The sequence below is a fragment of the Choristoneura fumiferana genome, chromosome 5 (assembly GCF_025370935.1).
Source record: "Choristoneura fumiferana chromosome 5, NRCan_CFum_1, whole genome shotgun sequence".
Classification (NCBI taxonomy): domain Eukaryota; kingdom Metazoa; phylum Arthropoda; class Insecta; order Lepidoptera; family Tortricidae; genus Choristoneura; species Choristoneura fumiferana.
In genome coordinates, this window is record NC_133476.1 from 11,602,028 (window position 1) to 11,746,206 (window position 144,179).

The 144,179-nt window shown below is 37.5% G+C and overlaps 9 protein-coding genes across 12 annotated transcripts in view; 6 read left to right on the top strand and 3 right to left on the bottom strand.

Moving 5' to 3' along the window:
* Positions 1–1,578, bottom strand: part of Pex23 (tectonin beta-propeller repeat-containing peroxin 23) — a gene marked incomplete in the record, with an annotated part of 10,043 nt that extends 8,465 nt beyond the window's left edge. Inside the window, 1 exon segment of the mRNA XM_074087882.1 lies at positions 1–1,578. This exon segment is cut by the window's left edge and continues 617 nt beyond it. Coding sequence (XP_073943983.1) covers positions 1–1,271 — 1,271 coding nt within the window.
* Positions 1,579–3,661: 2,083 nt separating this feature from the next.
* Positions 3,662–5,503, top strand: LOC141428120 (mpv17-like protein). Its single transcript, XM_074087883.1, has 4 exons — positions 3,662–3,954; positions 4,132–4,265; positions 4,983–5,114; positions 5,223–5,503. The coding sequence occupies exons 1-4, from the start codon at positions 3,828–3,830 to the stop codon at positions 5,409–5,411; spliced, it is 582 nt and encodes a 193-aa protein (XP_073943984.1). The 5' UTR covers positions 3,662–3,827; the 3' UTR covers positions 5,412–5,503.
* Positions 5,504–8,004: 2,501 nt separating this feature from the next.
* On the top strand, positions 8,005–22,565 carry LOC141428122 (VPS35 endosomal protein-sorting factor-like). 2 transcript variants are annotated; one of them, XM_074087885.1, is made up of 18 exons: positions 8,005–8,176; positions 8,493–8,583; positions 9,048–9,152; positions 9,518–9,662; positions 10,134–10,303; positions 12,212–12,384; positions 12,491–12,833; positions 12,977–13,152; positions 13,267–13,370; positions 14,282–14,463; positions 15,051–15,197; positions 15,932–16,101; positions 16,400–16,562; positions 17,168–17,339; positions 18,206–18,345; positions 19,364–19,532; positions 19,846–20,111; positions 22,197–22,565. In XM_074087885.1, the coding sequence occupies exons 1-18, from the start codon at positions 8,157–8,159 to the stop codon at positions 22,275–22,277; spliced, it is 2,817 nt and encodes a 938-aa protein (XP_073943986.1). In that variant the 5' UTR covers positions 8,005–8,156; the 3' UTR covers positions 22,278–22,565. The 2 variants fall into 2 exon arrangements, with proteins under 2 accessions (XP_073943986.1, XP_073943987.1); XM_074087886.1 differs by having other exon boundaries at positions 10,149–10,303; positions 22,197–22,564.
* Positions 22,566–23,281: 716 nt separating this feature from the next.
* LOC141428123 (uncharacterized) lies at positions 23,282–26,083 on the top strand. Its single transcript, XM_074087887.1, has 3 exons — positions 23,282–23,469; positions 23,551–23,656; positions 23,754–26,083. Exons 1-3 carry the CDS (start codon positions 23,449–23,451, stop codon positions 25,649–25,651), a joined length of 2,025 nt encoding a protein of 674 aa, XP_073943988.1. The 5' UTR covers positions 23,282–23,448; the 3' UTR covers positions 25,652–26,083.
* A 1,483-nt stretch (positions 26,084–27,566) lies between these two features.
* LOC141428126 (uncharacterized) lies at positions 27,567–30,398 on the top strand. Of its 2 annotated transcripts, none has more exons than XM_074087892.1 (3): positions 27,567–27,906; positions 29,227–29,425; positions 30,061–30,398. In XM_074087892.1, the coding sequence occupies exons 2-3, from the start codon at positions 29,234–29,236 to the stop codon at positions 30,220–30,222; spliced, it is 354 nt and encodes a 117-aa protein (XP_073943993.1). In that variant the 5' UTR covers positions 27,567–27,906; positions 29,227–29,233; the 3' UTR covers positions 30,223–30,398. The 2 variants fall into 2 exon arrangements, with proteins under 2 accessions (XP_073943993.1, XP_073943994.1); XM_074087893.1 differs by lacking the exon at positions 27,567–27,906 and adding an exon at positions 28,768–28,875.
* A 335-nt stretch (positions 30,399–30,733) lies between these two features.
* Positions 30,734–52,474, bottom strand: Nipped-B (Nipped-B cohesin loading factor). The gene is made up of 27 exons (XM_074087884.1): positions 52,366–52,474; positions 51,899–52,017; positions 51,244–51,412; positions 46,389–46,975; positions 46,096–46,307; positions 45,774–46,008; positions 45,490–45,651; positions 45,216–45,403; positions 44,894–45,131; positions 44,180–44,427; positions 43,781–44,026; positions 43,405–43,623; positions 42,568–42,750; positions 41,042–41,788; positions 40,116–40,436; positions 39,897–40,035; positions 39,686–39,810; positions 37,567–37,801; positions 36,937–37,091; positions 36,339–36,603; positions 35,644–35,834; positions 34,890–35,086; positions 34,679–34,802; positions 34,275–34,421; positions 33,809–34,002; positions 33,094–33,268; positions 30,734–31,327 (listed from the first exon to the last, which is right to left on the bottom strand). Exons 2-27 carry the CDS (start codon positions 51,963–51,965, stop codon positions 31,148–31,150), a joined length of 5,949 nt encoding a protein of 1,982 aa, XP_073943985.1. The 5' UTR covers positions 51,966–52,017; positions 52,366–52,474; the 3' UTR covers positions 30,734–31,147.
* On the top strand, positions 52,235–64,920 carry LOC141428124 (dehydrogenase/reductase SDR family protein 7-like). 2 transcript variants are annotated; one of them, XM_074087890.1, is made up of 6 exons: positions 52,235–52,321; positions 59,140–59,301; positions 59,808–59,951; positions 61,244–61,463; positions 61,583–61,828; positions 62,873–64,920. In XM_074087890.1, exons 2-6 carry the CDS (start codon positions 59,167–59,169, stop codon positions 63,067–63,069), a joined length of 942 nt encoding a protein of 313 aa, XP_073943991.1. In that variant the 5' UTR covers positions 52,235–52,321; positions 59,140–59,166; the 3' UTR covers positions 63,070–64,920. The 2 variants fall into 2 exon arrangements, with proteins under 2 accessions (XP_073943991.1, XP_073943990.1); XM_074087889.1 differs by lacking the exon at positions 52,235–52,321 and adding an exon at positions 58,875–59,018.
* On the bottom strand, positions 64,810–96,706 carry Pmi (Transmembrane protein Pmi). The gene is made up of 4 exons (XM_074087891.1): positions 96,540–96,706; positions 65,958–66,314; positions 65,613–65,833; positions 64,810–65,521 (listed from the first exon to the last, which is right to left on the bottom strand). Exons 2-4 carry the CDS (start codon positions 65,978–65,980, stop codon positions 65,241–65,243), a joined length of 525 nt encoding a protein of 174 aa, XP_073943992.1. The 5' UTR covers positions 65,981–66,314; positions 96,540–96,706; the 3' UTR covers positions 64,810–65,240.
* Positions 96,707–117,053: 20,347 nt separating this feature from the next.
* Positions 117,054–144,179, top strand: part of dpy (fibrillin-like protein dumpy) — a 141,064-nt gene continuing 113,938 nt past the window's right edge. The window contains exons 1-11 of the mRNA XM_074087894.1: positions 117,054–117,342; positions 135,306–135,367; positions 135,900–136,101; positions 136,548–136,652; positions 137,142–137,258; positions 137,349–137,480; positions 138,695–138,810; positions 139,071–139,326; positions 139,846–140,111; positions 140,194–140,929; positions 141,778–142,267. Coding sequence (XP_073943995.1) covers positions 135,311–135,367; positions 135,900–136,101; positions 136,548–136,652; positions 137,142–137,258; positions 137,349–137,480; positions 138,695–138,810; positions 139,071–139,326; positions 139,846–140,111; positions 140,194–140,929; positions 141,778–142,267 — 2,477 coding nt within the window. The 5' untranslated portion in view covers positions 117,054–117,342; positions 135,306–135,310. The remainder of the gene's footprint in view (positions 117,343–135,305; positions 135,368–135,899; positions 136,102–136,547; positions 136,653–137,141; positions 137,259–137,348; positions 137,481–138,694; positions 138,811–139,070; positions 139,327–139,845; positions 140,112–140,193; positions 140,930–141,777; positions 142,268–144,179) is intronic.

The following is a 144,179-nucleotide window of genomic DNA, read 5'->3' on the forward strand; positions in this document are numbered from 1 at the left end:
ATATGAGATTTTAGTTCACGAGTGTTTTCATTTAACATACTTAGGCTGTGGTGCTTAGCATTTGATGTTGAGGATACCATACTTGCAGAGCTGGAGGTGCGGCTCAGTTGCATATTAGCTTGCACCATCCTCCACCTTTTACCGGTTAGTTCCCCTGGTGTTATTCCACTTCTCCAATAAATACTTTTATCTGATTCCCCTATAGCGAAAACTTGATCATTCACACCCACTGATATATGAGTCATATTGCCAGTAATTTCTAACCAACCACTACCCATTGCTGATATTTCCGAAGCCCCAGCAGTGTTACCATCTATACCCTTTCTAAACCAAACTTTACTGTCTGTGCTCACAGCCCAAACAGCATTATATCCTACAGAGATTGCAGAGAGCTTGGTGTCACTAGGTGATTTTACTTCTAACCAAGCTTCTCCAGTTGGTGAATCTTTGGTGATCCCTTTTCTTACAATGGCTCGTCCAGTCCAAAGCAGTGCCCAAACAAGACCAGTGGCACCTACAGATATTTGTTTAATATCACAATTTGGTGGAATACTTATGTTAATCCATTTCAAGCCCTCTGGTGAAGTGGCACTCACCCCAGCCCTATACATGACCCGCCCATGAGCTGTGATGGCCCAAACCGAAAGAGTGCCAGGTCCTGCAAATGGTATTTGGTTCCCTCCAATACTAACATCAATGAACGGCTCCTGAGTTGGATCTTTGTGTAGCGGTGCTATTGCACACCAGGAGTTCATTGCACTAAATTTTCTGTATCTTATCCACTTCCTCCTTCTAACACATGATTTCCATTGTTTTGTAGGGCCAAACTGAGCTGGAAAGTCGACTGCATAACTCCATCCATCATGGTCTAAAGGATTACCATCTAAAGTCAGTTCTAGCTGCCACTCGCCTTCCCACTGCCAAGCCATGGACGGCAGTCGGATACGGTCAATGGATCTATCTGTAGTGCCATCCTGAGATGAAAAGTGATACCTGTCAGTAGGCAGAAGTCTGCCACTGAAACCTTCTAGTGGCAGCCAACGCTCATTTTCATAAGACACTTCTTGTACCCTTATGGGAATTTCGAGCCCATGCACGTGTAAGTAAATTTGCCGGTCTCCTCCTACAGCCCAAAGAAAGTGTGGTACAGCAGATAATGTCTTAAATTCCAAACCCAGATACATGAATTCCCTCCAGCATGATCCACTAGTGGATAAAGCGTACACTTTGCCTTCATTGTTTAGAGAAAATAACAATGAATTACTAGACATGTTTCTAGTTATAAGTCTAATTTAAATTTTTGTTTGTTTCTTTGGTAGGTGCTCCCGTTCAATTCTCAAGAAATAAAGATTTGTTCTTCATTTTTGTAAGGAACTTTTAACTTCGTTTTCTCAATATCATAATAAAATAAATAGTATTGACCAACAAGCCAACAAGAATCGAAGTATTCGACTCTTTGCTTTTGTTTCGTTCGACACTAATCGACAAAACCAACGTACGCACGTCACGTATATGTACGAACGAATTGATGATCGAAGACGTATTGTATATACAGACCGACCGACTCGACTTAACAACCGTCCGACTGAGGACCGATCTCGTCTCGGACCCGTAGTATCTCTTAGTAGTCTGTGGATTGGATCAAGATTGGATATATATACTAGCTAGCTACATATTAGTAATCTGTGGGATATACTGCAGGGCTACCACGAAACTCGAAGTTCGTGTCGTGCGGCCCCTCTGACACTTATACTATTTAATACAAGAGCGAGAGGGACGATACGACACGAACTTCAAGTTTAGAGTTTCGTAGTAGCCCTGCCGATACTATTCTGCAGAGCTACAACGAAAATCTAAGCTCAAAGTTCGTGTTGTACCGTCCCTCTCGCTCTCGTATTAAATAGTATAAGTATCAGAGGGACCGCACGACACAAACTTCGAGTTTCGCAGTAGCCCTGCTGATAATAAAAAAATATGCATTTTCACATTATCCGATCCGATATCGGTATCGGACGACGATATGATATCGGGGCAAGTAAAATGAATAAAATATTTACAGGTCTCACATTGTCAGTCCCGATATCGGATATCGGAGCCGACACCGATATGTTCGGGGCACCATCGGACGCCCGTGGTCTGTAGGATAATATTTGTATGTGTGCTATGCGTATATCTTAATAGTTTCTGTGTGCGCAGAGCCCGATGCGGGCGGCCATTTTGAGCCGGCCGGATCGCAACGATTTTGTTGGAAATATGTGAAAACAGCTGGGCTACCACGAAACTCGAAAATCGAAGTTCGTATCGTACCGTCCCGCTGATGCTTATATTATTTAATACAAGAGCGATAGAGACGGTACGATACGAACTTCGAGTTTCGTAGTAGCCCAGTGCCATAGTGTGGGCTATCGGGTGTCATCCATCGTCGTTCGATACCTATATCGGATCGGATAGTGTGAAAACGCTCTGAACCGCTGGTACGCCCGCTCCGCCCCGGTACATGTCGTGGCCTTAGTAAACATCGAAAGATAGAAGATGAACTATTAAAACTATTTTCAAAAAATGTTGTAATATAAGTTAGTAATATAAGATAAGTAATAAAAATTGATAATTAACGTAAGAAACCAACTTGCCAAACCATTTTATAGAATTAATGTTTTCTCTGTAAGTGAATGTTCTTTTGAGAATATAAAAATCTTAAACAATTAAATAAACAATTAACCGGCAGTATTGGAACGATTTTGTTGGAAATATGTGAAAACAGCACATGGTGTCGGCTATCGGGTGTCGTCCCGTCCATCGTCGTCCGATACCAATATCGGTTTGGATAATGTGAAAACCATTTCCTCTAAAGTGAAAACAAACGCTCGTACATCTTTTATTTCGGTTTCTAGAATTTTCAGATTTTTTTTACCGTACAACGGCAAATTTTTGAATTTCCCGCGACTCAAAAAAGTAGCGTCGAGCAGCAGCGACAAGATGGCTTCTTGCATGAATGGTCTAGGTCTTGAAAGAAAGTTGATTGAGCCAAAATTGAAGAGGTTTTTTTACCAGCGATACAGCTCAACATTTTCAGTTTTATTGCTAAATGTCACGTGACCAGATTTGACATTGGAAACGAGGCGAGCCGAGCGTCGAGCGACTCCATGTGGCCCCCACCTTTAAACGCTAGTTACACATCCACAATCAAATTAGATAAAGATGCACGACCGCACAAATCATGCAATACGGACAAGTACGGACCACAGATCCCACAGATTCATCGTTTCAGTTAGTCGGGTGACACTCTTTCCCGGCCCGGATAATACCGGGATGGAAATACCGTCCATGTTTTTCGTGTACACGCCCATAGAAGCACCTACAGGGCTACTACGAAACTCGAATTTCGTATCGTACCCTTCCTCGTCGTGTCGTGTCATGTGGTCCCTCTCGCTCTCGTATTAAACAGTGTAAGTGTCAGAGGAACCGCACGACACGAAATTCGAGTTCCAAGTTTCGTAGTAGCCCTGCTGTCAGTTTCTATGGGCGTTACACAAAAAACAGAGCCGGTATTTCCATGATTGTGTTATCCGGGCCGGGAAAGAGTATCACCCAGTTAGTCCATCCCATCAGTTTGTGTCACTGTCATTTGCAAACACCTGACATCAACTGGCATATAACCAAACAAGATCGTCACAGTATTAATATGATTCCCTACATTGCGCATTTGCACGATCGTTTCCCGTTAGAAAACACCGAAGGTCAAGTTTTACTTTTCTACGGGAATAATTATATAACCAGCACAACGTGTTTAGTTTTTGCTGTATATATTTGTATCTCCTGTATGTACAATGACCGTGTACAGCAAGTTAAAAGTGGCCTTCAAAAAATATCCTCTTTTACGAGGTATGGCATCTTACAGCGTTATCTGGCCACTATCCAGCCTCATTCAGCAGTCATTTGAAGGCAAAAATATACGTAAGTTCTCATTATGAAATATCAGTCATGACCATGACTCAGTTACTTAATCTGTTCAGACACTTATTACTGTCAGATAACAATGTTTATTCTGTAGTAACAGAACAAACAAGCAAATATTGTTTAGTGTTTGCCTCAGTTGTGCTTTACTTAATTAGCAATATTTGCTTTTTTCAGAAACATATGACTGGTGGAGATGTGGCCGTTATGGCCTCTATGGGTCTTGTTATGTGGCCCCAACTCTGTATACATGGCTGACAGTTGCTAGCATAATGTGGCCTGGAAATACAATAAGAGCTGGCATGATTAAGGTAAAACTGTAATTAAAATGATTGTCTTTCTACCATTGACTATAATGCACACAGTACAGATTTTTTTAAACTGACAATAAAATTCAAATAGTCTATTAACAGTACAATTTCCAAATGTACTTATGAAGCATGAATATTACAGCAATAAGGAAGTATGTTGCATCATTTTGTAAAGATGTTGCTAATTTGTCAAATAATTTAAATTCAAGGCTAGTTAACTCTATTCTATTATCACTTTATTAAGTCTTGAACTTGACAATAGTTGAAAATAGTTCCAGAACTATAATACCCTGAATTATATCTGTTTCACACATATTATTTGAGGTTAAGATACTATCAATCATCTTTGGCTAATCAAAAGAAAGAATAATATGTATGTCTAAGTATTTATATATTAAAAAAAGCCATGGTAGCCTAGTTGTTTGACCTATGGACTCTCAACAGAAGGTTGGGGGTTCGAGCTCAGGCTTGCACGCACCTCTGAAATTTTCAGTATTTAATGTGTGAAATTACATTTGAAATTTACCATGAGTTTTACAGTGAAAGAAAAATTATTAGGAAACCTGAATAGACTTGCGTGTGTGTTAACTCACTGGGCCTGTGTGGAAACTATGGCCCAAGCCCTCTCATTCTGGGAGAAGGCCTGTAACCAGCAGTGGGATGTATAGGCCAAGAAAATGATTAAAGTTTATTTTTATTAGAATGTTTTTGTTTCAGACATTTGTTGAGACTATTACATACACACCATTTGCAATGTGCAGCTTTTACTTTGGTATGAGTATTTTGGAGATGAAACCTCTGAATGAAGCTATGGCAGAAGTGAAATCTAAGTTTTTACCTACATATAAGGTATGCCCCATTATGATACATTGTTTTTTTTTAAATCTATTCTTGAATTTGCTACTTAAGACATATTATCATCATAAGATACCCTACCAAACTTATTTTACTTTACAGGTTGGTGCATCTGTTTGGCCGGCTATTGCCATGATAAACTTCTGCCTAATCCCAGCTCGGAACAGGGTGCCATTTATCAGTATGTGCAGCCTAGTATGGACCTGTTTCTTGGCTTACATGAAGCATTTGGAAAAAGAAAAAGTTCCACAAGCTCTTGCACCCACAAAACTTCTCAAAATTAGTATATGAAACCAGCTACTAGAAATTTAATTAATAATTCTGTACCTCGAAATACAACACTAGCTTAACATCCTGGGGCTTTCTTAGTCTTCCCTCCAGCTACATATATTGTATCATACGTCTTTGCAAGAGACATATGTGTATACATTATATATAAGAGGTCAGAACTTGTACCTTTAGCTAAATGAATTGTAGAATAAGCGTAAGATCTGTTTATATGTGTGATATGCTTAATTTTATGAAATTGGTCTAATTGAGACACAAATAGTTTATTTTGGCAAGTATTTATTGAAAGTATTATTAGAACTTTTTGATATTGTTTTTTTGTGAATCACAATATCTAGTCTAGAATCTAGATGTGTTTATGACATTCTAAGATACAGTGTATCTGTGATAATTGATAATATTTACACATAGAATTAAAAACAAATGCTGGGATCTTATGTGATATAGTTACTACAATCACTACTACAGTAGATTTTATCTAACTTCATACAAATATTTTAAATATTGTATAAACTTTTAACATTTTTGACATTGTTATTGTTATTTATAAATAAATAATGCATACCTACACACAATTTTATTTGTATGACCACCATACTCCACAACATTAACCCTCCCATTTGTTGTTGGAATGTGCTCGGAACTCAAACTTGGGTTCTTGGGGGTTTGGGACCCATGCACAATGGCCTGCAGGGCTACTGCGAAACCCGAAACTCGAAGCTCGTATCGTACCGTCCCTGTCGCTCTCGTATTAAATAGCATAAGTGTCAGAGGGACCGCACGACACGAACTTCGAGTTTCGTAGTAGCCCTGCAACCCCTGCAGGTCAATTGTTGGCTCGAGCCAACATCTGACAAATCCATCTGCATTTACCAATTTTTTAATATGTCCCTTGCGTAGGGAAAATGAGCGAGCACCCATGAGGCTGGTATGATCACCTGGAGTGTTCAAAGCCTCAACAAATTGAAGAGAAAAAAAAAATATTAACCCTTTCGACACGCATGTTGCACATGACCAAAGAGTATAAGTACCTATGTAGGAACACATGACTGACCGAACCTTGACCGAACCGAGCCGGAACGGATCGGCCATAGATAAACTAATAATCGCTTGAAAGAACCGGAGTAAATAAAGGAGTCTGATTCAATAAGCGGATTCGGTACCGACACCGGAGCTGGATTTAGTGAGGAGGCAGATCAATTCGCGGAGTCGAGATTACCCATGTCTAGTCAAGTTGTCGCGTCGAGCAGCAGCATGAAGATGTCTGCTTGCAGGAATGATCTTGGTCTTGGAAGCTGATTTCTTAATCAATCTCATTTAGTAGCAGTCGTAGCAGTGGTAGAAATAAAATAAATTAATTTCAGGTATGGCAAAATATTCACAAAATTATTCTAATTTTATTATAAATAAACCCTACGGGGGTTCACCCAAAAACAGTGACATGATAGCCCCTAACGATAGCCCTCATTGGAAGGCATCAAAGAATATAAGTAAGGCATATTCCTGAAGAAAGACTAATTTCAGAAATTTGTGGAATGAGGGCTATCGCGTATGAATTCGCCGCTAGAGGCGCCAGTGTAGCGTGAGGTCTGCGAAATGTCAAATCTCATAGTTTTTGGGTGAGCTACGCGGGTTTATTTATAATTAGAATATTTTTGTGAATTTTTTGCAATATCTGAAATGAATTATGGCAAATATGCGTTCCGGAGCAATGAATGTCTGTGTTTTGAGACAGTTTTGTCTTTCGGAAACCTTTGTCCTCCCTTTTTTTCGAACAAAACGGGGACTATGTAACACTGTGGCATGCTCGATATTTTTATGGTACGGTTTTAAGGTGTATTAAATATGATTTTAATCTAAACTTTGTTTTCACACCCGTAATAACAGACTTTGAAAGCCATACTTAAAAACCTCACGCAACAGTGCGCCATCTAGTGAGACAAAAAACGCAAAGAGTAGTATAATATACGGGGAAAAGAGAGCCCTCTCTCGTCTCATTCATGCAGACCGTTTTGAAGCGCCGTCTGCATTTCCTAACTAGTACCATTGATGTATATATCCATCCATACGTATAGCTATTAATAGTCACAGGTATTCTTTACTTTACTGGATTTGCTTCCCAGCTCAAACCACATAAAAACTAAAAACAGGGCTGCAAAGAGAAAAGAGACCGCTTGAATTCAGTCTTCTTAAGTTTAAACCAGCCTCAATTTTCCGTTTGCAGCACTGTCTTTACTTTTTATGTGGTCTGAGCACTTGAGTTTCTATTGTAACGTAGCCATCTTGTTCCTTGTTGAGCGCGAATAGACGCCTGGCCTGACATAGAGGGTTGCTACACAAAAAAAATTTGTAACGACTGAGCGGATACAATTATGTGACTTTTATATTAGAAATTACAATACGATTGTCAATTTCGAAAATAAAGTTCATTTTTGCGGTAATTATCAACGACAAAATATTTTTTAATAAATAAAATTTTGTGATCTCAAGCTTTCAGTGACATCTATCTGAAACAAACGACAACAATCTGTTTTATTTTAGGTTAGATAAAGGAGATGGCGGCGCTATCGACATGAATTAGTACGGTATAGGCGACTGTCCCCCCCTGAACTCCACTGCGACTGCGACGAATCGCGAAGGCGTATCAATCAATACTTAAATAAAATAAAGTGGTAGTTAACTGAACACTGACTTGAGATTTGTTTCCAATTATACATGAAACTGGCAGTGAAAATATAACCTGTTGAAATGTCCAGTAATTACAAGTGGTATATTTTAAACCCTCCATATTTTTACAAACATTTATCAAAATAATGATTTAACGCAAGTGTATACCGGAGAATCTGAAATTTAGTGCTATTCTTAAATATAAGTTTTGGATTTCCTTGGGGCCCTTCGTACAATTTACAAACTCAGCCTAGCAGATAGGCCCTATCTAATAAATAACCCAGACCTTATTTATTTACACTTTATGAGTTACTTTGTATATACTTACATTTTGCATTTCATAATAGTTCAGCTTTGTCACTTAGACTAGAACAATACATATATAGGGGTGTATGATATGTTTCTATATTATTACAGGTCTTCAAAGAAAAAACAAAAGCACTTAAAACATGAATATCCAAAATTTGATGTAACTAATCATCCTCTGAAACTAAACATTGTGACAACAGTAAGTACTTTTATATTATAGATTACAGTTGACTTTGAGAAGTTCATGTTGGTATTGAATTCATGAAGATCTGGCACCTAGTTACATGGTAGCTACCTACCTAATAGGTACATGTTAGTAAAATTAATATGATTTCACTTTTTATTTCTTTTTATTTGCTATCATATCCACTACATTCTAGAAATTTACTGCTTCTCTAACACAAGAGACCACTGTTTTTGTTTTTAAATGTACCTACTCAATAAGTTCTAAGAAAATTACGGATCTATGACAATGTAACAAAGTAAAAATTTAACAAAGTAGTTTGACTTTATCCTCAAAACAATTAGATTCGAATTGCTTTAACATTTTTTTTTCAAAATATTTGCATGGTACATAAAAGTGGTAAATTTAATTTGTGTACCCTTCATGCTAGAAATGAGGTAAAAAAAGGATTTTCTTTTAATGAGTGTTCATTGTTTCAGAAACCTAGTCCCAGTACAAGTTTTATAGAAAACTTGAATAAATGGACTTCACCATTTGAAGAGATTGATCCACTGCTAAGGTTTGAGCAAATGGAACTAAACGAGGTAATAAATCATTAATTGACAATTATTTCAACAACCATTGCTTGGTTGTGGAAGTTCACGATGCCTATTATTTTTAATTTTATATAATTTATTGAATCAGGCATTACTTGCAGAGGTCCATATCAATGAACTAAAACAATTACTTTGGGTAAGAATTATTTTAGTTCATTTTAAATTTGTTTTTTTATGTAAATTTTAGTTGTCTGATAATATTACATGACATTAGCTACACAAGTTGATTGTAAATGTTTTTTTGTAAATAAATATTACATTATAAAAAACCAAAACTTGAACAGCCAATAAGTTTCAGGTGTCTTTTATTTGTTAAATTCAGTAATTTATTATTGTAAAAATATTTTTTCCAGGATCCCACTCCTGCCGAGCCGATAGCTGATGACAGTACAAATTATTCAAAGGCTTGGATTTCAAGGAGGGCAGTAATTCTTAACAAATACACCACTGGAGAAAAACTGACTATAATCAGCAGTTTTCTTCCTGGTGGCGAAAAAGGTATTCACCATTATATTTTATAGCTCAACTTTGTTTGCAACCTGCAAGAACTTGTATTTTACCCAGGAAATAAAGTATCTTGTCTTGTGTTAATCCAGATTATGAAATATCTGTTTTGTCAGAATCTGTTTAGTAATTTTTGCATGAAAGGTAACAAATATACACTCACAAACTTTCATGTTTATAATATTTGGTAACGCATCTCAATTTATCACAAATTGAGATTTTAACGCGAACGCGATCGAGACGTATTTAGTAACCAAAAACTTACACTAAGGGCACATGTCTAGAATAAAAACCGAAAATATCAGTTACACATCCAGTAAGTTAAGTATCATTTCTGAGAATGACTAGCTAATGAGTCATGGCTTTGTAAATTTTTTAGCAAGAAACTTAATTATTTTCTTAACTTGTTTAATTTTGAGTATTTTGACTAATGTCTTTTTTCTGTTTTTTTTTTGGTTCTTTAAGTTAGTTCTTTTTCAGCTCTTATTCGTCAGGTTTCTAACCTGAATGAGAAAGTAAAACACCGGCTAGAACAGCTGGATGACTTTGATGAAGACTCTGTTCGAAAAACTATGGGTTTATCCCAACAAGAATTTGTCAATAAGATTAATGTGCTTAATGACGAAATTAAAAAGGTATTATATTAGTGATTAAATTAAAAATTGGTGTTGTAATGGTGTTTGATATTTTTCACCTCAGCACCTCAAATAAGCAGGTTTTGCTATGAGAAATCAGTGAGCAAAATTCTGTGAGACAAAGTTACTTTTTAATTATTATTTTTAAATGCTGAGTTCAGTGTTGGGTCTAGTCTACTCACCAAATCCCAAATATTTGATCTGTCACTTGCACTTCATCACGAAAAAAGCGAGAGATAGGATCAAATGTGTTGATTACAATCTTAAATGAAATTTATGATATTAAAAATATTTCAATACCTAGGTCCTAGGCGAAGAACGAGATAGTATAGCGGAGCCCCTGTACGCGTTACTTAGCGAAATATTTCCAAAATGTAAATTTTCCCGATCTTTTAATAAAGTATGCAACCTCGTTGCACGAAAGCCGCTTCTCTTGTTTTTTAGAGTTCCGGAGCCAAAATGGCAAAAACGGAACCCTTATCCTCCCATAGATGTAGTGTGGGTGTTTTTTTTTGTCATACAACCCTTTTGTATGGGGTATCGTTGGATAGGTCTTTTAAAACCATTTGGGGTTTGCCACGAGGATTTTTCGATTCATTGATTTTTTTGCGAAATATTCAACTTTAAAGTGCAAATTTTCATTAAAATCGAGCGTCCTCCCCTCCACTCTAAAATCTAAATCGGTGGGTGGACTTTTTTTTTAAATTTAGGAGGGTAGTAAGTATGTAAATTAAACTTACAAGAAAAACTATAACGGTTAAGTTTTCTTGAGAATTATTACTTTAAGAGTAAATAGCAGCCTAAGGTATAAAATATACCTAAACTTGGAAGATTCCGTATAAAATACGAAATCCTTAGAAAAATATTCCTTAATTTTTTCGTAATAGCTACGGAACCCTATTTTGGGCGTGTCCGATACGCTCTTGGCCGGTTTTTTTATTTTTTTTATATAAAATAATTCCATATACTGCCTCTACTAAAGTTGGAATAAATATTTGTCAAATTGAATGAATTTGTAAGAAATCTATTTATGTTTATGTAAAAGAAATCTTAATAAAATCATATTTAAAGGTTTAATAACATTTATAATAAATTATACGTTTATTGTCTTAAATGACCCAAAGATGAGACTTTTTTGCAGTAAGTATAAAAAAATAAGTATGACGTATTTTATAAGAAGTTCTAAGTTCAAATTACAATTTCATGTTATGAGTATGAGATTTGTATTGTACCTACTGGACACTTTTTCGTTCCCAATCCAAAACTGTTTGGCATTCTTAATTTTCTGGTGACTTTTTAAAGATGTAATCGCGACTGTACGTATAATTTTTGAGTAAGGCTTTTAAATGTGATTATTATATTTGTTTCTTAATAATCGGATTATATTTTAAAAATATTTTTTTTTGTTTTGTAAACAGGTGGGTATATGTGGTTTTAATTCTTATGTTACATTTAGATTATGTTCTCGCTGCTGAGGTGAAAAATTGTATGTGTCACATCACACGAGACCAAAGTTTTTTTGCATCTCCTGTGTTTGAATCCCTTGCTGCTCTCAGGATTCTAGCCTAGAATCACTTGCTAACGCTCGTGATTCAATTATCCTTTTCGAACCCAGCCGATACGATTGTGCGGGTTAATTACAGATTACAGTTGAATTTGACATTGATAGTACATAAGGTCCACTGTCATACATAACTCTTACATTAGAATTTAGAACTTGACATGGATTGTACTTAAAGTCCATTGTCGTAACTCTTTTCATACTCGGCTGGGTTCGAAAGGGCTATAGAATCCTTCGCTTACTCGGGATTCAAAATCAACACTCGCAACAACAAAAAAACAACTGCTCTCTTGTTGCACATTATAACTATTTTCCTCTATATAAGATTCAAATGGTTTGTTTTTCAGGCTTGGGCATCAGAGCAACGGGTCAAAGCATTTAAGATTGCCATTCAGTGTTCTAAATTACTATCTGATGTTAATGTCATGCAATTTTATCCCAGTAAATTTGTGTTAATCACAGATATTTTGGACAAATTTGGAAATTTAGTGTTTGCTAGACTCAAGGATAGAAGCTATGGGTAAGTAATAATTATCACATGAGGTACTAGGACTAGGACTAGGACTAGGACCTCATTTTGTTGGGAATTCAAAAATTGTGAACAGAAATATTGTTTTTATTTTTAGTCCAAATGTTGTAAAATCGCATCAAGATATTGATCCAAGTGAAGTTCCTGAGGCAGCTAAAGAGACATGCCAAAATTGGTTATTCAAAATGGCTTCTATAAGAGAGTTGCTGCCCCGACTGTACATGGAGATGTCACTTCTAAAGTGCTACACTTTCATTTCAAAAGAGAATATAAAACCTGCTATAGCAAGAATTACCTTGATGATTAGAGGCATTGGTAATCCTTTAGTAGCCACTTACTTGAGACTGTACCTCTGTAAGGTTGCAGCAAATTTATTAGGAAATGAATGTGAAGAATTTTTCCATAGCAATTTAAAGGAATTCCTAGAGGAATACCAACAGGTGAGACAAGTAAATGGTTTCTGTGAATTAATCATTTAATGTGTAAAAGTATGCAAAATGGAACTGACACCATTTTAAGTCCAGCCTTATTCATCTTCTCGAGATTCTTCTATTCATTTGTACCCTAAACATTATATTTTCAGATTTTTCATCCAGCGTTAAGAAAAAAATTTGAAGTGCAGTTGTTAACTCTTGACAAATACTTGAGTCTCTACATCCCAGCAGTAGATTGGTTGATGTATGGAACAGTCAATTCAACTAAATGCAAGCTGACTCTGCTGGAGGGGTTACTTCAACAGTGTGAGGAAATGGAAAATAAGTAAGCTAATTAATTTAATTATTAAATATAATATACATAATATTTTGTATAAGTAGTATTTTGAAAGATAATTTTAGTAAGGATAATGTGTGAAAGAATGTTTTATTTTTTCAGTGAATTGTTGCTTTATTGTCTAATATCAGCGTTCGATTCGAGCAGTGTTAACATAAAGGCTACGAAAATATTAGAAATGGTACAAAATTCCACCGAAAAAATGGGTATGCGAGTTTTATTTCATTAATTATTATTATTATTTTTATTCGACTGGATGGCAAACGAGCAAATGGGTCTCCTGATGGTAAGAGATTACCACCGCCCATAGACACCTGCAACACCAGGGAGATTGCAGGGAGATTATTTAGTATTTATGTTATTTCATAACATTTGCTTATATACAGCGCCCTAACAAGCAGGCTAATTTTTAGGTAGGAATGCAATGCTCTAAATAAAAAACCCGCGGGCCTTTTATTTTGGCATTACAGCCCAAGGACAATTTTTTTATTATTTTTTTATTTTGTGGCAGGCACCACATAGTTCCTGACTTGGTACAAGTTCATGTTCAAGCAAAAAGGTTATGTATCTCAACTCGAAGTTTAACTATTGCTTCAAATTTCATATGTACTGAATTTTTTCTTAGAAAAACTGTAATTTAAGTTTATTTTGCCTCAAAATTAATGAATAATTTCAGTACCTGACAGATTTTAGGATATTATTTCAGTTTTGCGATTACTTATTTTAATTTAAATCCGCTATGTGCGCTAAAACATGCCGCCGCCCTGTCTTTTCTTTTATCTGCTGTGCAACGGAATCAAAATCGACCGAAGAATGTCTGTACCTAATGGATATATGGAGAAGGGAGGAAGAATGACGGTAGGTACAGATATTCTTCCGTGATCACTCTTCTATGAATAGTTATGAAATATTGCTTGATCGATCATTCCCGTACGTCGAAACCGAAACTCACCAATTCCAATACCTACAATTCATACTTTTCTCATTCTCCATATCAACTTCCCGCCCCCCAAGGACCATCGGATGACCCTTGTCTACTTGGGCTTCTAATAGTCTCGTTCGTAATTCTTTACTTACCGCCCGTAAGACACAATGTACTATTGTTTGAATTTTTTAGTTCTGTTGAGCGAAGTATTGATAGCGCTTGGAGAGCACCTATGCAATACCGAAAGCTACCAACAGGTGGCGTCCGAATCGCTAATTCAAACTTGGTGGAAAATCGCCAATAGCATGAAGTCCACAGTTAATTTCTTGCAAGTACTAGCACCCTGGATGCAGTTTGCTTGTATTCATTTATCGGTAAGCAAATATAAGTATGACACTAGCTGCGGCTCTATCGGCTTAGAATTCGTTTATCGCTATCCTGCGGGAACTATGTAATTTTCCGGGATTACAACTATTCTGTGTCCTTCCCCGGGACTCAAACTATCTGTATACCAAATTTCATCTAAATTGGTTCAGCGGTTTAGACGTGAAGAGATAACAAACAAACAGACACAAAAAACAGAAAGACACAAAATTTCGCATTCCCTAGAAAGGTCATAGGATAGGTTTTATCCCGGAAAATTGCATAGTTCCCGTGGGATAGCGATAATCAAATTCTTGGCAAACTAAGTCTTTGGGAAGTTAGTTATTATTTAATAAACGAATATTTCACGTAAACGAATATACTTTACGTACAGTCGAAGAAACTAAATTTCTTGTCATTGTGAAATTGTCTGTGAAAAGGTCCCACAGAAGTACCTGGTGGTGTATTTCTTAACTGAATTGTTTATTTCTTGTCTTATAAGAAATGGCGATGTTACAGGATTAGCGATAATTACAGGTCAAGAGCAGAGTATTATGGTAGGAAATATGGTACTAAGCATTGTATTGTATGTTGTCAGACACAACACGTTAATATAATCCTGCGGGGGACTATTCGATACATGATCAAATGCGGCAAGCCGGCTGACGAGTTTTCTGGAAATTTCCAATTTGTTTTACGAAGGATGCTAAACTCCATTCCAGACGTTGAAGAACTATTTTTAATGGTAAGTCCTTGCTATAAGTAAGTACATACTTGATTTATTAAGAAAGCACATGCTTTAAAGTTGGTGACTAAAATAAATAGATCTAAAACAAATAAGTATTCTGGATCACTAATTCACTACCATAAAATGGAATATCTCCGAAACTAATGCTTCGAATAAATTTAAATGTTAAAATAATTTATAGGTAATGTTCATAATATCAACATAAAAATAAATGACAAAACCGGCCAAGCGCGAGTCGGACTTGCTCACCAAGGGTTCTATACAAATTTTCCATTAACCATAGATGGAAGTTGTAAGTTTGTAACGTAAGCACTTGGGGTGGTTTCCGACATCGCACCCACGAGGAGTTCCCTGGGTTGACAAGGATGAATCCTCACTCGCTCAGATGGCATTAGTAAACAGGCTAAAATGTAATCTGTCTGGGGCTGTATTGCTTAACGCACAGGTGCTCGCGGTTCCATTCATCATCACACCATTCTCTACCCTCATCGTGTATCTGCCAGTCTTAGACTACATGGCATGGGATTGTTCTAAGTGCGTTAGACAACTTATCTAACGCACTTGGGATCACAATTTTTTCCTAATACATAACAGTACAGTATGATGATAGAAAGAGATGGTAAATGGGATCGCGCGCAAGCGCACTCGCGCCAAACAATACGGATTCAGGTTTAACATTGAGCCTTCGAGCTTTACGATTAAAGAAGTAACGTAATGTATTCGTTTCGCAGGATGCTTTTATGCCTTTAGTCGAGTTAGTGCAGACGTCGAACGCTCGCACGATGATGGCCAAAACCGTATTGTCCATATTCTTTACGAAATACAAATTGGTCAAAATCGAAGACCACATTGTTATTGGTAGCTTGATGCGTTTGTGCTGCATCTTGCATGATTCTATCAAGTAAGATTTTTTACATTGTTTATTTTCCGAAATTATTTTATTCTGCCAACCCTAAGCTTTAAGATAAAATTTTCACTATCTTGTTATTGGACGGAAACTAAGATTTTCAGTAAAATTCTCTGTCTGTGTTAATTTTGTCGCCGCTGCCATTATGGATCCGCTTATTGCTTACCTTGGAAAATCTCTATAAAACTGTGTTTCCTGTACTGCTTACTATGCGTTGGTGTTTAAAACGTCATTGCATTGTATTGTATTTTGTATTTCAATTAGCATTTAAAAAGTTGAACTTTATTTACAGTGCAGTAACGGTGGAGGATGAAGTGAAACTGTGCGCGGATCTGATCACCAAGTACATCCACGCTGTGGATTATCACGACGATCTGGAGCAGCAGCTCAACTTCTACGTCGAGAGTCGCGCGGCGTTCATCAAGCTTGACGCCGTACTGGTGGCTCTTGTACATGTAAGTGTCGTTCCTTCCCAGTGGCACTTAGGTATTAAGTGGGTCATCCCAGCCTATATACGTCCCAATGCTGGGCACAGGCCTCCTCTCAGAACAAGAGGGCTTGGGCCATAGTTCCCACGGGAACTTCGCACGCACCATTGAATCGCTTCCCAGGTTTGTGCAGGTTTCCTCACGATGTTTTCCTTCACCGCAAAGCTCGTGGTAAATTTCAAATGTAATTCCGCACATGAATTTCGAAAAACTCAGAGGTGCGAGCCGGGGTCGGCGGGGGGAAAATTTTTAAGGCACTGTGAGGCCAGGTGTAGACGATCATTTTCTTATACTCGGAACTCGATAATTCGTTTAAATGCCATTGAATTTAAATCCTCTAAATCAGAATAATATTTTAACTAATCCAGGGAACTATTTAAACTATTTTCCATACAAATCGAGGAACAACCTTGATCCACTGGGCAACCATAATGAAAATTGTGTGTGTGTACGTGCGTGTGTGGGAGTCTTCTCTGTGTGTGTGCGTGCACGTTTGTGCGTGTATAGGTTGCACATACAGGCAGAAACAAAAGCTTGTGCCAAATATTAACGTAAAACTGTTTGTTTATCAGTCGGTGAACGCGCTGGCGGCGCGCGGCGCGCGCGCGTCCCGCGGCTGGCTGCAGCGCGCGTGCGCGGCGTACTGCTTCGTGACGGCGCCGTCGCTGCACTGCCCGCTCGCCAAGGCGCAGCTCTACCTGCTCTCCGGACAGGTGGCGCTGCTCAACAACTGTATCGGACAAGGTAGGATCACTCGCTCAAATCTCGCTTTGGCACTGGGGGGCTACTAAGTACGAAATTTGAAAATCGACGCAGTTCGTAGCGTACCGTCCCTCTCACTCTCGTATTAAATAGTAGTACCTGGGCGACCGATCTTTCCTCGGGCTGAAACTCTATAATAAGCGTTTTCCCAGAGATAAGACTAAGCTAGATCGATTTGTCATCCCCGAAAACCCCCATATACCAAGTTTCATCGAAATTGTTGGAGCCCATTCCGAGACTGATTATATATACATACTAGCTTTTGCCCGCGGCTTCGCTCGCGTTAAATTTGGAATAACATACATTTACTTTCTGGGATCCTTTTTTCGTGTTTTGATTAAATTTTCGGAGGATTATATGGAAATACAAATACAGACAGATTTTCTTTTAGACAGATGGTGCAAATTAGGTAATACAAAAATCGACCTACCATACGTAATTAATTATGATTCTTACCAACTTTGAAACCCTGCTTCGCTGATTCAGGGTTGGAATTTTAGAAAACGTTAAAGTACATACTTTGCCCGCGACTTCACACACGATACACGATATAGGATTATATCCCGAGAAATTGTTAAATTCCCAGGAGCGCAGGAGCGGGACATGAATTACTGTTATGATCTATTTTAATATTCTTAATTGTCGATTAGAGACATTCTAGCTTTCTATTATTGAAATAATTTTGAAAATCTGCCTCAAAATGGGCTGTGCGTTGATCTATAAGTCAGTCAGTCAGTCAATCAGTTTCTTCTTTTATATATATAGATAATATTAAGAATTGCTTGTCTAAAGGTCCTTAGTCTGATGAGTCCGCTTTTTCAAGCTAAGTACCTCTTGTTTATTTACAGCCGAAGCAAATTTTAAAGCTCTCATCAGCTTGATACCGGATATTCCAGAGTTCGTCATAGAAGATGGACAAAAGAAAATGACCCATATTAAAGTTAGCAGCTTGATTAGCGACTTTCTGTCTACTCTGTTAATAATGCCGGTAAGTATAGGTAGTATTGGCTCGCACGGTCTCCAGACCTAACCCTCAGACTTTTATGCCTAGGGACGGGCGTAAGAGTTAGTTTTATGTTACGGAGGTATTAATTGAAAGGATAAACGCAGCTTTTTTTTTATTTGAGTGGATGGCAAACGAGCAACTGGGTCTCCTGATGGTAAGAGATCACCACCGCCCATAAACATCTGCAACAGCCTAAGATGGCCTAAGATGGATGTTTATGACAATGAAAGCCGAAATGCGGCTAGCTACCGTAACTGAGATGTCGGGCGTGCATTAGGAACAGGGGAGAACAATTAGAAGAAAAAAATGTTAAGTATTAAATAAAGTTCAATTTGTCTAACCAGTTTTAAAAAAATCATAAAAATAAAGTTGCTTTACTCGCTAACTCCGAACAATTTCCGCCTTAGCGACGGAATACCCCCGTAATTTAACTCAGATTTATTTTTTATCAATGTGGTGTGTTTGACGGTCCATGTACGGAACAGCCTGTATAACTGTTCTCGACCTTTGTCTCATATTAAAAAACTAGCTATTGCCCGCGACCCCATCCGCGTAGAAGTATGAAAAATAGTTAACGTCCTATATTCTCAGACCTACTGAATATACACAAAAAAAATCATAAAACTCGGTCAAGCCGTTTCGGAGGAGTTTGTTCACAAACATTGCGACCCCAGACTTTTATATATTAGATTAGATAGTCAATATTAAGAAAAATTAAAGAGACTAGAATTTTTTTCGACAATCATGGCCTTACTACAAAAACCTAAACGTCGTCGCTATCGGAAAAACCATCTACACGCCAAAATAACTTCTATGAACTGAGATGTGTTAAACACATGCTCAACGGTTGTTTGGGTTTTTGTGGTAGCACGAAACTTATCATTTAGTAAAGAGGTGAAAACATTATCACCGTTTGTGTGAAAAAGCTATTATTACATTACTAAGGTAACAACGATTGGCAAAGAATGAATGAGGCGAGATATAAAATTTATAATTTTAGGATAACATGGACAGTAATGTAAAAGCTTACATTCTGAGTGGATTCATTAAAACCATCGAGAGAATTCATTGGAGGAAAACAGACCCACTGTATTACATGTCGCTGCTACATACATTAGATCTCCTCTGCGAAATGACACACGAAAACTACGCCTATAGCATTGATGGAGGTTAGTAACAGATACTTATCTAACAATTTCTGATTTAAGCCGAATCAATATCAGACAGAACAGGTTTTTTTTCTCCGATTTTAAGTCGATGGTGCCATTTCCGTTACATTTTGTGTCATCATCATCATCATCCCAGCCTATATACGTCCCACTGCTGGGCACAGGCCTCCTCTCAGAACAAGAGGGCTTGGGCCATAGTTCCCACGCACATCACACACATTTTGTGTATTTTATAAATATTTTCCATTATTAAGGGCAAAATTTTCAACAGGCCAAGCACATTTTTATTTTATATTATTTTTTTCTATTTTAGTGATATCAAATGACAAATTGTACGGTTCCGACGAAGAATATATAGAGAGCATCGAAAATTACTCTTCCAATATCACTCAAGAGATTCTAGTGGTTCTAAAAGCCCTCGCTGACTCCAAAGAGACCAGAAAACAGTATGAACTTGCGCTGGAACTATTCTGGCGCGTCATCAGACGAGGGGACTTAGAGGACAACTCGATGGCCAACCTGGCTGCTAACCTGTGGATGCTGTCTCGCAAACTGCAGGATTCCAATCAAAGAGTCTCCGTTAGTATTCCAAAAGCACAAAGCAAGCAATTAATTGCCAAAATAGTTAATCTTATTCTATCCAAAAAAAAATTGGGGGTCACGTGAGTTTGATTTGGTAAAACGAAAATACTAAATAATATAATATAAACGTTCCTTGTCTAAGGAGCTGTTTCACCATCCATTGATTAGTGTTAACTGGCGGTTAGGTGTGATGCCGTCTCTATTTGTTTTGTTCGAATAGACGGAGACGGCATCACATTTAACCGTCGGTTAACGCTAATCAATGGATGGTGAAACAGCCCCTAAATATAGTTTCTTTGATACAACGTAACATAATACAAATACGTTTCATTCAATTAAAAACGCAAACGTATTTTTGGTTTCATTTTACCGATGTAACTCAAGTGGCTCGAGTTTTCTATTGACTAGTAAACAAAAAAAGAAAATAGATTACTATGGTCATTACATGTATAGCGCTCTTGATTACGTAGTAATTTCTTTAGCCTTCTGAAAAAATTGTATAGGACTGCCTAGCCTCGCCAAATCCCAAGCAGCACGACAAGCTGTATAGAAGCTGTATTTTAGTTTTATTGTATTCCACAGGCTATATAGTGAGGCTGTACAAGGGCTGTATAAGCGCTTATACAACCTCTATAAGTAAAATTGGGCCCCTTGTTATACAGCCTTATGCGTTATTATAGCTGTATAGTTGCTGTATAGCTAAAAATAGGCTGTACTATAGCTGTAGAAGAGCTGTAGTATGATGTTGAAGAAAACCATAGGCATATAGTTATTCTCTTATAAGTTTCTTAAAAAGATAATAGTTCTTCATTGGTTTTTTATGAGAATTACAATGTGAAATTTATGAAAACAACCGCTTATTCTTTTTAGTTATGATAATGGTGGGCTGCCAATTTACTGTGAAGTTATAAGTCAAGAATAAATGTTGGACTTTAGGTAGTGATAATTGTAGATTCAACGTGCCGATTTATTTTTACTGGGAAATAGTGCATAGTTTTGTGGAAAAATATTCACGCGCCCGCGAAATACTGAAGAATTCACGAGAAATATTACCAAAACAAGTAAGTAAGTTTATGGTTTTGAGGTTAGAATCATAAGATTGTTAAATAATACTGTACAACAGGTATCAATTATGATTTATTTATCTGAAAATCATAACTATAACTTCAGCAATACTCAAAATAATGTAAGAAGTCATATTTTCTTTTATTGTTATTTGTTCGAAAATGGCGACAGATTTTATACAGCGTAAAAGATATCTGGAGAGTATTATAGATTCCGTGGTTTTACTACGCACTTTCTGGATTCCATTTCACAGCTTTTACCCTTTAATAGCCGTTATAATATAATATTTTTATTATATAGGCTGTACATCAGTTTTCAGCAAATAAATTATACAGCATGTCAGTAATACAGATTAAAGCTGTATTACAGAATTCATTTATTATTATAGTTCTATAAAATCATATTTGACAGAAGTTATGAAACTATTACACTGACAAGAGTGTACAGTTACGCATTAATAATAAGCTTTAGAAAGTAGTTTTAATATACCATTATACAGAAACAAGTATAAAGTGATACCATTTATAACTTATAGCTGTAGTAAGTAAGTGATCACATGCAAAATACAGCCTCTATGCAGCTTGAAGGATAACATTAGATTGAAGTGTCAAAAAATGCATAGGGTTTTAAAGTGGAGTTCAAATATTCTGTTTTAAAGCTTTAAGTTTACACGGAGTATTTTATAAAAACTTAGTACAGCTTTAGCTGTATAATAACGGTTTAATCACTTTTATAAGTAAATAATCTTTTCTTGACACCTTTATGGATCACCAGTAGAACTCTAAGTTCTAATAGTGCTGTATGTTTGATGTCGGCAACGCTTGCGTGCTGCTTGGGAATACCTGCTAAAATATTGTTCGGGACTCGAGAAGATAAAAAATACATAAAAACAGCGTCACTGTTTATCTGAACAAAAGCGTCAATATTGTGTAAATATATAGCTCCATTTTTAACTACCAAGCATTTTTCAACATGTCCCACACAGCAATACTAAAAATTAAATATTTTTTGTTTCAGATAAGTATGTTGCTGGCGTTAAAAAATGACAAAACTAAAGTCAGTCAGCAGTTGCTCCAAAAACTGCAGGATAATGCGTAAGAGAATCGATTAGTTATGTACGAGTATAAGTAACGAAACTATAATCATCATCCTATATAGTCGGTATGTACGCGTCCCGCTGCTGGACACAGACCTCCTCTCAGAAGCTTGGGTCGTAGTTCCCACTGTGCGGATTGGGAACTTTAGAAACACCGTTGAATTGATTCGCAGATCTGGCAGGTCCGGCAGCTGTCTCGCAAGCCTTGGGATTTGACCTGCACAAGGTCAAACCCCAAGGCTACCACGACTACAAAACGAAACTTTACATGAATTTACATTTTTTTTATTATATTGAATGATGTTTTCCTATGAGAATATATTTTCACAAAAACCTACAAAGCATTTTTATTTGTGTAATAAATATGTAATAAAAAAGGTTGATTTAAAGCTAACCCGTATGTCAGAAGTTAAAAAAAACTGCATTTAAGTCTCTTTTGGTTCAAAGACTACATATTTTCCAAATTAAAATAAACGTAGAAAAAGATAGCCTTAAATTTGGCACATATCTGTGCCTGGAAAAACGAGAGGTTAAAACAGACGACGATATTTAGTGCCGATTTTACCAACAATTAAACGATTTATCAAAGACAAGCATTGTACGTGAAATCGGCACTTAAAAGGTTATATTCCACAAGCGGAATTAATTACATACCTACTTAATCTAAGCTTCGTGGGGTGGAATACACTCAAGCTTTTAAACAGCTACATAAAAATTTATCTATCGATATATCTTTGAATCTAAATGAACGTGAAACAAAATTTCGGTGGATTGTCAAACTTGCCATCAAACCGGACAAGACGACCACTTAGTTAAAGAGTGTAACGACTATGAGGAATGAACAAAACCTAAGTTAACTCATTCTACACCTATATCCTCTGATACGTGCCCGCGGTGGTCGGGTAAACGTTTTTCCTCGGGCAGCGGGAGCGGCGCCGGGTCACGACCCCCGGCCGCGCAGATGTAGTAAGCGGGCATTGTCCGCCGAGACACGCTTGAGCGCGCCCCTCGGTTGCGCCGATCTTTCACCTGCGCAATATTGACGCCTATAAAACCTTGTCTTTGTAATATTGTCACGTTACTTTCATTCCACGCAGAACCAGAAAAGCAGCTCGACCGAACGAGGAGTAGTGGACGTTAGGGTTCTCACTTGGGTTTTCACCCATATCAAAAATGTCTAGACTCGGATGTCTGGTACGTTTTTTTATTTGAGCTATCAAAAAGTTACGGTAACTTACGGAGTGATATCGTTTTTAAGCTGATATTTGTTTGCAGTTGTTGATTTGGACAATATGCCAAGCAGTGTTTGCCAGCGAAGATAAGGAGAAAGGATTTGTTCAGCCCTTGGACTTCGCCCCTATTTTTGATGGCGTTAACTCTGGTTAGTATTTACAAATTTTTATCGCTTTTCTTTGACTATCCCAACATAACATGCTTTTTAATCGAAAATACAATCATGAATGGTGTGGTTTTTTCAGGCCTTACTTCATTGGCTTCAAATCCCATTGCGGCAGCTTTGCTTAAAGTAGACAAGAGTCAGTACCCTCAGTTGTTTGACACTGTTGTCAGTAGCTCCCTTGACTCTCTTCAAAAACGAGTAGCGCCTCAGGATACGACGTTCGCTTACGAGAACTTTGGTTTTAATCCTATTGCTAGCCAAAGTTTCCTTCCGCCTGCGAAAGCGGCTCGGCTAGTGGCGCCGCCGGCGCAGCGGCCGGCTCAGGCGGCTCCTTATCAGCGCCAACAGTTTAGACCCCTATACGATATTCGAACTGTACATGACGCCGATTACAAGGTTTACAAACCTGAAGAAAATGAGCAAGGAGAGATTTTAGCCGCTTTAAAACAAAATCCTAGTGTTGCAGGATATTTTAAGCCCGCTGTTACCAATTTAGAAATAGCCCACCCGCTTAAGTACCGCAAAGAGGAATTACTTGAAAATCCTGAAGCCGAACAAAACTATAAGCCGAATGGTTATATTGCAGGGCCGCCTCGCTTACGGAGATACACAGGAGAACGGAGACGAGAAAATTTGAAGAAAAGCAGTGATGAAGAAGAAGACCCTTATGATTATAGATCCGAGTATATTTCTAGGCCGAAGGCTTTTGACAGTGGAACGTACAGCAGCGCTTACAAAGAAGAGAAAGATCCTAACAAGGATTACGAGTACCCGTACGGCGGCTACGACTCTGGATATGATCATAAGGAATATGAAAGAATCAAGGAACTGTCTGAGAAGCAAGCTGCGGAAATAAAACAAAATCCAGGAAACTGCAAACAAGTCAACAGGGATGGTATGACATGCAGTGTATGTAAGGATCCAAAAACAGGAGGAAATTATGAATCCTGCTCTTACGTTGCGGAGCCGAAAAACAACAAATATGCTTACTCTAAGGAAAAAAAGTTCGATAGTAACGACGAACCCGATGAACCAGAGGCTCAGGGAAAAGATGAAACGCCTAGAAAGTCAGCCAAGTATGTAGATGCGAAAGAAGATGAGAAGTCCTCTGAAGAATACGCCAAGTTAACTGCACCTAAAGAAGAAAGTGAAGAGGACGACTCTAAAGATAAGTACAAAGCATACTACGTGCATAGCTCTAAACCCACCCCAAGCGAGGCCCTGCGCGCGGCTAGTGACGAGAGCTCGGAAGAGAAAGCTGCAGACCCTTTGGTAAAACCCTATAATTACAAACAAGCTTTACCCGAATTTTATACCGACAATGAGCCCAAAAAAGATGTTGAACATGTCTTAGCTGAATTTAAAAAGAAGGATAGATCGACCTGCAAAAAGGTTCAAAAAAACGGTATGACTTGTTTTCAATGCGTCGACAAGAACGGACTTAAAAATGAAGAATGCATGTTTGTATCCGAATCGGCACCGAAAAGGAGTCATTTGGCTTACCAGGAACTTAAAGAATTCCAATCACAGCCCGCAGTCCCCGACAGTAACAATGTAGGAGCCGAAAGTAAAATTGTTACAACGAACTCACCTCCAGTGCAAAAATCAGCCGCTTACGTGGTTGCTAATTCTGGATACGGCAAAAAACTAAAACGAAAAAAGGCTGTTCAGGGCGCCACGACCGCTGCCGCCACCAGCCCCGTCGCCAGCGCCGTGGCCGCCGCTTCCGCGCCCGTCGCCACGGCTACACCCCTCAGGCCCAAAAGGTCCGTCGACTCCGAAGCGGAAGCACGTGCTGAAATCGCTGACGAATCTGAATTAGCACCAGAAGAATTTGCAGGTGACAGTTCAAAGGGAGCATACTGGGCAGAAACCATGCCTCGCTATAGCGCGGCCCTGGGGGTCACCCTGCCCGAGTTCATGTTGTCAAGGTCGGAACATGAAGCTTCTTTCGACGAGACTGTCGCAGGCGTGTAAGAGATTAAGGCTGAAGTTATTTGCCAACGTATTGTTAGTAGAGCGTGTCCGTTGTCAACACCTTTTTAGATAAAGCCTGAACAGAAGGTAACGGGTATTCGTTGCGTAATGCGCCGAGATTTCACTGTTTGCCATGCTTGGTGCTGCAAATCAGGCGTGAAAATTCAAACGAAAACAAGAAACTATTACGAAAAATAAATAGAAAGTAGTACCTAATACTTATCGAGCGTATTGTGTTCCGGTTAAGTGAATAATCATTTCAGTCAATCAATTATAAGTTCGGATGCATTTCGCCAAAATTATTGAGTGCTACTGCTACCACGAGTAATGTCAAATAAACCTTAACCTTTTGATTAGAATTGTTTATCTCTTGGTGTTTGTTGTTAACTAGTTTTAGATGTTTTTGAAATAAAATGACTATACGTTTTGTTACGTTATAGCAGTTTTATTTTGACATATTTTGAATGTTTTGTGAATTATTCACAGGGTTTGATTAACAATAAGAAACAAACAATACCTCTTTACCTACTCCAAAAGAGTTAGGCTTTTACTTTTTTGTTTCCGATTTTTTTTTTCAAGAAAAAAAAATGTGAATTATCCATGTCTATAAGTAAAATTCAAACATGTTAACTCCTTTATGCATTAGCCCACTGAGCGCACCACCCTCACGAGGCAAGCGCATGTGGCATGATTTTTTTCGACACAGGGCTCAAAAACGCAATGAAAATGGCTTGGCTATAAGTTTGTTAAGTTCGTGTTAACTTACTTGTCACTGATATTTTGCAATTTGTTTCACATAGTCAAAAGAAAAGTTTTGCTATAACAGATCTGTAACTGCATCAGTTTCTCATAGGTAAGAATCGGGTAGTTTCCTGGGTAAAAAAATATTATCTATTCTTCAGTGTGTACGTTAGATTACCAGAAAATATTAGATACGTATTTTTTATTTTGTCAATCAAACAAAAAGTGTCAAAAATGAAGCGCGTCAAAGTTCGGGTGGAGGCCCGTGACGTCGCGCCGTGGTAAAAAGTGTCGCACGCAGTGAGGTCACGCACAACTTTAACTGACTAATTCTTGTTGTTTTGTTTAATTGACAAAAGTACAAATTTAGTATTTTCTGACAAATAATTAGATTTTTAGGACAGTAGCCTATTGGTCGTAAATCAGTTTTAAACAGATTATTATACAAGAAGGTATTTAGAGTAAGTACATGCCAAATTTCAATTCAAATAAAAAACAATACAAAATCAAATGAAATTAAACTGTACAGCACTCAAATAAAGTACCCAAATAGAACAAAAAAAATATAAATGAATAAAAAATGCAATAATATAAAAATAAATAAAAACAGTGCATGTATGTTATATTATGTAAGGTAATGGCGAATTGACTGGAGCTCAATTCTAGCCAGAATAATAAACAGATCGAGGCTTCCGAGTATAATTATTTTCATGTAATTGGAGCAATTGTGAACATAGTTCTAGAAATGGTAATTTAGGTTACGTATCCAGTCCAATGAGATTGTTTAGTTAGGCTCAGGCCTAAGGCCTGTGGACGAAAGACTTAAGACGTTGTGCACAGGCAACACGCCAAATTTCGTCTGGAACAGACGCGTGTAGGCCTGATGACTTATGTATTTTGGGTGAGTGAATGCAAGCTGAGCATGAATAACAATATTCTCCCAAAAGTCCTTTGAAAGTCGGAAACTTCGTTTTCGTTTCTGAAATGCTTTGGTTTATGCTATTAAAAATGATGTTATTCAGGCTGTTTCATTCACCCTACCTACCTGTTTTACGAGTATTTTGTAAATCAGAGACGTGGGCAAATGAAAGGAACACAATTAGAAATGGTCAGTCAATGCGTTAGCGCTCATTCAGATACAATGTGCCGGATAGGTATGTGTTCTGTTCCCAATGAAAACTATACAACGTCATTGCATCCGAATTGTTGGCACGGATCTCGGTCAGTGTCCCAGATGTCAATAATGGTTTTTAATGTTCCTATTTTTGCTGGTAATAGTCCAAGTTATCGTCATCAAGGAAATCGTTTTACATGGATCACAAGAACCAACTGGGGAGAAAGTAATTAATTTCAGTCGTGTTCCACCCGCGCGCCGGCACACTGTTCTGCGAATATAAATAAAACTGCTTGAGATTGAAAGCCAATAATAAAATTGGTATTAGGCGCCGAATGTTTTGCGAAGCGGACGTTTCGCTGTGATAAGAGGACTGTGATTGTCTACACAAGAAGTTATAGTAAGTATTCTATTCAACATAGGTACATACTTCCAATTTCAAACTTTATATTAATTTACCAATTTATTTGATTAGCTGATGATTTCGTTTATATTTTCTCGCACCCAATTTTGTAGTTCAGTTCATGTGTACGTGAAAGTTATTGCAGCAAATGCAGGGTAATGTTTATCAAATCAAAATTTACAACCGTCCGTCTGGGCGTCATAAATGATATCTTGATGTTTTGCCAAGTATTGATGGAATATTTTTTTCCTACCGCGTAGTTCTTATTAGAGGGGCATAAGATACCCCATTACATATGTTGTTTCTGTAATTATCTTATTGCTAAAAATACATCGTTGTTTTTATTCAGTGTCTGAATACCAAAATGACACGACAATGATAAAGCAACTTTGCACTAAATGCACGCGATGATGTAAACTGTTGGCCAAGAACGTAAACAGTTATTACATTCAAAATGACTGGCATATTTAGGTAAAAATCTTAGTCTTACTACGGTAGTACTATTAGTTATTCTGTGACAGGGCTGACTATCGCTAAACCCTAATAAGTGCTACCAATGACATTTAAAGTTACTTATATTATGTAGGCATGGCTTAGATAGTGCAAATAAATGTAATCGTTAATCTTACCTATTTATTTAAACCTACTTAAAATATGTCTGTCTGTGTATTTAAGCATTATTATTTTCAATTACAATAGATATACGACTACAAACTTAAACGAATTATTCGGTAGGTAGTTATTTCATGTATTAATCGCGATAATTTCAGAAATCATTATTTATTTAGAAAAAGGAAGTAGGTAGGGCACCGTTACCATTTCGCAAAATAATTGCTCCCGAACTTAGTGCCGTGCGGCCAACATACATCGCGTTGCGCACCCGACTGCTTTCCTGCGGTTTTCTTGCAACCTGCGCTTGAGGGGTGGGGTAACTCGAACCGGTGCGGGGCGGAGCGTGGCCATTCTGTACGTTAGTACTACTATATATTCTGTGCCTATGTGTTATTCCAGATGTCCATAACAAATTTCATCCAAATCGGTGCAGCCTAACTAACTAACCTACTCACAAACTTTCACATTTATCTCTTTTTCTAATATATAAAATTCTCGGGTCAAAAATGTGTGTGACCAAACTCCTCGAAACGGCTTGACCGATTTTTATAAAAAAAAATGCGTATATTCGGTAGGTCTGAGAATAGGATGTAAACTATTTTTCATACTTCTACTCGGACGGAGTTGCGGGCAACAGCTAGTAATATTATAAAATTTATAAGTACGAGGATGTATCTACTGACCTTTTCGCAACTAAACTTCCAGTATCACAATGAGCTTGAAGGCGCCGACTGAGCCAGAAGAGTTCGAGGAGGAGCAGTATGTGGACGTGAATTCTCTGCCACTGCGGCCGCCGCAGCGCGCGCTGCCGCCCGAGCGTCCGGCGCGCCGACCCTGGCACCCCGTCATGTGGGACAGCTCCATCATCGGCGTGCCGCCACCGGAGCAGCCACAAACCGATGAGGTTTGTAATAGTAGCTTATTTATACGACTGGTGCCAACTTATTACCAAGTCCGTTTTTTTTTAAAGTTCGAGACTCGGCAATAATGGAATTTGTATGCGACATTGTTGTCGAGTGTAGCCACCCTGCAGTTTTTAATTTTTTGCTAACCATAAACTATGCACTTCACTTTCTGTCTGATATATAAATAATGATGTCAACTTTTACGGATATTTTTGAGAAAAACGGTTTTCTTTTTTTGGATTGAGTCGCCTTAACGGCCAAAGACACCACGTCCTTGTTTTTGTTCACCTACTTGTTTTTAGTTTTTAGGGTTCCGCAGCCAAAATGGCAAAAATGGAACCCTTATAGTTTCGCCATGTCTGTCTGTCTGTACGTCCGGCTTTACTCAGAGACTATCAGTGGTAGAACGTAATTTTGCACGGATATAATTTAGCAACTATGCCGAGAAAATGGTAAAAAAAAAGTTTTCAGGTACCTCCCATAGACGTAGTGGGGGTGTTTTTTTTCTATTCGGAAACAAGCTAGTCCACACTAAATTCATTCAGATTTCGATTAGTGCAGTATGTATAAAAATACATGTTTGAATGTTGAAGTTGTAAGGTCTGGTCGGTAGCGTTGTGTTTCGTTGTTGCAGACCGTACGTCCGGGCGGCGAGTACCCTCACAAGCAGCGCATTCGAAACCTGCGCCGGCTCATCGAGCAGGGAAAAGTCAAGCCAACGTCGGAAACGCTCATCTTTTTCCTCTGCAACAAGTTCGCCGTCTCCGAAGACCGAGAGAGCAAAGTCTCCCTCTAGGACTCCTACCTTCCATTAGCTATCGGTGTACTGTCATTCGTAAAATTTATATACCATTATATTTACTATATTTTACGTTTATTTACTCGAGTGTGATATTTGTGAGTGTTTATATATAAAATCTCTGAATAATAAACAGGGTTGTAAATATAAAAAATAATATTTGTAAAAATCTAGCCTTGTAACTTTAATGTCTCCTTAATCATAAGAAATGCAATTATTGCAGTATCCTTTCATGTCAACATCGATCAATTATTCAGTATTACATAAATTGAAGCTTGTATAAAAATTATGCGAAATTTGTCTTTACATAAAAACAGGTCACCCGATACAATTTTGAATTGACCTCAGATTTTAGCGCCGATCCGTCGCTCTGCCGATTCCGGATCGCAATACACATAAAATATTTAATATCGAATTTTAGTGGAATAACAGAAGTATTAGACATTAAATTAATGAAATTATCGACTTGAAGTGGAATAACAGAGTACGGAAGAAACTCAAGTCAGAGTAGTTACAGTATATACTTTATATTCTTCATAAAAATTATCTACACACAAGACTTTAAAAATAAACAAAATCGAGTTTCTCAAATATAACTTATATAAAGAATTTAAGATTGCCGTTCGGAGTCGGGGTGTCGGGCGCGTCGCGCGGCGGCGGCGCGGCGGGACCCCTCTGTACAGGCGGCGCGGCGGTCCTTCTGTACTGCCGCCGCGCCGTCGCGCCCGGCCGCAGCACTTCAGTTTATTAACGTACACCGCATACCCTCGTTAAATAAATAAAAAATTGAGAAAATAAATCACTTTTTAGAGAAATAAAATCGGACGAGTCTAAAAAATCTAATTTTAGTAATTTGAGAGTCGGTTCGGTCGTCCGCGAGCACTGTATCACGTCACTGTGTCCTGTGGCGCGCTCACTGGCGCTAGGTGGCGGGCGGCGGCGCGGGCGGCGCAGGCGGCTGGTGCCCGCTGGCGCCCGCCGCGCCCGCGCCCTCGCCCGCGCTCGCCGCCGCCGCCGCGCCCGTCGCCGCCGCCGCTCCGCCCGGCGTAAACTCCTCGTCCTCCTCCTCTTCGGGGTCGAATTTCAGCATTAGCTGCTTGAACTGTGAAAAAATAGGATAATGTAATAAATTCAAACAGAAGACAGATTTTTTTTATGTATGGGCCTCAATGTACAGACACTCGCGATGTAGCCAGAAATCTCGTTATAGTCATAAACTTATTTAAAAGCCGAGATAGGCAACAAGTTCATACACCACGCAAATCAAACGAGATTGAAAATGCGGCATAACACAGACAACAAGAACAGAATCAGGGTTTATCATCACACACGCTAGCCGGCCAGACCGTTCTGATCGGCGGTGCTGTAGATTGTGGTAGGTATGCGACGAGTGCATTCTAGCCTTCCGATTTCACATATTTTTTCACGACACTGCTCGAAAATGTGACTATAGATAACCTAAATCCAGTACACAAAACTGCCTATGTACATTTAACAGCTGACTCATTTATGGCTCGCAAAACACGACAACGATGTAACAAATTACAATAACAGGTCGTATCAATATATGTATTTCATAGTACGATACGAGTTTTTAAAATATATTTAAGAGTTTCATTCCCGGCGTGCTGAAACGACAATCGGACCAATCAAAAGTAATCGTCTGCTGCATGTGAAATTTAATTGACTAATGAGAGTGCGTCATTTATGACTTTTATGATGTGTTTTTTTTTGGTGTTGTTTCTTTTAGTTCATTGATATGGACATCGGCAAAGTAGCGCGTGATTCAATAAATTATTGTTTTTTTTCTTAAACGCATAATATTATGTACAAAATGTTTTAATTTTTTTAAGTAATGAAAAACGCCACCGGATTCAGTTTTTAAGCCTGCTGCGCACGGTATTGCACTGGCTGAACAGCCAGGCTGCTCAGTGCGTGAGTATTCAACCTCGTTATGTCCGACTTGCAAATAATACGGTATTTGACTATTTTGTATGTGTTTTATAAATTAAAACTACACAATGTTTTATAAATTAAAAATCAAATAGAGAAACAATTTTTAAGCTACCTTTACAAATAACAAAGTTATAAAGGTTTGAAATTCAAGATTAGACAGAGAAAGACATACTGGCATGTGACGTCACGCGCCAGTAGTGCCATACTTGCTGCATAGAGAAAAGCGTTTGAGAAAGAGACAGGTAGATTAGGTAGGTAGAGGTAGGCAGATTTTTCAAAAAAACGCTATAAATCCAATTTTCAACCGATTTAAGTTTTCTCTTCGCTAAACACTGTCTGTATATCTATATTTTGACAATAATATTAAGATATGGCAAATTCAGAAGTTGTCAAATACCGTATTATGTCAAAAAAGAAAAACTAAAATCGGCAGGAGAGGTGACACTCTTTACCGGCCCGGATAATACCGAAATGGAAATACCGACCCAATTATTCACAGAAAGTTAAAGGTAAGAAAAATACACGGCGGGAGCAACGCATCTTTGGATTGTTATTGTTTGTTTTGTGATAAATGCTTTTTATTTCCTTGCAGTGGTCGTGAAAATCACAATGTTTAGTCTCTGCCAAAAGTGCAATAGACGAACTCGTATTACCGATGGCCTCCCCTTCGGGTCGGCATTTAAACTCTACAAATGTACTATTTATTCTATTCGGGCGTCCGCTTTGTTAAGCGAGTGCATGTTTAATGTCATCTAATAGAGCAGCGCCGCACGAGACGGATGAGCTGCTCTTTTAGATGACATGAAACAGCACGCCGCGCCGTGCACACGCTTAACGCAGCGGACGCCCTTCTAGGTAGAACAAAACATCGTCTGATTCCCATGTTGTTTGTGAATGATTTGGCGAGGTTACCTCGAGGTAGTCGTCGACGAGCCGCCGGCGGCCGCGCTCGTCCAGCTCGCCGGCGGGCTCGGCGTGCCGCAGCTGCGCGATGGTGGCGCGCGGCTCGAACACGGCCGCGTGCCGCCGCGACACTGCCTTCTCGTACACTTTCACGCTCTCTGACGGCGAATACTGGTTTATTTTACTGCAACAAACAATTCACATTGACAAAAAGTTCACATTTAACACGCTTACCTACAATTAATGATATAAATAAGAGATGAAATCACAAGCTGAGTTTCAATGAATGTTAGGATTTAATTAGCTGACAACCTTACCTGCTGCCAGTGCCAAATGTTGCCAGTTGGTAGTATAGTATATTGTACTACAAGTACTTTTTTGTAAGTTTTTCTTCTTTACATTAAATTTGGACAAATAACATCTGCGCATGAACTCCGTTTACAATCTTATGAAAATATGTTTTACATATATGATTCTTGTTAACTCATGGTATATATTTTTTTTTCAATTTTATGATTTCACCATGCAAGTAGCGTGTTGTTACACGTGCAAATAATCTTCTAGATTTTATAAGGAATATTTAGAAAGAAAGAAAGAAAAGACAATACATTTATTCACAACACAAGACAACAATATTATTAGGTACAAAAAAAACAACACAAAGGTATTTCGAAGCTAAAGTTCGGGAACATGGCTTAAGCAGCAAGGTTTGAGGTGTACTCACGCGTCCGTAAACCCGTACAGTTGCTTCAGATGCTGTTTGAGCACGAGCAGCAACAGGCAGCCGCGCGCCTGCCGCATGGCGTCGCGTAACGGCCGCGTGCTCTCAGGCAATCGTGCCACCAGGGCCTCCGCCTCTTCTTCATCTTCTTCTTCGTCCAAACCGTCTTTTTGTTCCACGTTCGTATTTATTAAACCCTGTGGACGTTAAATAAGTAGGTATTAGAAACCTGTTCAGATTATCTGATGATTGCTACTCACACGAATAGTACTTCCGTATTTATTCAATTGCTATTTTTTTTTTCTTTGTATTAGCAGTATTGTCAAAATAGATAAGTAACTAGTGAAATATGAAAAATGTGCAGTAATGTGAATAAACGGTTCATAGTCCAGAAGACAGGTGTCAAATAATAGTTACAGCTAGATATCATGCTACGTATTTTTGAGCGTGTTGAATACAAATTAGTTACCTCTCTAAATGCTTGTAGTAAATTTGATCCAGATGTTGAAATAATGATGTCTATGTGATGAATTATAAAAAGTGGTTCATCTTGTACTTGATACGGGAAGTAACTTAAATTATCTGCCAGGTACAACATTTGATCCAAAGGCGCAGTCTGGGAATAAAATAAAACATTATTTATGAATCCTAAAATGTTGTAGGTAATATACAAAAAGAAAAGACTTGATCGATTAATTGGCTTATAAAAGGCCAGCCAAAAAATATAAAGCTGAAATTTTACTATAAATGTTCCTTTATTGCGTTGAATAGGAAATTGGACGGATTTTGCGAAATATCACCGTGATAGCAAATTCTAGAATGGGGCAAAGCCGTGGCCGTAAGGAGGTAAATATATAAAGATAAGAGACTTACGGAAACATCGTCGAATTGTTTAAGTAGCGATAACACCAGCGCTCTCCTCTGTGGCCGCGTGTTCCGTAGCAATGAATATAAGAACCCATTGAGAGACGACGGCAATTCGTCTTGGTCTTTTTTCCTGGAATTAAGTGCATGGTTAGTTAATTATTATGTATAACATTTTGAATGAAATTCAATTGTTAAGTAAAATTAAAGCAGTTTATACCTAAATCCTCGAATAACATCGTTTTTGGGGCCGCTTTGTACTATCTTCTGTAACTGATACGACAGCTTGATTCCTAGTTGCGCCTTCATATGGATGAACCCGGGATATTTTTTGTCTATCTCTTGTAAGTGTTTGTCGGCGGTATGAGATACCGTCACTTCCAAATCTGTACTCATACATATTAAATATGGTACAATCTGGAATCACAAACAAATAAAGGTGAGCGGCTGATTGTAGTCCACGCCGGCGGCAAGCGACAGTAGCGCATGCTACAAATCAAATTCAGAAACATTTATTGCGGATTAACATCCAAATTAGGTAACTTAGTCTTATTTAATTAAACTAAATATATATCATATACCTGACTAAAATTAAGATAACTCGCAGGATGGAACTGATCCATCTCAGCAAGAGTAGTCCTATTGGTCCGAGAACATTCTTTGAATAGCTTTCTTTAATTATATGAAATTTTTAACATACATATATACAATATTAATTATCAATAACACAAAAATGTATGCTTATGTAGCAGGACCCAACCGTCATTCGCGACCGCGTCCTACGCTCTCAGTATAGCCTGCTGTAATATCAGTATGGGCCAGTATAGACGGACTGCATACAAACTGCAACATAACTGCGGGCAAACTGCACGCTGGCTGCAATTTATATGTATGGACAGTTAGTAATGGTTACGTTGCAGTTGAAATGGAGCCCGTCTGTACTGTTGAATGTTTCTGTTGTTGCCTTTGCCTACCTGTACAGGATGCACCAAGCCTTGTGCCAGCACGAGCTGCACCACCTTCATGGCGCTAGACCGGACCACCGTACTGGTGTGAAGGAACGCGCCGAGGATCTCCTTCAGATACAGCTGAATCACCGTCGACGCCATGCCGGACGAAACATCGCCCATTTCCTTCAGGTTCTCCATCTTTGATCGCTTTGACCCTGGTAGAAATTGTTGCGTTAGTAATGAATTTATATAAATTAATTCCGAAATGTATGTACAGTCGCCATCAGATATTTCATCGATACATGAACTCTAATACTCTATCATATCTATGATAGATAGATGTAGATATGTTCGAAGCCGCGGGCAACAGCTGGTAAATTATAAATATTACAATAGAATGACGTGACCTACGCTAGCTTGTTCAAATTAGAGTCTGTATCTAAATGGTCCTTAGGCCACGTGGTCCAATCGAGGAGGTGCTAAATTTTCACGGAATGCAGATGCAAAGATGAAATTGGTCAAAATTTGTAAGTGATCACTAATGTATGGCACCTATATTTCCCCGGCTGCTTCATCTGCTATGCTGATTGATTAGTGATTACACAACAGTGCAAGCTTTTGTGTTTAGTAGCAATCTGCCAAAACAATGGCAATCTGAATAGTCCTCACACAGTTCCACAATCTACAATTATCCACACATTTAAATAAAATTAACTCACATTCTTTGTCCTGCCTGATCATCCTTTGTTCCTCCTCTTGTAGATACATTTCTACGTTCCTTAGCACGTCCGCTTTCATCTCTATAGGTGCCAGATCTGACGTGAGCAGTTGATGGTAGAACTCTTTCAGTTCTGGCCTCAACATGAACTCGTAATGCCTCACACACACAGAGCCAAGTGCTTTGAGTGTGTGGGAAACAAAGTCCTCGTCTTCTAAACCGACGAAGAACATTAACGTCGAGAACAGTTGTTCTTTGATGTCACTCTGTTGAAACAAATATAATATTATTTTCATGTCACATGATTTTTAAAGTTCTACCCAGCGCGTTTTATTTACTTGTTACGCGTTTTATCTACTAATTTTCATTACCATTTTTAACAAGGCTTAAGCATACCATGCCTCATGGGAAGAAGAAAACTACATCAAACTTTCACTGGCACAGAACTATTTGTATAAAAAGGTGTTGCCAGTGGAATTATACATCACCACTACTTTTTCCTGATGTCTATAATTTGTACTTGGTTTTGTTAATATAAAGATTAATGCCATACAAATACACAAATAATTGTAACATTATTTCAAGATAATGCCCCTTACCGCCAGTCCTTCGATCACTTTTGCGTCCGTGAAGTCGAAATACCTCAACAGGAGACCCACTATGAAGAGAGACCGACGAAAGTGAGGTCTCGCGTGTAATGCTTTTGTCATGTCCGGATTTCTCTGCCAGCTTGATTTCCATTGTAACAGTATACCTAAAACATAAAATTTAAATTAATGATTTTTTATTTTTATCAATTGGAATACGACGGCACCCGAAGTGTCAATCAATTATTGCATCAAATGAGTGATGAGTGAGTCCAATTGATACAGTATTCAAACGTCAAAACGGATGTACAGTCAGCAGTAGAAGTAGATGTGCAGTTGTGGTGAACACTCTCTTATTATTTTAAATGATAACATAACGGATAACTCACGTCTGAAATCGTGAGTTATTCGTTCCGATCTGTTTTGTTATCATTTAAAATGAGTGAGGCTCACGGTAGTTTCATGTTCACTCTCTTATAACTTGGGCAGTAGAGTCATGTGTAGATACATAATTTTGAGCACCGTTACCGCTTCTACCGCTTACTGTACGATGGGTACTGAAGGTATATGAGAGAGCACGATAAATACAATCAAATACAATGGAAAATCATTGCACTAGATCTGTAGTTTGTATTAACTGACCGTGGTACTTGTTGAAGACGTCGCGGATGAGCTTGTAGTTGCGCGTTAGATTGTTCACAATAGAGGCGAGCAGCGCGATGCAGGCGGCGATGACGAGCTGGCCGCGCTGCAGGATCAGCTTCACGGCGTCCTCCTCCAGCTGCGCCAGGAACACCTCGCTCGGGTGCTCCATCAGAGGCACCACTAGCTCCAGCGTCATCGCCACCGTCGACGTTATCTGCTGCTCGTATTGGTTCTGCACACACCATACTCATTATTGATTGATAATAGTAATAATAGGTCCCAGCAGAGCTACAGCAACAGCAAACTTCTCCAAGGAGCCTCTGCGTGTTGGATCCAAATCCCCACGCAAACCTCCCAAAAGACCGGAACGTATGGGCCCGAGACTCGAAAAGCGAGAAACAAACATCTTGAAACAAATAACACCACTTGACCTGGCCTCGAACTAAGCAAAGCTGATTTAAAGCTTGTCCCAGAAAAAAAAATGACGCTTCTTATAATTTAAAAGCGGAAATGCTACAAATATAGTATTTTTTTTATATATTATTTTAACAGGCTAATTTGAAGATGAATTTATTCAATTTTTTTACATTTTCTTTGCACCTGCCATTAGGTTTCGTACATCAGCATCGGTTATCAATTTGGAACCTTCGTTCCACTTGCATTGGAAGTTATCAACCAAGGTGGCATTATTATTATGTTTCAAGAGCTTCTCCTTCATACGAGCCCAATATTTTTCAATGGGATTCTGGTACTTTTGAACAAATTATATATAATTTGAATTATACCACTTTATTCCTTTTTTCATGTAGTGCTGGAGGCCTGGTTTATTATGCCGCTTTATAAATGGTAGCAATCGTTTCATAAGATATTCGGTTAGATATATATCGCCCTTTGTAGTTCCTTTAGCAAAATATGTTATGCCCCGTTTGCCATTATGAACAAATCGCCTACCTCACGAGGATTGTCTTTGCAAATTTACTCGCTTTTAACATTTTAAACTCTTCACTGAAGGTCTTGTTATCTGTCCCCGAATAATAGTGATGTCCGGGCAATGATTTGAAGTCGAGTTAGAAGTATGTCTCGTCATCCATAACTACACAGTATTTTTTTTTTCGCCAATCTTGAGCAAAGTATTCTAGATCTGGATTTTGCCTCAGTTTGTCGTTTCGCATTTGTATTAGGCACTTTAGACTGTTAATAGGTCTTTATAGATTTATTTTTCTTTGTACTGTGGATTTCGAGGATTGAACTTTTTAGGTAAGTCCCTTACGGAAAGGGTAAGCTTCTTTTTCATCGCGAAGAATGATGTTTCTATCTATAGTTTTGTTAGCAAACCCAGTCTTCGGTCGAATACCGCCTGCTTCCCTCAACCGTTTTAACACCCTTGATACGATTCACAATGACTTTTTAACTCCAATGCCACTTTTTTCGAAGAAGCTCCTCGATATTTAACCTATTAGTACAATATTTTTTCGTGTAACTTTTCCTGAACCGACGACATATTACAAAATTATGAATGCGACAGCTTCAGGTCTTTTTTGATGAAATAATATGCAGCAGCCTACATTTTGACATGAATATCAAAACTTTTTGGTTAAAATATGGTACACAATTCCAGCAAACATAAGCGTCATTTTTTTCTGGGACAAGCTTTAGGCGTTACTTTGCTGAGGTCCATATTAATGAACTTCAACCTTATGGGGGATGCCTATGTCCAACAGTGACCGTTCTATGGCTGATATGATGATGAACCTTATTATCATCAGGGGCTGCAGCTCTAATAACAGGGCTACGGCACATGCTGAGCTAAGTCCTTTTGGCATCACACTACAGCACAACGTCTCTAATTTTTCTCTTTTCTATTTATGTTACTGTGTTTTTGTTGTGATGTAGTATGTTTTTGTTGTCAATAAATGTTGTGAGTTTTAGTTTGTTATGTTGCGGATGCAAGATTTGTTACATAAAAAAACCATGAACTGCTTTTTAGTAAGTCTTGGGAACATTTTTACTGGATTGCTAAAGGTCACTCGTAGTCACTCTAGTCAGAAGAGATACATAAATACTTAAAAATGAATGAAAATAATTACTAAATTAAAAATTTAGACTTTTTACTTACCTGACATTTTAAACTCAGGTACGGTTGTAACGTTAAGGCATGATTAACTAATAACTGTGGCCTAATTTTCGCAAATAAATGCAACGTGGAAAGACACGCGAGAATACGCTGAGATGACCCACTTCCTGTGAAATAAGAGAATTAATTTAAACATTAAATAATAGTTCATGTAATAATAATAATAAATTGTGCTAATTTAATTTTATCTTACCATCCACACTATTTTCTTCTAACTGTAGTAAGTTTTCAATAAGGCAGTCAACAATTTGTTGACACGCTAATAAAAGCGATTTAGGCGGTTGGTAGATAATCTTAGTCGAGTCGTCCTTGTCTTCTTTTGGTTTGAACAACTAGAATGAAAAATATTTATAAGAAAATCGAAGATACAGAACAGAAATGGAGAATGAATTTAGTATTGTTTCTAACTTACGCTTTGCAACAACTGCTGGAACCATTCAAGCCCCATATCTCTTGAGGATATGACCACGTCAGTTATATTCAACACTTTCCTAGTCAGCGGATCCGCGGCCGCAGCAGTAATGTCCAAGGCTCCGTGCCTCGTTGAGTTCTGACACGGACTGAACCACATGTTCTGGAATACTTCCATTACCAACTTCCGAATACCCTCTTCGTCATTCACTCGCCTTATCATCTTCACGCAGATCTCTGGTATTTTGGGGAATTCGGGGCACTCTGTACAAATATCCTTAAGTATTTTTATCACTCGTTTCCTAACTGATACACCTGTATCCTAAAAAAAAGTTTCAACATTTATACAACAGAAAATATCATAATCACCTACTCAGTTTATGTTATGTTAAGTACCATTAATTACTGGTAAGAAAGGAAGTCAGTCGCAAACATAAAGCGAGACGAGACAGTTGGCTATCGGCGATGGCAACAAGAGTTTAGAATGTAGATATGGGATCGAGTTGCCTAATGCTTCTGTAGGAGAAAAGTGGAAGTGTTGATGAGAGTTGCGAGTACCTAAATACTGGATTTACATACATAGACCAAACTTCAAGTCAATCAACGATATGAATTGGGTGAACAATATTAGATCCAAATCCATACTTCCATACTAATATTATAAATGCGAAAGTGTGTGTGTTTGTATGTTTGCGTGTATGCTTGTCCGTCTTTCACGTCGAAATGGAGCGACGGATCGAAGTGATTTTTGGTTTACAGATAGTTTATGGGCCAGAGTGACATAGGCTACTTTTTATCCCGGAAAAATGCATAGCTCCCGAGGTAAAAGCGCGCGATAATCGAATTCCACGCGAGCGAAGCCGCGAGCAAAAGCTAGTATAAATATAAACTTACAAATTAAATTATATAAATAAAAAAAGAACTTACTAAAATTCTATTGGAGAGCATTCCATAATACTTGTCAATGAGTTCGGGTCGGCTGAGCACGAATTTGCCGACTAAGTCGACGGCGGCCTCCCGCACGGCGGTGGACTGGTCGAGGAAGGACCGGTTGACACCGATCTGCATGTCTTGACGGGCCAGCACCGCCGGGTCCGCCTCCACGATCAGAGCCAGACACTTCATCGCTTTCGTACGGATCGCGATCGTGTTCTCGCACAGTATTACCAGTATCTTCCTTAGGTAACGGTCGAAACTCTGCGAGAACGAACGCTTCGACGCCAAGTACTGCGATATCAACTCCGCTCCGCCGTAATCTATGTACGATTGCATGACTTGCACTTGAGTGCCGCCCTGGTAACGGAACGGCCTAATTTTTTCTAGAAAAAATGTTTTCCGCCGCTCTATAGTTTTGAACTTTTCAGCAGAGACGATTGCGCTCGTGTGTTTTGACGACTTAGACTCTTTTATGTCGCTGTCGCTGTCGTTATCGTCAGAATCTTCGTCGCTGGTTTCATCTTTGTGCCGCTTTTTGCTAGACTTATGTTTAGGTTTTTTCGTGGGCGACGAGCTCTTGGGCTGGACGACCATATCTCTGAACCACTGCGTAATGTAGAAGTGCCTTGCGCAGTTCCAAGCTGGATCTTTTTGGCCGTTAACCGCTAAATAATCGAGTAGCACTCGCTGCAAGAATTCTGTTCTTTCTTCATCTTCATCAAGCCCCTCCGTAACATTCTAGAAGAAATTAAATATGCTATTTTGATTGCAGCTCCAACAAATGGGATATAACCTGTTAAATTGATTGATTGTACATAAGGGAATGACTTTTAAATAAATCAATGCTTGACAGGTGCACTTGCGAGTCTCACACACCATTCGATTGCTTCGCGGGTACAGTCACCAGCACCAATATTAGGCAGGTATGCTGGTGACTGTACATATGAGGCCGTACTGTCAAACGCTCGCGATGGCATTCACCATCTCTTTCTACACTTATCCTACACAGTGTGACAGAAGTGGTGAAAACGACCGTGATTCCGAGTACAAAGTCTAACGCGACAATACGGCCCCAGGTTTCCTCACGGCATTTTTGTTTACTGTAAAGCTTATGGTAATTTTTTTATGAAATATCGCACATGAATTCCGAAAACTCAAGATGTGCGAACAGGGGTTTGAATCCGCGATCCTTTGCTTAAGAGGCTATAGGTCAAGCCACTAGGCGTACTACATCTTGGAGTCGAAATGCTCAAAAATTGTCATTTAAGACGAGATAGACGTGGCGGCCTCACGGTATAACTACCCATATAATATAATAGCCCCCTCCCCCCTATATACGCCATATAGGGGCGGGGGGAGGGGGTCTATTGGGCCGTGCCTACCCCAGGATGTTGGGCTACTGATTCGAAATTCTATAATACTTCTATCTATTTTGATATCTTCACACAAAAATTCAGGTCAGGCCCCCCCCCTGAAAAATAGCCCTAGATACGGCAATGTAAATACCACTCTGTTACCTGTCCGTGGTTTCCATCCTTCTCCTCTTCGGCGCGTATGTCGCGCACGACGGCGTCCATGGTGGAGAGCTTGGCGCGCGACGTGACGCTATCGCGTCGCAGCCGCGCCGCCACCAAACCCAGGTATTCCAACGATGCGACCCGCACTGACATCTCCATAGACTTGTCCGACATGTACTTCACCTGCATTATACGACACGAGGGTGTAGTCTTAGTAACTACGTGCCGATTGCCGGCGTCCGGTACCCCACGGCATGAGCAGTGCCGTTTTTAGGAGAGGCGACCGGGGCGGCTGCCAGGGACGCCAGGTATCAAGGCGCCGCGCGCGCCTTAACTTAACCATTTAATTTGAATACCTATTTTTATCGATCTAAAGGAAAACTAGACTAAGGGCCACCACCCATTGATTAATTTTAATTGACGGATATGTATCCGTCTATTCGAACAAAACAAACAAAGACGGCATCACATTTATCCGTCAATTAAATTTAATCAATGTATGAAACAGGGGGTGAAACAGGGGGTCAGTGTATTAACTTATCTCAATGTCATTCAGGAAAAAAATACATTTGCTTACATTCATGTCTAAAATTGAGTACAATAGGCCTTACGAGGCTTTACGTTTCTATATCATACAATACATCCAATTGTGATGAAACTCTGATGGATTAATTTGCATATCCTCGCAGACTTGTGGCTAAAAAAAAACGAGACTAGAACCAGGATGAGGACTGTGACCAGTGCCGGGACCGAAATGAAGCCTTTCAATTTTATTTGTTTACGTGGCATTCGTGTGGGGCATTCGTGGCTACAGTATGGGCATTGTTTAAAACTTACTAGCATGGTTCCCAGTAGGCTGAGTAGCAATTCCGTAGCGGGCCACTCTGGCTTGTTAACGGTGGTGAGTAGATCATGAACAAAGTTCTCGAACAGCGGCCTAAAGTCTACTTCCTCGTTGCGGCTGCGGCATTTGTTCAAGAAGGATGTAAGAAACGTGCCTCCCACGCTGATCGCGGCTTCGTACTTGGATATTATTACTAGATCTTTGTCCGCACTCTGTAAAGTTACACAGAGTCAGTATTGGTAGCCTAAATAACATCAATGTATGGCCAATATTAATTAGTCAGAGAACTGTAATAAACTTAAAAATAAACGTAGAACTGAAAATAGTGTATCTTAATTAATTATTTGTTTGGTAGTTTCTTATTCTTACTTTTTTATCATGTTCAGTAGACTGCTTGTCTTTGTTTTTATCCTTGTCTTGCGATTTGCACAGTGTCTCCGGTAGAGTGACGACACACTGCACCAGTTGCAATACTAGAGCTGTCAACATCTGGATGTGTTGGTCAGAGCTTAGCTGGAACGAGCGCAGATTGTGCTTGGAACTAGGTATGCGCGCTATGGACGCCAATATGTCTTCAAGTAATAGCCTCCGATGTTGTTCGTACTTTGTAAAAATCTGTAAACATACTTAAGATAACATGATACCTACCTCGAGTTTAGGGAAAACAACAAAAACAGAATAAATATAACACTTTTTCTTTCATTTATAGTAAAAATTCTACAAATACCAGCCATGTACATATTCATACCAAGTGGAAACGTTACTGACCGTGGTAACGAGCTTCAATGCCGAAAGTTGCAGCTCACTGATGTTTTCGACAAAGAACGGTGACACACCGACAGTGGAGGCGTGCAGTACAGTCGTATCGGTTAACTGATGCGCAGCTAGAAGCTCAGCAAGCAGCGTGACGCACTCGTGCGCGTGAGTGTACAGCTCGCGCGTCGCACGCGTTGAGCCGCCGGCGCCGCGCCGCGTCGCGTTCCCCGCGCCACCGCCACGCCGCTTCCGTCCGTCCACTACACACAGATAAACGACCAAATTTTATAAAATATCTACACATCACGAGCCTAGCCAAGTTTTAATATCAGGGTTGTTACATCTTTTTAACATTTAGGGAACTCTAAGCTTTTGTACTAAGTGTTTTTTTTTTTCAGTTAACAGGAGCCAAAAGTCTACATAAAAAAAGTGAATTAGAAGATAAGTACAATATGTTGGCAAAGCATGTTGCCCATTTTTTTTTGTGGGCTTTAAAGATTTCAAGAGGCTTTTTGTGGATATATCCATTTATTATTTGCATGTATTTTATTAAGTTTATGAAGCATGCATGTGGTTAAATATTTATATTTTATTAACTATTCTTACTTTTTAATTTATTGCAATATAGTTGATATTTAATTAGGAGACACAGTTATAACTTACAATTGGTCAGTAAGTCAAATATGGGTTAACATTTAAATATGTATTTGAGCTTCTGGTACTAACCTTTCTTCTTAGACGTTGTTTGAATGCTATAGACTGGATCGTAAACACAGTAAATGGTATTGTTAAGTTGGAATTTTATGAACATTATGATCCTGTCAATAACATCTTCTAGGAATATACGTTTGGGCATACTCGGCGACGTCATTATGTACAAAGCAGTAAGGCAAGAATCAGAAGCGCACATAACCCTCTCTAATGCTGATTCTATACATATTTGTCTCATTTCTTCGCTGTCCTCCTGTTGAAAAACCAATATTATTACATTAAATTCATCATTAATTGATGTGTCAAAAGAAAAAAAATAAGTAGGTTAGTTACTTACAGGATCACCAACTAGTGACATCTTCTCAGCAGCCCTTATGTTCTTCTCCAGTATTGATAATAACCTCACTAGACGATCGGAGGGGATAGCTTCCATAGCACCTAGGTTCTTCAGCTTTGCTGCTTCTGAACACAATTCCTGCAGTTGATATCTTGGGAGCAATAAATCTTCGGGTATATCTGTTCCTTCTAAAATAGAATTAGTCCATTCAGTTAACCATTCTTTATATACTTACGCATTTATATGTAACATTCGCATTTATGCATTTACATACCCATTTCGTCAGTTACAATTATATCATCTTCAATACTTTCAAACACAGTCTCAATAAGCTTGTTAAAGCGTTGATAAGTGTTTGTCTCCATAAGTTCATCCACTGATAACATTTCTAAAACAGGTACTAATCTCCGTTCTACTTTTCTCAGTTTTGGTCGTACTGTAACATAATACTTAAAAAATTAATACTTGCTTACATTATATTTACCAACATTAATTTTATCAGCATGTCATTACAGTTGCTTTCGTTTAGTTAAAATTATTATAAAATTCTAACTATACCTATTGATGCCTCAGCTTCTTCTTTTTTGCTGGCTTCCTCATGTTTCCTTTTCACTGCTTCCCAATTTTTCTCTCTAGCTATGTCTATTGCTTCTCTATCCTTGTCTACTGGTGGAGTTATATTTACTGATGTTTTTGCTTTGAGTGGAGCATTATCATCAGAATCAGACTCCATTGTACTATTTTTCCTAGATCTCTCATCACCAGAAACTTCATGCCTTTTCAGCAATCCTTCCTGTAAAATGAAAAATATCAAAATACATGGTATGAAAATCAGTAAATTATCAAATCTATGAAAATAATAATTGAATGTATAATTTACAGGTAATCTTCCGAGTTTCACAACAGGGTATCTATTGTTCATCATATTGGTGTTCTTGGGTTGTTCTTGTTTCTCCTGAGTGGTGTTTTGTGGTAAGTTGTGCGGCGCGTATGGCGCGCCCATCGACGGCTGAGGCACTTGTGGTTCCTGGCGCAGCGGCGAGGGCGCCACACTCGCTTGCGCAGGCGACTGTCCCGTTACCACATTACCGTCTGTAACAAATTATACTTTTTAGTCATCAAGCTGAATACTAAAAAAAATCTCAGTAACCTCATTTTTTATGTTCTATGTACCTTGTTCGAATGGTTTTTCTTGAGATTGCATTATTAACCTTTGCTGGTCACTTAAGTTGCCAGGTGACATAGAAAGTGGATCTTTTTCTTCATTTAAATTAGTTTGATTATCCTGTGTTAAACTACCATAAAACCCGCCGTTTTGAGGGTTTGAACAGGATGTGTTTGACATAGGACTTGTATAAGTGGAAGAATTAGCACTGTTCCAAAGTGGAGACACATTGTTCTGGGCAGTGATGTTGATTTGACTCCCAGGCCTGGCTTGTGATGGTGGCGAGCCCATATTGACATGCGGTGATGACTGACATGGTGGAGCTAGCAGTTGTTGGTTTGGAATGCCTGTAGAGTGAACTGCTGTTCCGAGTGAAGAAGGACTTGAATGAGCAGTGTTGTGTGATGCATAATTGTATGAGGCAGATGGTGACATCCCATTAAACTTTGAGGTGACATGGTTGCTCCAGTGATTTCTTTGTTGCTGGTCAAACACATTCGGGTTCACATGTAAAATTGCTTTCAATAGTTCTGGTGTTGCCTGTTGCTGAGGAGCAGGGCTAACTGCGTTTGGTATGCTTTCATCCTTGAGATCTCTGAAAAGTACATTTATAACATGAATTTAATATGAACCCAATAATATGTATATCTATTTAGTAATACATGAGCCTTTTAGATATTTTAGACAACATATCTGCTGAGCCATAACTGTAACTGGAATTACAAATAAAAGTATAGTTCAGTTCCATGTATCCACGGTGTTATAAAAATATTCCTAAACTGGAAAGGGGGTTAAGGTCTATGGTGAAGTCCACTGATGATTGAGAACTGGACTCTATGACACCTATGTGAGGCGATTTTGGCGATTTTTTGGCTCAGCCCCCTTTCCTGGTAAGATATCGCGAGATATGGCTGGAGCCCCTCCCCTTCAATATAATTTTTTCAAAGGGCAATTTTTTAGAATAAATACAATATTTTAATCTACATACATAAATAATCTATACTAATATTATAAAGAGGAAAGATTTTATTGTTTGTTTGTTTGCATTGAATAGGCTCCAAAACTACTAGAACAATTTAAAAAATAGGTTGGCCGTTCGGGAGCTACACTATCCCCGGGTGACATAGGCTATATTATATTTAAAAAAAATTAATATCCTTACTAAAACTCCAATAATGTAAGCCAATTAGCCAAGGTGTAAAAAATGACCTAAAATTTCCTTACATCGCGTGCGCTGCGAAAACTATTGATGATAGAACAAAATAATGTACTACGACTATGCAGAACACACCATCATCATCATCATGATCACTATCATCATCATCATATCATCATCATCATCAAGAACAAAAAACTCTCTTTATAATCCTACTCTTTTAAGCCGACGCAAAAATATAGATATATGCAAAAATATGTATGTATGCGTGTGTGTGTTAAAATACATTTTTTGAATTTTTTATTAAATGCCCGTGCGAAGCCGGGGCGGGCAGCTATCCCATTAACATTATAAATGCGAAAGTTTGTAAGTCTGTTTGTTTGTTTTTTACTTCATCAGCATGTCTAAAGCATTGGACCGATTTAGATGAAATTCGGTATAAGTGCAGATTGTATCAGTCCCGAAGAAGGATATTAGATAGTTTTTATCTCGGAAAATTGCATAGTTCCCGCGGGATAGCGGTAAAAGAATTCTACAAGGACGGAGTCGCGCGTAACGGCTAGTAGACTATAAAGTAGGACACGGATCAAAAGGAAACGAAAATTGAGATGTTTTTTTTTTTTTTTTTTTAATTCGACTGGATGGCAAACGAGCAAGTGGGTCTCCTGATGGTAAGAGATCACCACCGCCCATAGACAACTGCAACACCAGGGTATTGCAGATGCGTTGCCAACCTAGAGGCCTAAGATGGAATACCTCAAGTGCCAGTTATTTCACCGGCTGTCTTACTCTCCACGCCGAAACACAACAGTGCAAGCACTGCTGCTTCACGGCAGGATTAGCGAGCAAGATGGTGGTAGCAATCCGGGCGGACCTTGCACAAGGTCCTACCACCTGCAAATGTGTGACAGTTATTGAGGAAAAATGGAGGCGTCATTGAACTTCTACTCTTTGATTTTATTTATGTTGTACTACCCTTCTGGTGCACCAGTAGCAATACATTGCGGGGCCGCTAATTAGTTAAAAGTGACGGATCAAGTGCTGTGTAGTGAAATGTAACAGGCACAACTTTACTGGAATGGTGTAAATGGCCCATCAACAAAGTTTATGTCAATTGGTTGACTGACATGAGAGCCTACTAAGGTTAGCTCTATTTGGTTAGGACTACCTTCACTTGCAGTGGCGGATTTGCAGTATTGTCTGCCCTAGGCCCCAGGCCATGTATTTAGTATCAGCTGCTTCTTTCTCAGCATTGTTACCATCATAGTAACTTTTTATGTCTCAATTTGCCGCCCTAGGCCCGGGCCTACTGGGCCTTAGGATAAATCCGCCACTGTTCACTTATAACTATGTACTAGCATTGCAATAGAATCTTTAAATTTATTTTCACCCATTTCTTATTGTTGTATTGATTTGAAACTTGGCAATTATGCATATAGTTCTGGGTTTTTGTCTTTTCGCAATAAATTATTCCCAAATGTTTCATGTTAATTTCTCAACTCACGATTTTTTCTGAAACCATTTTTTTCAGAACTTTCATAAAACAATCCTAACCTAACATGCTGTGTTCTATAAGACCTAAAAATATTGGTTTCAGAGAAAATTTTGAGTTGGGACATAAAACAGTTCAGCAAATGAAACATTTGGGAACAATATTTCTGTGATGGTAAGTATACCATAAATGTGATTACAACGGAATAATATGGTGCTAATATGCTGATGATGGAGTCCAAAGCTAGACACTGGAACTTCAAAAAAGAATAATGTAACCTAGCCATGTGTTCAGACTAAGAACGGTATCCAGGGTCAGACTGCTCCATCAGTCAGGCAGGCAATGGAATTCCAAGTCCAAGACATTACATTACAACATAATGCCATGTCATATTTTTTTTTCTTTTACCTGACTACCTGAAGGAGGGTTATGTTTTTCGAGCGTATGTATGTATATATTTATGTATGTATGTATGTGGGTATGTATATCCATTTTTTTTGGTCCTCGCTGCAGCCTAAACGGCTAGACGGATTTTAACATATATGAGGTATCATTGGATTTGTCATAACTAAATAATATTTCAACATGGCGTCTGCGAAAAAAAAATGGTGGATGAATGAAAAAAGAAATGTATTGTAACAATATAGGTATCAAATGAAAGCTAAGAATTAGTCCATTCTAAAATAAAAAACGGGTTATAATACTTTTAATCTACCGTTTTCACATAAATATCAAAAAAATTTAAAATAAAATACTAAATTAAATAAATCAAAAAACCCAACTGCCAAAACCAAAAGGAAGAAAATAAGTCTAGTGGTCTAGAACTCTGTTAAGTAGCTAATTTAAAGTTCAACAGTCGGGACCCATTTAAATCGTGACACTCAAAAACTCTTAGTAATGGGTCCCCACTGTTGAACTTTAAATTAGCTACTTAACAAGAGTTCTAGACCACTAGACTTTATTTTCTTCCTTTTGGTTTTGGCAGTCGGGTTTATTGATTTTTTTTAAATTTAATATTTTATTATTTTAGAAAAGGCTTAGTGTGTATTTTGCCTAAAGGTTGTTTCCATGGCCTGGTAATGGAGCAGTTAGGCAGTTACGATTAAAACATGTTTTTTAGTTTCTTAAACTACCTATAAATTTTGGGTATTATTGTGAAATGTTTTAAATAACAATTAAGTTTTTTTTAATCATATATAGTTTAAGATAAAGCCAAAGAAAGATTTTTTGCCATCAGGAGTTGAGAGAACTTAATGTGAGTGATATATGAATGTTTCCTTAAGGCATTGGTGTCTGCAGGTAGGTGGGGATTTTACATCATCCTTAATATCTTTACTACTATTATAAACGTGAAAGTGAGTAGGTATGTTTGACCTTCACTTTATCTATCACACCTAATGCGCTCAACCAGATCATAATAAAATTGCTTATGGAAATTGGAAATAGTTCCCAGAAAATTATAATAGTTCCCACAGATGCGCGATGCCAGTAATAATATAAATGTGATAGTTTGAATGTTTGTTATGCAATCTTGCACAAAAGGCTGAAAGGATTTCGATAAACATGGCACACAAATAGGTTAAAAGTTGGATAAACATGGAATATTCACAGAATAGCCATAAATAAGATATTTGCAGATGAAAACGCAGAAAACAGCTAGTTTCTCCATAAACTTGCTGCTCCCAAATACCAAATTGTTTTGCAATTTGGCAAAATATTTCTTACAGTAAAATGTGTATAATAAGGTATATATGTAATGTGTATAAAAAAAAATGTTCCTTTGCTATCAGTAACCTCCAAAGCCAAGAAGAGTATCTTGTTCAACAAGAAAATTAATACAATTATAATTTTAATTTCGGTCTAAACATAAAATTATTTGTCCCATTTATTACTTATTTAGTATTAACATAAGCAAAAAAAGGAAAAGTTTATAAATATACTGAGCGGCAAAAAATCTGGCCCTCAAATATATGCAGAATAGGTAGCCGCTGAGTATATTTCATAGGTCACAATTAAGACACAAATAGGTCATTCTAAATCAATGCTTGGTCATTTCTAAACCACATAACTCTTAACTTAGAATGACCCAAACATTTCTTTTTTGGCAAAAAAATAATTTTAGTGATTCTAGTCATAAATAAGAAAAAACAACATGTAGTAGACATCTGTTATCTATAAAATAAACAAAAACACATAATTAATTTCAAATACTCACATATGTTCCACTGATGTTTGCATAAGTGACTGCAATAGCAGTGTTACTAAATTATCATCACGAGTTGCAAGCAAAATTGCAGCTTCCTCTGCAACCCGGGGGTGAAACAACTGAGATTTATTGTTAAGGGTTGATGGTAAAGGTGTGGGAAGCGGCAACACTGGTAATACTGAGAAAACAATAAAATTGTTTTAATGCAACCCTGACTACAAATAATATAAATAAATAAACACTATCAATGAAGAATACTATCTAAATGAAAAAAAAAAAAACTATATTGAAGTCATATAGTTATGGGTGAAAAACGAAATTAACATTTAATAATTGTTTTCTGACAAGCTAAGCATAAACATAAATGATCCATTAATGAAAAATGCCTAACATTTTGGTTATTTCAATAATAAAAAAAATTATACATAACAATAGTAATCTTTTAGACAGTATAGTTTGGGTTTTGATACCCATAAAAAATTTACCAATTACTAATAAAACATTGGTCAAAAACCATGAAAGTACTATATAAATCACTAAATAATCAATCCTTACAGACGAATTGAACGAAAAATCCTAATTTTTAAGAAGATTTAAGGTTAAGTTGGGCAAACTACGATCCCACATACAAAAATTAAAAATACGGTTACATTACTGTACTTACAATCCGTCAAACTGGCTACTCCTGCCAAAGTTGTAATCGGTACACTTGGGATATCCCTCTCATTCATCTTGATTATTAAGTTTGGAGTAAATTATTTTCCCAGTAGCACTAACACTAGCCTAGAAGGTAAAAAGAAAGTCTTTGCTGTCGTACTGTAACACACACCAGGCGATGTTTGCGTAGTCGCTGATGCCATTATCATTTTACTTTCCACATACGTAACACTTTACACAATGAACTTAATTTAATCTCATGGCGATTTATCATGAGGAATGCATTCCACAAATATAACAACAAATCCAAAGATTGTTGTGAAAATGGGGCAGCCGTCAATTTGATGCTTTGTTGTGCGTTGTGCATCAAAACGAAGGTCAGCGCATCTGAACGACACTCCCAGTGCTCCGTAGAAAAAGTCTTGCAAGCGTAAGTGAACTGTTTTCTGCTATATGAAATCGACTTATACTCACTGAAACATTATGTTAATTAATAAAAATATACTTAGATCCGGAAAAATCAAACATTATTCCAACATTTTAGATAATCACGGAATCGTGAACCAATGTTGCCATATTGACTCATATAAAATCAGCATAATGTTGTTAGCGTAGCGTCCCAAATTCTGCAAAGCAGACAATTCATTGAATATACAATCAATCATAATATGTTGATAAATAGCAATAGTTAAAAAATTAAATAAATTTAATTTAGGATAAGTTTAATTTATAAAATAAATATCCAACCAATCCCGCTGATCCGTCAGTGTTTTTAAAAGCCTACTGCTAAACTCGAAGTTCGTGTAGTGCGGTCCCTCTGACACTTATACTATTTTATACGAGAGCGAGAGGGACGGTACAATACGAACTTCGAGTTTCGTAGTAGCCCAGCTGGCCCTATACCACGAAGTAAGTGCAAAACACTAACTTCGTATGTTGCCGTCCCGCTGACACTTATGTTATTTAATACGCGAGTGAAAGGGACAGTGCGATACGAACTTCGATTTGCGAGTTTCGTAGAGTAGCCCCTCTGGTCATACACGATGGATGGAGGATACATCATTCTGTTGTGCACTGTGCAGGTGCAGTCAAATCAAAACCACCCTGCCCTATTACAGATACAGATATTATTAAAATGTATCTTATATAATAAATCTTTGGAAGATTTAGAGCGTTTTCAGATTATTCTATCTGATATCGGTATCGGACGCCGATATGATATCGGGGCAAGCAAAATGTATGAAATGTGCATCGAAAAACATAGTTAGTACTATAGCCTACTATAACTATCGATAACTGCAGGCTTGTTTGTTTATCAGAGGAAGAAAGAAGCGGAATTTTAAAATTTACTTGAATTAAAATATATATGTGAAGATCACTGAAAACAGAGCTTTCAATAAGAAAAAAAAACCGGCTTTAAAAGTGCAATACCGTCAAAAAATATATGAAATGAACAGAAAATCTTTATTTTATTTTGGGTTCACGTTTAAGTCCAAACATATTATTGTATTGAAAGAAAAAATCCACTATATGGCACTATAACCTACGACTTAAATGTGGAGTCGATCTTAACCTAATTTTGATTACAAAAATTGTTGATCTGGGACTTTATTTCAACCTTCACCTTTTATCGATATCGATAAAAAAACGCAAGCATTAAGCATGCTACACTTTTTTAGTCTGTTATGTTGGTGTTATTGTTCTTTGACGTTTGACAGATCTTTGGCGTACATATTGGTAATGGTTTGAGGTTTGCCACGTAAACTCGATTCCATTCGCTAGTATGGGAGTCCCGCCTCTTATGATAAAACGACGTGGTGGTTATATTCTCTTTGGCTGCATGTATACATGAAGTTAAGGTGCGGCCACGTATAAGTCACTCGACGCTCGTTTCCAGCGATAAATCTGGTCACGTGACCCTATTTTGAATTTCCCGCGACAAAAAAGCAGCGTGAAGTGGCCGCCTCGAACAGCAGAGCAGCCTTAAGATGGCTGCTTGTAGGAATGATCCTGATCTTGGAAGCAAATTTGTTAACCTCCTTTAGTGGCAGTCGTGGCAGTGGTACAAATAAAAGAAATTGCAGTGAATAAAACAAAAAATCGGTAAAGTGCGAGTGCGAGCGTCTCGCGCATGAAGGGTTCCGCACCTCCTCCTCCGCACTTCCGCACCTCCTGTTTCAGTAATAGTTTTTTGTAAAAAATCCTAATACAAGCATTTTTGCTGGCGGTACTTTTTGCCCCTGGTTACCAAGGTAGGTAGTCGTCAAGACGAATCAAATGAGACCAAAATCGATGCAGTCGTGTCGTTTTATTACAGAGTTCCTATGGCCAACATCTAACTTCCTTCATCATTAGATCAGCTCTACGTCATAATAATATTGCATTGTAATCGGATTTATACATGCATGCATAATTTCAGCTCAATCGGTTTAAGATATCCACTTCAAATTTAAGTTAAAATATTATTTCCACCCGAACAAACATAACTAGTTACATTACATTACAAGTTAATAAAGTTAAAACATATCACCAAAATGTAAGCACTAGGTGCAAGTTATTTGAATAAAAAAACAATTTTTAATTCTCATCCTCTTTGGCTGTCGCCCTCTCGGAGGCTGAATAGCGCTTCAGACTCTTGCCATGCGGAGCAGCAGAAAAAAAATAGCTGTCAGTTTGGTTCATTCGCGGGAAATTCAGTGGACTTCGTATGTTGTGTAATTAAATAATAAGAAGCTCGACTAGTGTGAATAAATTTTAAACTGTATTATAAACCTTGTAAATAGTGTTAAATACTTATGAATGATTTTTTTTAGTGTAAAAAACAATAGGTAAACTGATTATACGGTGTGGATTTGGCGAGCGCTTTATCAAAGTTGCTTGTTGCGTTGGTTTGTGGTTCATAAATTGCTTTATTAATTTTGCACAAAAACGAATAAACCACACAATGAGACAGTCACTATATTATACTATCGAAGCTTTTATAAAACATCATTATAATCGCAAACTTAAAAGGTAAATATTCAACCGAAATAGCTATTCGTTGCTAGGCGACTCGGTCGCCTTAGCAACGGCTAAAAACGTCTAGCAACCAAAAAACGCAAAAAAAACACGTTTCTTGTATGACGACCCGCTTTAATTTGTAACTTTACTTTATTTTTAGTATTTGTTGTTCTAACGGCCACAGTAATACATACTTAATCTTTGAAAATTTCTAGTGTCTAACTTTTACGGCTTAAGAGATAGTGCCCTGTGACAGACGGACAGACAGACAGACAGACAGACAGCGGAGTCTCAGTAATAGGGTCCCGTTGGCATCCTTTGGGAACGGAACCCTAACAATGTTTTCCGAAATTGAAGAGGTTTTGTTTTCCAGCGACAAAGCTCAACATAAAAAAAACTACAATTTCGGCAAAAATACTGTTATTTTTTTTATTTGTACTACTGCCACGACTGCTACTAAATCAGATTAAGAAATCAGCTTCCAACTATGAACAGTAATTCTCAAGAAACGTAACTGCTAGCAATGAACGCTTCAATTGTAGTAGCATTTACGCAACAAACTAACAGCAATGACAACGTAGCACTCACAGTTCACACCAGGGCTTGTTAACGTTACCAAATTCACACTATAAGTAACGTTAAATAACGGTAAAAATCATAAAAATACCTAGTACCGGTATTAAAATTTAACGTTAATTGATAACTTAACATTATTTAACGTTACCTAATTACCGTTATTTTTACCGGTAAATTTAATTTACATTGTAGGGCTTGTTAACGTTACCCAATGAGGGCTATCGCGAACGAATTCGCCGCTAGAGGCGCTAGTGTAGCGTGAGGTCTCCGAAATGTCAAATCTCATAGTTTTTGGGTGAGCTACGCGGGTTTATTTATAATAAGATTTTTTTTGTGAATATTTTGCATAACCTGAAATTAATTATGGCAATTATGCGTTACGGGGCAATGAATGTCTGTGTTTTGAGACAGTTTTGTCTTTCGGAAACTTTTGTCCTCCCTTTTTTTTCCGAACAAAACGGGACTAAGCAACACTGTGGTTGCTGGATATTTTTATGGTACGGTTTTAAGGTGTTTTAAATATGATTTTAATCTAAACTTTGTTTTAACGCCCGTAATAACAGACTCTGAAAGCCACACTTAAAAACCTCACGCAACAGTGCGCCATCTAGTGAGAAAAAAAACGATAGCCCTCATTCACATTATTATAACGATACCGAAGTAACACTATCGGTAATTTTTGCTATGCTACCGAGTGTTGCCAATTTAGCGCGTGCATACTCGCTCGATAAATGAGGATAATCTGCCATTTAACGTTACCCAAGCTTACCGGTAAATAGTAATATAAATACCGTTAAAATGATTTAACGATACTTTTGAATTAACGTTAATTTAATGAATAGCTGATAACGTTACCATTTTTTTTACCGGTAAAAAGTTGTATAAGTAACGGTAAATCGTTTAACGTTAATTATCATTTAACGTTAAATCGGTTTGACAGTTGGTAACGTTACCACTTTTTAACGGTATTTAAAGCCCTGGTTCACACTCTCTCATAGACAAAGCTTGCCAGCGATTGGTCCGCGTAAGAGTCGGCGCCGCCCCCATGCGACAAGCGAGGGGCGATCTTGATCTTACAATGCGTGGATGGCATTATGCAGAATTACACTAAAATAAATAGGCTTGTTTACGAGTTTATTTTTTTATTGAATGTCTTAAATACAACAATGAAAATAAATAATCTTTTTTATTAGAATGACAGCAGGTGGAGATAAATCACAACATAAAAAGTGTATGCCGACATAAATAATTGGGTATCGGTTTGAACTTCATAAAAATTTAAACAAAACTAGAATAGCGGATTGTACAACAAGAGCATAAAACGAGCCATTTTCCCCGAGCCAGTAAGGCGAGGGTGAATAGAAACGTCGAGGGGAAAAATTGGTTTAAAGCTAGTATTAGACTGCTTTTCACTCCGATTGAGAGGAAATTAAATAGCAACAATGGAAACGATTGTTCACTCAATAGGTACCTTTTATGAATTTTCATGCATTGCTATTTAATTATAAAGTACCAAGTTTTGCTCGGGCTGTCACTCGGTAACAAGCGTTTTCCCAGAGATAAGACCAAGCTAGATCGATTCTTCACCCCCGAAAACCCATCGAAATTGTTGGAGCCGTTTCCGAGATACCCGAAATATATTTACAAGAATTACTCGTATTAGATTATATAGATAGATTTCGATTTATTTATTTATTTTGATTGATTTTTAAACTTTTTTTGTTGCTGCTGACACCAGCAGGGCTACTATGAAACTCGAAACTCGAAGTTCGTGTTGTGCGATCCCTCTCGCTCTCGTATTAAATAGTATGTGTCAGAGGGACCACACGACACGAACTTCAAGTTTCGAGTTTCGTAGTAGCCCTGCTGATAACGAACGCCTTAGACGAAGATTTTAATTTTACTAGTGCATTACTAGAGCATTTTGTAATACTTAATGCATGATATCATCCTTCATACTAGAAAAAAACATATTTTATTTAAGCACATCACGTGAGAGTTACTCCATGTAAAAAATAATCTTAGTTACATGTTGCATAACACTTTCCAGGGTCGCCAAGTATGGTGTTTTAAATATTTATTTACTGGCATATGAAAGGTGAGACCTGTGTTTTTCATATTTGAATGGCTACTCCACCACTCCACACAACACGACGGCATATTTTTTAAATTGATTAGCGTAAAAACACAATCACAAACTTAATCGAAACTTTCTACGGAGCGACTGCACGACTCAAGTTTTTCGGCCGAACTCCCGCCCGCCGCGGTAGGTATTCCGTGGTTTGATTTTTCGGGCTTAATTACGCTTCTAGAGAATTATTATTTGTACATAGGCTTCCAAGACCAAGATCATTCCTGCAAGCAGACATCTTGACGCTGCTGATCGACGCGGCGACTTGACGCTACTTTTTTGAGTCGCGGGCACAGAGTAGCGGGATATTCAAAATCACATTCAAAATGGGGTCACGGGACCTTATAAAGGAGCGGCCACGTGCAGTCGCTCGTCGCTCGTTTGCAGCGATAAATCTGTAGGGCTCATTCATACTATGAAACTCGCAAATCGAATTTCGTATCGCATCGTCCCTTTCACTCGCGTATTAAATGACATAAGCGTCTGCGGGACGGCAAGTGTCAGAGCAGAGGGACCGCACGACACGAACTTCGAGTTTCGTAGTAGCCCTGCTGGTCACGAGCGAGACCCCATTTTTTTTTAATGGTAATATACAAGTTCGGATAGAACGACAATGAGGGCTATCGTTTTTTGTCTCACTAGATGGCGCACTGTTGCGTGAGGTTTTTAAGTATGGTTTTGAAAGTCTATTATTACGGGCGTGGAAACAAAGTTTAGATTAAAATCATATTTAATACACCTTAAAACCGTACCAAATAAATATCGAGCATGCCACAGTGTTGCATAGTCCCCGTTTTGTTCGGAAAAAAGGGAGGACAAAGGTTTCCGAAAGACAAAACTGTCTCAAAACACAGACATTCATTGCCCCGGAACGCATATTTGCCATAATTAATTACAGATATTGAAAAATATTCACAAAATTATTCTAATTCTAAATAAACCCGCGTAGCTCACCCAAAAACTATGAGATTTGACATTTCGGAGACCTCACGCTACACTAGCGCCTCTAGCGGCGAATTCATTCGCGATAGCCCTCATTGTGCCAATGTAAAAGTGAGGAAACTGAGCGGAATTCAATTAAAAAATATAACGGAATTTTGAATTTTGATAGGAAAGTTTAGGATCAGGATCGGGTTTGGTCGGAATAGTTATACGTGAATACAAAGAATATGATGCTATAGTCTAAGCTGTGATGTATCGCCACAGAATAGATAATAGTACAAGTAGTATCGCTGCAAACGAGCGACTGCATGTGGCCGCAACTTTAGTGGAACTAACCCTCTTGTTTCTGACATTTGACTAACAACTGACAAGTTGTGAGTTTTATTATTATGAAGGCAAAAGTCCAAAATAATCTATAATCAAATCAGTCATTATCGTGATCTTATTATTAATCACTCATATTTTATTTGTTTTTACGGTAAGTCGGTTGTGAGAAGTAGTAATTATATTCTCTATATTATTAATTATTTTATATTTCATTGTTTCTTCGCAGTACGCACTTAATAATATATTTTTCTTTTTATTTGTTTCGGCTATAGGTATTTGTCGGCGTTGTGAACTTCAAGATGAATCTTTACGGTTATAGTGGAATTATTTGGTACCTTAAGTATATTGGATTACCATTAGCACTGTGCGCAACAATGTGCAAAGTGTATAATCAAGTAATGCTTAAAAAACGAAGAACCGCATTGAAAGGAAAGGTAAGTTAACTTAACGCCAACCCTTTGGACCCGTTAACTGCATTAGACTTTATGTAGCACTTCTTGGAGTTTCGTACTTTTTGGTGTATATTTTGTAAAGTTCATTTTTTGTTTATTTTTCTTTTATGTGTTACTTGTCATTATTGCTTTGTGTTGTGTGGTTGTGTTTTCAAGTATATCTCAATTTAATCATATTATTTCTTTGTTTGCTTTTTAGTTATTACAGTCCACTCATACATTTCTTAAAATTTCACTCTTTCATTTTTTAAAAACATTTGGACTTACGTTTATGACTTGAAAAGACTACTACCCAGTTAGTAGTTATACATAGGATGAATCACACAATAATTCAAACTTTGAACTGTTATCGATGTAAAAAAATAACAAAATTGAACAGTTTAACTCTTGATTACTACAAGTCATAAATGGTCTGACTAGTTTAATTATTTTTGGAAGATCACATTATTTACTTTGATTAGTTATTGTATTTAACATTTGTGTTACAGGTGGTACTCATAACAGGTGCCAGCTCTGGGATAGGAGAGGCCCTTGCCCATTCCTTCTACGATCAAGGCTGTAAAGTTATCCTGGCTGCAAGGAGGGAGAATGAACTAAACCGGGTGAAAGCTGACCTGCTTGCAAAGAAAAGTGTAAGTAGATATTAGATAGTCAAACTTTTTAAAAACTGGTCAAACTAGTCGAAGACAATATACAGGATGTCCCAGAAGTACCACGTCACAGTGACACCAGAGGTAGGCCAGCTCAAGACAAACCTAACCAACCTAACATGACCCCAGTAAAAGTTGCACGGTTTTCGAGTTATTACCGAAATAAAGATTTTTGGGGATACTCCCCTTTGTCTTGAAATTTTTAGTACCAGCATCGACTTGGAAAGCTCTTAATAACAGTTTTTTATGTGTATCGAATTGTGAATAGTTACTTCAGAAGTGCAGTGTGTTATTTTGTCAGTAACTACCGTAAAATGCTGAAAAAATCTTGATTTAAGTTATCTCAAAAACATGAATTTCAACTTTAACCATGTGCCATGAAAAAAAAATTACTAGAAACGAAACAAATAAATAATGTCAATAAATTATGCATGTTATGCAGATTCAGAAATGGTATAACACATGTATCTTACTGCAAGAACATTAGACATTCCTATCACTTTAGCGAAGCCCTATCAAACCAACTTAAAACTTGAACTCCGAAAGCAGTCCCTGCTAAGTGGTATAAAAATGCTGTGTACAGCAATGGCTCATCTATTATCTGATACAATTATTTTGCCTTGGCCTACCTCTGGTGTCACTGTGACGTGGTACTTCTGGGACACCCTGTATACTTTTGCTGCTGTCAGGAGTCATTGGCAGTAGTGGTTGCTAACCTAAAGCAACCGGTTGCCAAAAACAAAAAAAGTTGAAGTTGAAGATGATAGTCAAACTAGTGGTAAATCATCTACAGTATGTGTGTAAACTGTTTAGTGCCCATAATATTTTAAAGTACAATTATAGTAGACAGAAAGTAATACAACCTTAAACTTCTTTCTAATCAGGGATCTCTTCCTGTTAACATGGTAATGTATGAGAGGAATATTCACAAGGATAGGCAGCAGTCAAATTATATGCTGTAAATATTACATACTTACAAGATATGCGCAAAAAACAATACCTCTCCTTGCAGTCCGGTAAAAAGTAATCAATAATAACAAAAAGCATGCTCTTGTTTTAATGCCAGATACTTAGGTACCAATACTAAATAAGAATAGTCTTTTTATATTTAGATAGATGTGTGCAATGAAAAAATTAAATTTCCAAGTCAATGTAATAAAAGATACTATCAATAAAAAGGGTGTTTCTATACAAATTGCCAGGTATTCAAAACCTTAATCTTTATTTCATTTATAAGTACTTGTTTTGTGTTATATCACGTTTTTTTTTTGCAGAAAATTACAACTTTAGAGCCTGTAGTGCTATGTTTGGATCTTGCCGATCTTGACAGTTTGGAAGGCTTTGTGGAGAAGGTTTATGATGCTTGTGGCCATGTCGACATCCTCATAAACAATGGAGGGGTGTCTCACCGAGACTCCATATTATTCACTAAGATAGAAGTGGATAAGCAAATAATGTACATCAATTATTTTGGCCCTGTATGCCTTACAAAAGGTATGGCTGAATATTTTTCTATAATATTCTTTAAATGTGCTACTTAAAGTGGTGTTCCTCTCTTGTTATAAGATCTCTTGAAACAGTTAAGGATAATTGTAATCTCTTTTTATTTGTAGCTATTTTACCGAAAATGGTAGAACGAAAAAGTGGGCACATTGTATTGATGAGCTCAGTACAAGGACTCATTGCAATACCTGACCGTTCAGCATATGCAGCATCTAAGTTTGCACTCCAGGCATTTGGTGATGCTTTGCGTTCTGAAATGCATCAACACAATATCAATGTATCGGTTGTAAGTCCAGGATATGTGAAAACAGCAGTATCTTTGAATGCTTTAACCGGCAGTGGTAGCAAGCATGGAGGTAAGGCAACATTCATTGTTCTGATTCTGAAATAAGCATTTCAGAAAGTTTCATCTATTTTGCTGATATAATTAATGACCCTAGAAGTTTGAGGCCATTTTGGTAGGTTTTTATGTTTATGTAATGTCCTAGTAATACAATGCTTTTATGCAGGCAATGCAACTTCTTTCTAATAAATATGCCATTATTCTTTATGCTCTGACAAAAGAATCCTACTTTTCCAGATAGTCTAATTTGAAGAGGTGCAGGGTTCATTTTCAGGGTTCCTTAGTCAACTAGGAACCCTTATAGTTTCGCCATGTCTGTCCGTCTGTCTGCGGCTAAGCTCAGAGAGCGTTAAGTATCAGAAATCTGTAATTTGGCATGAATATACATATCAATATCAGTCACGCCAACAAAGTAGTAAAATCACAAAAACAAAAAAAAAAATTCTTAGGGTATCTAAGGGTACCTAGTATGGGGTATCGTTGGATCGATAGGTCTTTTAAAACCATTTTTCGATTCAGTGATCTGTTTGCAAAATATTCAACTTTAAAGTGCGAATTTTCATTAAAATCGAGCGTCCCCCCCTCTAAAATTTAAACTATTGGGTAGAAAAATTGAAAAATTTAGGATGGTATAAGTACGAGTATATTTAATTTACAAGGAAAACTATAACGGCTAAGATTGCTTGAGATTTATTAGCTATGGAACCCTATCTTAGGCGTGTCCGACACGTTCTTGGCCGGTTTTTATTTCTTCCTTATTTTAATGGGGCCTAAGCAAAGCATTGCATTGCCTTTTGATCTACACTGTCCCATTATAGGTAATTGGAATTATACAGATAAAAATAAAGAAGATGCTACTACTGATTGATGGTAGGTACAGATTGATGGAACCAAATAAATCTTTCTTTTTTGCTTTAAGATTTAGGGAAATAAATAATTAAATATAAGAATATAGCACAGATCCTTATGCCTAAGCTTACGAAAGTTTACTTGGCGACTGTATCATTATTGCATAGCTAGGGAAAAATTGTAATACTACTTACATTTTTTTTTTCAGTGATGGATAAGACAACTGAGGAAGGCTTCTCGGCTGAATATGTCGCTGATAAAACTCTGGACATGGTAGTCAAAAAAGACAATGACTTGGTGATTAGTCAGTTCTTGCCAAAACTGGCTATATTTTTGAGGCATAATTCACCATCACTTTTCTATTCACTTATGTATAAAAGAGCAAAAGTAACCAGTCTTCCATAGCTTTACAGTGGATTTAAGTACACAACCATACCCAAAGAGATATTCACAAGGTTGAATGAGGCAGTGATTTTTATCACTGATTAATATCAAACTTAATTTTTTTAAATAAAACTTACTGATTCTTGGGGAATACCTACCTAAGGGCTTACGTTAGCAGGTGCGGGTGCAGGTGAAAACCGCGTCAGCTAGCGTAGGCCCTATTAGTGTGCTATCCTCATAGGGTAGGGTGTGTTCATGGTTTTCGTTACATAACGTTTGTGGGCATCCTTCCGATTTAATTAATGGGTCTATTTATTAGTTTTTTTTTTAAATATTTTTTTAAAGCCTGCATTTAGTTCTCAGCCCTGATCAAATTAAAAGCTTTCGTAACAAACTGGAATGCATTAAAGGCTGGATGAATGTAGACGCGAGGGAAGAGGTTGGGGCACATTACACTTAGTATTGTCATTAATGGGACAAGGAATCTATTTATTTCTCGTAGCATAAGGGTAAGGGCATCATCATCATCATGTCAGCCGAAAGCGTCCACTGCTGGACATAGGCAGGCCTCTCCACTCAGACCGGTCTTGTGCTTTCCGCATCCACCGCGATCCTGCATAGCATATTTATAATGAAATCACTTGGTTTAATGTATGGTACTATAAAATCAATCCAGCTGTTTTATTAATGGACCTGAAAATGAGAATGTTAGGGGATATTATTTAGGTCTATCAAAAGCTGCAGGAATGTTGGATCAGCCTTTTGGTGACCAGTTAATGTTATCACTGATTCTAATGGCCTAATGTTTAGCAGGTCTTAAAAGATTACAATGGTCTAAGATATGAATTCGGGTGAGTTTGCACCCATAATTATGAACTCAACAAACTTTTTTTTTAAGTACCACACTCATGATTAACAATTTATTAGGTGCCAACCAAAAGTATGAAAAACATACAACAGTAACTATTTGGTTGCCTTTTTTTCCAAGCATAACTACTGAATTGGCAGACATAGGTCGATACTAGTAAACTTCACCCATTTGTGTAATAATAATATCCCACTAATATTATAAATGCGAAAGTTAAGTCTGTTACTTCATCTCATCTATACCTAAACCACTGAACTGATTTAGATGAAATTCGGTATACAGATAGTTTGGAGTCCCGGAGAAGGTCATAGGATAGTTTTATCGGGATAGCGATATACGGACTCAGCGCGTACAGAGTCGCGGGTAACGGCTAGTGTCAATATAAGCATTACTTCATTGTGAATGTGATGATAATAGGGTTGTCTGCAAGAACTTTGAATGGCAGTGTACAACTTGCAATATATTTCTTATTATGCTATCTAATATAATATATAAAAACTCATTTGAAAGGGCTCAACAATCTTTATGACATTTTTTGTGTATTCAGTAGGTTTGAGAATAGGATGTAAATTATTTTTCATACTTCTATGCGGACGGAGTCGCAGGCAACAGCTAGTAATTGATATAAAATACTTGTTTGCCATGAAACAGATGGGTGTACCATCAGCCAAATATGTGGTCTACCACCCTAAAGCTGATAATCGTTTGCATGTCATAAAACAATAATGCCAATAGACGTGTCTGTCAACTTGAAAGTTCGACTATAGCGACATATTCATTTGATAGGAATTTGTTGAAAAATTGGTAGACCACTTATTTGGCTGATGGTACCTATAGGTTGTTATCCTGTACTATGACTTAATGTTAAATATGATGGCAAATAAAACAATATCTCTGTAACATATTTTATTTTTTCGGTCATTTTAATGCCAACAATATTATTAATTAGATTTCATCCAAGTTCACTGAAATCTAGTTATTTACATTAAAGAAAATAAATCTTTTGTACTGGCTTTTAATTTTTCTAAAACTATATTATCATTTTTACACTCTGCTTCCTACTTTAACATTATATTTGATACAATAATCACTAGTAAGCTTGAAATATTACCTACCTACTTCATAATTGAGAACAATAATATAATCCTATTTTTAATCATAAACTGGCATAGAGCTGTGCTTTACCTGCCACGCTCAAAGGCGTCAATTAATATTTGTCAACAGTGAAGATTTTCAAAATACTTCTTTTTTTTTAAATAGAATGAGAACAGTTCATTAACATTACTTGACGTCTCTTGGCATGGTGGAATAGAAGCTGAATCATTTATTTGAATGTCTGATATAGTCTCCACAGGCAAACAGAAGCAGCAGCCAGTGCTACTGAGCTATGTAAATATATCTTTCGTCTATTATCTGTACGCACAAGTACTACAGGTGATGCTGACGTTAAGTCGCTCAGTACAGGTAAAGTAGACAAATGACGACGGTTCTTCTCTTCTTGGTACTTGCAGCACGGGTCCCATTGCCATGAGAGAGTGTAACAACCAGCACATAGAATGGATGCTATTCCAAATGGAGTACAAGCTAAAGAACTCCATGTCAAACCTGGAATATTAAATTGCTCAATTACCGCACTTATACAATAGACACACGTAATACATATTAATTTGCGTACAAAAATAGTTAAGATATATACCAGAGGCGACACCACAAAGACCACTGTAGACGGATATTTTATGCAATAGGTTGCCTACGTAAATCCATCTTGCAGTCTCTTCGCCAAGCGACTCTGGCTCTATTACTATAACGCTCACGCCGGCCTCAAGTGCTCTTTCCAATTCCATTTCAAATTTGATGTGTGCATTTTCACTGTCGTAAACTTCTCGTATGATTGCGACACTCGATGGCTTTAAATCGCTGTAAAACAAGGTTCACAACTTAATTTATGCAGTGTTATTATTAAATACCTATTTGTTTCACGAATCGCTATTAAGATACCGAAAATCGAAATTCCGAGCTACTTTTATTTACAATTACGAACCTGTCACTTTCGTTACCCGCCATGTTAACTATAGACAAAGGACTTTGTTAGTGTCAATGTTTCACCGGTAAGTGACATTTAGAATTGCTAAAATAACCGGGCTAGCTCTATGCTAGCTACTACGAAACTCGAAACTGGAAGTTCGTATCGTACCGTCCCTCTCGCTCTCGTATTATACAGTATAAGTGTCAGAGGGACCGCACGGCACGAACTTCGAGTTTCTAGTTTCGTAGTAGCCCTTAAGTTATTGTTGCATTCTTCATGCTCTATGGGAAAATGCCTGCTTCACACTAACAAAGTTTTTGTGCTTTTTCCGCACAGTTGCGATGTCTCCACTTCAGTTTGCAGGCGCTTGAACTGTAAATTAAATTTCTTGATGAAGACATTAGTAAATCTGTGATATTTGTGACAGCAAATGAAACGTAGAATTGTACACCACCTAGCGTTCTATAGCTGTATTTCATATACCAGATCTGATATAAAAAAAGAGTCGATCCCACTTTATCTCATTTATACCATGCCAAAATATCTAAGAAAATGTGGTAGTATCATCGTGACTTGCTAACATTGAACTCTCGAAGAATTTAAATTAAAGTTTTATACATGCATCATGTCATGCTCGTTTTTCCACTCAATACTAGATGGCGCTAAAATAGCTGTCGATTATTTTGATTATTTCCGACTAGCCGCTTTAACTGAACTGCCCATCTTATATCTTATGCCCATGCAACTTTTGATTTATAAAACGACAGCAGTTTACTTACACGATTCTTGTTAGCATGGCAACGCAATAAAAAAATGTCAGAGTTTGGCCTGCAAAAGGTTATGGGCTCAGTAACAATTTGAAAAGACAAGGAATAGGATAGGATAGGATAGGATAGGATAGGACAGGATAGTATAGAATAGGATAGAATAGGACAGTAGGATTAATACTCGTAGAATAGGATATTTAAGAAAACATATTTGAGTTTACCGTAGCACAGTAAAAAAAAAGCGGCCTCAGAATCAAACTGAAGACGGAATAATTTAAGTGAAAGGATATGGAAATCCAAGAAAGAAAGAGTGGACTCGGAGAGTAGACGGAAGCTGGTGGGTTTAGGAAGAATGTAGAAAATGCAGACTTGTTGCCGGACCACCAATGGTATTATATTAAAGGAGTAAAACTTATTAAATTACCTATAATTCTGATTGATAAAATCATTGTTTGCCACAAAAAACTTAAATATGTTAGATAATAAGTTTCAGAGATGGCAGTTTCCTACGATATCCTATTTCAACGGTTGTACCTATGCATTTTGGTGCTAACATGGTTAGTGTCCAACCAAGCCCTATATTATTGAAGACTAAGGGGCTGTTTCACCATCTAATGATTAGTGTTAACTGACGGTTAAATTTGATGCTGTCTCTATTTTTTTTGTTCGAATAGACGGAGACAGCATCACATTTAACCGCCAGTTAACACTAATCAATGGATGGTGAAACAGCCCCTTAAGCGTCCAGATTCCGACGACTTGGATTCGTGGAAGGGTTGGGAGACCATCGAGCTGTGAAAAGACCGTACCTACTAGAGACGACAGTGTGCATGTAGATCGGTTGATCGTTCCAGGTACCTACCGCTGGAGGCACGAGGTCTAGAAAGAACTATCAGATTTTGAAGTCAGTGGCTGGCGAAAGCTGGCCCAAGATCACCTGGCATGGCAAAGTTTGGTATTGGAGGCTAGCTAGTAATTAATTAATTACTTACCTATCTAGTAGCTTAGCTAAATCTTGTTTAAGTAGCAGGACAGAATAACTAATGGTCAGTTCAGAGTATTGGCGAGTCTATTACCTAGTTGCTGTTCATTGTGTGAGGGTCGAGTAGAAACTTTAAACAAGTGAATATCTATTCCACGCGGAAGAAGTTGCGAACATTTGTGGGTAGGTGACGGGCTGTTGTTTTGTTTACTGTATTCCATTCACCTACATAAGTAGTTTTTTATACATTACCTATTGTATTAATTGTAAGCTGTTGCTGGTCAATGTTGCGCTGCCTATACAATAATGCTTGAATACACGATGACAACCCCGAAAAGGTGTTAAAATATATCCATTGCTATAAAGTCGTAACGAGGGCCAGCTGTAGCAAATTAGGTACGAAAAAAGTTTGCTTGTTTTAGTTAGACCTTGTTTAATGGGATGGCACAGCAAAAATCGCACCGGATAACAAGAGCCTTCGGCATACCAAAACTCAAAAATATTTATTAAAACATACTGAACTTATAACTGGCTCTTAAGCGCTGTTTTTGTACCTAAAGAGTCATTTAGAAAATATTTTCCTCCACTTACAACTGTCGCCCACTACAGCCGTTCTAAAATCCGCTTGCCTGATTAGGTAAAGGTGAATGTTGCAAACTAAGCTCGTAAGGAGCAACGAAAAAGCAACAAGTCGGACTTTTGTATTTTTGACTTTATGCTTGCTGTGCTAAGGCTTGTATTCATTTGATATGTGCGTGTCGTATACGGTTTTGTTGACGTCTGGTACGCAATCGCGTTTAATACTTTTCTACGTAAAAGGCATGTGTGGGTGCAAGGCTGACCTTATAGGCGCAACCCACAGGCTACGCTGAACATTTATATAATTTCCCGACAGCCCACGCGTAACGCTCTAACGCTAGTATCGTCATTATAATTGTTATTCCTAGAGTAATGCCCAGTCCATATTGATTTGATTAATGAAAATAAGGTATAGAATAAATAATCCTTTTTGACGCCATATTAACGTCTATCTGTCTGTTTGTAGCATCGTAGCTCTCAAACGGATGAAATGATTTCGATACGGTTTATTTTTACATGAAAGCGAGTTTCCTTGCCGTTTTTCTTATTTATTTTTGATAAAAATAGGTTCAGCCGTTTTTGAGACATTGAACTTTGATTGAATTTTCTATGATGACAGCGTTAGGCTGCGGCTCCACTGAGGCGGAGACGAGCGGAACGGAGAGGAGACGTGTAGGGAGGATCGACCAATTCCCTACCTACACGTCTAATGATAAGTAATGAGGCGGAGACAAGATGTGAATTCAACTGATATGATTGGTCGATCCCTACACGTCTCCTCTCCGCTCCGCTCGTTTCAACCTCACTGGAGCCGCAGCCTTATAGGTCATTAGCTTTTGCCCGCGGCTTCGCCCGCGTGGAATTCGGTTATCGCACGCTGTTCCCTCGGGATCAGGGCATTTTTCCGGGATAAAAAGTAGCCTGTCACTTTCTGGCCCATATACTATCTCTATGCCAAAAATCACGTCGACCCGTCGCTCCGTTTCGACGTAAAAGACGGACAAAGATACAAACACACACGCTTTTGCATTTATTCGTAAAAAAAAAATTCGCTTCGAATTATTCGTAAAAAAATTTTTTAATCCGCTTTACCTACTCTTGTTTACTGTATTCGCAGCTGCATCAGAAAGTAAGAATCAGTAAATAAAAAATAGTTTGAATTCAAATTTGAATTGAATATATGTATATGGAAACCTGCACAAACCTGCGAAGCAATTCAATGGTGCGTGTGAAGTTCCCAATCCGCACTGGGCCCGCGTGGGAACTATAGCCCAAGCCCTCTTGTTCTGAGAGGAGGCCTGTGCCCAGCAGTGGGACGTATATAGGCTGGGATGATGATGGGATGATGATATGTATAAATATAATACCTAGGTACAAACATTCCTACTTATTAGCTAACTAGGTATATAGGAAGTACTTACCTATTGAACTTTATTATGCCAAAGTCGGCTGGCATGCTAGGCAGGTTTCTAGATCTTGATAATAATGTAATCGAGACAATAAGCACGAATATGTAAGTACAATGTGGAAATTCTTCGAGTTTCAGTCACAGCTGGAGCGCTGAAGAAGAATATTTCAGCAATTGGTGGCATCGTTGTTATTTTAAACTCTTTGTATATTGAATTTAGTCCCCATTAAAACATGTGTTATTTTGTTTGTTCACTTGGCTAAATAGAAAACTAATTTGTGCTTATTTCGGTCGAACTATATACATACATCAACTAGCTTCCGCAGGTAAGTGTGCGAGACAGTTCGGTGTCGCAAGAAAGAGAGCGGTGTCAGGCCCAATATTTTCAGGTGTGAACATTTGCTTACCTTTTGTTCGATAGAATTGTTCTGTAAAATAACGGTCTGTATTATTGTCTACCTATATTACACAGACAATTATTATTAATTATTATTATTAATTACTCAGTGTAATCTTGGCCCTAAGAGTTAATTATAGATATTTCAATAAACTAGAAATTTTTAAGATTATAACTAATTATTAGTACCAATTTATTACTCTCGTAGAACAATCCAACTAACTAGCTACAAAGTAGGTAGAGTTTATTTAGCATTAATTACTTAGGAGTTTAGGTAATATCTGGGTGAGTAGGTAGGTACTAGGTCTAAAATATATTTTGTTCAGTGCAAATATCTTATTTTCACTGAATATGATAAATACTTTCAATGCTCTACTTATTGTTCTGTAGTGACTGTCCTAGTGCCTTCAATGATTCTCAGCATTAATCAGATAAATGATTAATATAAATTTATTGATCGTGGCTTCCGGGCTCGTGGCTAAAAAATAATAGCGATAATTGTATTATTGACTAATACGGAGCTCAATATTTTAGACTATCGGGGTAATTACTAATTTTATGAATAATATGAATAAAATATGTCGTCTCGTGATCATGGCGCATGCAAGTCGAGCTTCTCTAAAATCAAGGTAGTTTATAAAATTACTACGGAGCTTCTAATGTGTGGCCCGGCCCGATAATGTCCATAACACAAGTAGTCAATTTCTTTATTTATTTTGCTTACTTATATATTATTAATACCTAATAAGTTTCTGGTTTCGGTATAAATTACGTTTGTGGTCCCATCGTGATCTTAAACTCAAGCAATAGGTAGTGGAGTTATTTTGTGTTGGATTTTAGAGTCATTTTAACTTTAAACGAGAAAATATCCGAAACAGTTCCAACGATTTAGATAAAATTTATTAGCTCTATGGGGCTTTTTAAGGGCGAACAATGGAGCTAGGGTCGACTTGTTTCTGGAGCGCGAGTTTCCAACTTTAGCCAGAGTGAAGCTCGGTCGCCCAGGGACTTATTTAACAAATTTTCATTATTTATCATAAAAAATGTTAATACAAATATTTAATTCTCAAGTTCGTTACTAAAATTTGCCAAAGCTTCATAAAGTTCGCTGAATGGACATTTAAATAAAAATAATATTGTGCAATTCATAACTTAACCTTGTCATCGAAACAAAATACCTAAAAACCTGTGGGCGTTTTTCAAACCTATATAACATATGGAAAGCGCCCACAGTTTTGTGATAACAAGTTTTTGGAGGCGGTTCCCTATGACCCCACCATTGAATCGCGTGTGAAGAAGATAAACCATGTTATAATTAAAAGATATGACAAACTATAGGCCAGATCAAATGTTTTTAGTTTCATCACTATATTCATTTAAAATTTCAACAAATGTAGCTAAGCGCTCGAGCATTCTTCTAGTTAGGTACTTAGTTGTAAGCAACCTGAGATATGTATGCATAGGAAAAATTCGTGTTTAGATTCCTGTCCAGCGGTGGTGTAGGGGTTATAGCACGCAGCACGGATTGCTGAGGATCTGGGTTCAATTCCCAGCGCTGGTCTCTTTTTCTGGTTTTTCTGTGCATCCATGTCTCAGTTTGTATTTTCGATATGGTTTCACGGGATACCCGTAAAAGTAACAAATTTGGAGTTGAAATAAAAAATACAAAAAGACTCCAAAAAACCAATCATACTTAGTTGTATTTATTGTTTTGTTCTCCTCTTGCTATGGGCACCACGAAATCACAACAAAGGCATAGCGAATTCGTCTAGATTTGTTTCTCGGTCGGTGGTATATCGTGCCCTAGGATGGCGTGGCCCCCATTGTGGATAGTCGCCGATCGAACGGGCGCGGGCGGGTAATGAACCCTAGCATCCGCGGGATCCACCCCCCGCCCCGCTCCGAAGCGCGCGCGCACGTCTCGCGCTCACGACCACGACGCTCCTTAGGGCTCCAGCGAACTTTACCAGTTAAAAATCCTATTTATATTACAAATGCGAAAATGTGCGCATACGTGTGTAGGTTGTTACTTCTTCACGCTAATACTGCATGAATCTAGATGAAATTTGATTTGCGGAAAGCTGGACGTCTGGAATAACACATAAGGCTACATTTTATCCCGAAATATGATCCCTTTTATCCTTGTAAAATCTATTTTATCTTAACCGCTGCATCAAGAGACGTGACGCACTGGTGTTTTTGATACGACGTACGTAAATAAAGACTGTGATGCGATGTAGTTTTTTGGGAATTTAGTGAAGTCCCAGTCCAATTTCAATTTGACTACCTGTTTACGTGAGCAAAGCCACGGCTAAGTAATGAGTCACATTTATAAGAGGTGATGCTTTAATGGTCTTGTCTTGCCTTTTACCGGAACGGCCTTACGTCATGCCTACCTGCTTACATTCTGTTATGTTTTTAACCTAGGTATTATAAGAAGTTTAATTTATACATATATATACAAGGTGTTAATTAAATAACTGAAAACCAGAAAGTAGTTTGCCAGAATCGAGAGTAGGACCGATTACAGTATATTTTTAAATTAGGTTGTGTTTTTGTTCTTAAATCCCTTTTTGGCTAATTGGTGACTGCGATTAATATTTTAGCGAGGTTGCATACTATTTCGATAATTTAATACGGGCCGTTTTGCTGTCAATGTGTGATTTACTTCTAAAAACGTCATACGAATATTTTTTTAAATAATGAAGGTATTCAGAAATAAATGCAATCAACTATTTTAAAATGAAAAAATATTTTTGGGGTGTCTGAAGTTTCAGTTATTTAATTAACACTTTGTATATATGTATACTTATATAATTGTGTAAATTTATTAGGTATGATTGCAATTACGTGTTGTTCACAGCGAAAACTTAATTAACATATATTAAGAACGCACGCATGTGATGGTTTATTAATGAAAATATAACAGTACCTACAGGTATATTGGATTAATAAAAAAACTAATATTACATTCAAAGTATTTTTTCACGAATCATATCTATCACGAAAATATTACATTGAGAAATTATGCGAATGGAAAAATAGCTTCTGAAAAAATCTACTTTCGGAAAAAAGACTATCAGGAAAAGATTAGATTGGGAAAATTTGCGAATGGAAAAATAGCTTGCAGTAAAATTCGATTTTCGGAAAATCATCGCCACACTCTTGCGGGTAGGTACCTACCTCTTTTAATGTTGTCGTATTTGTAACTTACAATAGTTTCTATTGACGAAGCACAGTGCTGACCTTTGATCATTGACTTTAAATTTTCCGAAACTAGCGATACACGATTCGATTTTGATCCAATCTTTTTTTTTTATCGACTGAATGGAAAACGAGCAAGTGGGTCTCCTGATGGTAAGAGATCACCACCGCCTATTGCAGGCCCGCCCAGGGGCATTGCAGATGCGTTGCCAACCTAGAGGTCTAAGATGGGATACCTCAAGTGCCAGTAATTTCACCGGCTGTCTTACTCTCCACGCCGAAACACAACAGTGCAAGATGGTGGTAGCAATCCGGGCGGACCTTGCACAAGGTCCTACCACCTGCAAAATCTCTTGAATTTTTATCGATTTGATTGGTCTAATTATTCCTTATGTATCAAGACTGCAGCGGTTTGCGCCGGCGGCGCCCACAGCACCGTTGACGTCATCCCGCGCAGTCACACGCAACGTCGCCATCACAGTAAATAAAGAACAGTAAACCATCCTTGGATAAATAAGTAATATAAATAGACGCTAGTCTAAATAAGTAATATAAATAGACGCTAGATTTGTTTGAAAATGGTTTCATCATGTCAGCCGAACCACGTCCACTCCGGACATAGGCCTCCCCCAAGGCTCTCCACTCAGACCCGTCTTGTGCTTTCCGCATCCAACGCGATCCCGCGATCTTAACCAGGTCGTCGCTCCATCTTGTTGGAGGCCTACCGACAGCTCGTCTCCCGGTCCGCGGACGCCATTCGAGTACCTTCTGACCCCATCGGCCATCAGTCCTGCGAGCAATGTGTGCCGAAGCGAAGATGGTTTACTGTTATGTATTAACTTTGTAGCCATATTGCTTGCGTTGCGTGTGCGACTAAAACTGCATTCGCTGTACACGCGTTGAAAGCCGGTAGATACACGTCTGCGCATTACTTAAAGGTTAGAGCCCTCTCACAAACACGGTTATAAAATTGAGTTGCTTTTATAAAATTCAATTGAAAAGGGACTTGTGTTATTTTCACTTTGGTGGTATCTTTTATAACAGCTCAGAATGACGCTTCGTGAATTCGATTTATTTAAACGCAGGCGGCCGATAGAGTGTAGATATTTCCCACTGAGATGTATATTAAAAAAAACGGCCAATTGCTAGTCGGACTGGCACATTGAGGGTTGCAGTCGAAATTATAGGTACCTATCTAAATATGAATATCCGGTATTAGTACAGGCTCTTTCCTAAGCAATATACATGTACAACGCGTGGGATCATTTTAGATGGTTACTGACAATGATAGATAGAAAAAAAATGCAGACTATTCTTATAGGTTGTGCTCTCAGAGGTACTTGCATTCGTACCAAATTTCAAGTTTCTAGGATACCTAACTGGAAATACAGAATGGGGTTTGATTCCCCGGAAAATTTATGAAACTCTATTTTTGAAATTACGTTGACTTAGAAGTATGATTTTTTTCACTGCTCCACGCGGTACCTGACCTGGGTACTTGATACCTAATATCAGCTTGAAACCTCCACGTGTTTCTGAGAAAATGGATCTTGACAGACGGACGGATGCAGATTTCAATAATGTGCTCCTATAAGGGTTCCGGTTTTCGGCCAATTGCTAGTCGGACTGGCACATTGAGGGTTGCAGTCGAAATTATAGGTACATATTAAATATGAATATCGATATTAGTACAGGCCATACCTAAGCAATATATCCGACAACGCGTGGGATCATTTTAGATGGTTACTGACAATGATAGATAGAAAAAAAATGCAGACTATTCTTATAGGTTGTGCTCTCAGAGGTACTTGCATTCGTACCAAATTTCAAGTTTCTAGGATACCTAACTGGAAATACAGAATGGGGTTTGATTCCCCGGAAAATTTATGAAACTCTATTTTTGAAATTACGTTGACTTAGAAGTATGATTTTTCACTGCTCCACGCGGTAGCTGACCTGGGTACTTGATACCTAATATCAGCTTGAAACCTCCACGTGTTCCTGAGAAAATGGATCTTGACAGACGCACGGATGCAGATTTCAACAATGTGCTCCTATAAGGGTTCCGGTTTCGTCAATTGAGGTACGGAACTAAGGTTATCTACTTCAGTGCTTATTGGAACTTTGTTTTATTACTTTTATCCTAAAAATACTCGTACATACCTAATGCATAGGTTCCGCAGGATAGCGATAAACTTATTCTGCGCAGCCAGAGGAGTACGCCTTACGGAGTAAGTGCGTTTACCTTTACTTGCACGAATTTCATTTGCCCGAATTTCACTTGCCATACCAACGTTTTGCCATAAAATATATGGAACAGTGCTGTTTTCAGGATTTTTTTTAGTGTCATCATATAGAATGCAGTAGTTTAGGTTAGGTTAGTTTAATATCAACTCCGAAGAAATTACTATTTCAGTAATAAATTACTTTATGGCAAATGAAAATTCTAGAAAACAATACATTCGGGCATATGAAATTCGGGCAAACGATGGAGAACCGGCTTAGTGATTAGAGAACCTGACTGCGAAGCTTGACGTCCCGTTCGATTCCAGGCCGGGGTAGATAATTGTATGAATAATACGCATGTTTGTTCTCGGGTCTTGGATGTTTAATATGTTTGTTTATACTCTTTATTATCTTTATATTTAGGATATCTTCCAGCGTTGGTGGTATATAGTCTAAAGAACAACTCCTTAGCGTGTCCGAACGTACGAATTAAAAAAAAAAGTAAGTGATTGCAGCAGGGCTACTACGAAACTCCAGACTCGAAGTTCGCGTCGTGCGGTCCGTCTGACACTTATACTATTTAATATGAGAGCGAGAGGACGGTACGATACGAACTTCAATTTTTGAACTTCAGAGTAGGTTCAGTCGTTTTAGCAACAACTACACTGCTGTTATAATAGACAATATAGACTTTTCCAGAACCTTGTTATGTATGTTGTTATATAACTGTTCGTGATTAAGTAAATCACATATTACAGTATAGGAGTAGAAAAAAGTATTTACAGAAGTGTTCAGTCAAATTGACCCAACTAACTCCTAAAATATTCCAATTCTGAATGTAAAAGCCTCTTCTTATTTATACGCAGAAGCCGCGCTACGAGTACTTACATAACAATTTTATTCTTGGAACGGTATGAAATGTTGATAGGTGCATCAGTAATGTTATGAATATTCTTATGTAGTTGCCTGGTAGTTGGTTATTGCATTTATGTGGGAGCTTCATGCTGAATTGCATCGTCTGTTAAGAAATCCTCATTCATTTCACATCAGTGATAATAAATTATGGTAATAAATATTTAAAAAATCCTTTTACCGACTGTCACTGTTTACAGGCTCATTTGCGTCACAGCCTTATTAAAGTAACAGGGTTTTTACTGTCACTGTGTACCTACGTAACCTATCATTTTGTCTCCACAGGAGGGAGTTGCCGGGTTTATTGACGCGGCGACCGTTAGCCGTCGCCTTGTAGGCAAGAGAGCGGAAGCAGCCATATCCTGAACGATGCGAGCCGTCTGCATATAATCAAGCCGCAATAGGCCCCTTGCGGCCATTCCTTACTGGCTTATACAGGATCCAAGGTAATAGGAACCGTGCCTGCCAGGCAATGGCGTAATATTAGAGACACCATAGGGTGGACAACATGACGACTGCTATCACTTATGGGCCTTTTTATTTGTCTATAGGTAACCAGTTTAGTCAATCATTAGTGTGTTTGAAAAGATTGCATTACTGGTTTAATTACCCAAGACAATACCTACCTACCTAGAAACTGTTTTCCATAAGAATAATTTTATTAATAATGTCGGAGATAGTGCAAAACCACTAATCACCTAATACATGCAAGTGAGATTTAGGGGCTGTTTCACCATTCATTGATTAGTCTTAACTGACGGTTATATGTGATGCCGTCTCCGTCTATTCGAACAAAACAAATAGAGACGGCATCATATTTAACCGTCAGTTAAGACTAATCAATAGATGGTGAAACAGCCCCTTAATGGAGATGGTTTTAACTTGATACTTGTTTTATTTCAGCGAATTTAGATAAATAAATTAATATTGACTAAATTTTTCAGACACGTGGAATTATCCATGACATACCTATCCAGTTTGTCAGATAGTGAATTTGTACTCATACTTTACCTATCAAACGATAGTTGAAAGTAGTCTTCCATTTACAGTTGGCATCTCTATGACTATTATTGTCCATTATTGGCTTGTTTTGCGATGTTATCTATTTTTATGTATTTTACTTATAAACAATAAGGAGTTATAAAATAAAATACAATTATTTCCTATTACGTTTAATATACGTGGTAATTAATTGCTATCAGCGTTTTAATCATAAGGTAGAACTAATAATAAGAAAATAAAAATGTCACGTGAGTCAAAAGGGCGCGGTGCGTATGTTTTTATTTGCCCTGCTAAGTCTGTACTGTAGTCGAAGTTATTGTAGAAATTGTGTTTCAAAAAGGATTACAGGTCACTGGTGAGAACTGTATTTTTTTTTAAACTATGGAAATAATACATACGCGCGCATTAATAGCGAAAGAGGAGAAAACCGGCCAAGAGCGACCCGAAATAGGGTTCCGTCGCCATTACGAAAAAATTAAGTAATATTTTTCTAAGGATTTCGTATTTTGTACGGAATATTCCATGTTTAAGTATATTTTATACCTTAGGCTGCTATTTACTTTTAAAGTACTAATATTCTCAAGAAAACTTAACCGTTATAGTTTTCCTTGTAAGTTTGATATACTTGCTACCATCCTGAATTTTCCAAACTTTTCCACCCACCGGTTTATATTTTAAAAGGGGGGGGGGGGACGCTCGATTTTAATGAAAATTTGTATTTTAAAGTTGAATATTTTGCAAACAAATCACTGAATCGAAAAATCGTTTTAGCAACCCCCATTTTAAAAGACCTATCCAACGATACCTCACACTACAAGGTTGGATGAGAAAAAAAAATCACCCCCACTTTACGTGTATGGGAGGTACCGTAAATGTTTTTTTCACACCTCTCCTTCAGAAAAGTAACTTTTCCTCCCTGACGAGAGGGAGCAAAGTGCAACTTCTCTGTTCAAGGCTTTTCTAAGTGTTTTATTGCAAATGCCATTTTTGAACTTGATAATTGTATAGCCACGCCATTTTCTATGCTGGTTGTTTTTTTAATAATATTTTGTTTTTTTTTTCAAGTTTCTTAATGCTCGGTGTGAAAAGTTGTATGAGCCACTCGGGAGCAAAATTATTTTCATCTTGGGCGTTAACGCTTGAATCCCTCAAGCGCGAATAGCGAGAATTATTGTAGAATCCTTCGCTACATTCTGGATTCAATGTACGCCCTCGCCGTAAATACACCATTTTGCTCCCTTGTGACACAAATAACTATTTCACCTCAGCACCTGAAACAGGCCGGTTTTGCTATGAGAAATCAGTGGGCAAAATCGCATTTTGTTCACTCCGTGAGACAAAGTAACTTTTTTAATATTTTTTTTCAAATACTGAGGATAGTGTTGAGTCTACTCACTGAATTCCAAATATTTGAACTTCACTTTGATTTGTCACTTTCACTTCAACATGAAAAAAGCGTGTGAATTTAAATGTGTTGATTACAATCTTAAATTAAATTTGTGGTATCAAAAATATATCGATTCCTAATAAATTACATGACAACGAAATATTTCCAAAATATAATTTTTCTCGCTCTTTTAATAAAGTATGCAGCCTCGTTGCACGAAAGCCGCTTCTCTTGTTTTTTTTTATAAAAGAATTCTGTATACTGCCTCTACAGTTGGAATAAATATTTGTCAAATGAGGGCTATCGCGAATGAATTCGCCGCTAGAGGCGCTAGTGTAGCGTGAGGTCTCCAAAATGTCAAATCTCATAGTTTTTGGGTGAGCTACGCGGGTTTATTTATAATTAGAATAATTTTGTGAATATTTTGCATTACCTGAAATTAATTATGGCAATTATGCGTTACGGGGCAATTAATGTTTGTGTTTTGAGACAGTATGTATGTATGTAAACTCTTTATTGCACATAAAAATAAAAATACAAATACACAGAGAGGAGAACAAAGGCGAGCTTATCCCTAAAAAGGGATCTCTTCCAGCTAACCTAGTTTTGTCTTTCGGAAACTTTTGTCCTCCCTTTTTTTCCGATCAAAACGGGACTAAGCAACACGTGGTTGCTGGATATTTTTATGGTACGGTTTTAAGGTGTATTAAATATGATTTTAATCTAAACTTTGTTTTAACGCCCGTAATAACAGACTCTGAAAGCCACACTTAAAAACCTCACGCAACAGTGCGACATCTAGTGAGACAAAAAACGATAGCCCTCATTGAATTGAGTTCGTAACGAATCTATTTAACTTTATGAAATAGAAAGAAATCTTAATGAAATCAAATTAAAGGTTTAATATAATTTATAATAAATTATAGGTACGTTTATTGCTTAAACTTTTTAATGACTTAAGATGAGGCTATTTGCAGTATTAAAAAATAAGTAGGTATGTTATATTTTACAAGTAGTTCTAAGTTCAAATTACAATGCATGTTATGAGTATGAGATTTGTATTGTAGCTACTGGTAATTTTTTGATTCAAAATCAGCACACGCAACAAAAAACCACTTTGCTCTCTTGCTGCACAAATAACTTTTTTTTGTTGATTTTTTTATTGTACCATTTTGTCGGCATAGTTTACATATGTATTCGTGAAAAATTACAGCTTTCTAGCATTGATAGTCCCTGAGCCAAGCCGTGGACGGACAGACAGACAGACAGACATGGCCAAAACTAAAAGGGTTCCGTTTTTGACATTTTACCTACGGAAACCTAAAAAGTAGCGACATCGTTTATGGAAGTAAGTAGGCTCAACTTTACCATACATCTAATTAGGAAAATAGGGCGAAGGCAAAAAGGTTCGAGAGCATTCAGCATTTATTCGTTCTGGGGTTTCAATATTTGTCATTCAATTGATTGACTTTAAATATCCTTCGTCTTTTGTTTCCACCAATGTCCCGAATTAGTATTCCGCCGGGGTGGCAGCAGAGCTACAATAATGAATATGTGTCGGCGATGGTTTCCTGTCTCCTTGTGCTTGCCGCGGAGTCACGCCTCAACCCCCCTCCCCCCTCCCCCGCCCGAGGCCCCTGCCTGCTCCGGTCACCGAGCACTGTGACCTCTTGAATATGCGCCCGCGTCGCGAAGATGTCGCGGTCGCGATAAACCTGTCTCTTATTTGTTTCCAAACCACTCTAACGAAAATGGCAAAGATGACGTGATTTACACTCTGTCCGCGAATAATGATTTTATTTTAGAATAAGAATCAACTTTAACAAATGTAAATCATGGAAGAAATAAATCTTGCGGAGATTAGAACGAGGAGCCAAAAAAACCAAACGTTAAAGTTTCAGTTTGAAAATTGAAATAAAACAAAACAAAAACGTGTAAAATTTAAAGCATACTATCATTAGGTAACTTAAATAACTTCCAAGTACTTTCTTGAACGGTAACAGATCTTTATCAGAATCGAGAAATGGCTTCGTAATGGTGAGAGAGGTATTTACTTTTAAGCCGCGGTGTGCAGCTTTGTCGCAATGAGCAAGTTTAATTGAAGTATTCTATAGATTATCTCTGAGAGAATCTGAGCACCACCAGTTACCTAATAAAGCTTCATTGTTGTGTGACGGATTTGGTATTTTCATTTATTATTGGGAACAAGCGAGGGGCAACGAAGCGCTAGCCTCGCTCTTACGAAAGACTTCAACGCGCTGTAAGTGAATTAATCCTTAATCTAGAAAAGAATGTGGATGGGTGTGAGATATGACTAGTGACGCTACTATATGTGTTTACATTTTACCAATTCGAGGCAGAAAATTAACACCTCTACATACTTTCTGCTTCAGTCAGACAAACTAATATAATATATTCTATGTAGATAGTTAAGTGGGTTTTGTTCTTCAAATTAGTGAAGAAGACATATAAGGTAAACGTCCAAGTGCTCAACACACTAATGTCCAATAGACAACACCCTGTTGTCATCTCTATTGCTAATGACAAGATGCCAACTATTGGGACAGTGACGAGCACTCGTACGTTTACCTTACGTACTGAATTAGTAACTAGGATAGTTTACGTACACCGGCAACCAATTAAATTAAAAAAGCCGGTCCACTTATTACTAAAAAGAATCACGGATTCATTTAACGAAGCTCTAAACGTCTTGGCATAGACAAGTGAAACAAGCAATGTTTCTTTTACTTGCGGATTTAAATAGATCTTCGATAATCTCTGCTCCGATTTAATTTCCTGCGGTCGTGAGCCTTTGAATGCGCACCCGCAGGGCCCGGCCTATAAATACACCGGGATTATAGCTCTACCTGATAAAATATGATGCCTTTCAAGATTCCTCGCTGTTTAAGCTTCGCTCTTAATAATATCAAGCCTAGATACAGCCTTCTGCTGCTGAGATGAGGAGTGTGCTTTGTCAAGTATCTATGCAGTAGGTGTACCTATGTCCTGGATGTATTTCTTTACTCCGTTTAATTTAAGGTTTGAACTAACGGTCAAATTGTTACACGTTCCTCGGTATTTCGAACACAATAAATGGACTAAAGATACTTACATATACATTTATTGGCGGTATTTATTAAAGAAGTTGACACTATTTTAAATAGTTTCGTTGTTTTATTTAAAAACGCGTGCACATTTTACCGTTAAGTTTCAAATGTTAAAAATAAATGGAGAATAATATTCGCTAAGAATAAAGAAAACCGGAGCAGTTTTTGAGTTGTTAATTTATGTATATTATAGTAAGTATTCATAAACAGAATATCGATCGTTGAGTTAAGTTTTGGTACGAAAGTTTCGCACTGATTGAAGTAAAAAACCGGTCAAATGCGAGTCAGACTAGCGCAACGAGGGTTCCGTACAAATTTGTCGATATATGTAAGGTACAAATATCGAGTATTAGCTTTAGCAGAACCCCTTGCCTAAGCAAAATGTACGCAGTTTGGGGTCATTTTTGATGGTTACTGATATAGACCGATCGGCATAAAAATTAAGATTTCCAGACTTTTATTGGTTCTAGTCAAAATACCACAAACGGGACTTATCATGCTATTATTGCACAAGTAATATTTACCTTGAATGTTCGGAGGGACGATCGGACGTTGTTAGTGTTGTGTGTCGGTGTGATAGGGTGACTAATAAAAGTGAACAAGCGCGGGTAGTTCGTGATACGAGTGCCGGCACTATTAGTGATCAAGTGCGGGTAGTTCGAAGAACTCGCGCTGCTAGGCAGACTTGACACCCCACATTTCAGTCTACTCGTGACCACGGCAACTGTAACATTGCCGTAACGTCGAGGTAAATATTACTTGTGCAATAATAGCGTGATAAGTCCCGTTTGTGGTATTTTGACTATGAGTGAGAATCACGAAAGTTTAAAACGTTATTTTATTGGTTCTGCTATAGAAGCTATTTCATATCAAATTTCATGTTTCTATGACAGCAGGTACGTTTAAATTCCTCGGCAATTTGTATAGAAATACCGTTTTTAGGGTTCCGGAGCCAAAATGGCAAAAACGGAACTCTTATAGTTTCGCCATGTCTGTCTGTCTGTCTGTCCGTCCGTCCGCGGCTTTGCTCAGGGACTATCAATGCTAGAAAGTTGTAATTTTGCACGGATATATATGTAAACTACGCCGACAAAATGGTAAAATAAAAAAATAAAATTTTTTTTTTAGGGTACCCCCCATAGACGTAAAGTGGGGGTGTTTTTTTTTTCTCATCGACCCTATAGTGTGGGGTATTGTTGGATAGGTCTTTTAAAACCATTAGGAGTTTGCTAAGACGATTTTTCCATTCAGTGATTTGTTTGCGAAATATTTAACTTTAAAGTGCAAATTTTCATGAAAATCGAGCGTCCCCCCCTCTAAAATCTAAACCGGTGGGTGGAAAAATTTGAAAAATTCAATATGATAGTAAGTATATATCAAACTTTTAAGGAAAACTATAACGGCTAAGTTTGCTTGAGAATTATTAGTAGTTTAAGAGTAAATAGCAGCCTGAGGTATAAAATATACCTAAACTTGGAAGAGTCCGTATAAAATACGAAATCCTTAGAAAAATGTTACTTAATTTTTTCGTAATGGCTACGGAACCCTATTTGGGTCTGTCCAACACGCTCTTGGCCGGTTTTTAATTAATAACTGTAGGTATCTTTACATTGTGTTCACTTAGAAGTTTGATTCTTCACTGCTCCAAAGAGTAGCAAGCCTGAGTATTTGTCATTAGTTTCCAGCTCGATGACCTACCTTCATACGTTCATGAGAAAAAGGGCCTGACAGACAGACACACGAACAGCAAAGTGATCCTGAGAGGGTTAAGTTTTTGCCAAATGAGGGACGGAACCCTAAAAATCATGATGTATAAAGTAGCGATGCACCCCGTCTTCGCGCCGGTGTAATTTTGGGAAATGGAAGGTGAAATTATCACTGTTTTTGCCACGGGGTGGGCTGCTAAGTAGTATTGTTTAAAAAGACAATTACCGGTACGAAGTCAATCATTTTCGACACATAAGAGTTTAAGGGAACTGTAAATTAAAACGTTTAGATTTGCTGTCGGTGTTTAACGATAGCTTTAAATTATAACTCGTCTTCTATAATTGCTATGCGCTGACTTCCCATTCGTCGGGTTCATAATGAAGTTTTATAGCAACGGTAATTATGTCTTATGACAGATATTATGTCTTCGACTTAACCTTAGTTTAAGTGGTTTTTGTATTTTATTTCATTTTGTTAGCTCGATTGTTTATTTTTTACTAACTTTCGATTTAACTATACCGAGCTGGGAAACAATCCAGTTTAAGTATTAATAGCCGATTGCAGGTTTGTTCATGTTACATCGTTGCTATGATTATTATATAGGTACGTTTATTCATCGCTGAGTCTATATTATGTCAAATTATGAACGGTGTGCCAAGAAAGATAAAAAGCAAGATAGCATAACTTTTATAAATTGTCCGGGAATCAAACAGGTTTGAATGACATGACAGCAGGGCTACTACGAAACTCGAAACTCGAAGTTCGTATCGTACCGTCCCTCTCGCTCTCGTATTAAATAGTATAAGTGTCAGAGGGACCGCACGACACGAACTTCGAGTTTCGAGTTTCGTAGTAGCCCTGCAGGACTTGCGTGTTGCGCGCTAGTCGGTGCTATAAAACAGTCTCACGATCATAATATTGTAATTATATAAAAAAGATTTCTGAGAAAATTTTATAAAATAACTGTTTCTAGATTCAGGTAAGATAAAGTTATGAATATAACATAATGACACCAATTTTTATCACGGTAACCGCTTGCGCGGTCAATTGGCGATGTATCACTTTAATTTGGGGCGAAATCTGCATAATAATGTATATTTGTTTCGTAAATTCATATTTAAAAAAACCGGCCAAGAGCGTGTCGGACACGCCCAAAAAAACCATTACGAAAAAATTAAGTAATATTTTTCTAAGGATTTCGTATTTTATACGGAATCTTCCAAGTTTAGGTATATTTTATACCTTAGGCTGCTATTTACTCTTAAACTTCTAAAAAAATCTCAAGCTAACTTAGCCGTTATAGTTTTCCTTGTAAGTTTGATATACTTATACTACCATCCTGTTTTTTTTTATTTTTTCACCCACCGGTTTAGATTTTAGAGGGGGGGGGGACGCTCGATTTTAACCCCTAATGGGTTTAAAAGACACATCCAACGATACCCCACACTATAGAGTTGGATGAGAAAAAAAAACACCCCCACTTTACGTCTATGGGAGGTAGCCTACAATTTAAAAAAAATATATTGTACCATTTTGTCGGCATAGTTTACATGTATATCCGTGCAAAATTACAGCTTTCTAGCATTGATAGTCCCTGAGCAAAGCCACGGACGGATAGACAGACAGACAGACATGGCGAAACTATAAGGGTTCCGTTTTTGCCATTTTGGCTCCGGAACCCTAAAAACGGAGTCTAAAGTTGACTGTGTTCAGTACATGATTAAATATCGGTTCCGATTTTTCCCTAACTTTTGTATTTGTTTTACTTTAATGAAAAACAGTCTTGATGGAGTAGCGAAAATGTATAACGGTAAACAATTACTTAGCGACTCTATCAACTAGAGCAGTGGTTCCCAACCTTCTCTTGGCCAGGGACCACTTTGATTTCATTGTTGTTGGCAGGGACCACTACTTACAAGAAAAATAAAGTGAATCAATCCGAAAATAAACTTTAATCAATGGGCCGCGAAATTTGAAAGCGTTTGCGGACAATATTTTGGTTCCTGCGGACCACTGGTGGTCCACGGACCACTGGTTGGGAACCATTGAACTAGAGAAATGAATACCAAGCGTTGATATCGTTCTGTTAAAATTATTGTTTTTCACAGAACAGTCTACAGGGTAATATCTAAATTTATTATTTTGGATGCATACCTAAATAATATAACTCCCCTAGATATTTTTGGTACCAGCCTCACATTTTGTAGGTACGCACAGAAGGACGAACAACAGCATGAGATACGTAAATTTTGTAGGGTTTCATAATACCTCAATATGAAACTATAGGGTCACTTCATTGTCCGTATGTCTATCTGTCAACCAACACCCTCTCAGGTCAGGACGCGCGGAGGAATCAAGCTTTAATTAATATCAAATAGAGTCATGTCATGTGGGGTAAACGTACGCAGTAGGTGAGTAAGTGTACACAATCACATACATTACGGACTGAAATCTATGGGATTGCGTACACTTACCCAATGCGTAAGTAAGATTACCCCACATGACTACTTAGTTCTGTTACCCCTTGCAGCAGGGAAAAGTCAATGTGATCAGGTCTTAAAAAACTCCAACACATTTTTGAATTTGGTCCTATCGTCCGTTGGTGTTTCGTTTTCCTCGTCTCTCAATATCTTAAGCACAAACTCATATTTTGACAAACAAAAGGCTTACTTAACGCTTAGCAATCAATTTGCAAATACTTATAAACCTTGACTTCATTGGTGCCAAGACCTCAAGAACGCGTACAGTAGGCGTAGCGTAGGTTTAACTTAAAATTCAGAATTATGATCAGACTTGCAACTTGATTATGATTCTTTTCCTCATACGGTCATAATACATTTCTTAAAATATAGGTTCGCAAAACTTTATTTCGCCTGTCGTGATCAGAAATTTAAAAATATCGATATTTGCAATACCTACCGACAGTATTAAAACATAAATTGAAAATACAAACTGACGTATAGATGCATAGAAAAACCAGAAAAATAAGACCATCACTGGGAATAGAACCCAGGTCCGAGGAACAGTCAGTGTTCAGTTTGTATTTTCAATTTACGTTTTACGGGATGACCGTAAAAGTAAAATTTTTGAATTAAATTAAAAAATACAAAAAGATTCCAAAAAACCAATCTTAGTATTACAACAATTTCGATTTCGGGGATTCAAAATAACACTTTTAAAAATGCAGATTTTAGAATTCAAAAATTTAATAAACCATTCGGTTTAATTCAATCAATTCCATGATAATATAATATTAATATTTATAACTCTAAATACTATTTATACCTATTCCGGAAAATTTAATTCAAAATGTAATTTTTCGAGCCAGATGCATTTATTGGGCCCTTAATAGGCGAAAAAAAGATTTTAAAATTTGCTTAAAGGAATTCCCTATTCTTAGGGTTCCGTACCTAAAAAAGGAAAACGGAACTCTTTAGGATCACTTTGTTGTCCGTTTGTCTGTCAAGACCTTTATCTTGGGAACGCGTGGAGGTATCAAGTTTATATTAACGCCTAATACTTATGCCTGCGGTCCCTTGAAGCTATAAAAAATAAAGCTTCTACATCAACGCAATCAAAAGATACGGCCATTTGAGCCTTATTTATCATACATTTCGCAGTGAAATCAAAACCTATAGGGTACTTCCCGTAGACCTAGGATCATGAAATTTGGCAAAAAGGAATTTTGCTAATTTGTTGTCAGAAAAAAGATATATTTTTTGATTATAAACTTATTTCATTCGAAAGCAATGGTTTATTTCGACACTCTGCGTAGATCAAGGTTGGCGTAGTGGTACACGCGTGGACTACGGTGCACGAGGCCCCGAGTTCGTGTCCTAAATTAATAATGAAATTTTATTTCATTACGTTTATTTATTTTTCTTTTTCAATTGCGTTTAATATTTTCTATTTTATATTTTCGAGAAAAAAACAATGGATAATACGGAAAAAATCTTTAAGACTCCATCAACGATCTGTTTGGATACAAATTTGTACGGAATAGGTACTCGGTGCGCGAGTCCGACTCGCACTTGACCGGTTTTAAACCGAGGAAAAAAACGGAGGAGGTTCTCCGTCGTCGGTCGACGCGTATTACGCGTATTATATATTTTTTATGCACAACATAGGTACCTACTAACTGAACAATATCATATATCTCATCATCATCATCCCAGCCTATATACGTCCCACTGCTGGGCACAGGCCTCCTCTCAGAACAAGAGGGCTTGGGCCATAGTTCCCACGCGGGCCCAGTGCGGATTGGGAACTTCACACGCACCATTGAATTTCTTCGCAGGTTGGTGCAGGTTTCCTCACGATGTTTTCCTTCACCGCAAAGCTCGTGGTAAATTTCAAATGTAATTCCGCATGTAATCATATATCTATTCTATGACAATACATAATTATGATTTAAGTGAGACTGTTATTCGTAACATTTCAGCTAACAACCAGTACCTATACAAGATGCAAACGTGTGTGGTAGGTATACATATAAAATATATGCAGTTGTATAACCGCACAGCAGTTCATTAAGCTTAAGTGCTATTTACACCTTAAATAGTACCTAATGAAGTCTTAGTCTTAATTACCACTAGATATAAAATATGAATAAATTTAATGATCATTTTACGTTGCTTACAAGTTATGTTCTCATGTTGCAAATGGTAGAATCGGTCATATAAGAAGTAAGGAAAAATTGAACAGACGAACGGACAGATGGACAGCAAAGTTATCTCGAACAAGGAATTGCATACAAATTACAAGCACACATTCTGATAATTTAAATTAGATATGTCTCAAAATGTCATATTAGAAGAAATTGTCGTAGACAGTTAAGGCAAGAAAAAAATCATAAAGATAATCAGGGTTTTCACAGAGCCGAAATATCGCCAGATGGCGTTAGTATCGTGAGGTCCGTTTGACGTTTGACGTTTGTTTGCGATTGGCTCATTTAGTTTTTTTAACCAATCACGAGCAAATGTCAAACGTCAAACGGACCTCGCGATACTAAAGCCATCTAGCGATATTTCGCCTCTGTGAAAACCTTCATTACATTGTTCAGTACATATGGTAGGTACCTATTTACTGAAATTCCATTTTTTTAAACTTATTAACAGATTAGAAATTTCTAGTATGTGAGACTAGCCTACAAAATGTAAGTTAAATCGGTGCTGAAAAAATATACAAGGAGAAAAATACTAAAAATAGTCAGGATCAGTGTTCTTCACCTTTGACTTTGACTCATTAGGTACTTGTCGCATAGGTTAGACTAGAGTTCAACGCTAGCTATTAAGCACAAGAACGAAAATATTTGACTCTATTAGGGTTGTCCAAATATTAACAGTTTTTATTCCGTGTAAGTTGCAATATGTGTGGCCCCAGCGCGGCGGCAGCGGGAGACAAAAGACGTGCGAGTGACACGGTCAACCGCGTATTATAGTCGTATTATGTTCTTTAGCGGATAAGACGCGCAGGCGCAGTGTCTCGCCGGCAGTAGAGACGCTAGAAAAACAACAATTTGTTTGTGTTACCTATAGTATTATATATATTCCATGTGAAAACTTATACAATCTTGGAGATGATGAAATGAGGTGGGGAAGCGAAACGTGGATCTTGGGAATTTTCTACTGGCTCTCCCGCGAGATAAAAATACAGCACTTCAGTATTCACTTTCACAACTGTATTGTCCATATAAATCGTTTCAGGCTTACAATGATGCAGTATATAAAATAGAGTTTAGGCTACGCGAGACCGATACAAAAATATGTGCCTCCACCGGAGCAACCGGATATAGAGAGAGTGAGTGACAGATAGTTCGGTACAGATCAAGGGGAAGTGGCAAACTACCCACTAGTGCTTATCGAACAAATGACAGGTGTACCAACATCATGTGAGCATGCCTGCATTTAATGCAACAGTCTCAACATATAACAATACGATATAACTAACTAATACATTAGTGTTCGTAGAGACGTAAATGGATTCAAAGTTGCACAAATAACTGGTGGGTTGATTCTATCGAAATCATCACCTATGGGTGACTATTTATAGAAAAAAAAATCCGGCTGCTGAAAACTATAATAATATACATTTTGTAATACAAATACAAATATTTTTATTATCAGGAGTCTCACGAATCAAATGAATGATACTTAGGACAGGAAGGTATTATATAAGATATCTTGTGATTTTGATAACTGGTAGTTAAAACGCATCGTAATTTAAAAAGAAACGTTTTTGTTTGATATTAAATTGTGTTACAGTATGGCTCTGCTGGTGCTGTCTCAACTGTGCGCGTCGCCATGGCATCTGCTCAAATACTCGAGCATTGAACTCTCCATGAAATCCACGTTTGACGGAAACAGGTCTCCGCCGTATCACGTCGCCACTTGTTTGTTTAATTGCCTTCTTACTCCGCATCGGGTAATGTAATGTACAGTTATTTTGTAGTTAATCTTGATCATTGCCACCTTGATGACTTCAACAAAATATTTAACTCATTACTTTGCTCGATGTTAATATAAAATGATTTATGTTTGAATTTGTCTACTTACAACCTGTTCCGGATTTGTTGATTAGAATAAATTTAAGGATGCAAAAAATATTAAGAGGTGAGGTGTTACTTACTTGGTATAATAACAAAGAAACACGGAAAATGTTATGCTTGAAAACGTGTGTGTATTCCGGTCTTTACTTTTTGCCAAAGACGAGTGCTAATGAACGTTTGATGTAAGTGAATGGGATACAAAAAGTAAATGAGTAAAAAGTGAGGTGCACTTATTTCGAGTGACAATCACTTGGTGATTCATTGGCTTATACTTAATGATTTTTATTAAAATTTCTGAAATTCCATGATTATTTTTGTACTTATAACATAAATTATCCTTTACGATTATGCTTGTACTTACCTACTATTAATCTATTATGTGGCATTGCATCAAAACGACTGTACGTAATTGCTTTTACTATTTATACTATAAGAACAATGATTTAAGCAAACAAATTGATTAACTCTATCAATGGAATTCAATGAATCGATTGGAAAAATCAGTATTGATCGCACTTTATCCTTCAAATAGGTAGGTAGTACAGCAAGTATTTATCATGTAGGTAGCCACACGTTACAGAGATGGTAAACCCTAACATCTGTTATTTAGTCAAAGTTAAGAAGTGATTGTAACAGCCTGGCCCTGTCGCCCACTGTAGTCGCAGGCGCAGGCCCACCTAGTCACCTTGCCGGCTTCCGTCATCACATCACCGGCTGACATCACCGACCACAAACAATCATGAGCGGCCAATGTTTTTGAGACTAATCCTTGCTTCATTACTTCATTATAATAAATAAAAAAAAGTTTGCATGAGCTAACCCGCTAACGCATCATAAGATGCGTCGTAATTATCTAGTATCTAAGCATGATGGCAATAAATGTCGCTGGTAATGTGCAAAATAAGTTATTATTATTCTAAATGTAGTTTGCTAAACTAAATAAATGTAACTACCGACAATATACTTATTTTTGTTCTTCACAAATTCAACGTGACAGATATGACATGAGAACTGCATATACTCGTAGGTAATCACACGAGCAGTTTATAAGACAGGTTAGGCGCTGCCGAAGAATCCGCAGTAAGCTGATTTTCTGCTTATACGATAGTCCTGTTACGCGGAATGTTAATAGCATAGAGATTTCCTACAGTCGTAAGAAGCAAATTGAAATACTAAATGCTAATATGAAGGGATTTCTTTTACACAGTTAATACGTTGTCATTGTCGTAGGTATATTACAACGTCGGCGGAATCCACTTGAATTCTAATATTGGCAGCTAGGGAATAAATAAAATGGCGGACTAGGTAGCCTTGGTAACAAAACAGCGTCATTCTCTTATTGGTGTCGCAGAGGCAACGATGCGAGGCGCCTCATGTCATTAACATACATTTATTACTACTAGAGTTCATCTATCTAATAATTAGTATGCTGGTATGACTAGATTTTGTTGTTTCCAAGTATTTTATTAATATTTTTTGTTTATTAACTTAAAGGCAATGATCGAAAATCAAGTCCATTATCTATGTACTCGTAAAGTACTTATCTAGAGCATTCAATAAATCCCCTGAAGTTATTTATATTTAGTTATTGCGTGCAACTTCAAAACTTGCTACTTTTCTGGGATAAAATACCAACCTCTTTGGAATAGTGTCGCTTTCTATTAAGTAATGAAATTATTTAAAAAATCGAATCTGAATTTCACAAAGATTCCACCCTACAAACAAACAAAAAACAAACAGAACAACACTTTTCTAACATATTACCGCAGCACATGCGCATAGATAATAGTAGATTACTGTAGAGGCCGAGAAGTAGGAGGTTGCCGGATAGGGATTCGAGGCCGGCAACCCCACGTTCCGGCCAAGGCTTGTATAGTGCTTTTCACAAACATAACATGAAATAAAATAAAAAAAAAAACAAGAAATGAAGCTGGCGGGACGCTTGTCTCATCGCCATGTTGTGTGCGTGCGTCTCGCGCTGGCTGCTGACGGGGCGGCTGCAGGCGGTGGTGCTGGCGGCGGTGCCGCAGAGCTCGCGTTGAAACGAAAGACGATCACATTGCCGGCCAGCGGCCGGGAAAGTTGTATAAAATCTCTTTGCAGGCCGCTAAAGTGAGCCGCAGCGCCTGCAGCGCGATACTTTCCGGCCTCACTTGTAAGACAACGTCAATATTTCATGTCATGTTTGAGAAAATTACGTTACGTAACAAATGAATTTCAAAGAAAATTGAGCCGGGTCATGCTGATATGATTATTTTTGCCTCAATAAGACAGGTAGAGTTGTGGTTTCCGTTAGTATCTTAACAAAAACGGCTCTTAAAGGTTGGGATTGGTAAGCGATCAGTAAATAATTTTATTGGGCAGACAACAAAGACCAACTGACTACGTGATTCAGTTTGCTGGACTGTACCTTCTTTTGTGTATGTTAACTTGGAGTTTGCATAAACCCATCGTAATGAATGACTGTTCTTGATAACTCGATGGGACAATGTCGCAGCACGGCCGTCGCTAGTTACGAGTACGAGCGGTTTGACAATACGCCACACTACCCACTTCTGAAATAACCACAGAAACAAGAAATTTTATCGTGTAAACGATTATTTCCTTCCAAAGCCGATGCCGCGAGTTTTTACCCTCTCCCGCTGTCAGTGAGCACACGATTTTTCGTTTTTTATAGGTTTTAGTAAATTATGATACTCACCTGTGATACGTAATCCTTCTTAAGCCGCCATTTGTGCAATAATCCATTTTTTGAGCAGTTACCTTCTTTACTGATTAAGCTAAGAAAATTAACTAATGGCTTTTTACATAGCTATATGCGCGGTCGTATTTTAAGCTTGTGTGACATTTCTAATTTTTAGCCGACACCAAAAAAGGAGGAGGTTATCAATTCGGTTGTATTTTTTTTAAGTTTGTTACCTCAGCACTCCGTCATTTATGAACCGATTTGATTTTTTTTTTGCGTTCGTCTAGGAATGCTTTCAATTAGATCCCATAAGCACGAAATCAGGATCTGATGATTGGATCCTAGGGAAATCGAGGGAACTCTTCAAATATTGTAGGAACGCCTATGGTAATTTCGATATATTTAGGAGTAACTCTTGCATTTGCTCTTGAAAATCATCATTTGGTGATGTGGAGCTCATGATGAAGACCACAGTTAATCATCGGAGTTACTACTCAATAATAAGTATTTCACGGGTTTGAATTTCAATTACTTTAACACAGTTGCTAAGCAATTTATGCCCCTCGTAATGCATATGGTGAAATGGAATGGGTGGTGAAGCACCAGGACTTCTCAATAAGGAACGTCTTTGCATCGGAAAAAGCAATCTTTTCTAAAAGGTGACGAGCAGTTTACATTCAACTATTGTATCTTAGATTTTTTACACTAAAAAGCGTGAAAAAAAATTATAACAAAAAATTTAACTGACTACAAAAATCCATGAAAATAATTTTCTACCAATCTGAAGTCGGTGCCTCAGCACGAGCTAGCAGGAGTGATTGAAGCCCAATAATGTAGTGCGTAGGTGAGGTAGGCGACTATAGGTCCACTTCTGCTGGCTCGTGCTAAGGCACCGACTTCAGACTGGTAGAAAAATATTTTCATGGTTTTTTGCAGTCGAATAAATTTTTTGTTATAAAATTTTCCTAATTTTATTCCTATCTTACTAATATTTTAGAAGTAAATGCGAAAGTATGCGAGTTTCTGCTAGCGTGCGAGCAGTTTCGCGAATTTCAGAAATAGCAGTCTATTTAAGTAGATCTAGGAATAGTTTACGCGTGTGAAACCACGGGTAAAGTATAGTTAAGGCATGAAAAGAAATAAGGCCTAGTACCTGTAGGTATAATTACTTCGAATTAAAAAATAACCCTGATGCATTCTTTAATGATCACAATATCGTATGATTTAATCTTTATATGCGGCGAAGCAGCTTCATCACCATGTAATTGAGCTCTCATCTCGCTCACGGATGCTGATGTCATAGTGTGAAACAGGAACTATTCCAGTTTTATCAATAAGCTTCAAATTGTTTTGACTTTCACTCATTTAGAATTAACCTGAAGACTGTAACACCTATCTACACATATTAATAGTTTAACTAATGTTAAAGCATAATATAAATACATGGCTCTAAAAGTAACATTTATGAATAGTTATTTGTGCAACAAAAGAGCAAAGTTGTTTTTTGCCGCGAGTGTTGATTTTGAACCCCGAGTAAGCGAAGGATTCTATAATTGAATCACGAGCTTTAGCGAGTGATTCTAGGTTAGAATCCTGAGAGCAGCAAGGGATTCAAGCACACGAGATGCAGAAAAACTTTGGTCTCGTGTGACACATACAATTTTTCACCTCAGCAGCGAGAAAATAATTTAAATGTAACATAAAAATAAAACCACATAGGTATACCTACCTGTTTACAAAAAAAAAACATATATTTTTAAATAAAATCCGATTATTAAGAAACAAATATAATAATCATATTTAAAACCCTTACTCAAAAATGATACGAACAGTCGCGATTACATCTTTAAAAAGTCACCAGAAAGTTAAGATTGCTATCATTGTTAAAAAGCGGTTAATAGAGAGGTTTTGAAGTCGGAAGGAAAAAGGGTCCAGTAGGTACAATACAAACCTCATAGGTACTCATAACATGCATTGTAATTTGAACTTAATTAATTATTATTATTATTATTAATTAAATATGGCTCTGTCCATTGAAGGACAATTTGCCAGTGTCAGTGTCAGATTCAATCAGTTTGACAAATTAAATATTTATTCCAACTGTAGAGGCAGTATACGGATTAAAAAAAAAAAAAAAAACAAGAGAAGCGGCTTTTGTACAACGAGGTTGCATTCTTTATTAAAACAGCGGGAAAATTTACATTTTGAAAATGTTTCGTTGTCATGTAATTTATTAGGTATCGATATATTTTTCATAGCATAAATTTTATTAATTTAAGATTGTAATCAACACATTTGATCCTATCTCTCGCTTTTTTCTTGCTAAGGGAAAGTGACAGGCCAAAGTGAAGTTCAAATATTTGGAATTCAGTGAGTAGACCCAACGCTGTCCTCAGAATTAGAAAAATATATTAAAAAATTATTTTGTCTCACGGAGTAAGCAAAATCCGATTTTGCTCTCTGATTTCTCATAGCAAAACCTGCCTGTTTCAGGTGCTGAGGTGGAAAATAAAGTTCACATGATTTCCTTTACAAATGAATGATGATGATGATGATGGGATGTCATCATGTCATTAGTAGTACAAAGAGTTTTACCCCTGCGTTTGTTCGACTTTATGTATATGTATACTGGATTACTTAAAACATACTCGTCTGTTAAAAGCAATTAAGTGATTTTACAGTGATTATCGTTATAATGCTTCCTTTAAAATTTATCCACTTGGCACTTTTAACACCTTTAGACGGACACTTTTGCATACATGGAAACTCTCCTCCTTTAAATGCTATATGCACTTCATATTCAATACTTTGTAATACCTACTCGTATCCATAGAATAATTGCACCTGAAAACGTTTAAGTATGTAGGTTCCGAAATTTTTGTTACATTTTAACGCAATTCTCTAACAAACTGACAATTGATGATTTATCCTGGCTTATCCTGTTTAAGCTAACATAGGTTTTTAATACTATAGTAAAATGTTCAGAGTAGGTAGACGGTGCCCGGTAGCCGGTAGTTATCTATATGTCGTCGCGTGAGAACCCATCTCGAAGGCATCTCGACAGCTGTACTGCCTTCGCGTATAGTTGTACTAGACTAATTGCAAGTAGAGTTCATCGCCCGTTGCACCGCATCTTATGCATTATGCAGGCCCCACTATACACCTCTCGTTTTCCCTTCGCTTTGCTCAGCCGCACACCGGCCTGACAAAGCTTTTTGTGTTTTATTCTCCAAACTAAACACTCTTTCCCCTTTTTAATTAAACTACCGCTTCGTATCTTCTTTGTGATGTGTCTGAAGATTATTTACATATTGATTTATACTCGTAGTCCTTGACTGGCAGCGCTATTCTTTGAAGTGAGAAAAAAACTATACCAGTCTATGATTTAAAACTGATCTCTGTTTTCCTGTAATTCATCATTAAGTCTATTAGTTTACCTGTGTTTGACAACCTTGGTTCGCTTTGAAGAGCTAGCTAATGAATCGGCTGATAGACATCCGAGGATGACTGCACTATTCTTGGATAGAAGTCATCGTAGGAAAATTAAATATACTTACCTGTTTTCTTGTACAAACCAGCATATAATTTATAAAGGCTAGAAAACGGATATAAGATGTGGAAACGAGCAAAAATACTCGTTATTGAACATATTTCTTGATCGGTTATTAAGCTTATTGTGTACTTACTCATGTTATATATTTTCCAACGCTGGGCTTTTTTAACCGACTTCAAAAAAAGGAGGAGGTTATCAACACAACCGATTTTTTTTTAATTTAAAAAAACGGCTACATATGAAAAGCAATCTTAGTTCTTAACTTTCTCGAGTGAGACTGAACGTGTGAAGCGTGTAAAATTCTTGAGAAATGTATCTCAATAGATGGTCGCAGTGTCTGTTCAAGTGTTACCGGTTTGTCCGAAGATGCGTTGCGTAAGCGGTGATTTCGACAGCGGTCGGCGGATATAGCACGGGGCCGCTCTTACTTAGCCCACAGCCCACACCTATACTGTTTGAACAACATCGCCTGCATACATACAACACTTGCTAACCGCTTGTGCAAACGGACCGGCGAACACGAAAAATAGCGAGCCTTATCAGGTGACACATTTTTCAAGATGTCATTTACAAAATTGTATTATTTTTCAAAATAATTGAACCGCCGAAAAAACAGAAAATCAAAAATAATACCTTTTTTGTTTGACCTTTTTTGTTTCTAGGTACCAGTTTGAAGTCGAAGTTTTATTATATACTTTTTTCCCACCCTTGGGGTAATTTTTTTTCCCAATTTATATAATACCAACTTCAAGGTATGCCCTATCCAATAAAAAAAGAATAATGAAAATCAGACTACTCTGTAAAAAGTTATACCCTGTCATACAGTACAATCAATTATCCCCTGTTTTAATACCCTTAGGACAGGAATATTTTTTCCAAATTTAAATGGCACTACTCTCGGAGTATACGCTTTCCAATAAAAAAAGAATTATCAAAATCGGACTACTCTGTGAAAAGTTATGCTTGATCATACATAAAAAAATAATATACGTGTCGACTTGAGAATCTCCTCCGGTTTTTTTCGTCGGTTGATAAAGGATGCTCATTTCACCATAATTGCACACATTAAAATCAAGTCATACCTATCCATACCTACCTATTATATTTAACTTTAAAAAGTCATGTCTTTATATCTATAGGTAAGGTACCAATGTGTGAAGTTCTTCATTTGAGTTTACTAACCATTATACTTAAATGTGGCTTGCGTGTTGTTGTTCTAGTGAGTAGTTCCGAAATAGTACATTACTGCAGAGGCCATGAAGTAAGGGATTGATGGACGAGTTCGGGGTAGACGGCCGAGTCGTAGACGAGGCCGGATAAAACGAGTCCAGCAATCCCTGTTCTGGCCGAGGCTTGTATAGTGCTTTTCTCAAACAATGTGAGGAAATATTTCATCCATCCATCCATCCATCCATCCGTCCGTCCGTCCGTCCGTCCTTTCGTCCGTCCGTCCGTCCTTCCGTCCATCCGTCCGTCCGTCCATCAGTCCGTCCGTCCGTTCGTCCATCCATCCGTCCTTCCATCCGTCCATCCATCCATCCATCCAACCATCCATCCATCCGTCCGTCCGTCCGTCCGTCCTTCCGTCCATCCGTCCATCCGTCCATCCGTCCGTCCGTCCATCAGTCCGTCCGTCCGTCCTTCCGTCCATCCGTCCGTCCGTCCATCAGTCCGTCCGTCCGTCCGTCCATCCATCCGTCCATCCATCCGTCCTTCCATCCGTCCATCCATCCATCCATCCGTCCATCCATCCGTCCATCCATCCATCCATCCATCCGTCCGTCCGTCCGTCCGTCCGTCCTTCCGTCCATCCATCCATCCATCCGTCCGTCCGTCCATCAGTCCGTCCGTCCGTCCGTCCATCCATCCGTCCGTCCGTCCATCCATCCGTCCTTCCATCCATCCGTCCATCCATCCATCCATCCGTCCGTCCGTCCGTCCGTCCGTCCGTCCGTCCGTCCTTCCGTCCATCCGTCCGTCCGTCCATCAGTCCGTCCGTCCGTCCTTCCGTCCGTCCGTCCATCAGTCCGTCCGTCCGTCCGTCCATCCATCCGTCCATCCATCCGTCCATCCATCCGTCCATCCATTCATCTATCCATCCGTCCGTCCGTCCGCCCATCAGTCCGTCCGTCCTTCCGTCCGTCCATCCTTCCGTCCGTCCATCCATCCGTCCTTCCATCCGTCCATCCATCCGTCCATCCATCCACCCACTATCCATCCGTCCGTCCGTCCGTCCGTCCTTCCGTCCATCCGTCCGTCCGTCCATCAGTCCGTCCGTCCGTCCATCCATCCGTCCATCCATCCATCCGTCCGTCCGTCCGTCCGTCCGTCGCATCGCATCGCATCGCATCGCAAATACTTACAGAGTAGTGGTGGTTGGCTGTTTGTAATTTTTCTTTTGTCAGTTTAATGTTAGTAAGCAAATTTAAAAAGTTAGAGCAGCGGACAATAATGGATTTTCATACATACTTCATGGCCTAGGCCAAGAAGTTATGTAGGGAGGTGGTAGGCAGCCATAAATGAGAAACTTCATGTCTCTATTTCGTGATATTAACGCATACATTTCCGAGCATGTTTGAGAAAATTACATTTCTGTGTCTTAAAATTCCTCCAGCAAATTGTTTTTCTGGTAGCCTGCTGGTTTATTGTTGAATCACGTCTTGTGTCATCCGTCGAGGTCTTCTGATGATCTCATTCTTGGCAAACCTTCTTCAACGTATATTGAAAAAGCATATTATGGATTGCCAATTATGAAACTATTATACCTACTATGAATAGGTATTCAATCTGTTTGTATATGGCAGTAATTGAATTTTAATAATGTTTGTTCGTGTTATTTCTATTCATATCCTTTTACCTATACCTAGGCGGTTTTCGTTGTTGAGAAATGCATGTGATGGTGAGGTCATCTGGAAAAATCATTCGTTTTTATTTATTATGTTATTCTATCTCTATTCATTAAGGGGGATTATACATAAACATATAGGTATTTATTATGTAAAACACTTAAAATGCCAAGCGGCGTTGTCATGGATTATAATAATTATTGTGACCTTTGAAGACTTATTTAAGGACTAATAAATGGATGTTTTTGTTTACTATAAATAATAAAGCTCAATCACCGTTACATAGCAAGTTTTCATGGTACTTACTACTTACTGCATTGAGGGATTCAGTGAGCTGCATTTAGATTATAAGTGCTGCAAAAGGAAAAAAATAATTAAATGCTACGTCCAAGTTGAAGAATGATCTTAATGTAGTTGAGGGGCAGACATTGAAATTAAAGTTCCAGGAATGCTGCAGCGTTGCCACGTCGTCGATGCGCAGCGGCGCGGTGCGGACCACCTCACCCATTCAATTGTTTGTTTGAAATTGAATAAGAATGGAACCTTTTACGACTTACACGATAACACCAACATGTGAGCCAGTCATTGATATACCGCTGGTTGTAGAAGAGTATCTAGTTGTACACTTTTAGTTTCGATTGAGGTGAAACTAAGAAAAGGTTAGATAAGTGCTAAATAATTAAAATCAGACTAGCACTAGATTAAAATCCGTCAGGTCAATTAAGTTACAAACTTAAATACTGGTTTGGCTATTTGGTAACGATATATTAGCTCTGTAATCTTCTTCAGACTAAAATTACAGAGTAAATAGGTGATAATTTCGAACGAACATTGACAAATAGCGGGCCAACTACCTATTGCATTCGATTCTTCGCTAAACACCCGTCGAATAATAAGCAAAACCAGTTGACGCAGTGACATCATCTTCCTGTGCCACAAGAGGCCATGTCCTTTCGGAATACATTAAATAACTTATTCACGAGACCATTCAAATGGGAACTAGCTTTGTTAAACTTCTCTCATATTTTTCTCGAAATACATATTACTTTTACACTTATTCTTAAAAATTATGCCCGCTTTTTAATCTTTTTTTACTATTCTATTAAAAATATTTAGCTGTAAGGCCCAGCAAGCAGGTTAATCTAGCAGAGAGTTGCATTGCATCAGATTTTCGCGATTAAACAGACGATACTATGTACTGCCTATTGTCTTATTTCAGAGGCTACAACAATGAGCGCTACGCATGAACTCGCGCGTCGGTCGTTATCTATTTATCTAGCATCTATCGACCTTGCTAGCTAAATTAAATTGCTGTATCATTGTATGTATATTGTATGGTTTATAAAGGAAGAGATCGGTGACCATTACAAATTGCTAGTAAGCAATTTATAATATGGATAAATAGTGATCAATGAAAAAACACAAATATTTCAATTTGTTTAAACCATGTTGTTTTGTTAATAACGATTTTCTATGAAGCAATTAAACGTGCAGACTTTTTGCCGAATTGTTAATTAGATGGGTATTAATCTAGGAGCCGGGTTGTGTCACGTCTGCTCTTTAAAAATCTGCCCACGCCTTCCTTTCCAAAGTCCATAAGTAAAGACTAACTGTTTTTTTTAAATCATGTTTTGTCTCAAATGATCAGTTGAAATTTGGCTCAACAAAAACTCCATTGATTTTTGGGTTGGAAAGGTTGACATGATATTTGAAGCAATTTGTTAAATTAAATCACTTTGGATTGTGGTGGTAAATCAAGTAGATAATTTTCCAAAAGACTTCGTTATCTCCTATTCTCTAACGTTTTTAGGGTTTCGGAGCTAAAATGGCAAAAACGGAACCCTTTTAGTCTTGCCATGTCTGTCTGTCTGTCCGTCCGTCCGCGGCTTTGCTCAGGGACTATCAATGCTAGAAAGCTGTAATTTTACACGGATATATATGTAAACTATGCCGACAAAATGATACAATAAAAAAACAAAAAAAAAATATTTTTAGGGTACCTCCCATAGACGTAAACCGTAAACACCCCCACGGTGTTTTTTTTTGTCATCCAACTCTATAGTGTGGAGTATCGCTGGATAGGTCTTTTAAAACCATTAGGGGTTTGAAAAGACGATTTCTCGATTCATTGATTTTTTGCGAAAAATTCAACTTTAAAGTGAAATTTTTCATTAAAATCGAGCGTCCACCCCCCCCTCTAAAATCTAAACCGGTGGGGTGGGAAAACTTGAAAAAACTTGAAGAATTGAATGTTATTTTCTGTTTTTTTTTTTTTTTTTTTAACGCATTAAACCATCAAGCGAGTTCCATAGTATTCGTAGTTGTATGGACATTTGCATAATTCCATGGAATCCTCGGCAAAACTTTATTACGGGAGAATGCTTTTGCATTTTGCAAGCGTTAACAAGTACTAAACATTATAAAGCCCGCCAATACCCTGTCTGTTAAATCTCACTCTTTGCGCGCTATAATGGTATGCGTGTGTAATAAATATTTCATACAAATTGAACATTTACATTATAGCTAGGTACAGGAACTTGTTGTTATAAAAATGGACTTTGAAAACTTGTCTAATGCCGCTAAAATGACGAGTCAAACGGTGGTAGGAGCGAGAGGGGCATGGCTCAGTGCATTTTATCATGACGTGTCTTAAAATTAATTTGTACATTACAGCAGATGGTTGGACTAGTTTGAATTAACGCCCCTGTAAAGATTTTACTTTACGATGTATGGGAATATTTGTCAATCTCAGTTATAAAATCCTGAAAACCTATAGTATAGAGGTATCTAGTCGAACTGAACGCCCCTGTAGGTCGCCTGCTGAAACCTGCTAAAATATTCCGCATTATTTTTAAAACATCTTGTATTTTATATCAAATATTCAATTACCAACTTGTAGGTACTTAGAATAGCTATTTACGGGTAGAAAAAAAACAAAGTTTCTAAAGAGTTCCCCTGATCCAAACAAGTGTTTAAAGTTTGACAACAAGTGAAATCCTACCATTTTAGTTACCCTACAGGTATGTACTCCAGACCCAAGCAGCGTTCAGGTTTAAATGCAATGACCTTGCAGCGCGGTGTCCGCGCGGTCGCGGATCGCAAGATGGCGGGACCGGGGACGCCGGGAGGGGTGGCGGGAGTGACCGGCCTGGCCCTCGCCTAGGGAAGAGCTCGGGATTATCGATGCGTAAGAGTAAGATAACAATGTCAAGAATATGATAGAACTCCGTGGGATGCGCTGGCGCCCCTCAATATTTCTGCCACAACCAACCAGTGTTTTTGAACTTCTTCTTAGGCGCTTCATATAAAAAAAATGGAATATCTACTTACGCAAGCTTTCTTGAGCCCGAATAGTCTTAAGTATATATAACATTGCCAGACGTCTCGATTTTGGAACTGAAACTTGAAAAGTCTAAAAAGCTAAATCGTGATACCTCGGCTTTCATATTTATCTATCGCCTGCTGCCGCTCTCCCCTCGTCTGCACACCGCTACAGTTTCTACTCGACCTACGCACCCCGACAATTGCGGTTCTTGAGCTACAAGTACAGCTCTGTGATGGACACTGTAGCTATATAAATAAAGTTCCGTTTGTCATCTTTCATGTTAGGAACCCTAAAAAAATAAATAAAGTACATAAAAGTTACAAATGACATTTGTTACAAGTGTTCGTTTTTAAAAGTATTAAATAATCTAACATTATCGATAAATCGACACTAAAGATGGTCGATTGATGTGGATCATCCCTGAGCGCGCCGCGCTCTATTTTTAGCGCTGTGTCACCGCTCGCTTACGCCGCTCGCACGCACACCCCCGGCTCCGCACTGGGATTTACACCCGGTTTTATCCCAAAAAATCGCAATTATTTTACCACAAAGCTTGACATAAATGAAAAAAATCGGCCAAGTGCGAGTCAAATTCTCATCGAGAGTTCCGCACAAGTTTGTAGGTAAATATTTATGAATATGCAGTTTTTCTGTGAACTTTTTTTTTATTTTTTTTTGCTGACTGTATTTATTGATGATTGTAATTGCATTTTTTATTGTAAGGATGTATGTGTTATTGTAAGTAATAGTTCTTTTAGCTTTAGGTTAGGTAGATGTTAAAAGTCTTACATTTATATTTTTATCAATAAATTAACTGTCATTGCATTCTCATCGCAACTGATTACTCGATATAGGTGAAATAAGACTGAAGATTTAAGAGCACTTACATAGTTACATGCAAAATTGCAAGTAAAATAAAAGCTTGTAATATAAAATACATTGTATTTCAAAGGCGTAAAATGCCTGCTCATAGCAAAACTTTCCACTTTGAATGGAAGAGAACATTAATGCGCTGCGCTATGTGCCATTTCCATGCGGCGAGCTTGCGATTTGTAAGAACTTAGATTTAACTTTAAATTATTCATGTAAATGAAATAAAACGTCATTGCAGTCACCAAAATTGCAAATGTAAAATATGAAATTATTAAGTTTATACACAACCTTTTCACCTCAGCACCTCAAACAGGCAGGTATTGCTATGAGAAATCAGTGAGCAAAATCGCATTTTGCTCACTCCGTGAGACAAAGTAACTTTTTAATTTTTTTTTAAATGCTGAGTACAGTGTTGGGTCTACTCACTGAATTCCAAATATTTTACTTCAACACGAAAAAAGCGAGAGATAGGATCAAATGCGTTGATTACAATCTTAAATCAAATTTATGGTATTAAAAATATATCGATACCTAATAAATTACACGACAACGAAATATATCCAAAATGAAAAATTTTCCGATCTTTTAATAAAGTAGGTATGCAACCTCGTTGCACCAAAGCCGCTTCTCTTGTTTTTTTTTATAAAAGAATTTCCGTATACTGCCTCTACAGTTGGAATAAATATTTGTTTAATTTGTAACAAATCTGTAATAGAAATCTTAATAAAATCATATTTAAAGGTTTAATAACATTTATAATAAATTATACGTTTATTGTTCAACCTTTTTAATGACCCCTAGACGAGGCTTTTTGCAGTATTAAAAAATAAGTTTGACATATTTTACAAGAAGTTTTAAGTTCAAATTACAATGCATGTTATGAGTATGAGATTTATATTGTACCTACTGGACTTTTGTTATGGTTTTAAATGTGATTATTATATTTATTTCATAAAAATGTGTTTGTTTTGTTAACAGGTATATGTGGTTTTATTCTCATCTTACATTTAAATTATGTTCTCGATGCTGAGGTGAAAAATCGTATGTGATACACGAGACCAAAGTTTTTTTGCATCTCGTGTGTTTGAATCCCTTGCTGCTCTTAGGATTCTAAACTAGAATCACTCGCTCACGCTCGTGATTCAATTATAGAATCCTTCGCTTACTCGGGATTCAAAATCAACACTCAACAAAAATCAACTTTGCTCTCTTGTTGCACAAATAACTATTTCCTGCTCTTTTAATAAAGTACCCTCGTTTGCACGGAAGCCGTTTCTCTTGTTTTTTTTATAAAAGAATTCCGTGAATTTTCTTAAATAAAAAAATCTTAAAAAAAACATATTTAAAGGTTTAATAACATTTATAATAAATTAAATACGTTTATTGTTCAACCTTTTTAATGGTCCAAAGATGAGGATTTTTGCAGTATTAAAAAACAAGTATGACATATTTTACAAGAATTTCTAAATTCAAATTAAAATGCATGTTATGAGTATGAGATTTGTATAAACTCGACGGAAAATAAAAACCTTAGTTACTAGGAATGACTATTAAATAAATTAAAATACGCGTATTTTGTTGCTTAAATGTTATTTATTTTTGTTTAATTTCTTGTAAAGATTAACTACTGTAATGTGATCATTATTGTACCTACTGGACACTTTTTCGTTCCCAATTCAAAACCATTATTCTTACCGCTTTTGAACAATGTTTGGCATTCTTAACTTTCTGGTGACTTTTTAATGATGTTATCGCGACTGTACATATCATTTTTGAAGTAAGGGTTTTAAATGTGATTATTATATTTGTTTCTTAATAATCGGATTCCAATATTGAAAAAATTGTGTTTGTTATGTAAACAGGTTTTATTTTTGGTTTTAATGTGGTTTTATTTTTATGTTATATTTAAATTATGTTCTCGCTGCTGAGGTGAAAAATTGTATGTGTCACACGAGACCAAAGACTCGCTGACGCTCGTGATTCAATTATGGAACCCTTCGCTTACTCGGGATTCAAAATCAACAAATCACTCCTTTCATGACTTTTTCCAATCCCAAAACGAACAAAATAAATAATAATATGTAATAATAGTTTAAACCACTCACAAGTAACCGATAATTAACTAACTATATAAAGATTGGTTTTCTCACGATGTTTTCTTTCACCGCAAAGCTCGTGGTAAATTTCAAATGTAATTCCGCACATGAATTTCGAAAACTCAGAGGTGCGAGCCGCGGTTTGAACCCATGACCCTCTGTTTGAGAGGCGATAGGTCAAACCACTAGGCCACCACGGCTGCGCAACGACCTGCACAAACCTGCGAAGCAATTCAATGGTGCATGTGAAGTTCCCAATCCGCACTAGGCCGCGTGGGAACTACGGCCCAAGCCCTCTTGTTCTGAGAGGAGGCCTGTGCCCAGCAGTGGGACGTATATAGGCTGTGATGATGATGACAAAGATTGGTTTAACTGGCCTCCAGTTAGCAAGTTATTTAGTTTAAAACTTGTGTTGCTCTCGTCATTACCACCTACCCGCTTTAGTTCATAGATTTTTGTTCACCATGTTTGTGTGGTTACCTTCTCTTACCTAGATTTAAGTTAAATTAATATTGTTTTTCTCTATAAGTGAATTTTTTGTAAATCTTTTGAGAAAATAAATATCTTTAATCATAACACAACGTCAATATTTCATGTCATGTTTGAGAAAATAACTATTATTTGACTTTGCTAGTACTTGTAGGAAAAGACATAAACGGGTGCAACGATAGGTACCTTGGGTTATTACAAAATAACATCTTTCTTTCTACTAGCCTAAATTGCAGAAGAAATATCGTTACCCTAAATGCGTAAAATGAAAAAAATAAGCTAGTATTTGGTTATTTATCAATATTGGGTTATTAAGTATTTAAACATTTCGTAAAATATCTGAGAATAAGACATATAATTAGTAAAATTTACGAATGCGTTTTTATCTACGTTGCAGATTTTTATTCTAAAAAAATCATTTATACAATTTAATCTAACTAGTTCTGACGATTACGGATACAATAAACATAAAACGAGCAAAAAATATTAAAAATATCATGGGATACTTGACACCAATTACCTAGTCCCAAACTAAGCAAAGCTTGCACTATGGATACTAGGCAACGGATAAACATTCTTACTTATATAGATAAATCTATACTTAAATACATATTAAACATCCAAGACCCGAGAACAAACATTCGTTTTATTCATACAAATATCTGCCTGGCCGGGAATCGAAGCCGGGACCTCAAGCTTCACATGGCCATCCGGTCGTCTAAAATACGTAAAATAAATGTAGTGTATTAAAATGGAAGAATGTCATAATAATACGAGTACGTTAAATGGTTACCTGTTTTACTTTTCTTGCTCGTGTTCAACCTTTAACCACCTTAAGCGAATTGTTGATGTTTAAAGACCTGTTGTTTGTAAACATAAAAATGTATTGTTATTAAGTATTGTACAGTCGAACAAATTTAATCATGACCCACGGTGGAACCTTTTAACAATCAATTTCACTATGATTTCCTTGACAAAAGTATGAGTGTCAATATAACATTATAGTACAAAGGTTCCAACCCTGGGTCTTGACTCAATTTGTTCGACTGTACCTCAGCCATGTCTTCAAGTAAGTTAGCAAATAAAAGTGTAGAAGGTGAAAAGGCCAAATATGTTGTTTTCTAATCAATTAACAATCCGCCTCACTCATACCATAATCATAAGCTTCGTAGTTTATTTTCAATGAAGCAGACAGACTTAAATGGTTTACTTATAGTTTTCACCTAAATTTCTTGTTCAGTTTACATATAGGTAAGCTGTGGTAAACTATTGACAAAAACTTGAAACAAAAAACTCTACTAAGTATCACACTAATTACTGCTACGAAATGCTAGCCTGTAATTAACCGACTTAGGTCTGATCCTGATCACATCTCCAAAATTACCGTATAATTATGCAATAAATAGCAGGAGCAATAAATATTTATATAACAGTCTCTAACTGACCGTTACATTTCGGTAATGACTCATTACTACATTGATTTTTACAGTTCTACTTGACACCACCTACATTACTTTAATATCGATCAAAAGGTCTATGGACGAATGAGATTAATTATAGCATTATGTTAGTATGATAGTTGGTCGCAAAGAGTTTGAAATGTAACAGTACAGAAAGAAGTGACTAATGCCTAGAATGCAGTGTTTTTCAACCTGTGGGCCACATATGTTGACAGATTCATGTATTGCGGAGGTCTACAATAAATCAACTGAAATAAATTTGTTAGATCGAAGACTATAAAAGGGGGTGGCATGTAGCATCTGGATTCGTTGGCGCTGACGGTGGAATAAGCATGTAAGTTTACGACGGCCAAATTAATTAAAAGAATTAGGTACGTTTTAACTCTGCGTCTTCAAAACCTTCCCCATTTTTTGGTAGCGTAGCATAGTGATTCAATTAATAATAAATAAGTTTTTGGTAAAAAAGTCATTTTTAATACAAACTTTTTCTGCTGACGGTACTTTTTGTTGACTGTACTTGTATTGTCACCCAAACTACATTTGCATACCAAATTTCTAGTCGATGCCATATATTAACCGTTGAAGAGTTCCGTCCTGTCCAGACGATCCTGCAGGGTTACTACGAAACTCGAAACTCGAAGTTCGTGTCGTGCCGCTCTCGCTCTCGTATTAAACAGTATAAGTGTAAGAGGGACCGCAAGACACGAACTTCGAGTTTCGAGTTTCGTAGTAACTAGCCCTGCTGGCCGGACTACCAGGATGTCACTACCAGATTATTTTATTGTCACGCGATTTACATAAGTAAACCATATTTCAAGTCAATCTAACTAATGGAAGTTGGTCGAATTTAACTTGCAAGATTTGATTACAGACAGACAGACAGACAGACAACGGGATAGGTGAAACTAAATAAAAGCTTGTAATAAAAAATGTAACATGTTTTCAGCGAATATATAAATCTCGTTGAGTTTCTTGCCGGATTCTTCTCAAAAGAAGTTTTTCCGAACCGGTGGTAGAATTTTTTGACATTCATAAGTAAGTGGTTGTTCAATTCAATTCAAATTTAAGAATAAATGGTTGTTATAGCGTAAGTTGAATTAATCAAGATATTTTGACTTTGACTTTGAAAGGGACATTTTATTTCGCCGAAACAGAGTATGTTCTTGTGCACTGCGAAATAATTAAGTTTGGGAACCCGCCTTAGTTAGATAATAGCGAAGGCTTTCGCAACGTGGGCGTCGCCCACGCGCGTGAGGTGTCAGTTGGCAACGAGCGGCGCCCACGCCGCGCTGCGCCGGCGCTGCCTACCCACGGCTGGAATCAAGTGGCCTACCAAAGTTCTGCACGCAAGGTCCTGGTCGCAGTCACACTGCCAATCGTGTTGTGTGACATGTAGGGCCAATGTTTTCAGTTTCAGTAGGTATGGCACCTTGTATGAGGTAAGTGTGAATGGAAATGCTGTAAGGGGAGACCGTTCTATGATCAGACTCCGAAACTGGCGAGTATGTATGAAAAGATTAGTGAGTGTTGATGAAGTGAAAGAAGTATGTACATATGTCTGAATCGTAGCAGATTGAAAACAAATACGAATAAAGTGATAAAATAAAATTTAGAAAAAACATTGTGTAGTTCTGCCATACAGTGGGGATTTATTTTTATTTTTCATCTAAGCCTAAAGTGTGGGTGACCATTTTAACGTGTTTTAAAAACATTTTTTTTTTTTTTTTTTATTTGACTGGATGGCAAACGAGCAAGTGGGTCTCCTGATGGTAAGAGATCACCACCGCCCATAGACACCTGCAATACCAGAGGGATTGCAGATGCGTTATAATATAATATAAGTTAGCACAGAACATTTTTCGGCAAAGAATCTGGCCCCAAAATATATGTGTCATAAGTAATTTTGTATGTAGAGTGGGCCAAATTTTGTGCCGCTGACTATATTAAGCTTTAAAGTGCTACCTAAGCCGTCTACAAGCTAGATTATTGGCTGGAAATGCCTGAGGAAAGAAAAACATAAATGTAGCACATATTACGAATTTCAAACGAAAATTGTCACGGCTAGGTAGGTTTTTGAGGTTAACGAATAACAGTCGATCAAAATGTAATATTGAATATTTTCCACGCCTTAGTACGGAACCCTTCACTGCGCGCGGCCCGACATGCATTTGGCTGGTTGTTTAAATCCATCGATGCTACTTGAGTTTTGTTGGAGATGAAAACGCGCCTTGATTTCATTCAACCTAAACGTTTTCAATCGTGGCACTCAAATCTTATTGGAAACTGTAATGTAATGTGAATGTAAAGGTTGATTCAATCACAATGAATCACTAAGCCGCCGCTCTAATCATTTCAAGCTATGCTAATTTACAAAATCCTATTTTAGAGCTAGTTATAACCATCTTAAAAATTTGAAATGGCAACAAAATTCAAGTTTCCATTTTTGTCACACCTTCGCAAAAAACGTGATTCATATGCCGTTCGTTGTTTGCTGCAGAGTGAGCGGAGAATGTCTTTTAATTGTATATAGTCTAGTAGATATGTTTATAAATGTTGTCAATTTATTGCAAAGACAAAGTGGACTGCCTTGATATTTGGATGTTGTTTTAAATGTCGCGGCGGCGGATGCGTCGACCGTATGGCGACTGTTTTGTTGCGACACGCGGAGAAAGTGGCGCAGACTGGCGAAATCACACCCACAACTGGCGAGTGTGCCAAATCTTGGAGATATGCCCCTCACCGCTTATAAGGAAGCTGCATTCGTAAGTAAAAGTTGTTTTAAATTTATTAACAATGCGCTGCATTGGACCTTCAACTGGGACTTAATGGGAATTAAATCTTAACGTCAATTAAGTATGTATAGGGCACAAAAATGTATGTCAGTTGATTTCTGTGCACTGTTAATACTTCAGAGTTTGCATACAGGTTTCATGAAAAAAGTAACCACTATCGCTTAACTAAATTGATACTGCACCCAGACCTTTAATAACTTGATAAATGGGTGTTCATTTGTTGTTCATTGGGTTCCATACTTCAGTCGGCAAAATGGAAGCTTTATTCACTTTGGTATCTGTTCAACTGTCCATGTGTCACGACTCTTTTTCTCAGGAACGCGTGGAGGTATCAAGTTGAAATTATTATCACTTCCTCAGGTCTGCTACCCCATGATGCAGTAAAAAAAACAAACTTCTAAGTCAATGCTATCAAAAGATAGTCATTGAAGAAAAGGTCAAGTGTGAGTTGGACCTGCACACCGTGGGGTCCGTACATCTCTAAAAAATGAAACTGGCTAAGTTTAGGTACCTGTTTGAGTTCATAAAGTAGGTACAGTCGTTAACAATACAATTCTCGTATGACGCCCCTTATTTTTTACTTTTTTTAAATTATTTGTTATTGTAGGCGAAATAAAAATACATATTATGTGTAAATTTCACCTATTTAGCTATCAAGATTCTTGTGATACAGCCCTGTGACAGACAGACAGACCAACAGAGAACCGACAATAATTCCGTTTGATATTTTTCGGGTGCGTATCCCCAAAAAAAGGTGTGCGTGAAAATTGCCAAGGAATCAAAACCTATAGGGTACTTCCAGTAATCCTGAAATTTGAAATTTGCTATGGAGGTAAAGCACAAATGTAAAAAAGTCTAATAATCTTATTTTTTACGTTTGTCTATCTATGTTAATAACCAATCTAATCTGACCTCTCACTGAGCATATTTCGCTTAGGAGCAGAGCTCTGCAAATCTGTGTGCAACCCCCGTTGTACGATTCTGACTCGCGCTTGGCGGGTTTTAGAATACTTTTTATGTATACTCATTAATCTGTAGAGGAGATGGATAAACCAGGCAGTTGGCGTGTGGAAAGGCTCAGAAATAAAATATGGAAAGTATCCGACACGGAGCTTTATTGACTTTGATGTTTTGGTACAACAGATGATGATTATGTTCTTATAACACGTAAAACGGATGATTTAGAATTATATAGAAAATAACAGTACGCAGACCGGACACAGAGGTCAAGAGATTCAGACAGAAGTGACAGATCAAAATCATGTGTTACAATATGTAAGAAAGCGAAACCAGTGATGCCATATCCTTCATGACCAAATGTAAAGAATGACATTGACTAACATAATCAACTTTTAAATAACTTTATGAAAACAAAGCAAAACATCTCAAAAAACGTAACCTTTCAACAGACTTGTGGGTGGCTGACGTTTTCGTGAACCCGTCAAGTTATTAACAAATTAATTATATTATTATCCACTTCTTTTAACAACTCGATTTCTGTTGAGTTCATGTTGCACAAAAACGAATTTGTATTAATCATCAACTAAACTTAAATCTGGTTTTTTGGCTCGCACTAAGTTAAAAAAAAACATGCCACTACCGACCTCTATGCAAAACATGATGTTAAAGCAGCTAACATTTTCGCCTTTAAATATTACAAGGTAATTAGCCTTCGTACATTGTTTTAATCCTTAACCTATGCCTAACGAGTTTTCTATAGTGTCTCGAGAATTGTATTACAGCGGTGTTTAAATGGCATAACGTTACGTGCACACGTATTATTGCAGCCTTGTGTGGCGGCGGGTGATTGCGACCGTGACACTGGCGCGGGTTATGGTAATGACGTAGATCCGAGTGTTCTCAGTTTCGGAGTACTAGACCGCCGGGAGCTGCCCTCGGCGCGAGTACCTCCGGACCGTTAGCCGGTCACCGCTATGCGCCCGCGCACTGCGGAAAACAACCACATTCAAACCGTTGGGAATTAGAAATAAGAACGGTTCTATACTCCGCTGTTAATGTTAAGTACAATCGGTCTCTACAGTCTACAGTTAGGATTACACAGAAATGTATTATGTACTACTACTGGTGTATTGTTCGCGAACGGCAACTGTACTTGAACCAAACATTCTTACTACTAACTTGACTTGAAACTATTTATGTAGGTATTATTTCTAATCCAATAACTTCCTCTCTAAGCGCATGGCTGGTTATTCACGACTCGTCGATCGGTGCTTTGATTGATTGCTATTATGTTACTCGAATCTATTAGGGGCCAGTGAAAGTAACCGCTGTCATGTCAATAACATATCAGTTTTTTATTGGTCTTTGCGTAACGTATGTAGAAATGGGTGATGCTTATTTTGCCTGCAGCGCTATATCTACTCTCACTAGATTTTCTGAGAGATGAAGACTTGGCTTAGGCAGAAATAAGGAAAGCGATCATTTCTGAGAAAATCAACTTACGTATTTATTTATAACTCGCTCGCAAGTTTGGTCGGCTTTGCGGTCGGAGCAAATTATCCTCAATAGTGTGTTCGTGTGACGTATGTGATGTAAGATTACAATATGTGGTTTATTAAATAAACCACATATCCACACACAACTAGCATACGAGTGTACGAGTATATTGATAAAGAAAATTTAAAACAACAAAAAAGTATGTTTTAACTTCTCTAAGTTATTACTACATTTGTTTAAACCTTTTAGTAGGTAATACGTTTGTGTTCTGCCAGTTAGCACGGCTAGTTTTAAACAGATCAGAGTTAATTATATAACTGTGCTAAGTGCCAATCCAGGGTTGAATAGTGTTAAAATGAATGGAACTGCTGAACTGTTATTCAAAGGTTGTTAACTGTTTAATTTTTTAAACTTAGACCGCGCAATTGGCCCTCAGATAGAGTTTGATCGTAATTGTTTCCAGCTACCCCCATATGGCCCACTGTAGTCCACAGTCAGAAGGCTTACGGTGTAATTCCTACGCGAGCCCAGTGCGAATCGGGAACTTTACCGATACCACTGAGTTGCTTTAGATATTTGTCACTGCAGTTTGCGTCATGTCTTCCGTCACTGGAAAAACTCGAGACAAATTTCGAAAACTCAAGAAGGGTGAGCTCAGGGGGGCTACTCCGAAATTCGAAAATCGAAGTTCGTATCCTACCGTCCCGCTGTCGCTTATATTATTAATACGAGAGTGAGAGGAACAGAACGATACGAACTTCGATTTTCGAATTTCATAGTAGCCTCCCAGGTACAAACAGTCAAACCACTAGGCTAAGACACGATTTTTTTTAAAAAGAGGTCCCTTTCGAAAATATTTGAGAAATATGTACCTAGGTAGTGTTTTTTACTTTACACTTTGGTTATTACATTTTACTCGCAATGAGTACAATTACGCGTTAATACTACACTTTGGCCATCGAATAAATTATAGTTGCTTTGGCACATTCATACCTTTGTTTTGCTACTCCTATTTTTAAAGAACAAGGTCCTTAAAACACTTGAAGTTATTAATAGCAACGCCTGCATCCGACAAACAATATTTTTTTTATTTTTATAACGTAGTACAAAAACAAGCACCTTCCCACAACGAAGCCTTTTGATGGTCAAAAAACACAATAGAGTTCTCCATGAAGATGTCGACATTTTAAAATTAATGAATTAACAGTAATCAGTCTCGGGACCCGTCGGTAGCGAGTGTTTCCGTAACTAATTTGTTATCCCAGCGTCGCTGCGCCTGCGCGCGTTTATGTCTAAAATATGGAACGATAAAAAGTTTGAAGCAAGTTTTGAGGTATATATACTTTAATGGATTTACTGATATAACTTCCGCCGTATTTGAATTTTAATACCAGAGTATTATATTTTTAATAATTAAAACCATTAGCTTTTGCCTGTGACTTTGTTCGCACAGAAATTAAAACAGATAACTTGAGATTCCAGCCACAACTCCTACATAAATAGAAACAAACTGCACCTTCTTATTATAATGGGATTGGATGTCATCTCATTTGTCAGAGTTTTTGTCGATTAAATATCACATGATCGTTGAAACAGAAAAGTTTTGCGATATTCATGTCTATTCTATTCTATATTATATTATTATATAGGTACGTATATTTTAACGCTTTTGTGTAATATAAAAACCAAGCGGCAATAGAAAAACTTATTGTTTTATTACGTAATGGTTTTAGTCCCCGACAACAATGGTTGCTTTATTAGTTTTTATGCGATATCAAATTATTATAATGGTACCCAGCCATTACATTAGCATCTTGATGCCAGAAGATATGCTGCTTTGTTTGCGGTCGACCAACAACTGCTTTAATCAAGTTTTAAAAATAAAATTTACTAGCACAGACTTTAGGGCCTTCCCTTCCAGATGGTTAATTACGTAGTATTTCTATTATTTTTGAATGTCTATTGTTTAATTTATCATAACTGAGATATCCCTAATTTATGATTTTCTCAAGTAATAAATTGGTACGTACTTACTAAGTAATAAATTATAAAAATCAAGAAACCCGACTGGTTTAAAAAATACTAAAAAGAAGAAAACAAGTCCAGTGGGCTAGAACTTTGTTAAGTAGCTAACTTAAAGTTCAACAGGTAAGAATTTTTGACTGTTGAACTGTAAGTTAGCTACTTAACAAAGTTCTAGCCCACTGTCTAGTAAACAAGTCTTTGTTTTCTTCTTTTTAGTATTTTTTAGGGCAGTCGGGTTTTTTGATTTTTAAAATTTATTGTTTTATTTCACACTTTTCTGTGAAAATGGAATATTAAATTGGTCATAACCTATATATTTTTAGAATGGGCTAATTATTACCTTTAATTTGATATCCCACTCGATAGAATTGAATAAAAAACATTTTTTGAAAACATACAATTACGCGCCAAAAATTCGCCATTTAAATTTTTTAAGAATTAAATGTACCCTTTGTCACTCGCGTTATTAAGACAAATCCAATGACGTATCATTTATCAAAATCGGTTCAGCCGTTGAGTAGTTACCAGAGGACATAGGAATAGACATACATAATACTTACATACATACATACGCGTCAAACACATAACCCTCCTTCTTCGCAGTCGGGTAAAAATACCTCCATTAACAGCGTGTAACGTATTCCACGTATTGTATAAAGCATGACCCGAAATTTTTGCTCCGAAGTTGCTAAATTAAATTTTACGCTAGCCGGTACACAATGGATCATTATTTCCCACTTTCCGAATTTAAATGATAAAGGAATGTAATTTAACACACACATTTCGATTGTGCGGCTATTATTACCTACAATTGAGCTTTTCAATAGCTATTATGAAAAACTGGCAGTAATTGGTACCGAGAAAAAACGAAGGATGGTCATTGAGCGTCTCCGCCGCGGCTCTAATGGGATGCCTAGAGCTGGTTTATACGCAAAGAAGAATGGAACATATCGCGTTGGAAATAAAGTACATTAGAACGAAGTCTATTTTTTCCCTGACTAAGCCATACCACCTATAAATGTTTTTGCTCTTACAATATATGTAGTATTCAAACTATGTACCTAAGTTAATAATATAATAAAATATACACATAACAATATACACACGCTAACAAGGCATAATTAATACCACACGCGGGACTTACTGTCGCAAGTAGGGCGTGCATTCTTCACTGCTTCAAGTGGTAGTAGACCTGCATGAGGGGCTACCACGAAGTTCGAAAATCGAAGTTTGTATCGTACCGTCCCTTTCACTTTCGTATTAAATAATATTAGCATCAGCGGGACGGCAAAAGATACGAAGTTCGAATTTTGCGTTTGTAGCATATGGCTTGATTAATTACAAGCTTTTATTTAGTTTTACCTGAGCCGTTGTCTAGACTGTCTGTAATCAAATCTTGCAAGTTAAATTTGACCAACTTCCAGTAAGATTGTTTTTTTGGAATCTTTTTGTATTTTTTTTCAATTCCAATTTTTTTACTTTTACGGTCGTAAAACGTACGGCTACGGTACCAACAACCACATCGAGCAACCGCATCTAGTTTCGGCTCGTTTGATTCGCCTTGATGAGTACTTTGGTCGACGTGAATATGCAACCCTATGCTTGCTTGTTTTAAAAACAAGCTTTTTTTCCTTTTAGGTGTAGGTATACGGAACCCTAAATAAGATGATTAATATCGATACAGTCTTTCTCAAGTTATGGCGTGACCAAAGAAAATGGTAATTCATTGTCATATATATATATATATATATATATATATAGATACAGATATATCGCTTATTTGCGATTGAAACATTAAAGTGATTGAGATTCAATGTGAACGCATCCAAGTTAGGTCCTCAAGACTGATGCTAGCAATCAGGTGTGTTGTGTTGTGGCTAAACAAGAAATATTAGAAATGCATAGGTAATGTGACGTAACATATAGGGAAATAATATTTCAATTTGTTTATACGTTACTTTCAAACATAAAACAGTCTACAGCGCAGCGTCCTAAACGTCGATTAATTTGTTTTATTTTTAATTTCCATCATCAGACCCTGTTCTCCTTCGAGAGCAATATTTTTTGCAAGCTGACGAACGAGTTTCAGAGCCGTGCGCCCTTGCAATTTTATTATCTGGTGCAGCGTAGAGCCGTAGAGCGGGACCGGCCAAAGCTCGGCCATTGGGACCCGGAGGGCGAGGCTGTGGCGCAGGCGCCGGCGCGGCGCGGCGCGGGGGCGGGGGCGTGCGCGCGCGCCGCAGCCTGCGACTTCACGCTCGCGTTCAGTCATTGTCCGACCAAAACCCTGGCCGAACGCCTAACCGCCGATCGGCCGTCGCTACTTCGTTGTCGAGTGCCCGTTCAACGAACGGTTTGCTCCGATCCCTGGAGTGTGCGTGTAGTGAAGTGATAGTGTGATTTTAAGCTATACAGTCAACAGTGTATCGCTACAAAGTACCACTTTCGTGTGTTGCGAGTTCCCCGGAGTTGTCTAACGGCTGTTCGCCTGCCGGCGAGGGAAGGCGGATCGCTTCAACCGGGAGGAATGAGCCCCGCACACCATAGCTTCTACACTCACCGATGATCTCAAGGTTGGAACTGCTTGCTATAGTTTTCTCTATACAGACTTGAACCGAGCCATGTCGCAACTTCACACGACTCGACCCCGCGACCGCGCTCGCATTCTCTCTACATATACCTACCACCTACCTATTTGTTCACTTTACTCTGAACTCGTTTCAATAACATTGAGACTCTCTCCTCGCGTGCAAAACTTTTGTCAGGCAAAAACAAAGTGCTGGGAAACGATTCCATTTTCTTGTATAAAAACGGTGTACAGTTCTTGTTAGAATTATAAATTGAGTCACACGTAATTGTAAAACGGCTTGTTATACTATCGAAAACAGTTAGGAAAACTTCGCACTTAATTCAATGAGTTGTTATAGCAGCTATTTGGGCTAAGTGTTCATACAATGTTATACTTGACAGTCTAAAAATGAGGACGTTTACCGTGTCACTTATCTTATTAGAAACTTATAGTGAAGTGAAACTATTGGAACGGTTCTAAGTACAAATATTACAAATCGGCGGTCATTTAAACTAGGTGGCGCCTCGCGAGTGCTCTTATGTAAGGCGTGCACGCAAAACATGGCACATACTTGACCATATCGGGATAACTGATTTTCCTCTGCGGCATCCGGTAGCGCGCTGTCGTCACTTCTGATGCAACCTTTAATTGTAACCTGTTTAGGTGTACCTTGTGGGCACATTAACTGTAAACGTTAAACTCAAGCTAGAGGGGTGTATGTAGGTAAATTTATGTATGTGTATATTTTATATACACCTATGTGATGTTATTCCCACGTCTGAACTAGCAAAGCTCTTTCTTTGGGTTGCATGAAATCGATTTTCTTTTAATATTAAGTAAATACTAGTTGAGGGTGTACGTTACCTTGATCAATACGTTTTTGGTAACTTCATCGTTCAGATTTAATTTTCCGAAAGATTTGTTGTTCTTTAGGATTAGTCTTAACAAGTAGAGTTCTTTTTATTATTACTAAAAATTTGTTAAGACTGCAATAATAAATATAGTACTGAATTGAATTAACAGACTGTTACACAACTATACCTAGTAGATTTTTTTATGTCGTGTGTATCACTTATTATAGCTTCGAAATATAATTACAACTAGCTTTCGTCTGCGACTCTGTCTCCGAAGAATTTTTTTACCGCTATGCCGTAGGAAATATGTTATTTTCGAGGATCAAAACTATCCTATGTCCCTACGGGGTTTCAAATTATCTGCATACCAATTTTCGTTTAAATCGGTTGAGCTCAGCGGTTTACGCATAAAGAGGTAATAGGCAATTACTTTTTTATTTAATTAAGTGATATCGAATGAAGCGAGTTATCATATCATACACTGATTAGCCAATAATAGTTATACGAGAGTTATTCTTGATACTACATAGTTGTGTGTAAACTAAACAAATCTCGTCTGCGAAGGCAACGCTGCGCTCGGCTGGCAATCATAACTTATGCGAACATTGTAGCTCGGAGATCGACGTTTTGACGTTGGTTGCCGTCAACATCAACACACGACACCTAAATCCGAACTAAAAACAATTACTTTGTTCAGACGTTTGCTTGCTTGCTTTGCGGGTGAGCAAAATGTTTTTAGTTCAATAATATGGACGGATCTCCGCAAAGTAACGCCTGATTCAATAAATTATCCGAATAATGCTGTGACTAAAGGGATCTAGTTATGATTGTTAGTCGAGAGCAGTGGTGACGAGGTTCATTTGGAGAATCACACAACAGCAAACCGACGTTGCCTTCTACACCGAACTACATCGAACCATATTGTTTGTTTATGTATAGGTATATAGGCCTAAGGTGCTAAGCATGTTAAGTTTTACGAGGAGGAGGAGGTGGATAAAATAATCCCAACGTTAACGATCTTGCAAGAGAGAGAGAGAGAGAGAGAGTAAACCTTTAACTATATAAATAAAAAATAAAAAACTAAGTAAGTCGCATTCGACCTAGATTAGAACTCTTGACTTCCAGTATACAAGTCCAGCACTATACCTACCCCTGAACCATCAAGTTGACAGAGCTATCAAATTTACAATACAATACAATACAAAGACTCTTTATTGTACACCAGACATAGTAAGCGATACAGAAAACAAATTATCATATTATTATTATTATTTACCGATCTTATTGTGCGTGTAATTTAGACTAAAAACATTATAACTCAGAAACACGCGTTTTCCCAGAGATAGGACCAAGCTAGATCGATTGTTCAAGTACTCGTAGTCTCTACAAAGCAAATTTCGTCCAAATCGTAGAGTCGTTTCAGTGTTCCTCGATATAAATAAATATAGAAAATTGCTAGTTTAAAGATATAAAATAAATGGAGTGAAAGACTTAATTTAATAAGTTGACATAAGTATTTCAAAACCTCAGAGGACATGAGTAAGACAAATACACAATATTCAAGCAAGAAACCGTTCAACTGTTGGCCGAGGAGAATCAGATTCTGTATGCATAACTGTTCATACAACAAACGTGACTTAAATCTTCAACAACAACAGTAGAGACTGGCAGCGAGTTTCTTATATACATGATGATGATGACATTAAACATCAAGCAAAATAAAATTATAATCATTTGTCTTGGACAGGAGCTGTATCTACTTAACCAGTTAGTATGTGCTATTTAACCGTTTGAGATTAATCGATATCATACTCGACTATTCCATTATTAGTCTTTCTAGTATAGACCGCTCGCATACTATCTTCCAAATCTTAATACCCTTCTTTTATACGGAAACTAATTAGAAACTTCGTACGTTTTACATACTTTTAGAATGTATTTATCCGTAATATTCGCAAAAACATCAGGGAATGAAGTGAATCACTTGCAGAAACACTATGTTTATACGCAGTACAATGACTCTTTATTGTACGCTACAATAGTAAGCAAAAGCAGACTGTAGTAATAGTTGTTTCTTATCCGCTCTAGGGTTAATGGTTACGTTTAGTTAGGATATAGGTATATGGAATACGCCATTTAACGTATTGTCTACTTATAATCTTGAGGTTACAAACCTTGTAACGGAACCCTCAAATCGTAAATATAATTCTTACTTGACCGGTATAGAGTCATGTTCATCTCAACTGGATTTCATGAAACTTTGTTCGTTTAGAAGTTTTAACAACGCTATGCTTGCAGGCTTGCCTATGAATAATCCGAAACCTTGAAAAATTAGCGAAATTTATAGTTATGCCAGTTAAATCCGTAAACATTGAACTAATAGCTTTAAGTAATTGCTCAACTGACATTGAACATAATTAAAATAAAAATACCAATAGATTACATAAACACGCAAGCTCAACAGTTAACACCTAACTAAGACCTAGCTCGAGAGATGTTTCTCAGTCGATCTCACTGTACTTAAGTGCTATTCAGAAAAATCTTAAATAATTAAGTATAGTTAACGAACACGAAATACTGTTTACCTTTATAGTAGAAAGACATAGACCACGCTAATCATGCATAACCATGATTATATTCTATTATATTTAATGAAGTTTCAAATATTCCTGATAAATCATTTTTGAAGACTTCCTAGGTCGAAAATAAAGCAAATCTGAGTTAGTATCGTGTAGTGACCTCGAACCGGCCGTTCGTGGGCTTGCCGTACCGGATGCTAAATCTTAGTAAAAACAGTGGATTCGTTAAATTACTATTTGCGTTAAGCTAAAGTTTAAGCCATTATTCACAAGACTGCGACGAAGAGCTGTATATGATGTAAATTTAACTGGTTAGCAAATTTCCTATTCATATTGTGGCAGACAGATAAATCTTAGCAAAAATGTCGTTGGTTAGCAATTTATGGTTAGCAAACAGAGACTGCACTTAATTTTTTTTGTACAGCAAATTAATACTTAAGTGAGTCACAGTAAGGCACCCAGGCGCCACGTTTTACCACATTTCGGTGGTAAGCACTCGGAGGGTAAGCAGAATTTATAATTTTGGTCAGCAAACTAAAAAAAAAATTAAAACTTTTTTATCATACCATGCACAAAATGGACGCAACTCTTACAAATAATATCAGAACTACTCGTATGACAATACAATACAATATACAATAAAAGTAAAAATGTTCCAAATACAGTACCTACAAAATGAATGAATGAAGGTTGCGGTGTTACGTACGGCCGTAAGTGAATCAGGTGTATGTAAATTACAATACTTCAATGTGATGCTATGATTTAGTTTGATCTGTCTAATATTTAATAGAGCCGTCGATTCGATATTCCTATTCGCCTTTTTACTTATACTTACATGTTTGAAATTGAAGGTTAACGTGACATAAAAAATATTCTACACGCAAAATTGTAGCTTTCCCGTATTTAACAAACCGGTTAATAGTATAATCTCAAACTTTAGAAAATAACTAAGTACCTTAACATTTACTTTTACTGAAAAGTCACATTGACATACATGACGTGAAATACAGCCTTGGTCATAGATTTAACATAAATGAATAAATTACTTACACTGCCATTGTATAAGTAAGATCTCTCTTTTCTTGGTAAACTACTAGTAATACTGTTTTAAATGTAGTGAGATGAGATATGTTTGTATATCCCTAAGGATAAGCATCTACTTATTGCTGCTACTTGCGTAACGTTTTTAAAGTTTGTTTTATTCGTATCGCTGTAGTAATTTCTCTTAGAAATCTAAAACGTCTTAATAAATGTGACGGGCGTTCCATCTATTAATCAGCACCCACTTACACAAGATTTCTTCATTTTGAATGCATTTTATTCCCACAAGCATTTAATTACAATCAGCAGCCATCAAGTATGTTTCCTTCTAACGTTTCGCCATAAACGTTATTCTTTAGTGTTTTGAATTGAACATTATTTCGCACGGTATCTTTACGAATAAACTCATGTTAATTGGAGGTTTTTATAACGAAAAAATAATTTAATTGTTAATAGCGTATGATTTAATTGCGGCGCTAATTTATTACCATTGTCAGGCAATTTAAATATGCGTTGATGTGATGTGTTCTCATAAAGCTGGCATTTATATTTACTCACTGGGTACGAGTATAAGCGTGTGTTTTCCATCGATAACAAATAAGGCTCTGGCGATTAGAACAGCTTGGATACTTAGATGACTTCTGCAGTCGGGCTAAAGCCTGCATTGGTCCAACACAACGCAGCGTGGCAACGTGGCATTCCTGAAGGACGCTTGCCATAACCATATGGCTTGCGGCCAGTCAATTACCGGGAAACCGATCCACTGGACACGCAATAACGAACGACAGAATGGACTTGCAGCTACGAAACAGCTTGTTCTTTAATAAATTCCAGCGAAGATAAATAAATAAATAAATAATAAGTTGGCAAAGTTGCGAACCAGGTTCGTTCACATGAGTGGAACATAATAACTTAGTTCGTGAAACAGTTCGCCGTCCACGGATATGTCGTGCAGGACATCATTTGCTATCGTCTAAGTGCTGTCACCCACTCCATGAGTAACAGAACCTAGAAAACTAAAAAAGTTAAATAAAAAATCTTTGGACATCTTATATGTACGTATGTACGTATGTACGTATTGCTCCTCTCCTCTCATACACTCAAAGGTTGACTGGTAGAGATCCCTTAAAGGGATAAGTCCGCCTTTGTACAAGTATCTTAAAGTTTGTCAGTTGTATTTTGTTAATTTTCTTTTGTACAATAAAGAGTTTACATACATACATACCTACATATGTCTCAAGACCCAGTAATGGTTATGGTTAAGGAACAAAAGAAAAACCCTTGGACGGAAGGAAAATAACACTAATAAGTTCTGTTAATTATACATCTAATAGCAAATTTGACAATAGCCCTCTTTTCGTTTTTCAACAACAAAAAATAATAGTTGCTCTCCGTCCCAAACATGACGACCGGTTGAATATTTTAAACGTGAAAGCGTAACAAACAAACATACATATTATATTTACATTCGCATTTTTAATGTTATACTAGCTATTGCCTGCAACTTCTTGTGCAAAGAATTTGTTTATCGCGCGCCCGCGGGATCTATACAATTTTCCAGGATAAAATCAATCGTATGTTTTTATCAGGGTCTTAAACTATTTCCATACCAAAAGGCTGCTGCCCGTGTTGGGAACTATAACCGGGATTAAAACTATCCCATGTCCTTTCAGGGTCTCAAATTATCTCCATTCCACTACTTGTTCTCATACTTCTATAAAGTTATATTCTACAAGAAAGTTAGAACTGTTACCTATGTTTAGTATTTGTAGTTTTTATTTCTAACATCCTGGTTGCATGGTGAACGGTTGTGTTGCTCTGAGAATGAACCCTGGTTGAGTTCGAAACGTGTCAGTGTAGTGTGGTGGTATTTAGAGGTTTGCGGGATATTTCTCGTTAGATAATGGTCATAAATAGGTCGTAAAACTTGATACGTGACATAAAACCGTAGGTAGCGACTAACGATAATTCCGCAGACCGCATATGGCGGGGGTCGGTGTGCGCCCGCGCACCTGTCGCCGAGCCTGCCACGACCGCGCGGACCCGTTATGTCATTCCATTCCATAGCTCGGTAATGACGATGCCCATACTCTCACGCGTCACTCATCCATCTTCCATGACAAACATGCGCTCAATACGAATACGAATATACTGTTTATTCGATTCTCAACAGCTATAGTCTTCTGAGTTGCGTGACTGTAGGTGTATGGACATTATGGTAATAGAGTTTTAAGTAGGAGCCTCTGGCGACGAGTTATCTTTTTGTGAGGTTTTTGGTTTTTATATAATGGAACACTTACCTGTATAAAACTTATATCCATCCTTTTAATGAATGAAGAATTTATCAGTTCTTTTTTACATTGTCGACGTTACATCCTGAATTATTAACATTTAAATGATGGGGATGACACATCAAACGCAATCATAGGTGTGTTATTGAATTCTTATTAGCGCTTGTGTCTGCTTGCGTCTCTCTTCAATTTTAGAATAATTAGTAATACTGAGACGAAAAAGGTGAAGGTTGTCGCTAATATCATAAACCACGTCACCATTAAATAGGCGAAGCTTGGGCGTAGGCTTTTTTTAGTAGGTAGAGAACACTACTCTAGTAGTAAGCTTATTGTTAGGTACTATAGACATTAATGTTAAGCAACTTTATAACTGCTGTAAAATTTGCTTCAACAGATTTTTTTTTTAATTGAGGAGTTCAAGCATTTTTCCTCTTAGCTTCTCGGAAAAGTATTTGCATAATTCATTAAAACACCTTGTCAAAAATAAAAATACAAGAAGGTACTTACCTAACTGTTGGATTCGACTTGGAGCCGGCTTGCTGTTCGTAATTACTGACATAACATACACTGATTTTCACACAGCTGTTGTAAAACATACATACCTTCATACACCACATATGTATAAAATCCTGCTTTCTAGAGCATTTGAGTAAAAAGCTAGTCAACTGTTCAATGCGAATCAGAGATCCCGTCATAAATAACATTCAAAGTCCGCTAGAAGCATTGTAAGTGTTAAACCGCTAGCATGATGTACTACCGGTACCGTTCTCGGTACGGCTACCAAACGTTTCACGCAATCGATTTGTCCATCGATGCGGGGTGTTAAAGAGTTCGATGGTCGATGTATTATTTAACCAACCAATAAGTTTGGTATGGGAACATTTCTTGCTATATTACTTAGATTTTTTTAAAATTTGAGTCTATGATATGGCTGCTCAGAGCAGTTTATTATTTTTGTAGTTGCAGCAGTTTATTTACTTGTGAAAATTCCCCGAATTTTTTACTAAGGGGCTGTTTCACCATCCGTGATGCCGTCTCTATTTGTTTTGTTCGAATAGACGGAGACGGCATCACATTTAACCGCCAGTTGAGACTAATCAATGAATGGTGAAACAGCCCCTAAATGTTATAACTCGAGTTATTGGTAACAAGCCCACTTACACACGGTTTTTTCATAGAAGTTTGAAAATGACATTGTTTATTTTAATTTCACTACACTGGTACTACTGTTGTGATATGGCTATTAATAAGTCTGAGCTACCATGCCCGGGGTTTAATCACGCAATAAAATAATACTTCAACTTTTAAACACCGTGGTCACGAATTTAGTTACCTATTCAATATCGATATTTGTAGTAGTTACAATATACGAATATATCAGCAGTAAAAATAAACAATTATAAAGAAGTATTAAATTAATTAGTTAAGTAATAGTAGATTGTTCAACAAGGGACTAAAACAAGCCATAGTGACCCGAGATGTTTAGCCACCCAAGCAGAGCGAGGGTAGCTATAGTTCGAGTGGCATTATGGTTGTTTAGTCTCGCGTTCAACAAGCCATAGTGACCCGAGATGTTTAGCCACCCAAGCAGAGCGAGGGTAGCTATAGTTCGAGTGGCATTATGGTTGTTTAGTCTCGCGTTCAACAAGCCATAGTGACCCGAGATGTTTAGCCACCCAAGCAGAGCGAGGGTAGCTATAGTTCGAGTGGCATTATGGTTGTTTAGTCTCGCGTTCAACAAGCCATAGTGACCCGAGATGTTTAGCCACCCAAGCAGAGCGAGGGTAGCTATAGTTCGAGTGGCATTATGGTTGTTTAGTCTCGCGTTAACCAAGCTACTATCACTTTACTAATTAATTGATACATCTCTGAATTATTTAGATTAGGAATTTTATTATTAACATAGGGACTTTATACATCCCCTTGCTGTATAATAATTTTATTATTAACTCAGGGACTTTATACATCCCCTTGCTATGTTTAAGGCTGTATATTGTTAAGCTTATGGATTTTAAACTTTTATATTTTTAGTTTAAATTCTAGTCACAGGCTCGCGACGTCGAAGTTCCCAAGACGATCCCATAGAGCTTATGGGAACGGAAGCAATACCATGCCCTCGGTACCGCTCTGCTTTCAGAGCATGACATGAGTGCGTGTGAGCTAACTTTGGGGGCGGCCGGCAGGCGTGAACTTGCCTTTGAAATCCAAAAGCTTAATGGTTACTTGACCTGAAATGTATATTTCAGAACTAAATTATTGTTATTATTATTTTAAAATTTATGACGGTGGAAGCATTCTACACTTCCACTGAACGTAGATATAGTTTAGATATAAGTAGGTAGTGTTTAGTATTGTAACTAAGGGACCCCATACATCCCTGTATTTTTATTATTATTATTTTTGTATTTTTTTCTTTAATTGTATAATATAGTTTTTAAGTATTTTATTTGTAATTATATTATTATGAAAAAAATTACTTTCTGCCAAGTTTCTTGCGGCGCATTATTCTTGGCAATGATGGTCTTTCCGAAAGCGCTGGTAGTTTAAAAAATGACGTGTAAAAGTGCCCATTGCGGCTTATTTACTGAATAAATCATTTGAATTTGAATTTGAATTTGATACTTCTTTATAATTGTTTATGAAGTGACGTTTTAAAAGCTTGCATTTAATAGCCAACTAATCGGACTATGCATAATAAAATGAATTAATCCTTAATATAATAAAATAGATTCATATTCGTAATCATTAATTGTGTTTCACGAAATTAAATCGTGTTATTTAAGACATAAATATTAAACGTTCTCTTAGGTCAAAACAATAGTTGCAACACTGATTAATAATGAAAATTCTAACCAACAACAACTTAATTCTAAACATTACTAATTTAGATAAAATTACATTAATTTTGTTGATTTTTTATGCTTTCGAAGCTATTACATATTTTTGCCTATACCTATTTTAATAGTTATTTATACTAATACTTCAAATTCAATGATTCATAATGGATACAGAAAATAGATAACAGGATATGGCAAGCAATAGATAGCCTTATGGCTTCAGAGCAATCTCTTCCAGGCAACCTTACCAAGAAAGAAGTAAGCACCAGATTTCAGCAGGTTGTGCAATTTACAACTGGATATTAGATCAATTAAAAATGTAACCATACAATACACATCTAAAACAAATATAAATAGTTAGATATACAGGAACATATAAATTAACTATGTGATATGAATGTAGCTAGTTATTATAACATGACATATAGTGCTCCCTAAACATAATAAATAAAGAGAGGTGAAGATAAGTCTATCGGCACGGCAAGAAGTTCCACAACCGATATAGCTTGGTAAATATAATATATAATACAATACAATACAATCATTCTTTATTGTACACCAGAATTAGTAAGCCATACAGAAAAAATATATCAATATATTATATATTTATAATTAAAAATAATAACTAATAACGGCCATTATTAACTCTTATAGATTTACAAATATATATAAATAATTATAGATTATAGATTTATAAATATATAAGTATATATCTAATTATTATTGATTTCTAGTTGTTGTTTTGTTCCATTTGTAAATCTATAAAAGTTAATAATGGCCGCTATACATACTTTTAGATAAAATTTAAAATCGCAGTTCATTCACTCACACATATTATTCTTAGTTTACAGGTGTTGTCCAATCCAATCAGACAAAGCCTTTGACAGCTAACTAATCGAATTAATCGATGAAATCACTAAATGACCCGATATGGTCCGGACAACACTCGTTATAGCTACAGAGAGCCATCGATTATGCTTTAACATCAACTCAAAATACCTGCAAAAATAACCCGTCTAATACCCATAAAACAAGCTTTGCTTACTTGGGACTAGGTCAATTGGTGTCAAGTGTCCCGTGATATTTATTACTAGCCGTTACCCGCGACTCCGTCCGCGTAGAATTCATTAAACACAACACAATAATACCGTATATTTACGTGGGTGCACACTCAAAGGGTAGCTGAAAACCAGCGCTGCAGCTCTGGTTACAGGGCTACGGCACATGCTGAGCTGAGTCCTTTTGGCATCACACTAAAGCGCAACATCTCTAATTTTTCTCTCTTCTCATATTTGTTTTACTGTGTTTCTGTTGTGATGTAGTGTGTTTTTTATGTCAATAAATGTTGTGAGTTTGAGTTTGAAAACTATCCTATGTCCTTCCCCGGGACTCAAACTATGTATACCGAATTTCATCTAAATCGGTTCAGCGGTTTTCACGTGATGGAGTATTACAAACTTTCGCATTTATAATATTAGTGGAAATCAGCTTAACAGTCACGCCCTTCTGGTGCCCATTTAGGGTTAGCAGTTAAAATTAATATTTACTTTAAAATTTAATAAGCGCGATACGCCCTTAATTAACGATATATAGTGGCTATACCAAATGAGTCACAAGCCTACCGCCCCAATTATAAGCACTTACTAAGTAGGTGCATACTAACGAAAAAATTTAAATTCTATTTTATAGATATTTAAGCTGATTCTAAAAATCTCCCGTGAGTTGGCATACTATTTCAAATGCACAAATTAATAGGCATTTTCCAACCTGTTCGGAATAAAATGTAAGTCTCACTTCGACAAAAGTAAGTAATTTAGTAATATCCGTTACCTCACACGAAGTACCTTGAGGCCAGTTACAAGTGTTGCAACCCATTCTTATCTCAACTCCGCCTAAGCGACTGCCTTTCGTTGTTCCTAAGTAGGTAGGTTCCTGGGTAGTAACGTCTGTGTAGTAATAAATTACACTTACCTATACATTTGTATCGTTTTTTTATGTAAGCAATTTAATAAATCTTGTGTCTTGGCTATAAGTCCTTTAATCTGAGACCTTCAATTTATTGATTTACCTACTCATCAGGTAAGAGCAATTAAATTGACGCCTAAATTGAAGAGATGACATTTTGAATGGACTTTCAAAAACAAATGATGGCCTCTAAAAACATCTACCAGAATTTATCTAAGTATTCAAGAGCAAAAATGCACTTGTAAAGTTAAACAATACAGGCCTAGAACAAAACGTTGTGTTGTAGCATACAGAGTGACTAGCGGACATTGATAAGATGTGACACACAATATTTTCTCAAGAGAGAAACTGGTGTAAAGGCATTGTTCGCAGCCTACTTTCTGTGCGAGGCAAAGCTTCGCAGCCAGCGGCGAGCTCGCTGTGTGAAAGTGAATGGCGCAAGCGCATGGGCGCCCGCCCGGACGCACTTTACGCTCGATTTGATACTTACATTTGTACACGCAAACGTAAATGCATATTCTACAAGTCCGCTCACAAGTTCGTGATGTAAGACCTGATACAGGGGAGACGATTGTGCTATGTGATAATTAAATAAAATATTAACTGATATTAATTCTGTAAAGCATACTGCACTAAGGCCATTGGTTTACTTTCTCTGGCATCGAACACATTTTTCATTCGTATACAATGGACTGGGCAGTTCAGTTTTAGGAACAGAATTCAGATGCTTTCGTTTTCAGTTTAAAATATTTTCGTGCTACGAGTAGGTAAACATTTGTATAACATTTGAGTAGGTACAATTTTTCTTAGAATTTTTTACAAGTTTAGTTTTTTCGGATGTTTCGTATACTTGGTAAGATTGTTTCCTCGCTAAGTCCCCTTACTTGGTAAGTTTTCATAAAATTATTACAGCTAAAATCTGTGCTAGAGCTTGCTTAGTAGGTGCTAGTTAAGTTTCGTAATCATAGTTTTGTACTTGAAAAGTTTTTAAAGAGACGTAAAGACGCATAAATTTGCAAGTTCGAGTAAACAACTCAATACTTATTGTAGGCCAGGGCTAAATATTTGTCGTTGCAATATAAAACAAGTTCTTATGTACGTGAGTATCTCATGTCCGCACTCATTTCACACTATATACAATCTATTATTTATTCTGCGGTACAATATCAAACACTGTATAAAAGCTAAAACATAGAATCTATCTATCGAAGAGGCTGAAACGTACAGAATCGGACTGATCATAATTATTGAAACTGGTCTGCTCCAGTTGTGATGTGATGTGGATTTCAATAAATGTAATTAATGTAATAAATCATGGCCACCTTAACATGTCTTATGTCTTATATTTGACATATTGATTGAAGGAGGAGTATGCCAAGGTTTCCGTGTTTGATATTGTCGTAGCGTCTGTCTCGCGACCTTAGGAGCTTACGTAATGGTAGGTACTGTGTCATCCACGTAAGAAACCTTGTCATCAATAGATACTTCTTTTAAACGTTCTTTTAAACCAGTAACAGGACAGCAAATTCTCAGTAAAATTTGTCATCATATTGCAAGATAATTTGTGGAGCTATAGGCGTTCTTTTTATTGATATTTAAGTTTTAGGGGCAAACAAACAAGGATGTTGGGTGGCAAGGTATTGTTCCAGAGATTAAAGAAAAACAGTTTCTATAATCTATATATATCTTCTATCTATATCAATATTGTATATATAAAACAAAGTCATACGACTTTACAACACATGAGATGTCAATGGTGTGTCAATGGTATAACTAATAAACTCAAACTCAAACTCACAACATTTATTGACTTGAAAAACACACTACATCACAACAAAAACACAGTAAAACATAAATAGGAGAAGAGAGGAAAATAAGAGATATTGTGCTGTAGTGTGATGCCATAAGGACTCAGCTCAGCATGTGCCGTAGCCCTGTAACCAGAGCTGCAGCGCTGGTTTTCAGCTGAACCCCGGTGAGTGTGCACCCACGTAACCGAACGCCCGACCGAATGGTGTAATACTAGTTACACCATTTACAACTCAAGAACGGCTGGGCCAATTTTTATGATTTTTTGTGTTTTTGGATTTGCCTTTATCAGGAATAGGATAATAAATTAAAAACATTGGAAAACTGTCGAAAAAACATAAAATAAAAAACATTTTCAAATCGGTTCATAAATGACGGAGTTCTGAGGTAACAAACAAAAAATACAACCGAATTGTAAACCTCCTTCTCTTAAGTCGCTTAATAAGTTTTTGGTAAAAATTTCATTTTTTTTGCTGACTACTTTTTGTTGACTGTACTTGTATTGTCACCCAAACTACATTAGCATACCAAATTTCAAGTCGATGCCATTAACCGTTAAAAATTCCGTCCTGTGGAGACGATCCTGGCCGAACTACCAGGATGTCACTGCCAGATTATTATATTGTCACGCAATTTACATAAGTATACCAAATTTCAAGTCAATCCAACTACTGGAAGTTGGTCGAATTTAACTTGCAAGATTTGATTACAGACAGACAGGAAACGGGACAGGTGAAACTAAATAAAACCTTGTAAAAAAACAAGCTGTCGTTTTCGATATATGACGTCTTTGAAACGTAATTAGATGTAAGAAGTGATCCGTCTGAACGTCAGTGGTCTATGTAGTTTGTGCATCTGACATTGCATCACGCGAACACACCAATCCCAGTTTTCTTTCTAAATTTTAACCAATCAACAAGCACACCTATTTGCAACCTCGCAAATGATTCGTATTTGAATCATAAGTCGTTTTGGTTTTAGGTATGGCCACTTTTTGTGTGGAATTTGTTCTGTCTGAGTTACGCTCCCTGACTTATTGTTTGTTCGTAGCATACTCGTAAAACCAAAAATACTATTTAATTAAAAAATATGTATAACAGTTGCGAGTACATTTTAACAGAGAACAATGTAGGCGCGCGACAACTAGGACAACGACATTGGTTAGGTTCACAGCTGAGCAAAGTGCAATCGCACTAACTATGGTACATACGAGTAAAGTGGTTAACACGCATCGGTTATTACACGTTACCAAGCTAGTGGTCGGCTACGCTCTGCTATTCTTTCTGACGATTAAAGATCTATAGTAGGGGAGCCCAAGAGGGATTTTGCGTTTTACTCAAGCGCGTCAGAAAACCATATAGGGAGAATCCTTGCACCTTCCACCATATATGAACCCTTAATATAGGGGCGTGCGTTGAGGGTAGCCGATCAGATTAGTAAAAAAAAGTCAGCAAAAATATAAAAAACGGCCAAAAAAAACGCCGCCAAAACAGACAACTAAAAAGTAAAAAATAATTATGCACTACCTAGCTGTTGCCCGCGACTTCATCTGCGAAGAATTCGTTTATCCCTGTCCCGCGGGGACTATGCTGATTTCCCGAAAAATTAGCCTAAGTTAATTTAGTATAAGTACCTAGTAATATTTTTTTTATCTAAGCGTCGTCGGTGTCGGGGGACCGTTAAAGAAAGATTGAAAGTTACAATTTGTTTTAAACTTTCGTGATTCTCACTCATAGTCAAAATACCATAAACGCGACTTATCACGCTATTTTTCCACGAGTTATATTTACCTCGACGTTTCGGCAACGTTACAGTTGCCTTGGTCACGAGTAGACTACGTGGTACTCCGTGGTGGTCCGTTTATGGTATTTTGACTATGAGTTACAATTTGATCTCTAAAATAAGGCACGGGCGGACGGAGAGACGGACAGAAAAATATAAGGCTTCCGTTTCTGGCATTTTGGCTATGAAACCATAATAAGGTGTTTCCATAAAATTGAAAGAAAGAAAATAATTTATTTATAACAGCAATGACACATAATTAGTAAATATAACAATAAGAAGCAAAAGCTACAGGGTAGGTATTCCTAGTTGTCCTAGAAACTTTTAATTTGGCTTTTAATACGAAGATAGCTCTTAAAGCACAACCATGAAAAGCCAGAACATCTTAATTTTTAGGGTCAACTAGGAACTCTTATAGTTTTTAGGGTTCATTAGTCAACTGGGAACCCTTATAGTTTCGCCATGTATGTCCGTCTGTATATCTATCTGTCTGTCCGTCTGCGGCTAAACTCAGAGACCGTTAGTACTAGAAAGCTGTAATTTGGCATGAATATACATATAAGTTCGCCTTTGTACTCTTTTGTTTTGTTGTTTTCTTTTTGTATTATTTTTGTGTTTTATGTACAATAAAGTATATACATACATTAGTCACGCCGACACTGGTAAAATAAAAAAACTAAAAAATTTTTTAGGGTGCCTCCCATAGGCGTAAAGTGGGGGTGTTTTTTTTCCTCGACTAGGTATATATATAATATATATATATAGTGTGGGATATCATTGGATAGGTATTTTAAAACCATTGGGAGATTGCCGAGACGATTTTTCGATTCAGTGATCCGTTTGCGAAATATTCAACTTTAAAGTGCAAATTTTCATTAAAATCGAGCGTACCTACCCCCTCTAAAATCTATACTGTTGGGTGGAAAAATTTGAAAAAATTCAGGATGGTAGTAAGTATATCATATTTACAAGGAAAATTATAACTGCTAAGATATATGTATACCTAAACTTGGAAGATTCCGTACACAATACGAAATCCTTAGAAAAATATTACTTCATTTTTCGTAATTGCTACGGAACCCTATCTTGGGCGTGTCCGACCACGCTCTTGGCCGATTTTTATATCAGTAACCATCTAGAAATGACCCTGCCATTATTATTCGTGGGATCCTACATTTTATCTGGAAAAGGGAAAGTGTTAGCAACACTAAATATTCATAGAAACCTACTTACATATTAGTATGGATCCCTCGGTATGTGAGTACGACTTGTGGTTGGCCGGTTTTTTATTATTATTTGATTATTATACGTTTGTATAATATATCTAGGTACCTACTCTAAACTAAATTCTACATTAAAGTTTCGCGGTGCCCTTGCAAGGTTTTACTTCGTATCAAGGCAAAAAATTTGAGTTTGAGTTTGACCATTCATGGAGAAACAGTTGATCGTTTGTCTATTATGAAACATGACAATTTATGTAATGTCAAGCTTATATACCGCGCAGTAGGTACTAGCCATTTATTAGCTGATATATCTAGTGCCATCCACGAAGACGCGTGATTTTGTCATAACTGGACATTAATGACATTGTAATAAAAACCAAGGCACGCGTCATAGTGAATGACTCTACCTATAGCCTGAATTTAATAACACCCTAGTGATTGGTGATTGGATACCAAAATACCGCTCACACAGTTATCTGACCTCGCGGCATGACCTTCGCCTTTGTCGCAAGTAGGTATAGCAAGCTGGTACACAATTATAGCTAGAAACATATCACTATCGGTAGACAGACATTAAGTTGGTAGGTAATAAGAAACAATAAACGATTTATAAGGACTTCCTTTATAATGAATGATATTTTTTAAGTTATAATAATTTTAGCCGTTATGTAAGCATTCATGCATTATTTATTGATTGCTTATGTTTGAGCTCATAAAAAAAGTAATGTATGTAACTATTCATAAACAGCATAATCAGCCTCATGTCATAAACTCGCACTCGTGTCTCAATGGCCCTTATTATGATACAGTTGCATAAAATACTATTTTTAAAGAAGAAAGAAAGAAAGAAAACATTTATGCGTGATATGACAATGACGTGACATGGATAAGAATAATAATAGAATATAATTAGGGTTCCGTAGTCAACTAGGAACCATTATAGTTTCGCCATGTCTGTCCGTCTGTCCGTTACCATTAGTACTACGAGTAGAAAGCTGTAGTTTGGCAGGAATATATATATCAGTAACGCAGACAGCGGTAAAATAAAAATATTTTTCTTTTCATCTCACTAGCTCGAAAAAGCTGTCTTTATCCTTCGAAATCTGCGTGGAAAGTCTCTTTTTATCCTCTTGGCTGGAAAGAGTTTTTGAAATTCGAACGTTATCGTGAACGGGTGCCGCCTTGAAAATACATATCGACCACTTACTTCACAACCTCGTATCTGGCCACAATATTGCTTTAGAATCATCTTTATGGTAAGTACGATAGAGTGTTGATTTGTTGTATACATTTCGGGTAGATACAAGGTTGAGGAAGTAAGCGTTAAATATTGACGTGTTCACAAAGAAAGTTCTTCATACATTGTTGAATTAATATTTAAATCTGTTAATTAATCTGTTATTTTATTCTTATTACTAAACATTTATCATATGTTGGTAATTATATCAAATTTACAATGAAAATTATAACGCCGGTTTTATTTACTTTGATTTCGTATCATTGCATACTGAAACAATAAAAAAACTTGTAAAATATTTATCAAAAAAATTAATATCTTTCTATAACTGTGTTTCTTTTTGTTTCAGAGACCATGTATATAGACACCTTACCGCTAGTGGTTTGGACGCTTATAGTCACAACGACAAATGTAAGTGCTATTTTTATAATCATAGGTATTATGTAGGTATTATGTTAAGCGAATGTAAGTTCACACAAGTGTATTAAAAACACGCAAAATCTTTTTTTTTGTTTGCAAAAGGAGAGTTTGTACAGTTGGCGATATAAATCTGTCTAATTTAGTAAACTGCTGTATTCTCTACTATTTTTAATCAAGTGTTGTTAACATTGTTCCCAGCAACTCGAGGCCAGAATGTCTAATTTTAAGAAATACCAATATTGTATATTACAATCTCACTTAACATAATTTTGATACATGAAAACTCCATTAGCTCTAGAATTGGGTGATTCATTACGAGCGATTCTTCACAACGGAAATTAACTAGTCTACCTGTGAAAATGAAAAAATACTTATACAAATACTTAATTTTTGTTTTATGATTTGTAAATACGATACATCGAACATTATCATTTTTTTTAGCGAAATCTGCTAACATACCGATTATTTCTAAAGAAGTTTTGAACTCAACCGACGTGTGAAAATGTTTTCAATTGTTCCACAGGTAGCGACACAAGGCCAATATGGAATAGGTTTAGGAATAAAACGAGAAGTATTTTTCTTAAATTTAGAAGACGGTTATTTTGGCTGTCAAGTAAACGATTCAACGCAAATATTACAATTATATGAATTATCAAAATTATGCGACGGCGTGCCAGACTGTTATAAGGCATCCGACGAGCTCAGATCAGAGCTAAAGTGCACAGGTGAGTCTTATAAAATTGCACAATCTTATTTTATTAAATAAACTCTACTTTATAATTTTGCTACACAATACATTACAATTAATACCTACAACCGTAAAAGTTTAACATTAACACAGACAGATATTTCTCATGAGTCTCTTTCGGTCAAGAACATACTTAACCGATTCAGTACATATTCATTACTTTACAGTTGCAGAATTCAGACTCGCAAATTAATACTAAATATCAGGCATATTTTGACAAAGTATAATTTTTTTCAGTTACCTAAAGGCTGTCATTTTTTATCAAATCTCATGTATCACGTAAAATATCAGACGCGATCCATTGCCTTTAGTAAGCAATAGAGTCGCATTCACATATATTTGAAGGGACTTATCCGCTTCTATTAGAAGCAATCAAAATCATTAAAATGCTTACGAAACCACATTAATAATTTGTTATTTTAGACGATTGTACCAAAGAAGATGGCGCGCAGTGTATAAATGGCGCTTGTCTAAACGGAGTGTGCCATTGTAATGACGGTTTCGGGGGATGTAACTGCCAAGAAGCCGGTAAGTAATAACTTTGCCCTCTGTTATACATTATAAAAAAAGTAATATAATTATTTTTATAACATAATTTTTCTAAAAATAATGTACTTAAAGTAAATATGCAGTACCTAGGTACGTCGGCTGGTTACTGCTCGCAGTTCCGTCTGATCTAGATTTGATCTTTAGACCTTCAGTTTAAATGTCAAACACTATTATACACTGAACCAACAATTTGAAGAAAGCAATAGAAATTACCGGATATATTGAGTGAATTTTTCACAAAAAAAAAACCGTTATATATATGTACCTACCTCAAAAACATGCATTTTCTAGAAATAAGATCAAGCTAGAGCGACTGTTCGCTCTAGAAAGCCCCCACATAGCAAATTTTGTCAAAATCGTTAGTAACTAAAAGTACATAACTAAACAAATGTACAAAAATTGCTCGATCAAAGATATAAGATGTAAGATAGGAGATTGTAACTACTCAATAATACAATTCCATTGCAGATGTAAACGAATGTAAGGAACGGCCATGTGATGTTTTTGCCCACTGCACAAACACAGTTGGCAGTTTTCAATGTTCCTGTTTCCCAGGCTACGCAGGCGATGGTTTTACCTGTAGAGGTAAGCACAAAAGCTATTATTTCTTGTGCTTTTATGTTGAGGGTGTAGTTATCCATCGCATCAAATTGTAAATGATCTTTTTTGCTTTAGATATAAATGAATGTGAAGACCCCACTGTTGCATCGCGATGCGTGGCAAACGCCGAGTGTTGCAATCTGCCGGCGCATTTCATCTGCAAGTGTAACCGAGGGTTCGAAGGCGACGGTGAAGAAGAGTGCCGAGGTGCTTTTATTGTCATATCATATACCTAATACTTATATTATAGCTATTTTAAAACAGTGGTTATACAGTGTGTTATCGGAAGCCGGGCTTTTTTATGGGAGATTAAAATAACGTATTTCTGTAACATACCCATGACATTAACTTAATTAATAAACTGAAATTCAGACTTTGTTCACTTTCTTTAGACGACCAGATGGCCTAGTGGTTAGAGAACCTGACTACGAAGCTTGAGGTCCCGGGTTCGATTCCCGTGTCGGAGCAGATATTTGTATGAAAAATACGAATGTTTGTTCTCGGGTCTTGGGTGTTTAATATGTATTTAAGTATGTATCTATATCTATATAATTATATTATCCGTTGCTTAGTACCCATAACACAAGCTTTGCTAAGCTTACTTTGGGACTTGGTCAATTGGTGTGAATTGTCCCGTGATATTTATTTATTTATTTATTTTCTTACAAAATTAAAATTGCCTGCAATGTAAGCAAAGTAAATTGACAAGTAATAATCAAAGTAGGTATCTGTCGGCTGTCATTTACACTTACTTGTCAATTTACTTTGTTGTACGTTGCTGGCAATTATAATTTTGTTAAAAAGTTAACTAACAGTCTGAATTTTAGTTTATTATTTAAATCAATGTCATGGTTAACTTACAGAAATGCGTTACTTTAACCTCCCTTAAAAAAAGCCTGGCTGCCGGTAACACGATGATAAATAGTTTTTTCCTACTTACATTATAAACTAGCTGTTGCTTGCGAATTCATTTGCGAATAATTCGTTTATCGTGCGCTCGCGGGAACTATTCAATTTTTTGGGATAAAACTATCCGATTCTGACCTTCGGAGGGTTTCCATAGCAAATATCATCACAATCAATTGACTATTTCAAGAGTGAAAGCGTAATACAACAAACGTACCCACTTTCATAGTAAGGTCGCGAATGTTTGTAACTCCTCACACAAAAACGGATCAACGAATTTGGGTTAAATTTGGCACACATATAGTATATATAACTTGGATTAGCATATTAATATATAATAAGTACTTTTTATCGCGAAAAAATGCATAGTTCCCACTGGATAGCAATAAACGTATTCGTCCCAGACGAAGTCACGGGCAACAGCTAGTTCATCATACACAATTATTTTTTGGCGGAAACTTGACACATTTAGTACAGTTATTGGGCTACGATGAATTATTTCCTTTCCAATTTAGATATCGATGAATGTCGACGTCCTGGAGCTTGTGGCATAAATGCTGTCTGCCAGAACTATCCCGGAAATTATACGTGCGCTTGTCAAGCCGGTTACACTGGAAATCCATTCGATGGTGTAAGTAAACTTTGAATTTTTGCAAGCTTTTATTCAATTGCTGTTTATGTAATGGGATAGAATAAAAAAAACTCGGTAAATTAATTTTGCTTCAATATAATGAAATGAAGTTTACAAAGTGCGGCTGACGCTTCAGCTGTGCGTTTCATTTTAGATTTTAGTCAATGCCTAAGTAAGTGTACCTACTTTAAATAAGTATGATGTTGTTACGTGTTATATATAATGTCTCAGCATTGTGAAGGATTGTTTTATTGGACTAGTGTGTGGATGTGGACGAGTGCGCTAGCGGATCAGCGTGCGGCTTGGGCGCAACTTGCCACAATGTGGAGGGCGGGTACGAGTGCGCGTGTCCCGCCGGCAGCGAGGGCGACCCGCGCGTGGCGTGCCGCGAGGCGGACGCGTGCGCGCGCGCCGTCTGCGGCCGCGGCGCGCTCTGCCAGACTCTGCCCGGCGCCGGTTCCTACCGCTGCGTCTGCCCGCCCGGCTTCAGAGGCGACCCCGATGTCGGATGCACTGGTGAGCGACACAACCCGAAACGGCTTTCTTTGACCCATCCTAACCTACTCAACTCCTGTGTGGTCTAACGCTTTGTGGTATTAAAACGGTCGCGTGTAACGAATCGCGCTGAACACTACCGTATCCGAATGCGCGGTAGCTTCACGCTTTTACTAATTATCACTTCAATCGAGACATTTCTCGACAAATGTAACGAACCAAATTTTCAGCAACTCTGTAAATAAAGCATCGGCGAACGAAAGACTCCCGCCCGAAGACATCATTGCCCAATACTGAGTTTTGGCAACACGTGGCACTGAAGGATCCATCGTGTGTGATAATATTTTTAGAAAAACACCTTCCTTTCAGTTTCTTCTTCAGACTTTCGTCGACTACTATAACACTGTTTACCCTCAGTGGCCTGTCATCCTGTTTCTTGCTCTTCGTAGTGGCCGTCGGCGTTCCTATAGCGTGCGTATGTCGTTAGTGGAGGAATGCCAGCGGTAGATGTAATTAGACGTGAGTTGTTTGTTACACCAGACGTGGATGAATGTAAGAGTAGCGAGAAGGTGTGCGGCGCGCACGCTGTGTGTACCAACACGGTGGGCAGTTTCGTGTGTGCGTGCGAGCCGGAGTACACGGGCGACGCGCGCGCGCCGCTCGGCTGCCGTGATGTTGACGAGTGCGAGGCGCTCGAGCGGCCCTGCGGCACGCACGCCATCTGCGAGAACGCTGCGCCCGGCTACAACTGCGTCTGCCCGCAAGGGTATAGAGCCAAACCTGACCCTCAAATCGCCTGTGAACAGGTAAATACGTCGACTTTATTAAACATTTTCTAATTTTGTGCACAGGTTCATTAATTCAAACTAACAAAAAATATTATTTCAGATTGACGTCAATACGCTATGTAAATCCAATTTTGATTGCACTAATAACGCCGAATGCATAGAAAATCAATGTTTCTGTAAAGAAGGATTCGATGCCAAGGGATCTGTTTGTATTGATATTGACGAATGTGTTACCAAAACATCATCTTGCGGAGAAAACGCTTTATGTGTCAACACACTAGGATCTTATAAATGTGAATGTGCCAATGGTTTTGTGGGTTCACCACCGAAAGTAAAGTGTCGTGCTCCATGTGAAGATGTTAAATGTGGAGATCATGCATACTGTAAACCAGACGGCGCTGAAGCATATTGTGTGTGTGATGACGGATGGTCTTTTGACCCAACCGACATAGCCGCTGGCTGTATCGATATCAATGAATGTGACACATCGGTTGGACCTGTTGGTCGTTGTGGTACAAATGCCCGGTGTTCAAATACTTTGGGTAGTTTTATGTGTCACTGTCCAGAAGGCTACACCGGAGATGCATACAAACAATGCATTGATATTGATGAATGTCAAATTGAAGGGACTTGTGGTGTAGGTGCAGAATGTATAAATAGAGATGGTTCATTTAGCTGCGAGTGCGCTGAAGGCACTATACCTGATCCAGATCCAAGAGTGCGTTGTGCAGAAATTTTATTATGTAAAAACAATAAAGAATGTCCTGGAAATTCAATTTGCGATCAAAACTCAAGGTGTTTGTGTCCAGAACCAAATGTGGGCAATGAATGTAGACGTAAGTATAGTTTGATTTACGCGAATCCAAACTATTTGTACATATTACTACGAAATGCTTGAATAAGATCCAGTAGTTTGGATGAATCGTTGTAATTTAGGTATTTTATTTATATGCCTGAGTATTAACGTAGTGAAAAATAAATGAAAGTGTTAACCGCTGCAGCAGGTAGCCGCTGTGGAATAATTCGCTTTAGTTTTCAAGATGCTCATTTACGAGTTGCATATTGTGTTGAGGTGTAGAAGTTGCCTGTGTTTACCTTGTCTTAAGCCGATAATTTTAGTTTTACTTATAGAGTTACGTTAGAAAAACTTGGCAACATGCAATTGGGGCAAATAAAAAAATTGTATTGGCAACACATTTCACACATTTTTAAGCCTGCAAACATTCATATATCGTACAAAATGAAATGAAAATGAAAGTAAAGAGTCAATATGGATTTCATTCTTAAAAACAATGATTATAATTCATTTAGAATGATCTGAGGTATAGTCAAAATCTGACTTAAGAAATAAAAGCCTAAAAATGATTCAGGGGCATTAATGTGGAATGGTCAAGTTCCTCTTCTGATATTTTGACAATTTCTTTGTAAGCATTTTAAATATTGATGACGTATTCATGCGAATGCGAATAACCTAGCTTAACATTAGTCACAATTCAATTTAGATTTACATTGATGCTTGCCAGACTGACTTTTAGGGTTGCCTGAAGTAGGTTTGCATTACATAGCTACAATACAATACAGTACAAATATTATTTATTGCAAAAATTAGCCACCGTCAAGACAGCGAGTCCCACTCTACGTTAGTATTTTTATTTACATTTGATGTTTATTCTATTTTTTGTAGACCCCTGCGAGACGTTGCACTGTGGAAGTAATTCAGAATGCCTTTTGACCGACCAAACAGCTCAATGCACTTGTCGAATTGGTTTCACTGGCAATCCATCATCTCTCAACGGATGTCAAGATATCAATGAATGCAAATCAAATCCGTGTGGTCCAGGAGCTGTATGTAAAAACTTACCAGGGAATTTTCAATGTGAATGTCCGGGTAGCTTTCAAGGTGATCCATATTCCGATGGGTGTGTGCCAGGGAAGATGCCCAGTGAATGCAGCGAAACTAATCCATGTTCTGTAGGAGAGCAATGTATATTACATGATACTGAAAATGTATGTATTTGTCCGCAAGGGTATACGCGTAGTAAAGAAACGGGTTATTGTGAAGATATAAACGAATGTATTCAACATGGACGCTCACCATGTGGTTTAAATGCTATTTGTAAAAATTTACCAGGAAGCTACGAATGCAAATGTCCTCCGGAATATAGCGGAAACCCGTACAATTTATGTGAATTATGTAACGATATCCATTGCCAATGTCAACCACCGTACAAAGTAGTCGACGGCATTTGCGTTTTATCTGGCTGCTCAAAAAACAATAAATGCGGAAAAGGTGCGGAGTGTATTGTTATCAAAGATGAAGTCAGCTACTGCGCGTGTCCAGCTGGATTTTTGCAAAACAGGGAAGGTTCATGCGAAGACATTAATGAATGCACTGCTGGTCAACCCGTTTGTGGAATCGATGCTAAGTGTATTAATACCATTGGCTCTTTTGTCTGCAAATGCCCTTCAGGTTATGGACAAGACATTACCACTGGACATTGCAGCTTAAATCAAAAACGCTGTATAAGTGATTCTGATTGCTTTTCAAATGAGAAATGTATCGAACCAGGCCAATGCGTTTGTCCACCGCCGTTTTACTTAGATGTTACGGATGGTCAGAAATGCAAGAGTCCTTGTGAGAGATTTACGTGTGGAATAAATGCTAAGTGTACGCCAAGTGATCCTCCAAGATGCATGTGCATGGCGGGATTTGAAGGGGACCCTTACACAGGTTGCACCAATAGAAATGAATGCCACAGTGCTCCATGCGCGTATGGTGCAACTTGTCACGACAAAAAAGGAGGTTTTCAATGCGAGTGTCCCCAAAATATGATTGGAGATCCATACAAAACAGGATGTAAGTATACCTTTTAACAATTGAAGCAGAGGTAGCTACAAACTATATAGGTAGACATATATATTTTTTATTGTGCGTACTTTTTTGTAGGTAACTACCTATGTATTCTGTTAATTAATAGTGGATTGTATTGTAATATTAGTGTGATATGCCAGTATTTTTACAGCCTACATAAATAAATACATATATAAATAGAGCATATAACTAGAGCTCCATTAATTAGGACTTAGAAGCTGTCGTCGTGCTACTGCTAGCCTTACCGAAGACGACACGGCTTATAACTTTAAGCACCTTTACATTCATTATATTCTATATTCTTCTTCTTTAGGTACTATTGAAGAGGGTCCTTCAGAAAAACAACTCTGCAGTTCAGACGAAGAGTGCCCTAATACTCTTTCTTGTATGAACCGTACCTGTCTATCACCGTGCGGAGGAGTCTCATGTGGACCTAATGCGTTTTGTGAAGTCGATAATCATGCAGCATGGTGTCGTTGTAACCCCGGGTACACCAAACCTGAAGGCGGAAAGTGCATTTCTGGTAAATAATAACTGAAATCATAATTATTTAAATAAATTAAACTTACAATGGTTTTATTCAAAAACTAATTATTTTTAGGTTGCGACTCGTTTTCATGCGCCTCTCGTGCTCAATGTATAATATCAAAGTCAGGGCCGACATGCGTTTGCCCCGAAGGTATGGTGGGAAATCCATTCCCCGGAGGCTCTTGTAGAAGAGAGCGTGTGTGGGCCGGGCGCGCCCTGCGATGGGACCCTGTCCTGCGTCGCGGGCCGCTGCCGGCAGCGCTGCGAAGGCGTAGTGTGTGGTGTAGGCGCTTCGTGCAATGAAGAAAGCGGCAGATGTGTGTGTAATGATTTCTTCGTTGGAAACCCCGATCTGTTATGTATGCCACGTAAGTGTATAACGACTTTCTTTATGTATATTCGATTGCTTTGTTACTATTTGACTTTCAATGTTAAAAATATTTATTTTTTTCAGCTATTTCACCACAGCTTGTGAACCAGCATGTGGAGAAAATGCACATTGTGTTTATGGTCAAATAAATGTTTGTAAATGTGACAAAAGCTTTACTGGTAACCCTTACATTAAATGCCTTCCAAGGAGGCAAATAACGTGCGCCAAAGCATCTTGTGGACTCAGTGCTGTTTGTCAACAAACTAGATCGCACGTTGAATGTCTTTGCCCTCCGGGTTATATTGGAAATCCTAAT

Bases quoted from the DNA above. Each gene is read 5' to 3' on its own strand.
- LOC141428123 (XM_074087887.1), top strand. From the start codon at position 23,449: ATGTCTAGACTCGGATGTCTG. The intron at 23,470-23,550 runs GTACGTTTTTTT...ATTTGTTTGCAG, and splicing joins TGTCTAGACTCGGATGTCTG to TTGTTGATTTGGACAATATG. The intron at 23,657-23,753 runs GTTAGTATTTAC...TGGTTTTTTCAG, and splicing joins TTTTGATGGCGTTAACTCTG to GCCTTACTTCATTGGCTTCA.
- Pmi (XM_074087891.1), bottom strand. From the start codon at position 65,980: ATGGCGGGTAACGAAAGTGACAG. The intron at 65,834-65,957 runs GTTCGTAATTGT...CTTGTTTTACAG, and splicing joins GCGGGTAACGAAAGTGACAG to CGATTTAAAGCCATCGAGTG. The intron at 65,522-65,612 runs GTATATATCTTA...TTAATATTCCAG, and splicing joins TCTTTGTGGTGTCGCCTCTG to GTTTGACATGGAGTTCTTTA.
- Nipped-B (XM_074087884.1), bottom strand. From the start codon at position 51,965: ATGAATGAGAGGGATATCCCAAGTGTACCGATTACAACTTTGGCAGGA. The intron at 46,308-46,388 runs GTACATAGAACA...AATTTGTTACAG, and splicing joins AGAAAAACCATTCGAACAAG to ACGGTAATGTGGTAACGGGA. The intron at 45,652-45,773 runs GTATAGTTAGAA...ATTATGTTACAG, and splicing joins AGAAGCTGAGGCATCAATAG to TACGACCAAAACTGAGAAAA.
- LOC141428120 (XM_074087883.1), top strand. From the start codon at position 3,828: ATGACCGTGTACAGCAAGTTAAAAGTGGCCTTCAAAAAATATCCTCTT. The intron at 4,266-4,982 runs GTAAAACTGTAA...TTTTTGTTTCAG, and splicing joins TAAGAGCTGGCATGATTAAG to ACATTTGTTGAGACTATTAC. The intron at 5,115-5,222 runs GTATGCCCCATT...TTTACTTTACAG, and splicing joins AGTTTTTACCTACATATAAG to GTTGGTGCATCTGTTTGGCC.
- LOC141428124 (XM_074087890.1), top strand. From the start codon at position 59,167: ATGAATCTTTACGGTTATAGTGGAATTATTTGGTACCTTAAGTATATT. The intron at 59,302-59,807 runs GTAAGTTAACTT...TTTGTGTTACAG, and splicing joins GAACCGCATTGAAAGGAAAG to GTGGTACTCATAACAGGTGC. The intron at 61,829-62,872 runs GTAAGGCAACAT...TTTTTTTTTCAG, and splicing joins CAGTGGTAGCAAGCATGGAG to TGATGGATAAGACAACTGAG.
- LOC141428122 (XM_074087885.1), top strand. From the start codon at position 8,157: ATGTCCAGTAATTACAAGTG. The intron at 8,177-8,492 runs GTATATTTTAAA...ATATTATTACAG, and splicing joins ATGTCCAGTAATTACAAGTG to GTCTTCAAAGAAAAAACAAA. The intron at 17,340-18,205 runs GTAGGATCACTC...GTTTATTTACAG, and splicing joins CAACAACTGTATCGGACAAG to CCGAAGCAAATTTTAAAGCT.
- LOC141428126 (XM_074087892.1), top strand. From the start codon at position 29,234: ATGAGCTTGAAGGCGCCGACTGAGCCAGAAGAGTTCGAGGAGGAGCAG. The intron at 29,426-30,060 runs GTTTGTAATAGT...TCGTTGTTGCAG, and splicing joins AGCAGCCACAAACCGATGAG to ACCGTACGTCCGGGCGGCGA.